We start from the raw sequence: 142988 nt of genomic DNA, 5'->3' as shown, positions 1-142988 counted from the left end.
ACATGCTGCTGCTTCCCTGCTGCTTTACATATGTAGACGCAGCAAGACTCCTCCTCCCCTCCCATCTGACACTGCCTCCCGCTCCACACTGCCACTCACATGTTCCAACACTCACAGGTTCTTTTTAGGGCTCATTTTCAAGCTCCTGTTTATACCAAGAAAGTAAACCAAGAATTTTGCAGTTTTCAAGTAACTTCCTGTTTCACGTTTTACATCTCGTAGTCTCCAAGTTCAATCGCCATATCAGGTGCTCATGGGGGTTAGAGTAATACCAATTTATTTAGGCGTCATTTTGGACTTGTCTTATATTCAGGCTATGAAGAATTGTTATTGTTTCATACATCTGGGTCGGGTGGCCTTATGGAGTGTTTCACTTTACACAGGCCCTGCATTAGGCTTATTGAAGGAATAAACAATACTCTGCTGGTTTTCGTTTGAATTTAATCTAATTAAACATTGTTTGTCAACATTGCTTTGATGTAAACTTCAGCTATTGATATCTGCACTGCTGTGATTGTATCATAACATTTTCAAGTTAACACATAAGAAGCAAAAATGCAATAAAATGACAATACACAAGATACAGTGTTTACGTCTGTACAGTTATACCTTATTATTGAATTTCAATTAAAAACAAAGTTTTGCATCTTTTATGACATGTAAACTCCTTTTGACTAAACTCTCAAAATACTGAATTACTTTTTGTTAGCAGAGGCTAATTATTAAAACATTGAGATAGTTAGCAAAATACGAAAGTGAATTTATGTTTTAGTTCTTATAATGTCATTAATGTAGTTTAAAATCTTAAATGTAACAATAGTTTAAGATCGCTGGAGCAACAACAGTGTGGTGAGCTAAACATAACTAGAGTTGACAAAGCATTTGAAAGGATTCAGATTTGATAAGCATTCAACCCTTGACTCAGATTCTGTGAACTCCTGTTGAAACACAACCCTAGGTTATTCTATCCATAGAAAAATCTCCACTCACAGCTTTGGCTGAATACCAGACTTTAAAGTGAACCATAAACCTTTCCCAGGGGAAAACTGTGTTGCTCACAATTGTCTTTCCTTTGTCTCTTGAGAAGTAAATCACATTCTTATTTTGAGTGTACTGAAGTCTTTGCATTTTTTCCAAAACCCACCTTAGGAGAAATATGGCACGGGAGATTACTTTTAAGAGAAATTACCCCTGAAGCTGGAGAAGCAAAAACATGAGGGAGCTCTTACTTGGAATATGCTGCACTCATAGATTTCTCGTGAATGACCAGTTTGAGATACAAAGATACAAGATAAAAGAGAAATATGACATTCTACTTGAATTTCAGTATTATCTAGTCTTAATATCAAGTAAGTATAGTCTAAAAATTACAAATGAGTGTAGCAACTGGGGATTCAGCCCACTGTGCCATCTTGAGCCACAGCCACCTGTGTTTTAGGCCCTTTATTAATAAATATTTGAAATTCTATTTTGGGATAAAACATGAGAAAACAACTTGGGGAAAAAAGTAGAAATAGAGTAAATAGAGCTATGTAAAATGATGAAATATGATTCCCTCATATGGAGACAAAATCTGAATGTCTAGATTTTTGATGTATTATGTACATGTATTGTTGTATGATATTTTTAATGTTTTTTTTTTTTTTAGTCATTTATTTTTCCCCTCTCCACAGAGGCATGGTTTGTTCCCATATGGGAAAACCAGACAGTGTTATTGAGCTCTTGTCTCATTGGTCCAGTCTGAGAGTAGATTGATTTTCAATCATGCAGATCACAACCACCTGAGTGATGAATGTGTTTGTGTCTTTATTCAGCCTGTTCTGTTTTATGGTGTTCAGCTGCCAATGAAGATCTCTGTTAGATTAAAATGTTGCTCTGTTAGATTTGCTGGGAGCTGCGAGTGTAGTGTGCTGATCTTCCATTTGACTTTTGCATCAGATTTATAATAAAACCTCCTGATTTCTGATACATAACTGGTTTGGTCAGAATCAACTGCAATAAATAAAAATATCCAACAGAATATACTGTGACATGTCCAAATAACTTTCCAATTTAACAGTTGTAGGCCATAAGTAAGAAAATAAACATTCAGCCTAGAATCTTTACTGTGACACATCTGTATGAACCCCAAAGTAAGAATCTCAAAATAAAATCTGACACTTTTTTATAAGGAAAACAGGTTTCAGATGCTTATGCTCTGCCAAGAGCTGAGTTCTTTCAGACAAAAGATGTGAAAAAAAAAAATCTTAGGATCATTGTGAGGCAAGAAGACAAGACTTCTCAGGAGCCATTTGTTAGAAGTATGAGAAAAGGCTTAAAGTATCATTCTGGTGTTAAAACAAACTTTTGTATGTCTAGGAGAAACCATCTAGATTATTTTGCTTTTCATCTGGGTTTTGGGGTTTTTTTACCTGTCATAATAAAAGATACGCAGTTCTAAATAGTGACAAGAATGGTGGCTGACTTCCATTGAGCTGCGTCAGTTTCAATGTGTGGGTATGGTGCACTCTGGTTACTCAGATCTATCTGGAGTCCTGCTAACCCGCTAATGCTATTGAGAGATAATGTAAAATATGTCAAAAGGAATGGAAAGCAGCAGTAGCAGCTCTGTTTAATGTGTCTAATCTATGTGTGTGTGTAATACAGTGAACTTTTCCTTTTGAAAAGTTGCTACACTTACTCCTAGATGGTGAACTCACTGTTGGCAAACTGAAGCTGCAGTGTCCTGCAACAGAAAACTGCAGTGTGTAAAAATATATAACATGAAAAGAAAAAAATGTTTAAACAATAAAGATGTTTCTTAAAAGACATTTCTTAGCTAGCTGTCTTTTTCGTTAATGTTTTCTGGCTTCCTCCTGTTAGCTAAGTGATCTCTTTTCTGGCTTCTTATTTTGACTTTCAAAGTGTATCTGTCTCTTCATATTACTTTTGTCAATCATACTCCCCTTGTCTTTGTCAGTCTCTGACTTGCCTACCTCTGTATCGCTATTGGTTTCTGAACTCCTCTCTCTTCTCAGACTAATCTTCTATCGCTGGGTCTCACTTTCCTTTCTCTGACGCACACTCGGATTGATATCCTGCCATCTCTCTCCCCTATCACTAATCCAGCCACTGTTCTTTTTTCTTTTCTTTTTTTTTTCTTTGCAGTTTCTCTCTCTGGCTTTGAAATCCTTCCCCTCTCCCCTCTGTTCCTCTGCTTCCACTAATCCTTTCATTTTCCTTGTCTCCCCGTTGTCTAAAAGTCAGTTTAATTTCTTCTTTCTTTATTCCCTGGCTTTGTCTCTGCGTGTACTTCTGCTGTTGTTAAAATCCATTTTTATATGCTCACTGTAACAACTAGTTTTTCTCTTCTTCTGTTTTGGGAAATTGATTGGCAACTGGTTCCCAATTATATGAAGATATCATGCAGTTTAATATTAGGTTTTATAGCTGTGACCAATCATCATACACATTTGACCATTTTTTAAAATTCTGACTATAGTCATGCCATCCAAAAAAAAAACAGTATTTATGCGTCCGTAGAGTAATTCTGAAAGCCCAAAGACTCCAGCTCAATTTAAAACAATCAGGCAACTCAAAATATTTGACTCATGAGGTTTCCCGGCGACAGCGAGGTCGCAGCTCCTCAGAGAGCCATGTCGACCCAGTAGAAAGGCATGCTGGGAGGCTGAGAGGCATGAGAGCCATATTGATCCACCTGTAGCATCCAGCTGTTTGTTTACCAACAACAAATCAATGCAGCGCTCAGCTGGGGGCTGCCATGCCTGGCCTCTGGCCTGCACTTACACACACAAAACACTCTCTCTCTTGCACACACACACACACACACACACACACACACACACTGGGCACTTGCTTGGGTAGATGTAGAGAGTTTATATGGTGGAGTCAGCTCTGGACTAATGGAGTATTTTTTGGGTGGAAGCCAAAGTGAGGTTGATATTTAATGTTTTTAAATCACAAACTTAAAACCTGTTCTCATTCAGACACTGATGCTTTGCAATACCCTCTGGTGTCTCATACATATGCACAATGTACCCTTTGGCGTCTGTATACTGATGTACAGCATTTTTGGTTGACTCCAGTGTTAACCCACTTGCTGCAATATTAAATGCCCAGAGCAACTGCTCTGGCTGTCTGCTGATTACAGTGTTAAACTACCTGCAGCAATGCTGGATGCTTTGAGCTTTGACATTTCTACTGGAGAGTCAAGATATGACACACCTTAACTGATTATATAACACAAATATGGTTGGGACTTTACACTGAAAAGTGAATGTTAATTGTAGAATTGTTTTAAGGGCTTCCTGTGTGTGTACATAGATGGAAGATTTACTGTGAGCAGAGATAATTATGATGCCATTTGTGTTAATTAAATAGAAATACATTAATTAGATATCCAAGATCAAAATCTAAAATAACACTGACATGACATGATAGCTCATTTCCCTTGAGAAGCTTAAGGTTGTGTACCTAACAAATGATTTCTTTTGCTAGCTTTTTATTTATTTTATAATTGTAACTGACCAAAGCTTATTTAAACCAACAAAAGCAGCAGTCAGCCCCAGCTATAAATGTGAAGGTCACTTGAATGTTTCAGTAAATTGTTTTTAAATGTGATAAACTATCTCCTGGTCTGACCTGCCAAATATTAATTTCCTTGTTGCTGCAACATCATTGGATGCTGTCAGATGGATTCACAGCAATTCAAATTTTTATTTTATTTTATTTGATGCAGACATTCTTTTCATTTTTCTACTTGTTTGTTTACATGTTCAGGCTTTGGAAGTATTATATGTCCTTCGGAAATATATAGTTTGAGTGATTTCATGAGTCACTGGTGTTAAAGTCTTGGCCAAGAGACACGGATCACTCTGTTTTCTACAATTACCTGGCATGTGCTGACATGCCATGACTGAGCTGTTCATGAAGGTCAAATTTTCACATTTTACCATGTGTCAGAAACAGTGGGTATGTGGACTGCACTCTAATCTTTATAGATCAGGGCAGCTGTCATGCTCTCCTATAGAGACAGTTTTTTTTTTGGTTGTTTTTTGTTAGGGCAGTCAATAACTGTCCTCGACCTGAATTTGTAACAAAGGTAGGTTCATGAGATGTGTAAGACAACAGTCATTTCTCAACTTTCTATCATGAGTTCAGTCCCAGTGAGTGAATATGAGATGCAAGAAGAAAGTTATGACATGCCTTTTTTTGTTTTGTTTTTTTGATATTCTGAAACCCTTGCATGTTTGATTCCAGGTGACTGACCACAAAGGCACAGTGAGGAGCTGCATGAGGCCAACTGAAGAGAAAACAGCTGGAGCCTTGCTCAGTGTTACGCTCATCCTTTATGGCACTTATCATCCATACGCAAGCAATCATGGTACCGTATGTAAAACTGTCAACCACTTGCAGTACATTCAGACTGAGGTGATCATTGATGCGGGGTTACTGTATGCACTATAAGCTAAATTAATTAATGCATCAGGAAGTTAAAAATCAAAACAATTAAGAAATTAGCTATATACATTTTAGAAGAGAAATTTGACATGTACTTTTTTCACCTATCCCAAGTTTTCCAAGTGTTGTGCAAAAACCCCAGAATCCCCCACACCCTCCACCACCTGCCTTCTCTGCTTCTTTGGCTGAGGCAGTGCAGTCAGAAGAAGTCAGTCGGGCCACTGACCACAGGGACTGTGATATGTAATTACAGCATGACCCCTGGCTGCGCCTCCCCAATCCCAACCCTTCTTCCACATTGTGTGTCAGCTCCCCCAATGACCACAACCACCACACATACACACACACACCTCGTTAGCCGCACCGGCACAATGTCACAGCACCGTGCTCCATGTCCATGTTGGGGTTTTTAGGGTTGTTAGAATCACCGAGCCATGCTGGGAGAGAAACGTTGAACCAGACTTTCCTGTTGATCTCTGTCAACAGGGGTTCCCACTGGTCATAGAGGTCCTGGAATATCATGGACTTTTGAAAGATAGTCAGGAAAAGTCAAAGAACATAACAAATGTGCTGGCAAAGTTTTACTTTCTAATCTACATTAAAACCTGATTTCTTTTAGTTAAAAGTCAAATTAAAAGAAAGGAAAAACATTTTAAGGTCAAGAAAGTACCCTAGCTTCATTCTGAAAACCTAGAAATTGATGGAAAACTCATGAAATTTCATCTGGATGCCACAGTGGAAATCCTTTTTCTCTATCTGTGTGTGTCTGTGTGTGTGTGTGTGTGTGTGTGTGTGTGCGCGCGCGCACATCTGTGTGCGTGTGTCTTGCTCAGTTGCTTTCACATCTCTTTCTGTCAAGATGCTGATCTCTGATCTCTCTGTTGAGAAATCAATGCCCACCCCCACCTCCTCTCTCCATCCATCCATGTATCCCTCTCCGTGCTTCTGGATCTAACCCAAGTTCAAGCTGTTAGTCAATCTGCTGTCTAAACACACACACACACTCACACACACATATATAAATATATATATATATATATATACACACACACACACCGACACACTCCTCATTCACAGGTTCTTACCATGTTGCTGCTTCTCAGTCTTATGTGACACCATTCTGTAATAGTTTGCCCCACTGTGCCACACAAATTCACCCACAACCATGACTCTTGGATTGTAATGCCCAAGCAAGTTCCTGTTCTTGTGTGCAGAATATTTATGGATGCTGTTTGTAGATTTGTATACTGAAGAAATATGGTAAACTGATGGCACAGTGATCCAGTGATTAGCACCGACACCTCACCGCCTGAAGGTTCTGGGTCTGTGATTTTTTTATTTGTAGATTTGAATGTTCTCTCTGTGTCTGTGAGGGTCTTCTCTATGTACTTGCTCTGCAACTGTGGACAGCAGGAAGAACCAGTACAGCTAATGGATGGATGCTAAATTAATTTCATAAGCACTTTTTTATGAGCTGTGCAGGGATATTTATCTCTGCACAGTATCTGTACTTGAGATAAATGTCAAAAGTATGTGAACATCTGAACAGAGTATGGGATTATTGAACATCTTAAAACCTATGGGCATTCATCTACTTCTATAACTTATAAGCCTCTACTTTTCTGAAAGGCTGTCCTTAGTATATTTTAGAGCCCAGTTGCCACAAAAGCATTAGTGAGGCTGGGGTTCTAACTCATCCCAGCCATGTTGGACTGATTTGAGGATAGGGCTATGTGAAGCTATTCCACACCAAAATAGGAAAAATCATTTCTTTAAGGAGCTGACTGTGTGCACAGAGGTATAATCATATTAAAACCAGGAAAGGGCCAAGCACAAAATCTTGCCAGAAACTTGGGGGAGCTCCCTTGTCTCAAATACCTTTGGATGATGTAGCATTACAAGTGCAAACTGTAAGGAAACTGTAGCATATAGTTTCATTTAAGAATGCTTATAATTTAGCTTCTGAACCACTACAATTAGTAGTCAGAATTTATTCTCCCATTCAGCTTGGACCTTTTACATGTCTGTCTTATTAGTTTACCATCCCGGTCCACAGACATTTAGTGTTGCTGCGTGGAGTGATTGCAATGACTTCTGACTTGTTCCAGGTCAAGTTTGTCATTGCTTCATAAATTATCAACCAGGTAATGTATACTGATGTCCTTGTGTCCTCTGTTAAAACCTCTGCACTTCTTTAGTTCAGCGGAGGAGAAAGAAATACAGTTGGTGGTTTACCGGGGGCAAACACTAATGCAGTCTAACACAATACCTCTGCAATAAACTCTACCTTCATGCCCCGCAAACTACAACCAAAAACTACCATAAAGTTGAATCAACACTTCACCAGCAACAAAGCATTATATCCTTCATAAAGATAGGTTGTATTCCAGGATGGTTGCAGTAGACTGCATTTATGTTGGATGGGCTTATTTTATAAACTGCCAACCCAGAGTACGGTATATGCTTATCATCTTAACTGAAACAAAATTAAACTTATTTCTGACAAGAATTGCACATATTTATGCCATCCAGAGAATAACATCAGGTACAAAGTAATATGTGTAATATGTATAACTGCTTTGGCCATATACTGTTTTATGCATTTATACAGTAACTCTCTAAGATCTTTATACTAAAATATAGGCAAATATAAAATATAGCTGTAGTAACTACAGTTGTTGGAACAAAACCATAATACTAATGGCAGTGGTGTCTCAGTATCCTCTGTCTGTTTTGTGCCAGTTACCCCGCAGAGATACCACAATGTGAGCTTTACACTCATGATGTGAAGCATGAAGCTCCAGCTCTACCCTGGGTGTCTGATGTGATCCAGCCTCGTCCGTGTGTGTGTGTGTGTTTGTGCAAGTTTTTCTACCTCTGTGTGTGTGCTTGCCCTCGTGTGTTTGTTTGGCGGCTTGTGCGGCAAGTGAAGGTAAATTGCTGTGATTATGTGGCAGTAATTGAACAGGGATGGCGTGTTTAATTGAGTTTTTGTTTCCTTATGTTTCTGTGTAGTAGCAGGAGCTGCTGCGCTGACAGGTGCCTTGTCTTGTCTCACAGAGATGAGTTTTTTATATACCATCACATAGGCTTTGTTGTGTCTTTTTAGTGGCATTTCTGTGTGATGGGCTTAATGGTGGTTTGATTGGCTGAAGGGTGTGTGTGTGTGTGTGTGTTGTATAGTTTTGGCTGGCAGAGAGAAGTGTGGGATTTGTGAGAGTTCTCTGAGCTCCAACAAGTATGTATATATATGTATATGTATATATATGTATACACACATATATATATACATATATATATATATATACATACACACATACATACAGTATATACATAAAAGAAGCTCTTCTTGTCTGTATACAGAGCTAATGTGTACATGTTTATATGAATGCATTTGTGTTCAGTGCATGTGCATATATATATATATATATATGTGTGTGTGTGTGTGTATATATGTGTGACACACACACACACATAAATATATATATATATATATATATATATATATATATATATACATACACACACTAGCTGTGTGTGTGTGTGTGTGTGTTATGAGTGTGTGTGTGCATTTGGCTCTATCTGATCTCCCTCCTGGGCTCTATGGTCCAAATCAAATGGTAGGAAACATCAATTTCACCATCCCCTCTGCTCCCACCCCCGCCCCACTCTCCTTGAATAATTTCTCCTCTCTTCTTCCTCTCTTCTCCTCCCCTCCAGCTCCTCTCCACCTTTTCTCCACCCCTCCTCGCTGTCTTGCTCTTTGTGGAGGTGTGATTATGTTCCTCCTCTGAGCACCAGTGATCTTAGGGTTCAGTGTGTGTGTGTTGTGTGTTTGTGTGTGCATGTGTGTATCTTGGTGTGTGTTTGGTGACTAGTTGGTGATCTGAGCAACCCGGTGCTGAGTATTGTGTGGCACAATTCACAGACGACGTCTCCAGATGAATGCCTCCATTCACAATTACAGCCTCTCCATTAGCTGCAGCCCTCACCACCCTGTTGTTGTCTTTTCTTCTTCTCTGCAAAAAAAAAAAAAAAAAAAAAAAAGCAATTAAATGAGGACAAAAACAAGTGAGAGCACAAGCAGTGTACCTGGGAAATGAAAAAAAAAAAACAGCAAGGGAAGGTACACGGGAGCGTGGAGAAGGGGTGCAGTAATTCTTCAGTCAGGGTTCACACTACACATTATCTATCTGTTTTATTCCAGAGAAAAGCCTTCTCGATTTATTTGAACTTTCACGCATGAATGCAAGTCTCCTCTAAGAGACTCACACCACTACTCAGTGTCGGATATATATATTTTGATTTTCCTCTTGTACTGTTAGTGTGCTTCTCCTGTAATTCCCTTAAAAGGATCAGATTTCCTTTACAGGCATAGAAAGTTGAGGAAACCCCTTTAAAGTGAGGACATTTTGGTGCTGCTGCTCTTAAGGTATGTGTTTAGGATTAAAACATTGATTTATGTTTATGGTGAGTCAGTTTTTCTTTTTTACACGCTTTACTTGTCAGTGTCCAGTTTTAAGATTTTAAAATAAAAAAGACTAAAAAAAAAAAAAAGAAAAAATACAATTAGTTAAAATGGTTAGAGTTGTAAGCTTGGCAAGATTTATTTTGTATATGGGAAATTGGGATGTCATGTAACACACACAATTACTGCAGCACAATCTTAGGTCGAAATATTTGGCCTGCCTTGTTGGTATACAGGTGTACACACTAGCATCATGATTGAATGGTTGTTGTTAGTATGTCAGAAAATTACATTCTCTCATACTCAATATATGACCTGTTTTGGTCAGACATTACACCAGGGGTCACCAACCCTGGTCCTCAAAGCCCACTGTCCTGCTGGTTTTCCAACTATCTCTGCTCTTCCAGTTTCTGATTGGCTGAACACACCTGATGCAGGTAATCAGCAGCGTGTAGGGCAGGGATATCTGGAAAACAAGCAGGACAGTGGGCCTCGAGGACCCGGGTTGGTGACCCTTGCTTTACACAATTAAAAACCAGTTTTGCCAGTTAAGCACTGTTAATGTGAAAGAGCAGCCGACGGTATTGATTGGTTTGTGTGTGTTGAGTCACAGCATTTACTATAACTTAGTCCAGCTCAGTTCTCAATTGTGCAAAAGCAATTGCAACCCTACGCAACCACTACCATTTAAAAAAACAAAAAAAACTACAAAATCTGGCAGGTAATTACTCATTGAAATCCAGTCTAAATATGAATGTAAATACATTTAAGGGCTATTGCTGAGAAATGCCATTTGTGAATAGTAAATTTATTAAAAGAGATTTGAGGTTTTCAGCTAAGCAAAAGCAACCCAGAAGACCTGTTCTGGCTTTGATTCTTTTTTAGATTTTTATTACTTACTCCAGTCTTCTTGGTGTATTTACAGACCTTAAACCCATTTTAAACTTTGTGAAAAATGTACTTGACATTTGGATGAAAACATAACTACTGAGGCAAATAGAGCCAAACAGCATTTTAACAGTACTCATATGCTTTCTGTTTTTTGTTTTTTTTGTTTTTTCAGAGGGACCCCTGCAGAGCATTGTGTCCATGGGGTCACATCACCCCCTCCCTCACAGGGGGGTGTACCGAAGGAACCCTTACCCCCCATTGGACCTGATTCAATGGGTCTGCCAAATGGAGAGAGACAGGAAGGTGCGGAGTGCAGATATCACCATCCTAGCCAGGCAGAAGGTACAGCACTGTATGCAGAGCTAGAAACCACACGTTTCACACATCACACATGCTATGATTTACTGTTCCAATAAATCACTGGTGCTGCCTAATTTCCTATGGATTTCAATTTCCCCCTGGACATATCTGCATTGATCAACTTCAGGTGTAAGGATGTGCCAGGCGTCGCTCACTGTGACACTGAAGAATAGCTCACAGGTCTCTGGTATTCATGTGTGTGTTTCTGTCTTTGTGTGTGTGCTTGGCTGTGAAAGTGGGATTTGTGCAGATGCAGCATTTCTGCTGAACATCATCATCACCACCACCAGGGCTTTAGAATACAAATCCTTGATAACATCTGAAAATGTCAGAATCATACAGATAAAGATAGGGATCAGACAGTTGAGTTATTGTTATTCTGATCATATCAGTGCATGCACTGAATCTAGACCTGATTATGAGAAACAATTAAATATCATTCTTGCTTCTTCAACAGTTGTTACTGCAGAAAGAAAGACTGAAGTATAACTGTCTTTTGAAATTTGAGGGTGTTTTGTGGTCTACTTAATCATCTTTCAGCTCTGTGTTTGAACTCAGACAAATCTAATTCTCTTTCAGACTTAGTATTACAGTATTGTCATAATCATCAAAGTTTTCTATCTGCTTCCTTTATCCTGATAAAAGTGAGCTACTGGATGATAGGTAGCTCTGTTTGTGTGCATGTTGCTGCCTGACATGTCCTTGCAGGGTTACATGGTCCCTGGGCCTGTAGATGAGTTTTGAGCCGGTGTTAGGAGGGAACGACAAGGCTTGACAACATCTTTACCCAGAGTTCCTCCCCTAGAGGCAGATCTGAATGGATCGTAGATGCAAGGAGGAGAAATAAATTGGAGAAAAGGATAAATCGATGCTTGGCAGAGAGGCAAACAGACCTTCCAACCTCCGGCCCAGACACACACACACACACACACGTACCATGGCGTGGATTTTTTTCCTTGGGCTGTATTGGATTGGTATGCACAGCTGAGGAGAGAGACGCTCAGAAAAAGACTTAGCCTACAAATGATGTCCTTTGTTTGATCCATTAGGTTGAGGGGGGGTTGTCCCACAGAGATGGTGGTAGGGTTGGGAAACAAACATCTCTGTCTGTGAGCCTCTCTCTCCCTTTCTCTCCTCACTAACAGCTTCTCATCTAAGGGATGAGGGAGAGATCAGCTCCAGGAAAAGCTGGTTGTCATCTGTTTCTGTTGATGAGTTGGAGGTCAGAGAGGATATAGTGTAGGTGTGTGTGCATTCCAGTGGTTAAATATATGCTAAATTTACATAAATGGTACTTTCAGTCTGAAGGTTATTTATGGTTTAACACTTACCTATTATCTTCTGTAGTTTAATAATAACATTTTTACCAAGTTAACCGCTGAGAATTGATCATTTGTGATACAGTCACATTGCTATCAATAGAAATGATGGCCAAAACTATGAGCTAGAAAATTACACCCAGACTTATTATTAAAGACTCACTGAGCCTCATGCAACAACATTTTCATATCCTACTCCTATTTTTTTCTTGTATGAGTGTCCCAATTTAGATGCTCCAAACTCTTATTGCTGGAGAGCCTTGTCATAAACCTGTCACTCATTTAAGCCTGTTGATTGTCCCGTGCTCATCCGGGGTCTGCATTGGGATGTAATCATTGTAATTAATGTGTCTAAACTGATAATATAAAGATACAAGTTATGCTTCTTTTTTTTGGCGTTTCATTCACAAAAATGAGCAACTATTGGTATTCGAGAGCCCAAAAATATTACTGTTGTTGTCAATGCAGAATGAAGTATAAATGACTATAGAGCAAAAAAAAACCTCTTAGTCAGTGATCAAACACTGCTGCTTCTCCACTACAGGGACCAGTAACTGGAGCTTACTGTAACTTTAACCTTTTAGAACTTAGGAGTTGGCTGATAGTGTTTTGCTGTCAACCACCTTTACAAACTGGGTAGGATTAGGTGTACATTAACGAAAAGGCGACAGACGTCACTCACGTGCCTAAACTGCGGGACAGTCCATTGGTCTTTGTTAATATGAAACAGTCCTCACAGAGAAATGAAATAAATGCTGCCTTTGTTGTCTTTGTCACCGCATATCTGGCTGACAGATCTCAAGCAATAGCTGCTTGACCAATCACAGGCAACCGCTGAACACCCCCCACTCCTCCTGCAAATACCTGCAACTTATTTTGTTCTCACCTCTTAAGAGTTGCTGAAATTTAGCTCCCAAAACTTGGAGGGAGTGGAGGGAATAGGAAACACAACTATTTAAATGGATAGCTCATTGAAAGTGCTAGTGTTTGAAGCCTGCTGACTTTGGTGATTGTTCATTTTAACAGATTTCAGTTCAAGTCATTAAATGCTCATTCAAAACACTGTTCTCTTTTATATTCTTTCTATTTTACTTCTATGACTTACTTCAGCCCAGTTTAGAGACATAAATTCAGTTTGATTTCTGGAAGTTATTTAAAAATCAAACTGGCTTGATAGCACTGATTTTGTGAGCATGTTAGCATCCTGATGTTAACATATAGCCTGAGAGCTGTTAGCCTGATTATAGACTCTGAGTCAAGATTATTTTAATATATGTTTATTGTAAGTAATACATTTAAGCTCCAATCTTAATAAGATTAGGAGACTCTGGGTCTTAAGTCGAGACACTGTTGTCCCCCTGTGGAGAATCAGCAGATCTGTCATTCAACAGTCCTGAACTGCATTTAGTGTGAGCGGCTCCTGCAGACCTGTTATCAAGCTGTTCAGACCAACTTCAGCCTCAAAACAGATTTTTGATGCTAAGGTCTTTGCTCCACCACTGCTGTCTCTGCCTGCACTCTATTACAAGATTTCTCTTTCTCCTATTTTGGAGGAAATACACTACTCTGAGCTCTTCAACAGCAACAGCATACGACACCATTTATTTTAGCTTGGGAGTTCTCTTTTCGCTCTGTGTCTTTTTATAGTTTTGTCTTCATACTGTACTCCCCGCTGTGCTTCTATTTTCATGAATGCTGTGAGAAATAATTGAAAGCGCCGTGTTCAGTGCCGTCTGTTGCAGTGCTCCCACTTCCTCAAGCCTTGTAAATACTGTATCACTGAAATCCCCGCTGTAATCTGCCGGTTCGGGATTCCTCACAACTCTGAAACGTCAACACTAACTGAAAACTTGAGCCAAGATCAAATCATAGCTGGAGTCTGAACATTGCTCCTGTGGACAGAGCTATTTTTTTATTGATTTTAAATTCAGCTGTTTGTCCTTGTCTTTTTTTCTTGAGAAAACAGACAGGGATGAGATATCTTTGAACAGCTCATGTCCTGTTTTTCTGTATGAGTGTTTTTTTCCCATCTTGACATCCATAAGGAGGGGGAAAAGGATGTCAAAAAAGTCACATCCCCTGCTGAAAGTGGTGCTGGTGTGAAGAGCAACAGATGGAGGACCTCAAGGAGTCTTAACAAGAACAAATAATGTACCACAACAATGATAAATAAAATCATGGCTTATTAGAATCTGATTAAAAGGCCACTTTACAAAAGGATTGTTTGTATTATGGGAAATGTAGTATCTAGAAATCTTGGAGCTTGCTGCAACAATTAATTGCAAGCAGCAAAATAGCTGTCATTGATTGTTGAAGTCATAATATGAAGAGTTTCAGCATGTCTCTTTAACATAAAGTATATGTTCCATCACCCAGGTGCGGACAGTTCCTGAAAGCTTGGAGTTGGACAATCAGACACTCAGCATGGCTGTCCAGGTAATCTGCAGCACCACGTCCACATACTACAGTCAGGTCTCCATCCTAGTGAAGTGGAAATTTTCACCAAATGTCAGAATCATGACTAGAAATGCACTGATTGTTTCTGTCCTGGCTCTTTGTATTTTAGGGTATTCTGTGCCTCATTTTTATGCAGGATCAAACAGTTAACACAGTTTGGAAGTAATGACAAGGAAACTGCGCTTTTGCTAACTAGATAAATTTGTTTTCATGCCGAGAGCTTTGTGTTTACACCTTCTGTTCACCAAAATGCACATTTTGTTACTGGACATGTGAGTGCTTCACATCTAAAACAATTCATTAATTTATTAATGGATGGGAAAAGTATTCTTTTTATAAAAATAGATTAATCCTTTAAATATTTTTTTATCTTGCAGAAATTATAAGCATTACTGTCTCTCAGCTGTGAAGCTTTGGTACTTTTCTTTGCAGCTCTGGTTTTTGGTCAAACGAAGAAAAAAGAAGACAATTGGAAGATGCCGCTTTAGGGAATAATTCATTATTTTCTGACAATGCATAGAAAAAATGATTATCTGATATTGAAAGTAACTGTTATGTGTTGCCCTGGTTGCTTTGCTGTATTCTTTTCATATTAGTTTGTGTAAATAATTTCCTTGTGTCATACTGTATACTCATCATCCATATCATGTCCAACAGTTACATGGGACTGAATTTCAACTGCCAAAGACCGTCAGCAATAATATGGAGAGACAAGTGAGGTCTTTACCATCGCACATCGTCCAGGATGTCGTCCTGGTGGAGGGGCAGCGTTCAGACTCTTCAGATCCAAGAGGTGGAAGAACAGTGAGCAGAAAGGCAGGTGGAGGGAAGGGGCAGCAGGCAGGGAACTGAAGAAACAAATGTGAAAAATGTTAAATAAAGATTGTAAGTTTCCACAGTGCAGCAAGCTCATTGATCTTGAATCAATTCCATGTGGTTTCAGTGTCAGCAGAGATTATTTATTGTGGGTTCCTGACTTGGGCTGAAAAATGAATCACTCTCCCAGCCATAGAAACACACACTCTCCCAAAAACAAACAGTTCCAAGAGCAGGTCTCAGTACTCATCTCTGCTTCTCGTTTGATTTTAGAAGTTGCAAAGGTTAGTGAAAGATATGTTTGTCTTTTTCCACTTCATTGAAGGGTGAATTCAGCTCAGTGCAATAAGAAATGGATTACCCATTCATTAAAGGGGCTGTGTCACTCCTCATTGAGTTGGACAAATAACAAATTAATTTCTAGCAGCCTAATTTCTCTCTGTTCTCCACTGAATTTCCGATAAAGTCAATTACTGATCACAGCCATGTGAGCTACCCTAACTTTTCATCAATTCATTAAAAATGTGCCACAGCGGAGATGCTACAGAGGAATTTCTCTCACTACTTTCTGCATGCTTCTCTTGCCACAACAACTCTGTATACAAACAGAAACCAAGTGAGGTGTTTCATTGAAATTGGGTTATTAAACACACCAGAAACCGTTACAGAAAGTTTAGGGAAAAGTTACTTTGTTGACATTTTGGAGTCATTCAGAAAGTTTTTAGCAGTTTATCTCAAAAAGGAACAAAAAGCGTCAGAATAATAGCTTCTTTTTCCCGGTGAAGTGCAGGTCTGCAGGTAGTGGTGTTTTGTAAAGTAGCAGTAGCGTATTGACAGGCCAGTATTGATGTTTCAATTAGAGCAGCGTTACGTAGTGCTGCAGCATGGTAACATGGTGCGTCTCCTGCCATCTGCTCTGCCTCCACGTCTGACGAACGAGGCACGTGGGGCTAATCGAGCCGCACATGAGCAATGGGACCGTGAGATCTATCTCTCTCTCACACACACACACACACACACACACACACATATGTGTGTGTACAGAGAATGTGTACACGTTCTCTGTATTCTCTACACACGTCCTTATGCAGAAAAATAGGAGAAAGGACGAGGGGGAGCTCCTCGGCCCTGCTGTTTAAACAGCCTTCAGAAAGCCTGTGATTCCTCCCCTTCTCTCTTCACATGTGCCATCGGAGCAGCCAGCAGGTTATTTCTCTGACAAGGAAACAGGCAGTCGCACCAGATGCACGAGTTAAAACTGTTCAAAAGCTCATCTGACGGAAAGACAAAAAGAGGCAATGGCTTCTGCCAGGTTTTCTCGTGCTGGGACGGTCTAAAATAACAGTGTGCATTATGCCTGGCGTTATTGCCTGCCAAACTCCACGAATCAAAGACCTCATTGTGTGGATTACCTCGTTAATCTGTTGATGCCATTGAGTAGTATCGCAGGTGTTAATGTGCCAGTTTTTTTTTCTCTCTCTTCACTTATTGGGGGGTGTAGCGTTAGGTTGGTAATCTGCTTTAAATGCTTTCTGGGGAATGAAGACACGCTGAAGCCCAGCCAAGAGGACTCTGCGCACAGAGGGGAGCGACTGACTAAGGCTGCGGCGCCGATGCCAACGGGGACAAGCCAGTGAGCTACACACCCTGTACCACTTGTTGGAATACATGACTGTATGAATAATAAAAGAGGAAAAAGAAAGTGATATTGCTAAAGCAGTGCAACAATGACATCCATCACTGAAATGTCTCATTGCGCTTTTTTTTTTCTGTTTTATGCTGCAAAAGTCGTGTCTCTGTGCAGGAGGAGCTAAACCAAAGCTGGGCCCTGCCTGAGCTCACAGACTTCGGAGGTGAACTACAGCAGAAAGAGGGAAAGACAGAGGGAAAGGGACAGAAAGAGAGGTAATCCTCCCTTTTTTCTGCTTCCTGGGGTGGTCTCTTCATCCAGGGCCTCAAAGAGGGACAGAATACACCTCCCCACTACAATGGAGGGGACCCACAGGGGCTGTTGCTGTCTGAATGTGCGTGCATGGGTGTGTGTGTGTGGGTGCGTGTGAGTGATGGGGGTGCAGCTTTAAGCAGGCCTTTGAGTGGCCTAATTGCATTGGAATACAGCAGCCTGAGAGCTGGCTCAGATCACGGGCTGCTGGAGGGGTTAGCGCCCGCGCCTCGACAGCCGCACTCAGCAAAAGAGCCCCGGCACAATGCGCACAATTAATGCTCTCCCTCTCGTTAACTCTCTCCCCTCTCCTACTTTCTGCTCATTCTCCTCCTTCTCACCCCATATCTTACTCCTCTCCTGCTCTTGTTCAGCCCCCCTCCCCTCAATGTGTCGTCACTCACCCACTGTACTAATCCTCCCATACAGCCTGTCAATCACACTCTCTTTGAAGCACACAATTACAGTAAGAATGAAAGGCGGGGGCCGGCTCTCCTTATGTAAGGCTCCAAACAGGCCTTACCACAAATTATTGATATGTGAACAGCTACTCTGAAATAAAACCTCAACAACATGGCATCTCTGTTATAGGTTTGTAAGAAATTATCTGTGCAAGTTAAAAATTGCTATAACCCAGGAGAGATTTTAATTTGAAGACACATCCTCAAATTTTAAAGCACACTGAGTAAATTCTTCTGATTTTTGATTAGAAGAAAAACAATCTCTATTTAATAGTAATTGTTCTATTAAGATGAGACTAATAAACAAGAAATGTTGTTTGTGTCTTTGGGGCACTAAATACTAAGGTTCTAAAGATAACTGTTTTTACTTCACTGGATTTTCTCTGCTTTAGTAGCCCAAGCATCACAACAGGCGCCTTTACCGATCTCTATACATTACAGTAAAAATGAACTGATTAGTCTATTGACAGACGATATGAAAAATAATGATTATTAAATGAATTTTTACATCAAAAATTTCAAGCATTCTCTTAATATATCAAATACACACACACACACATATATATACACACTGATGACCAATGAGTGGCATATACTCTGCCTAAAGTGTAAATTTGTGTTTCATAACATTAACATTTCTTCAAATTAAATGAACTCCTTTTAAAAATACCTCATCTCTAAATGTGTGAAGTTAAACCCTACTTACAGTAAAAAGTCCATTCTCATTGTATGTGGATGAGAAGGTTTAGGTTTCCATGTCACACATCTGTAAGTTGCATACTGGACTATGACTTGCTTCAAACTAGTTTTGTCTAGTCTAAAAATCTGCTTGTACATCCCAATGTTAGCACAGAACTAAAAGCTATTAAATTATATTTCTATCATAAAGGCTCAGATCCCAAGTTACTGTAGCTACCCTCTACAGTAGACAGTGGACGGTTCATTAGATGGGTTAATATAATCAGACATATGTGCCTTGCCTTGCCTCTAGTTTGGACTCAACTGTCCTTGTCTTTAAATGGGACTCAGTGGACTGTGTGCATGGACCAATCAATGGTTTTGAAAACAAATCATATTTAACCAGCCCCTCCTTTGATTTTCTTTATTACACGAGCCGTGTCTTAATAAAATCTAATTATTTCCGCTCACAGGATGCTTTCTGGTGAGAAATTGGCAGAGGGATGTGAGCTGATGTATGGGGAGACAGTCGCCTAATTAGAGCGTTAGAAATTGAATCTTTACAGCACACGGGTCATATAATTATCCTACTGTTAATTTAACGCTTACATTCTCTGCTGTTCATTTTTATTCCCTTAAATGTAGTTTGGCAGCAGTCTTCGGTGCTCAGCACTGGATTTTTACACTACAAGAGAAGACAGCATGGCCCCTAACATTGGCCCCTCTGAGTGATTGAGCAACTGAGGACCCCACAGTCCAAATAACAAGGCTCGCATCATTTATGCATTGTTAAGCCATGTAATTGAAACGAGTCATAGTTTGCATATTACACCATTAAAATAATGTGCTTTGCACTTCTCCCATCACGACTATTTAAGCTTGTGTGGCGATGTGGTAATTCCTTGAATTACAGCCTAATTACCACAATGTTCTTTTGATTTGGCCGATTTCAATGTTACGCCACAGTAATGTTCAATATTACCAGAATGAATTACTGAACCGTGCCTGGAAACTTTTCCATGTATGACTTAAATCCTGGCAGCTTCATGTGCTGTAAGTACTGCTGGATTCACATCCATAAAGGATTATTAGCCTATGAAATGAGATCCATTAAAGACCCAATCAGTAATACTTAATTGAAGAGCTGGAGTTATACATGGAATATGAGCATTTTGTGTGTTTCTCAACTGATTCTCATTGGCCTGGTTTATATCACCATTTACAGATATTACAGGATTAATGTAAACAGAACAGCAACATCAGAAAACGTTACAGATTTCTAATTACTGTGTGTCTGTACAATAATTGACATTAACTATGAATCAAAGCAATTTACAGTCTTATAAATGCACGAGGTACCTTTAAATGATTAATAAAACAAAGTATGCATTTAATATTAGCAATTTGATTATCATACATGTGTTCTAATTACTTTCTACTCTTATTTGATAGTAATGTCATATTATTCCACAATATCAGCATCAAGACAAATGGAAGAGTCGCCACTTAAATAACTGTATGAAATCAAAATCCAATCCAGGTCATATAAAGCATTTTATAATTAGCACTTGCTCTTTGTTACATAGCCCTGTATTGTTCGCAGACCTCAGACATGTGTCCTTGTGTGAACTCATTGACTAAATTGCCATTGCTAAGAATGATTTGTGAGCACGCATATTCAGTATATAGGCTCTCTTGTTTTAACTTCAGTATTTGAATATTTTTGGTGAACATATTTTTTTTAATAATTGCTTTTTTATTACCTTTTAATTTTACTGCTAAGTCTAAGTTATTAAATAAAATGTTTAATTATAGTTCCAATCATTTGCATAGTTTAGAAATTATAGATTGTGCATGCTAAAGAACTGTCTGCATTGATTTATAGGTTTAATTTGTGGGCAGTATGTACTACTTTATTTATGGTAGACTGTTATGGACAAACCAGAAGTTCTTTTTAATTGAACAAATATAGTAGTAATTATTAATGTCTCCTAATAATCGGAAATGAGAAACTTGGAAAGTTAAAACATATTTCTGCCATGCAAAATTTTGAAGTTTTGTTTGCAGTTTTTCACAAGAGTGTGAGGAACCGCTTTGAGGACAGACATAATCTTTTTTAGGTTTTCAATCCCTTTCTCTCTCTCTCTCTCAGGGCCCTGTGCTCTTTACTCCCTCCTTTATCCCTGTGAAGGCTTTGTCCCCACAGCGGAGAGCCTCTCTAAATAGAGGCCTTTAGATAGTCCAGGAGCAGAGGAGGGGGGCAGCAGCGACGCAACTGCTGTTGTTTCATTTACTTCTCTCTATGGCAACCAGCAGCGGTCGCCCAGGAATGTCCCCTCTCTGGACAAAGTCCTGGTCCCTGAAGCTGACATTGGGGGGGATGACAGCTGGGATGGGATGGAAACCTGCCCTCCCTGCCCTGCCCTGGACTGGAGGCCTGAGTCTGTACTTAATCCTCCTCTTCACTTGTGTCTGTCCTTGGTTTAGTTGATGGTGAGCAGCCAGAGAGGCTTTTCACACAGGATCAGAATTATTTGTATATAAGAGCAGAAAATCATTTCTGAATGTTTTTGGGTGATGGACAGAATCCTGGAAGGCTCTCAGAGCACTTACACCATGTTTTACTAGATCTTTTACTGCTCTGTCCAGAAACATACAAAGTTCTGCAAGCAATAAATGTTGCTTGCAGAAAAACCATTTTGGAAACCAGCTTGTTTTATGTTTTTAAAAAAGTCAATAAACCTTTTAAGCCATTCGTGCTATAAATAGACCCTTAGATTCAGTCCAGGGCTCCTCCCTTTCTCTGTGTTTAGCCACTCCTACTGAGACAAGCTTGTAAAATGCACTTTAGCTGCACAAAAAAGTTGATTTGTTTACTTTATGAGCTGTTGTTGTTTTCAAGTCAAGACATTTGAAAGACCTTACATTTAAACCCCTCGCAGAAAGAGGAATCACTGGAAGTTGAAAAAGTGCAGATAATTCTGCCATTAACAGCCAGATTTATAAACGCATCAGACAGTAAAAGGAAAATAACAGACTTCACACTGATCCCAGTGGTCAGTGTAGATGCTAGTTTTCAACAAATAAGATCCAGCATTGTGTTTTTACTCACGATTTAATCGGAATTTCTTAATACTTTATTACAAGGAAGGTTTTTTTGTTTCTAATAAAATCTCTAGGCCTGTCTCCTCCATTTACCTAGAAATCAACCCTGTTAGGTAAAGTTTGATTCCTCCAGCAGTGCACCATGCACCTTACACCACAACAAGAGGGAAGTTTATAGGACGGATTGCGTTTTATCTGCTGTTACGTCAGCACGCCTGATGTTTAAAATGGATCTCACATTGTTTTGTTACTTAGTTTTACATGAACATTAGGTTTAAATGTCATGGTTTAATTTAGTTTAACTTAAAAATAATGAGTGGTCGATCGGTGAGACATAGAGACATTCTTGAAAAAAAAAAAAATTAGTAATTTCGTTTATCCACACTCAGCCCTGCGCAGATAACACAGACGGGTCAATATGGACACGCCTACAAAGTCTTTGCATTAATGTTAAACAACATTAGGCTATGTAACCTGTTAAACTGCGCATACGGATAAATGCTTCTATGTGACCTGGAATCTAGATTCGAGCCCTTTGTTGTCATGAAAGAGTTGAAACTGTCTAATGAAATCAAGATGCTGCACACAAGTTTCCTATAAAAGTATTTAATGCCTTAAACCTGCGCGTAAGTACAGTCAATAAATAACTAATTTTAAAGCCTTCCTTGAATAAACCATATGTAGTATCCTTAACAACAGGTATTTTATATTTATCCTCACAGTAAAGTAAATTCTGGTTTCGTGGAACTAGACTACCTGCAGCCTGAGTCCTGATAGTACATCATTATCAAAGTAAATCAACTGTATCTTACAGTTGCACTGCTGATCCCGGTGCTCCGTCTCCCCATGCTGCACTCCGGCTCTCCGCTTCCACGGGAGCCGTCAACTCGCACCTCTCCAACAAAGACAGTAGTGTTTACTGAGATATCCCCACAGCCAATCGCCGTCTCGTTGCCCTTGGTAACCACGTCCATCATCTTTTGACGACCAATGAGTGGCGGGGGCGGGGCGGAGTCCAGGTGCGCCTCGGCGTCCACTTGGCAGAGCGCCTGGGAGCCGCCTGTGGGCAGGAGAGGATCTGTCAAATGCGAGGTTCCTTTAATAAGAGCGACCAGTCCGGCTCCGAGAGTCATGGCGACCGCAGCGTCTAACCACTACAACATCCTCACCTCCAGCGCATCCATCGTGCACTCGGAGCCCGGCAGCATGCAGCAAGCCACGGCGTACCGGGACGCGCAGAGCCTGTTGCAGAGCGAGTATCCGCTGCAGAGCAACAGCCACACGCTCAGCCACGCACACCAGTGGATCACGGCACTGTCCCACGGAGAGGCAGCCCCGTGGTCGTCCAGCCCGCTCGGCACAGAGCAGGACATCAAACCCGCGGTGCAGGGCGCCCGGGATGAGATGCACAACTCCAGCAGCAACCTACAGCACCAGACGCGGCCGCCCCACCTGGTGCACCAGACGCACGGGAACCACCACGACGGCCGGGCGTGGAGAACCACCACCGCGGCGCACATACCGAGCATGGCGACAACGAACGGCCAAAGCCTTATTTACTCCCAGCCGAGCTTCAGCGTGAACGGGCTGATCCCGGGCAGTGGACAGGGGATGCACCACCACAACCTAAGAGACAGCCATGACGACCACCACAGCCCGCACCTCAGCGAGCACGGCCACCCTCCGTCCCAGCATCAGCACCAGCACCGACCGCAGAGCCACCACGACCACTCGGACGAGGATACGCCAACCTCGGACGACCTGGAGCAGTTCGCCAAGCAGTTCAAACAGCGGAGGATCAAGCTGGGCTTCACGCAGGCGGACGTGGGACTCGCCCTGGGGACCCTGTACGGAAATGTGTTTTCCCAAACCACCATATGCAGGTTTGAGGCCCTGCAGCTCAGTTTTAAAAACATGTGCAAGCTGAAGCCTCTGTTGAACAAGTGGCTGGAGGAGGCGGACTCCACCTCGGGCAGCCCGACCAGCTTGGACAAAATCGCTGCGCAGGGGAGGAAAAGGAAAAAACGGACTTCGATCGAGGTAAGCGTAAAGGGAGCTTTGGAGAGCCATTTTTTGAAGTGCCCTAAACCGGCAGCGTCGGAAATAATCACCCTGGCGGACAGTCTGCACCTGGAGAAAGAAGTGGTTAGGGTTTGGTTTTGTAACAGGAGACAGAAGGAGAAACGCATGACCCCTCCCGGAGGAGCTCTGCCAGGAAGCGAGGATGTGTACGGGGACACGCCGCCGCACCACGGGGTCCAGACCCCGGTCCAATGAACTCTACTGGACCGCTCCTCCAGGACTTGTTTATCCTTTTTATTTATCCCCAAGGTTATATATAAATCACTGGACTATGAAACAATATAGTGGGTGTTTTATGTATAATAGGTTGGAGTGAGTGCTTAATATCCGCAGTGAATATCTGAAAAATGGAAAATGAGTGACGGGAGGACATGACATTTTTTTTCCTCTCTCAGAGCTAAAGGAACATAAGCCTGTGTTCTCCGAGGATACATGCCCAGCACTGTGACTCCAGTCTACGCAGTTTCAAGGTGTAACCCCTATTGTGTATTGAAATCATACCTGACGGGAAAAAAAACAGGCAAAACAGAAAGAGGGGAAGGAAGGTATCTGGTTTTACACGAAAAACCTAGCTGAATGGTCTCCATTCGCCACTTTTATATTAAATCCAACACGATTTCCCTTCTGCGTAAAAGGGGAAGCAAAGGCAGAGGCGTTTAGTTTTGTAGCTCTAAATTGTGCATCCAAGCAGGGATGGGTGGGTGGTGCAGAAGGGTCAAAGGAGCTGCGTTAATGGAGTATACTGGAGGCCAGTAAAGGCTGCAGCCCCAGTCCAGTGGAGTCCAGCTGAGGGTGAGCATCGCCTGAGTCCCATCTGTCAGCCAGGCAGAGCCGCACTGCTGGGAAACGGCAGCCCATCCGCTCTTATTTATTCTGAGGACTGAGGTCAGGATTTAGTTATGAACGCAGGTTATTATTATTATTATTATTAGTCTATTATTAATATTATTATCATTATTATTATTATTCTGTGTGCAGCTCGCTGGCTACTTGGCCTGAGTGCAGTTATGTGGTAAATAAAAAGTCTATGACCTCTATCATGAGTCAAACAGCAGTACAGACAAAAAAGGCCATTATCTTTTCCCACGAAACACGCGTTAAATAATGTTATTCCCCCTCAGAGTCTCCCAGCTCCAGGAAAGGGCTCCGTGGCGACTGGTTGGATTATCTGGCACTTTTCCACAACATGATGGGCTGTAGATATATAGATATCTACAAGAATATGTCACCAACTCTCACAGAATATTTGGCTCCACTTTTGTAAATATTGTATAACTTTAAAAGTCTTGGCTTCCCTTTTTTTTCCTTTTCTTCACTGGGGCACTTTTTTGGATTGATGTTTTCAAAAACAAGCAGGTTGAGTTTTTAAAATCCAGTTTTCATTCACAGCTTACCTACTGCCTTGTATTTGTGTGCTGTTTAACGTTCATTTTGACGCCGAAATTAGGGTCGTTTAAAATGTTTCTGTGGCGCATTTTATTATAAGCCAAAATATATATATTTTTGAATTCATGTAATGTGAAATCAGCTCAATTTGTTTAAACTGTCTAAGGGGTTCTGTTTTGCCATTTGATGTCTCCACTGAAATTACGTTCATTTTTTTATTCCAGTCAAAAATATAGTGCTTTAAAGAGGGAATTCAAATTGGTTGTTGTAGTCAACAAATGGGTCAGACCCAGAGAGGATAAAAAAAACGGAGATTAACATCATGATAATAGTGTGTTTGAAAAGAAAGAGGAAAAAAATAATAAGGCCTTTATATTTCTGGCCATTTAGGTGACATTCCAAATATTGCAGCCTGTGATCCAAATTATTATTATTATTATTATTTTATTACTATTATTATTATTATCATTATTCATACAATGTTTTATTTGTTTGTGAAGTCGTTGCCATATATTTCAAGTCAGCCATTTTGTTCTTCGTGTTGCTTTACTATCGGAGAAATTGCTCGTTATTTTTATTTTTAATGAGATTGTAATTTATTCAACGGTGGCTTTTGTAGATGACACAAAGTGTGATATATATATATATATATATATATATATATATACAATGACACCGAGAAGGCTTTTGTTTTGAAGGGAAGAAGAGCGTACATATTTTAATTTTTCAGCGGGATTGCCACAGCCTGGACCGCCACAGCTATAAGTGTACATATAGCTTTTCTCCGTACAGTTAGTCTGCTTTTTTTTTTTTGTTGTTGTTTTTTTGTGTTTATGCAAAGACAGATATCCAGGGATTTTGGCTTTTTCTTATTTGTCTTTTTTCCCGTTTTTGCTTCCTGATTTGTGTTCCTCCTGCTGAAAACAAGAAGCAGAAACGCTCCTGGCATTGAAATCTTTCCTCAGTAGCTTTAATGAATTGATCCAAGTCACAATTCACTGGAATTCACTGGAAATTCAAGTTGTGGGATGTAGACCTGTAGCAATCCGACGCTGTTTTCATGCTGTTTTTTTTTTTTAATTTGTTTTTGTTTGTTTGTTTGTTTTTTGCGGGGGTGTAGGCTTTGTCATACTCACTGGATGGACCTGGGTTAGATTTAAAGCAGAGGTGATAAATGCCTGTAGGTGTTTCATCACTTCACACATGAATAACGGACTTGCACATTTTTAAATAATGGGGTTGATATTAAACAGCTTTTTTTCAACGTCGAGACTAACTGTATTTGTTTTTGTTGTCTTTGAATTCTGCTGCAGCGGTGAGTTCACTGTCTCTTTGACAGCTCTGGGGATAAAGATGCGTTTCTTACTCTGAGCTCGTTGCTTTGGGTGGAATTAATGGCTGAGAGGAAACCAGGCCTGATGAATGGAGGATTGTGAGCCGATGATGTGTTGTTTTTGCCCTAGGCTGCTCTTAAATGGACTGGCTTTGGCTGGGAAAACCACAGCTTCCTTCTAATGTTAAATTAGGGGTTCCCAAAGTGGGGTCCGAGGACCTGTAGTGGTCCACTGGAGGGCTGAAAGAGGTCCAACATATGATCTTAAAATGGTTAGATTTCACTGCTATTTTTTTTTTTTTTTTTTTTTTTTTTTTTTTTTTTTTTTGCAGCTTAATGTTTCATTTCAATTCCTAGCAATTTAAAATCCAGTGTTATATAGGGGTTGGTTTGTTTTTCAACTTGTCTTCTATAATTTTACTTCAGGCTGCAAAAAAAGAAAAAAAAACTTTTTATATTTATTTATTGATCTCATAAGACAAAACCTTATTTTGTTTTGCGCATATCTTGGCCCTAAATCGTGTGTTACTGAGCACAAGTGAACTCAAGCAATGTGGAATTTAAAGGCATCATAGGTTACCACATTTATGTAAACACTTCCTGTTTCCCCCCCCCCCCCGCATCTTATCAGAATTAATTTAGTCCTGAGGTGCTCCCACCATAACAAAAAAAAAATGTTGGCTTAATTGACAAAAAAAAAATGCTCTTAAAAACAAATCCACTGTAATATTACTGCAGAGACTTAAAGTGACACTGACATTCACAGAGTCGACCCTGATGGTATTTTCCTTTTTTCCTGTGGCAGTTAGAGGCTGTGTAATTCTGCCATGGGGTCTGGGATTTAATATTTTTATGAGAATCTCTCTAAAAAGCTCTTCTAGTTCATTTTATTTTGAACCTGACAGCCAAAACGCAACGTTGATATTTCCCAGCCACTCCTATAAAAAAAAAAAAACGGGAAAACGTGCTGCCCTCTCGGGTTGTCATAATAATCATAATAATGACAAAGGGATTCTTCTCCGCTTTACTCGACAAGCTGCCAGTCCCTTGTCCTGCTGTTTGTAGCGGTGCTCAGCGTGGAAAGCTGAGAGAGCGAGATTTACTCGCCTCAACATTATGAGGCAAACGAGGAGAATCCATTGCGAATCAATAGCTGATCACTCATTTATGCCCAATTAACCTGATCATAAACAAAACAGCGGGGCGCCGTTATATTATCCACTGAATCGAGAGACTAAACATTTCTGACTAGTGCAGCGGATCACTTCCTTTAGGGACTTAAAGTGTGACCCTGTCTGTACCTGCAGGTGTTACTTATTGTTTGATTCTGGGCGGAGTAATTTTCATTCACCTAACTTCTTTCTCCCTGTGGAGACCTGCAGTAATGTTCCCCTAGCGCACACACACACAGGACCAGAGTACATGGTTTGTTCCTTAGAGGTGAGGTTTTTTTTTAGGGACCTTATCGGACCTGATTGTATTTTAATACTTTACCTTTGTGCGTGTGTGTGTGTGATAACAGGCTCAGTGGATATTCATCCCTCAGCAGATTACTGCACATGCAGATCATTTTCACCTGATGCTGGGAAATAAGAAGGTGTTCCCACCTCTGTATCATCTCTGCCGGTTAACCTGCCATTTGGACGTTTGGCATGAAGTGACACCCGGAAATAAAGCCCCTAACCCCCCCCCCCCACCCCCGTCTCTCTGATCTCCGAAGTTGACTTTCGTGGAGCCCAGTAATCAAAAAAAAAAAAAAAAGTGCGCCTTCGTGCCCTTCATCCGCTCTCTAGCAGATGCAATTAATAGCGCGTCGCGTTAATTACACCTTCCTTTTTATTTAGGTGACGTGAAATTTCCCATTAGACTCCCAGGGCAGAAAAAAGCTGCTGTGTTGCTGTGCTGTGCTGCCTGAGCTGCGGGCAAACACAGTGGGGGGATAGTCGGTACTCTAGCGCCATCTAGCGACACCAACGTGACGCGAGGGTGAGCGCCAGCTGTCCTGTTGTTCTTTGAGGATTGCCTCAGAAATAAGGAATCCATTCAGATCTATGCTACGTCCTAAACCTGTGGCACAAGTATGTAAGGTAAGAGCACAGTCTGCGGTTCTTACATAACACATTTAAAAAAAAAAACACTAAGATCTACACAATAAGGTTTGCCAGTGTAAAAGTTATATAATTTGATATTAAAATACCAGGAAATTACAGGTTTCTTTAGAAATAAATCACACCTGCTCAAACATGCACATAGAGCATATCTGTAGAACTTAAAATATAAGAGAATATTATAGTTATTTTATAGGAAGAATGATTCAGATTCATTTGTCTGTTTTTATTTATTTATTTATTTTTTGGTCTTGACAAAACTAGTTCAGAGCCAGTGAACCAATTGATAAGTCAGCTGATAGAGAAAGGCAATCATTTTGATAACTGGGGAATTGTGTAATTATTTAATGGTCCCTCCCTAAAACGCAGTGTTAAGTGTGTTTTGTGTATGAGCGAAAAATGCAACTTGAGAGATTATATATAATTTATAATTACAAATAATCAAGAAACATGTTTTTAAATGTAATGATAATAATGTAATAATAAACAATCAACCAAAGGTCACATAAGAATTGTAAAAATCACACAGGCTCCATTTGAGTTGTTGATGAACATGGTGATGCAACTGCACAAGAGTGTTTTTTGTGCAATGGGTCTTCTGTTTTGTTGTCTGGTTTCTCCAGACATTTATTCACACATGAGTTTTTTTTCTATACCCTTCAGTCTGGACACAGACTTTGAGCAGACGTGTTACTGCCCCAGTGAGCACAGTCATATGATCAGTGTTACAACTTGAATCATCCTTACCAGTAGCAGGATCACACTGAAATCACCTAATAGTCACTCAAATAATTTCAATAATGTATGTAAGATGGAACAGGATTAGACATATTAAGATCAGAAGATGATGTATTTCTCTATATTATTCTGTTTATTCTGGGCATTTCTTTGGGCCTAAGATACTTTTCTAGAGTTATGGCCCAACCCGGTTAAGTCGAACCAAAATATTTATAAAATCTTTCTCAAAATGTGTTGGTTAAATGTAGAAGACTATCAGAGTTTCCCAGTTTAGTAAAAATGCAAACTTCACAAATTTGAGGATCTGCTTCCTTTCTCAGTTTGATATCAGGGTTAATTGAATATCAGAAATGAAATGTAAATCCAATTCAACATTCTGACATGTCACGGTAGGAAAACCACAAGTGAAAATAATAAAACAAATGAATTCTATGTAGCTGCTTCAGTTTCAGAGTGGTGGTTGTGTTCAAGCTGGTTTTCTGGCAGATCTCACAGGGACACCTAAACTCAACAGAGATGCCATTCATGTTATTACTGTAACACTTGTGCTGTCAGAAAGGCAGGCGAAGACATAACCTCAGGCTCTGTAAACAAAAGGCCACTTTCACAAATTTGTCATGTGTTAAAAGACTAAACAAGTCATTAGAAACAGTATTTGTTAGATCCATAATCAAACTAATCATACTGGCAGTCCTAGACTAAACAACAAAGAACAGCTGTAAAAGAAAAAAAAAAAAATCCTGGTAAGATGATCACACTGCAGATTTGAGCATATTGTTACAATGTAACCCTATGAAAATCATCATCACAGCCTGTTCAGGCAAGCTGGTAATATCATACAATGTGCCAGCTCAAACTATTTGAAGTATCTTTTACACATAATTTTATAAGGTTATCAGGATTATTATAGGCACTTTCCCTTCAGTCTCCCTATTTGGCCTCTATTATTATATCCTCATGTGAAAGGAAACCTGCTTTACTGTATGCTGTTTAGTGACAACATTGTATTTCAGTCACAGAGGTGGCTGAGGCCTCCAGCAGTAGATAATAAAGTGGGACATACGGTGTACTTCCTCACGTGAAGGCGCAGTTAAACAAGCAATGTTTTCTCAGCACTTAAAGCCCCTGAAAATATTTTATGAGCAATTAGCAAGTTCCATAACTTGCTTGAAAAAGTAACAAATAAAAAGTGTAATTGAACAACTGGCAGATCTAAACTAGCTTTAATATATAGTCATACTCAGATCACATAATACAATATAAGATTGATTGTAACAGTGTGTTTTTATGTGATTTCCTGGGGTCTAATTCATTTTGAAAATGAATGTTTTTTTCTGACTACCTTTATTTACCCCCTGGAGATCTTAATCTAACGTCTTTGTACAAAGTTTCCCTGTCAAACATCATGTCCATCTCTGAACTGTGTGAAGATAATTCCTCCTTCTGTATCAATCACTCTCTCTTTGCAGTAACACTCTCCTTCGCCTCCTCCTCCCCCAGCGCACAGATAGCAGTGATACAGGCTCACACGCTGAACATAATTCCACCATTTGACATTGTTGTTCTTCAATATCACTCAGATGCATCACAGCTAATTACACTTTGCACACTTAAGTACACAAATGCGTGTGTGCGTTCATTTGTAAACGAGTTATTGTTTAATTATAACTTCACATGAACTTTGCTGATCAGTGGGGCGAATCGTGTCTCCCCTTCAGTGCATAATTATTCAAGATGTAATTGCTCGGCCTGTTTGAAACATACTCATCTCTCTAAGCAAAGCCGTCTCATACGGCGTCTGTGCTGGAGCCTCTTTGAATGCCCAGGAGCCTCTAAATGGCTCCGTGTAAGGTTAGAAAACTTCATATGCACAACAGTCAGGAGAGTTTATCAAAAATAAATAGATGATCAAAAATTAAAAGTTTTCCTGGTGCTACTTTAAGATCAAATGCATACTTCAGACAAAGTTCCTTACTAGCACTGACCATGATGCTTCTCTAGTTAAATATAAAACTAAATTAAACTGATTTGATTTGAGTCTGTCACAACTGTTGATGCAGTTCTGTTGATAAGAACTGTGGGATGTGGCCCAAAGCTCAGAGAAGCTAGCAACCAAATAAAGTAGTAGAAATATGGCAACTTAAATATATAATAGTACTTCCAATCTAATACAACAAAGTAAAATTAGACAACGGGGGTCTATGCTTTTTAACAACACCAGAGAAACAAAAAGTAAGCATGTTCATGTTCTCTCTTATTCTAGTTTCCAGTATATTATACAGAAATCTTAATTTCAAAATGCCATTAATCTAGAGTAAACATTTCCAGCAGTTCAAATGTAGCCTGAACAAACCCAAAATCTCACAGATACTTTCACTCCATGTTTGTTCTACTGAGATGTCATTAAGGTCAGCATCTGGAGGCAGTAATCTTAAATAATTCAGATAGACAGACGTGTTTCTCAGGTGCTTTTTCTTTCTCCGTTCCACTTTGTCAGAGTTAGTGGAAAATCTGGTTTGCTTCATGAGACAAAAGCTGGGGGTTGAGAGACCTCCAAAGATAACGTTGTGGGGATGTAACAAAATGATTAAAGGAACAAAGAGAAGCATATCTTTACACTTCTGCTTTTTTTCTTGAGAAACATTGTATACGTTCAGCTATTTGGACGCCTAAAACTCCTTTAAATAAAAGCCTGAGAACTCCTACCCACTCTGAGGGCATATCTTGTTATCGGGAAGACCTTACATCACTTTAAGGGGTCACAAGTCGAAGACACTGAGAACTGCTGGTCTAGCACAAATTTCTCTAAGATGTTTTCTCTGCCTTCAGATAAGATGACAGCCAAGCAGGAAAAGCAAAGACTCGCTGGGACAGGAAACGACATGCTTTATGAGATGTCTAGTCGTAATTTTGAGAAACACTAGCACTATAACTGCATCTCTAGCATCAGATCAAGGTTATGAAATTGTGTGTGTTACTTATTTACAGTAATTGCAGCAAGGAATCACAATTTGACAACTCCTATGAATGAAGAGGTATCCTCATGGATTTAGACGTGACTAAAGAATCACTGTATCCCTACTGCTTCAAAAAGCTATCTATATGGATTATAGTATTTAGATGGATTTCAGAAACTCAGCCCTGACATTCTCTATATCCTTAAAAACAAAACAAAAATAATAAGCTTCAGACATAGCGGTGTGAGGACTGACAGGGATATCTTCATTATTAGAGTCTAAGCCTGGAAACTAGAGAAGGAACACCAAGCCACATAATGATGGGTGTCACAGTGAGGCCTCCCTCAGGCAGGTCTGAGGCCTGTCGAGTCCAAGCCTGAGGTGCGCTCAGAGGAGGCAGACCACAACGCTCCGCAGACATGTCTCGCTGAAGAGAAGGCTATTACTGCACCGGCGGGGTGCTGCCATATTTGTCAAGGTATGTTCTGGTGTCACTCATGTGGTTTGTAGACAGAGAAAGGAAAAGCAAGAAAGGCAGTATGGAGCGACCTTGTGCCAGCCCTTCCCCTTGTTTAGTTTTTTAACATTGGATTTATTATTCAAGAACAATATTTTCATGCATACCTTCCCCCTGCAGATTCATCAAGCTACGTCTGAAATCTCTTGAAAGACAAATAAAAAGCTGAACTAATTGCTGTGGATCCCCCCTGGATATATCAGCCTCATAGAGGAGCGTGACAGCAAGAAATCAAGCCGCAGCACGGAGCAGAAAGCCTCCATGAATCATGTTTGCATCTGTACTCGCAGACATAGCAGCAGAGGCAGCAGCAGTGATGGTGTTGGTGGCTGAGGAATAATCACTGGGGAGGCAGTCCAAATTAATACTTCAGCTGAGGCCGCCTCGTTCTCCGTCATTAGGGCACATTACAGGGCCACAATATACATCATTAAACCAGGCATAAACAATTCATTAAAAGGCCGTTAAGAAGACAAGCTAATGTCACTTCTCCCTGTGGAATTAATAGACTGTAAAATGGCAGAGGGTTAAGGCAAAAAAGGATCACTTTGCCACTACTACCCAGTCAGTCATCCTGACTAATGGCTTCGCTAGTTGTTGTGGATTCTGCAGATGACCCTACTTTTCTCTCAATCACACTTACGCAGGTCTACTTGCCTCAGCATGATACATAGAACAATTTGTTTTGGCAGTAATATTAGTAAGTTAATGTGTTTGCAGAAATGCAGATACGTTGTCCTACTATCAGATTCCTTAGGCTACTATAACCACGTCCAGACACAGAGACTGCTGTTTCGGTCAGCAGCTTTCAGCTTATTTAAAAGCTGGTGATAGTGAAGCAGCCAGTTTCATCACGACACACAGGCACAAGCTTTTCACGCAACAGCGGCTTCCATACTGCAGCACAGGGAGCATCACTGCATGTCCTACCAAAGGCAAGACATGGAGAGTATCTTGAGGAAACAGTGACCTTCTGAGAATGGTGTTTATTTTAAAAAATAAACCTACCTTAAGTGATAATGCTGGTCATTTTCTACATTATTAGTATTTTCAACTGTCCCCATACAGAAATTAAAACCACCAGTGAATTGCCTGTGTTCATGGTTAATGGCTGTCAGTCTCCAACCTGGATTAGTTTATTTGTCTGTCACATAGACCTTTGAGGCTGCACTGGGAGACATTAAAGCAACACTGTGTAGTTTTTGGACCTTAAAATATTGTCTCTAAAATGAGTTCAGTGGTAGAACAAGTCTTAACCGAACCAATTCTACCGCCGCTGCTGCGGCCTGAGCGGCCTGAGCGGCCTCACATCGGATGCTACAACTTGATGTAACTTTCATGTTCGGGTCGGATCACTCAGCCCCGCCCATCCGCTGCTGGCGGAAGAGTGCAACCTGCTTTACGGCAGACGTCACGTGTTTTACTCGTAGCCTAGGCGGATTTAGCTAACAGCTAATTATCAGACGAACTGATCTAACGCGGGATTCTCAAACCCAACGCCAGCGAAGAAACCAAATAGGGTGTATTACGTTGCCCACGGGGAAGCTTATACAGCGACTGTATTTACAACACTGGTAACAGACGACTGAGCTTCCCAACCAGATGGGGAAACCGTAAGTAAAAGTTACATTTCTACAGCAGTCGTAATCCATTTGTTGAAAAAGAGTCACATCTTAAACACTGGAATATTTTTCATTTAATGTTGCTTAAGTATGTGAACTGTAGGAAAACCTGAGTGAATATTTCAAACTAAACATGGATTGGATGAAAGCAAATTTTGGGGGGTGGATATATTTTAGATGACCAGGGGTCATGACCCATCTGGACTGTCTTGTCTCAGGACTCTTATTGTGTTGCACTTCCTGTCTCTTAGTCACTTCCTTGTCATCTGCCCCTTTATCCCTGTCATGAGTTTTTACCTGTGCCTCCTGTTCACACACTATTTAAACACTAGTGACTTTCCCCTCAGTGCTGGTTTGTTTTTTGTATGTCATATATCTGTCTGTCACTAGTGCCGCTGCCAGTGTGGCATCTTGGTCTTCTCCACCCTCCCTGGACATTATCAGACTCTGTTTCCCAGCTTGTTTGTGCCACCTAGACTCTTAATTTCCTGACATTGCCTGGACTCTTGTTTCATGTATTGAATTGGTGTTAGCTGTTGTGCTCTCCTCCTGACAGTCGCCCACTTGAGAGTGTTACAATACAAACCAGTCAATAATGCGTCCAGCAGCAAGTACAGAGGACATGGAACATTTCCTGGACAACATATGGTTCCAGCACTCCCTCTCCCATCAGAAACAAACCCAGTCAAGAGAGACATGATCAGCTGGACCTCACTACTACGCAGTCAGATTGTGGATTAATAAAGTTTAGTCTATAAAATAAGATAAGATAAACTTTATTCACCCCCAAACAGAAATTGAGGTAGTCTTGTAGTTAATGAGTAAGTCAGTAGTGAGAGTAGTCAGTCATCATCATTGGCCAAGGTGTTGTAGAGCCTGATGGCAGTGGGGATGAAGGATCTCCTGTATCGTTCAGTCCTGCAGTGCAGTGAGGTGAGACGTCCTCTGCAGCTGCTTCTCTGCTCCATCAGGATGTTGTGAAAGGGGATGGTCAATGTAGTCCAGGTTGGCCTCTACCTTTGTCTGTGTGCATCTCTCCACCACAGCCTCCAATGAGTCCAGCCTCATTCCAGTCACTGAACCAGCTTTTTTGCACCAGTTTGTCCAGCTGCCTTGCAGCATCAAACAGCACACTGGCTACCATAGTTATGTGAAACATGTGTAGCATCTTCCTGCAGATATCTAAGGACCCAAGCTGCCTTAGGAGGAAAAGTCATCTCTGCCTTTTTTTTAAATATAGAACATCTGTGTTAAGTGACCAGTTCAACTTACTGTCCAGGTTCGTAGGCTGGCACGACAGATGTTGACTTGATACTGAGGGGATTTAGACCTTCAAAAATCCACTATGATCTCCTTGGATTTAGAGGTGTAGAATATGAGGCAGTTTTTGTGTTTTCAGTCACTGAAGGATTTTATTAGGTTCTCTGTACTCCTCTTCTTGTCCATTCTTGATGCACGCAACAATCGCAGTATCATCAGAATACTTCTGAATGGGGCAATACTCAGAATTGTATGTTAAGTCTGCTGTGTACCGTGTGTACAGGAATGGATCCAAAACAGTCCCCTGTGGAGCCCCTGTGCTGCTCACAACTCTACCAGAGATGCAGTTCCCCAGCCTGATGATCTGTGGCCTTTCTGTCAGGTAATCTGTGATCTGGGAAACAAAGGAGGGGTCCACCCCCCATCCCTTTGAGCTTGTTTCTGAGGGTGATTGGTTGGATTGTATTGAATGCACTTGAAAAATCAAAACATAAAAAACCTCACATAACTTGCACATTCTTTCAGATGTGACAAAATACAAAGCATGTAGAGAACAGAATCATCCACACCAATGTGATCTCTGTAAGCAAACTGCAGGGGATCTGTTGTGTGTTTGACCTCAAGCCTTAGTAGGTGCAGAATCATCCTCTCCAGGACCTTCATAGTGTGGGACATGAGAGCCAAAAACCTGTAGTCATTTAGTTCAGCTGAATACTTTAGGTACTGTAGAGTCTTTAGACTCAGGTTGAAGATCCTCTGTATACATATTATAGCAAGTAACCTTTCATCATATATTATAATAAGACATATTTTTCATGTCATGGGTTGTTTATATTAAGGCATAAGTTTCCAGAATTACTATAATGCAGCATTACAGACTTCTACGCTGCAGTCCAGTAATGCAAGATTTAACATTGCCTCTGTTCCGCTAGGCACTTTTGGTTATGTTTGCTCAGTTTACAAGATTCAAACTAAGCTTGTTAAAGCTTAAACTTAAACATATGGCAGTTATCTACTCTTGTACTTGTACTCATACTTTTAAATGTCACCTTATTAGAACTGAAACTAGAACCTTTATATATGTCATTATTTAACAATAAATGCTAAATCTATCTAAAGATAATACATTATTTATCAGGGTAGTTTGATTGGACTTAATGATTTGATCAGAATCCCACAAAAACATGTTAAGGACAACCATTAAAGGAAACCTCTCTTTTCCTTTTCAGGACTCATGTCAGCAGTATCCAAATTCCACGCTCTGAGGACTACTCCTTTAACAGTATTGAGAGTTTCATACACCCCCTGACCTAATAAAGGTAAGTAAAATGAGTTTTAAATGGAAATAAATACTTTTTCTCAATTGTTCAAATATTTCTTGCAGACATATAGTCAAACAATATGATATTCCACTTACATCATAAATACTTTGAGTACAGTGTTATACTGTGACTAAGCATATTCACTCTCTCTTTGTAATCAGTGACTCTAATGGTGACTTTGAGATATTTACTTTTAAGAGACAAACTCAGGATTCTGAGCAGATTACAGGGCTCACTGTTGTGTGTTTGTACGAAATGTTACAAGTAATGCTCTGTCTGTTTTTCCAATTTTAATGCTAAAGAAGACATGAAAGACTAAGGATCATCACCTTACGATGTTAGTGTTCTTGATATTTCAGGCTGCCTGTATTATTCCACCTGTTTTACTACCTGTCACTAAGGAAACCATTTTCTTAAGAAAGCTGTTCTCTGCACATTTGACTTAAATTACTGCACATCCACAAAGGTCATATTTCATAAATAATCACTATATATCCCTATATTGAAGAGCCATTAAAAAATGTAATACTACAACAAATAACACTTATTATATATTTATTTATTATATATTATTATATATTTAATTTATTATATTTATTTATTATTATATTTAATTTCTGTAGGTGGACACAGTATTCACTTGTACCACCAGTGTCCTGATGAGGTAACAGTTTGATTTTCTTGTCTGGTTAGTAAATCATGTTTATATTTTATTATTCTTTAAAATGTATGTAGCTTTCATTTAATGTTAGTTCTGTATACTGTGCAGAATGACAATTGACTAGTTTCCTTCAGATGCTGTAAAAACTTGTGGCTGTTCAGAGCCTTTGGGGCAACATTTTTAATTAATATTTAGGTCATATGACTCATAATGCAGAAACATATCACCCAGTGCAGCTGTGTGTTTGTTTTTTACTGTTGTGTATTTGGTTTGAACAACAATGGAAGTTTAATGATACTGATGGAAAAGCTAATCCAGGTTGGAGACAGACAGACATTAACTGTGGTTTTAGTCTCTGTATGGGGTTGATTTGTATAGAAAATGACCATTCTTATTCTATACCAAATAAATGCTGTTGCTCAGTGCACAGTATACATTGTCCATGTTTCCTTGTTTCATCGTAATTTGAGAGGTAATAATCTTAAAATATACTTAAAGTGTGAGGGCCTGTGTATATGTACACAAGCCAAGTGTCATGCTGTCAACACACCCGCTCTATTTAAAATACAAGTCACACTGAAAACAAACAGAAAAATATCAATTTTAACAGAAATACAAATTTAATTGGACAGTGCAGGATTTGGGACTTTTCCATCAAACTCACAATTAGATCAGAAGACTGATATGTGCTGGACATCAGGGCTCCCTGTACCATGACCAGACTGTCCAGTCTGTCCAGGAGAAGGAAAATCAGTAGCATCACAACTATAGTGAGGATTTTATAAAAACTAAGGCCAATAATTTCCCCAACACACGTTCACAAAAAAAAAAAAAAAAAAAAACACATTATAGTATTAGTTTAATTGTTCAGTTACATCTTCTGTAAATGTTATCTTCTCCCATTAAATGTACAATCATTGACTTAGGCGGAGAAATACAATTCCTCAATATTAGTAATTTGACTTTATTTTTGCCCAGAAGATACCTCCAAACATATTTACTCTAAAGAAAAATATCAGAATCAGCATTTAAAGTCTCATCATGGGTAATTAAAGTGTACTGGTAGAATACCAAGAAAAAGTACTGAGTATACGAACTCAAGTGTCCTAAATAGCAGCAACACCACTAACTACAAAGTGAAAACAAAGTGCAAGGGGCAGCTTGTAAAGGCTAACTGCTTTAAAAACTACGTTATTTGAATTTTACATTGTATTCCAGCAGGCATGTAATAAACAATATACAATGCGTAAATAACACAGCTTTGGGGAGCAGATTTCTTTACTGTGTATGGAAGTAGCTAATAATGTCTCCCTGATTCTGTTCTTTCTGCTAAGCAGGTACAGCACTACACTAAGCCAGCTCGATATACTGATATATACAAATCATTCCGCTCTTTGACTATGGGGAAGAAAACAAAACTCTGCACTTCCTGAAATTTACATCACCATTTATGTGTGTATGGATGAGTTTAAATCATTTTTCTTTTCACACCGGGAAGTATAAATAAATATTAAATTGCATAATAATTAACATGGCTGATACATTATATGGCATATAAACTGGTCCATAGTAGTGTGGTATAGTAGAGACTACTGACCAGGTTTCAGTGTATTACTTTGGTTAAAGGGCATAAAAGCAAAGCACTTCACAACAAACTACACCACACAACCATCACGCCACATTCAAACATGAATATAAGGCACAAATATCGACTAATAGCATGTTGCTTAAAAGAAAAATTTCAAGTTTTTTTTTTTTGAAAAAGAAATGCTTTTCAAGCACTTCTGCCACCGTGCAAATGTTGGCTTTATCTACTACAAAAATTAAATAATTAAGAAAAGCAATATATCTTCACTCATACAACAACTGCAACATTCAACAGTGAATAAGCTATGTTTTTTTTTTTTGTTTGTTTTTTTCCTCTCAATTCTGTCTCAGCTAACTTATTTGTGTTATGTGTGGTTGCAGGTAAACTCAGAGCTGATTCGGTCTGTTGTTACTCTGTAAAGATTTCTTTGTGCTGGCTTCTAGGGTAAAATATGTGTTAAAAAACAAAATTAAATAACCCCCTGAGTCTTAGGACAAATACTGTCGTTTTAACATACTAAGAATGCGGCTGAAGTCGAGCAGAAGTGACGTACAGCTTAAAAAGACAAAAGGAAAAGCATGCGACATCATGAACACTATGTGGAACCAGCATCATTCAACCTTCATTTAGCTTTGGAAATAAAACTGTTCAGTCCACATTCCCATCCACATCTAACCTGGCTAACTCACTTAAAATTAAATGGCAAAAAGAATCACCAATAAAATAATGACCTGTATGACCCAAGTAAATACAGCTATCAATGGTTCTCATTACCATTAACATTGGTGTTAAGACATGTTTGCTTTACTTGGGCCATATGAACTGTTCAGAAGTAAACACTGTTTCAACTAAAAAACAGATTTCAACAGAAAATAACGTTCTTTCTTTCAGACAATTTTTCAATTTAAAGGTGGAAAAACTGAAATTAGACATTGAAAATTTTTGAATAGATTGGCTGTTGTCTTACAGGTTTTGAGGCTAGTGGCTAGCTGTGGGTTTCCTCTGCGTACTCTCGCTTCCTCCCACAGTCCAAAACATATAGGCCGATTGGTGACTCTAAATTACCCCACCTCTCAGTATCACCTGGGATTGGTTCCAGATCCACCCTCTACAGGATTATCAGTAAAGATAATGGATGGATGAATGGGTGATTAACCAGTTGGCTAGTGGTTGCAAGAAAATTAATTGCAAACTTTGGGCAGTCACTAGTTTTAGCTTCTCTGATGAGGATTTGCTGCTCTTGTTGTTTTGTTTAACTGCAAATTGTACATCTTTGGGTTTTAGACTGTCGAATGTGTTTATTTTAAATGAGTCTGTCTGATTTGATGCCTTGGGTGTTTTTTCTACCTCTGCACCTATACTGAATGTGTAAATTAAAACAATCTTGTTTCAGTTTGCTTTTTCACACATATGTTTTTGATAAAAACATGTCAGTGAGTCTTAGGTGCAAGTACAGTTGATGGTGTGTGTGTGTGTGTGTGTGTGTGTGTTTTTAACGTGAGATCCAAGCTTGTGATAGTTGCATTGAGATTTGAATTGACACTGTACACAGTGCACAGTGTGAAATAAGGCTGTGTTCACTCTTCTGTTTTCACCTTTAAAGCCTATCAAACCTTTAAACACAACAGCAGCAAGTATGATTTCTTAGAATTAAATCAAATTGAGTTTGTGTTGAGTGATGCAGGCGAAATGACGCTCATGCATTGAAACAGCCAATAATTGCTGCACGCTCTGACAAGGCACTGACCAAGGCCCTGATCTTTAAGTGTAAGTACAGTATGTGACTTCTAAGCCCTACTGCGACTTGTCCAACAAATTTCCAATAACAGTTGTTACATTTTTTGTGCCTTTTTCTTGTCCAACAAGATGTTCAGAGGAGGATTGCTCAGAAAATTTTCTTTGTGTTTCACATCCAGTACCAAGGTATTTTTTTTAGCCTTGTGTTGCTTGGGAATATATAAGTAGTGATTCATATTCCAGGAAAATAAAGCAGCTTTACTGCAATGACCCTGATTTCAAGTATCCAAAAACAACAACAAAATAGTCTCATGTTCTATGTCCTGTGACTAGAAGTCTGCAGTTGTTTGTGTTCAGCCAGTTAATCCTTGCCCACTGCTTTATTTACTGTTTGCTCTAAGCAGACCACGTCTGTAGTACAGACATAGGCAGATCTGCAATCTCCTCCAGCATCTGATCTGACTCTTGTTTGCCCTGGGGCAGTGGTTGCTGGTGAGTACCTTCTTGCTCTTCCTTCCTGTGGACAGTGGACAGCGAGACAGACCTGAGGTCACTGAGTGAAGCTCTTCTTGATCGCCACATTGGGGAAGAGGCCAGACAGCTCTTGGACAACCCGCATGTCTATCTGAGAGCAGAAGGAGACATCCAGAAGGAGAAGATGGGGACATGACTGGAGGAGTTTCTTCAGTGAGGCAGCACTCACCAACCGTGTACCTGAGGAAGATATGTCGCAAAAAATCTAGATAAACAAATCTACAAAAAGCAATTGCATCTGAATAAATTAAATACAAATTCCTCTACAATATGTCGAGTATTACCATAGTATGTACAACTAATATATTATACAGACAGACCCCAGTCTAAAATAACATTTTACGTTTCTTACTTGCTACACAATTTACTTTCAGCATACAGACCAACCCGACTACTGTAGCGCTCCTGTAATAGCCAAAATACCAACACATCAGCATACTGTCCCATAGCCAGCCTGAATAACACTCATCATGCTACTGTGCTGTCAGGCTCATCAACTTATGCAAGTGTAGTGTCAGTGCACAGCAGTCATTGCTGTGGTGGGCTGTTGCAACTTTGCTCAGTAAGCAGTATTTTATTCATGTCAATATTAGGCAGATTATTTGGGTTCCTGCTTGCAGCAAACCTGGGATTTCTTCATTGTTAATTTGGGATTTCACATTGTATACTTTCAACTGTAACTAAATTTGGGCAAAGTATTGTAAGTAATTGTAAGGCAAAAGATAGAAATAATGAATAAGAGCCATTGTCTTCAAATACAAAAATCATTAAAGAAACATAATGCAGGGAAATCAAAATGTTTTCCAGGAACATGCTCTTGTGACCATGCAAAAATATTCTAATGTTTCTCTGACACACTACTTATTCATTGATGTAATGATAGCTAGGTGTGTAAAGACAAGGCAATAGTGTTGGCATGGAGCTATTATACATATGGCAATGTCATCTAGCTGCTGTGGGTCTGTGGCAGTGTTTTATGATCCAGCCAAGTCGCACACTGCAAAGTGTGAAGTTTACATGAAAAACATGCAGTTACCATTAGGGTGGAGGTCATGACCATTATTAACAAATATTTAATAAATGACGAACGTATGTGTGAATTAAGAACTTACCCAGTATGTCCAGAAGTCGCAGAGAGGGGCAGCTGGCAGCCAGCTCCTCTATGTCTGAGTCACAGACGGTGCGATTGGCAGTGAGGAAGAGTTTCTGCAGGCGTGGCAGGCTGCGGGCAAGGTGCTGGAAACATCCAGTGCTGCTCTGTAATGTGGGACACCAGCCCAGGTCCAACTCCTCAAGCATCCTGAACACCCACACACCAAACAGGGAAACCATGTGGTCCACAAATTCACACATTAACTGGAAACAGATTAGTTCTGCTTTGGCTCTGTGATCTGCAAGACTGAGCTGTCTATGATCATAATTTTATTAACTCTATAAAAGCATTCAAAAAACAATAATGTATTGAATTAACAAAGAACAAACAATCACTGATCACTTACACCACAAAGCAGCAGCAGGAAGCACAGACAAAGCAAAGGAATTAAATACTGACTAAAAATGACTTAATTGATGTTCATTCTTCTCACACAGAAGCCAAATATTGCCCCCTACCTGCAGCCAGAGACGAGCTCAGCCAGGCCTCGATCTGTCAGGTTCCTGCAGCGCCACAGGTCCAGCGAGCGGAGTGAGTGACAGCGAGCAGCCAGCATACTGGCCACAACATCATAGTCCTCAATCTGCAGGAGACAAAGGCAGCAGTTAACATCTATTTAGTTTTTTTTTTACAGCATGCACATTAATTGCAGGGTTACAGCCTGTCTGAAGCTACATGGAGGATCTTTGGACATGAAAATGAACCTCCCCAAGTAGTTACAATGTCTGTGTAATGAACGTTATAGGCAGAGCTTATGTGACCTTTGTATCAGCTACCATAGATACCATAAAATACTGTTTTTGTGTCCTACAGTCATAGAGTCCAAATCATTTTCTTTTAAGATGTCACACAGAACTGAGAAAAAGGTGTTGCAAAAAGAATGAAGTAACAAATAAACAGCTATTCCCTCTACCTGTGTGCCTTGTCTATTTGAAACAAACTTTTGAAATGTAGTGATAATAAAAAGCTGATTAGCTGTATCAGCTAGTTTGACTCATATAACGTCACTTCATATAGGAAGAACAAACCACCATCAAAAAAGTCTTTCAAAACCTGATTTGTGTTTGAGGCTGTAACTGTTCTTTGGTGACAGGTAATGTTGGCCATATTTCATTCTTCCATCTAAAGATGAAAGCAAAGAAATGCAATTTAACAGCCAGTGCAGGCGACGTACCAAATGAAATGACAGGATGTAGAACATTTCTCAGCATTACCAGTGAACGGATATTAAAACTTTGCCTGAAAGAGTCAGTGTCGTTATGTAATTCTATTGTCAAGTGTATATGTGTCTTTTTTTTTCTTTTTTTTTTTTACTGATGATGATGCTTAAGTCTTCAGAGCACAAGATAGTAAAGACTGTACTGTAATGCTTCCTCTCATCCATTCTCATCTGTATGACATATCTATCAGCTGGATACAGTCTAGGAAAAACCAGTGAACTTGACTCTCAAAATGTCTCAACAACATTTACTTAAAGGCAGTGAATCTGCTGATGTCCCACTATAATGACCATGAGAGGTAAACATATTTTAATGTGAAACATATATTAATCAAATCTTTAAAAAAAAAAAAAAAATCAGTTCCTTATCAATACTCTTCTTAAATCTTACAGTGTGCGCCATGGACACACTGATCAAAACACCAAGCATGTATTAAATTATAAGTTAAATTACGTTCGATCATTTAGAAATTTTTTGGGGAAGTGAGACATCCAACATGACACGACTGTGTGTTACGTCTTGTCTGAGCCTGTATATATTAGATGCATAGGATGTTATGTTATTGTGTGGCAAAGCGAGATTAAAGACACTTTGAGTCTGGACAATAAAAAGATCATTTCAGTACTGTGCCATGTCAGTTTTGCTGGCCTCATCTATTTTACACTATTATTGCTGCATTACTGATGTCTCCGCTTTCTTTTGGCCCTGCTGCTCTTCAGTAAGGATACATAGAAAATTGTGTAGTTAACAGTTTGTGTTTTATTTACACTTTTTCAGATCTGTCATGTGTGCATTTCTGTGTACATTCTCACCCTCACACAGCTCCCTAGGTTGAGGTGTCTCAGCTCTATGCAGAAAGTCAAGATGCTCAGAATAGCTGTTTGCTGTGGAAACAGTAAAGAGAAGAGACAACACATTGTATTTTGTTAACCTTATCAAAGTTTTATTAAAAAAAGACAAATAAAACTCGGGTTTTTCAAACAGTTTGTGGGATTTGAACCTATGTCATAAAAAAGTAAACAGACAATAATAGACACTAAATAGACCTGTGTTTAAACTAAACTCTAAGAGGTACACATTTACAATACACATTTAAATAACAGTAATGGGCCCAATCATGCCATCCAGAGTTCCTCCTAAGTGATTTCTTGTCAGTTACCTGGTAACACTTACTGTATTTAAGGGAATTTAATATTGCTCAAAAGACTTTTTACATCTCTTCACAGAGTCAGCACAGTGAGGGCAGAGACCTCTCCAGTGGCACTGCAGCTAGGATGGAAATATGGGAATTCAACACTGCAACTGCCAACACACATACCTCAGTGGCAGGAAAAAAGTGTCAGACATGTAAGTGTAAGCCTCTTGTGTGTGTGTGTGTGTACTCAGGTCTGTCGCTGGCATCTTTATAAACACCTCTCTCCAGCGAGCTAGCCATTTAATTAGAGCAGTGACAGGGTAATGACAGCTGAGATGTCAGGGCCTCAAGCAGACACACAGCCCGCTCTGTCTGCCTGGATATAAACAACTTGCAGCATGCTGCCTGGCTCCACCACAGAAATTCTACACTGCCTCCTGCCCACAACGCCACTCTGAAACATGACAAACACTGGAGAAACGCTGAGGTATAACACCAAAACAGAAGATAGTTACTTTACACGTCAGACAGGTCTGAGCCTGAACCTGAACATGAGCAGTACGTGCCTTTAACACCCCCTGAGTTGACTTGGTTCATCTTAAAAAGACAAAAACAGAATAGTCTGCACGGAGCTCAACACTGACAAATGAATGGTTTGTGCTCATTAGTCCTACATCACGGCAGGATTTCTGAAAGTTTTATGTTTTAATACTAAAGATAGCAGGAAGCATTGTGTTATAGTAAAGGGCAATGATAAGAATGAGGACTGACTAGGAAATAATTCAGTTTTTGCACAAAAAGTTAGAAGTCCTTGTTAATATTGCATTTGGTTGCTGCTATAATTTCTTCCTGACACTGAATAATTATTTTGTGGCTTGTGCAATTGGGGCGCAAGTTTTGTGTTCAGGTTTAATTACTATTTACTTTAACTAAAGCCCCCCTCCACTCAAAAGTGTGAGTTGCGTACTGTGCATAATGATGTTTGCCACTAGGAATCAGTGCTGAGGAGGAAAGGTTTCTCCATCCTCAACCTAAAACTCAGCTGAAGGTTTTCTTTATGTACCTGTATGAGTTCATGACACTGTGAATTTGTGAATTTCAGACAAATTATTTTTCCAAGCATAATACATCTTTAAAATAAAGCTCAATCCGTCAACTGGTACAGTGACTATTTACAAACGTCATCCACTGCATTTGATGACATGTAGATAGATTAATTAGCATCTTGTTAATTGGTGGATTATTGAACAGGCCTAGTGGACAAGGCCAATCATAGAGATGACTACAAAACAACTACAAAAAGCTGGAAAACCACATAAACGGTCACACAACAATTACAAAGAAACAGTACCAGTAGAAACTGACACAGAATTAACATAAACCCAGATGTAAAAGACAACGCAAACTGATCACACTGTTGCTCGTGCAGTGGGTGGGGGGGCTACTGTCTCCTAATCCATCCATTCTCGTCACAGTACTGTTCTAAACTGTCAGTGCAGTTTTTGAGACGACTGGTTTCTCTAGTACTCTTGGTTATCAGCTTACACCTCAATTGCAACTGAGGCGATTTATGTAAAATGGATGTACTGACATCTGAGTGACTTAAAAATGCAAAAACAGTTTTCGGAAGAAAAAAAAATCTAATTTGTTCTTATAGGTTCTTTAAAAGTGAGCTGTAATAAAACTCAAGATAAAGAACCACTGAAACTGGTCTGCATCACTGGGCAAGTTTGTGACCTTATGACAAAACAGCACACCAAGAAACCCCCATCTTTTTCTGAATCAGACATCCTACTATAACTTCTTAGTGAGCATTCTCCTCTATATAAATGAATACCAGCAAAAATAAAGGCATGGAGGCAATTTTTCTATGATCACTAAGCAACCTGTATATTCCCAAGGGCAGCCTTTTAGGATACAGAGATATCATTATCCAAGCAAAGCTGACCTGCTCTGTTTGGAAAAGACAGATGTAAGTTCACAGTTGAATATCTCATTTTGATTGTGGTTACCCAGATACACTGTTCACCATGCCTACCTCTATCTTTGTCCGGTAGAGCACAAGCCTGCGGAGGTGCGTTAATTTGGAGATGTGAATGAAGGCCTGTGGGTGCAGGCGGTCACAGGAGGACAGGTTGAGCTCCTGCAGCCCTGGACATGTTTGGGAGATGACCTCCAGACAGGCCTCATTCAGAAAGTGGCAGCATGACAGCTCCAAACAGACCAGACTGAGACCACAGGCCTTCATAAAACTGGGGAGGGAAATGGGTATGAGGGGGAAAACAAGAAAGAAAATTAATAACAAATTAGCAAATCTCCTAGTCTTCCAAGGTTATTTTCAATTTTCTAGCACTTGTGGCCCACTGCTAGTCTGACCTGCTGAAACCACTCAGAGTGAAAGCTCCACGGTTGCCAGTCCAGGACAGGTTGAGCCTCTGGAGGAGGGTGCAGCGGCTCTGCAGGTGTCCCAGAGAGTCGTCACTCAGCCGGGCCCAGTAGGGCTGCAGACTCAGCTGGGTGTACTGCAGTGGGTCGCAGCAGTGCTGGTGCAGCAGCTTACAGCTCTGGGCCAGACGGCAGAGGTCTGGCAGGGTCAGGTGGCTCAGTATCAGCTGGATGAGCTGTGGACAGAAGATGAGGACAGGGGTTAGGACAGGAGAGGAGAAAGCAAAGGATAAAACATTGGGGAAGGAAATGAGGCAAAAAAAAAAAAAAGAAACAAAAACAACAAAACATTAGACCTTTAGATCTGATAAGAGAACAGAGTGGAAAGCAAAGTATAATACAGAAAATTAGACTAGAACCTAATAGAAAAAAACAGAATAGAGTAGAGAATGCTAATTGCATCTACATAGTGGTTATCTGGGAACACAAAGTACTGATAGCTGGATCAGTAGTGAGGTGAGCCAGCTTGTTTTGCATTGTGTTCGCGTGCCTCTCAAAGAGAAAGACTGTGACCGAGTGTGTGTGTGTGTGTGTGTGTGTGTTGCAGTGAATTAACAATACACAGTGTTCAAGCGGGTATCAGCTGACAGATAATAGCTATATTGTGTTTCTGAAACAAACACAGGACGGTTGTGAAGACTGCTGTTAATGGCAGCGGTTTGGAGAAGAGATAAGAGAATGAATATCAAGAGTGCTGCCGGTGTTTTGAAGCCGTCCTCACACAACATGATACACCTTGTATGGCATGAAAATGACTGTGTGTCCGTGAGCGTGAGCAAGATCAAGTGTCACAATGGCTCAACAATGTTCATGTGTTTTTGCAAAATACATACTAAATACAGGGAACAGATACATATGGTGATATTAGAACTAGCTGCTATTAATGACCTTGCATCATTATTAGCAGTTGCTTTATACAAATCATTCGGAGAAGACAAAAAACACTGTGATTATATGAATTAGTTTAAGGGGAAAATGTAGCAAACTTGAATTTTCTATTTCTAGTTCTCTTTATCAGGAAATTAAATGCAAGTGTGCTACAGTGCATTAGTTTTGAAAAAGTCAATTAATCCATTAATTAATTTAAAATCCTTTATAATGCAAAAGTGCTAAGCAATCTCTTGTTTCTGTCTTAAAAGGGAGGATTTGCAGCATTTGTCTGCAATATAAACATCATTATTGTATTATTATAAAAGGAATATGCTTGAGTTTTGGACTGCTGGTCAGAAAAACAAATACCGGTAATTTGAAGTTTTTTCTTTGAGCTCCAGGAACTCATTATGGGGATTACTATTTAATCACATTAAACAGAGTAAAAGATAAATAAAAAAATAAACCAATAGACTGATTGATATATTAGTGTCAACCCTATAGTGCTCAAAGAAATAGCATCTTAACATGCGAACTGACAATGCAAAACTCTATACGTGCCCATCAGCTTTTCTGGGAATAGCAGAGACCTCTACAAGAAGTTCCCAATTTGGTTGTTCTTTGGTTGTTCTTGTACCTGCACGCAAATGACACAGTGCACATTCCTGCCACAGTATTCCACTGATCTACAGGTGGCAGTAATGTGACAAGAAATGTAACAAAGCACAAAAAAAGGTAGGGACTAAGACTGTAAACTGGTAAACACAGATACGGACAATAGAGGATTTTAAAATCTGCCTTGTTGCATTGTTTTATAAAGAAGCCGATGCTGACAATACATTTGTTAGGCCTCAAGAATACACCATGTGTGTGGGTGGGAAACTCACTGTAGGCAGAACCTTTGTTTGTTTACAAGAAAACTCCACAGGGCACCTTTAATAAATGAGTTTTTAATGAAAATGATGCATTAAATGTAGTGTTATATTGGTAGTAGTCATAAATATTGCTATCCCTACCAATATTCCTTTGAGGATTTGTAGACTCCAGACTGATTAGACAAAAATATATTTTTCTGCTCTGTAATCACCTCATACGGCAGTTTGTCGAAATAGCCATTGCCTGTCCTCTGGTGCTTTCTGTCTCCTCCTTGCCTGAAAGGACCTCCCATGTCAGACAACTCGTCCTCACTGTCACTCAGGTCACTAATGTCAATGACTGGCATCTTGTACAGGGCCAGCATGGGCTTCTCTTTTACCCCGCGCAGGATAACAGCATCCAGTTCAGTGTAGTAGTCCAGCAGAGAGCTGTTGATCTCCAGACGGAGCAGGTTGGTGGGGAAGCTGATGTGCTTAATGTTGGGGGAAAACTGGCGTGCCTGGGGTGTCAGCACCTTAGTGGGCTCCCCTGACCACAGCACCTCCCACCTGGAAAAGAGAAATCTTCCCATGAGTTTGATTGTAAAGCCACACAATCATTCCTTAACGTAGACAGAGGAAAGGGATGAAGGATGGGGGACGCCAGGTTTGTCATGAAGGATATGAAAGGGAGACCTTCGATTCCTTTGTTTTTTTCTCTGAAAACACGGCCATAGCACTATTAATCTGTGGGCTCCAAATTAACTGTAGATTGATAAAAAAAACAGTGACTCAAAAAGGACTGTTGTCCCCTTCAAAAATAGACTGTGAAAATTTGATTAATTTTATTCAACTGTTAAAGGTCCTAGTATGTTTATTTTGACACTGGTAACAAAGGAGGCAAAAAGGTATATTGCTGTTAAAGACATTACAAATGATGCCTGATCATGGCAGACCATCTGACTAAGAATGAGTGGCTGATCACATCTGAAAATGAGTTTGAATGAGGGTGTATTCTTATTCACTGTCCCCAGACTGTTGTGCTGGTTAACAATTTTAACCACCCAGTTTGACTGTTGTCTTACTATTGAATAGGCGTTTTTCAACGTACGTCAGTAGGTCCCTGCTCACCTACTGGAACTTACTGAACCTACTTACTGAATCTACTGGTAGGTCCAGTAGGTCGTCTTTATCCCATACATCTTCACTGTCGTCATTACGTACATTATGTAAGTTACGTCACTAAGTTTAAGCACAACAAATACTAAGTTATATTTTGGCATTAAAACCTCTTGGTTAGGTTTAGGAAATAAAACATAGCAGTTAGGATTAGGAAACAAAACGTCTCAGGTTTAGGAAATAAAACATTAGCAACTGACATTGCTAATGGTAATGCTGTATGTGTTTTGTTTTTTTGTTCATTTTATTTCCTAAAGCTTAGCATTAGCAATGTTAGTTGCTAATACTAATCGCCATTGACTCGCAGTGTCTCCGGTAGGTGTAGTAAGCTCCTACGGACCTATCTATAAATTCAATTACATTTATTTGTATAGTACTAAATCACAATACAAATCATCTCAAGGCACTTCACAAAAAAACCCAACAAATCCCTTATGAACAAGCACTTGGCGACAGTGGAGAGGAAAAACTCCCTTTGACGGAAGAAAAAACCTCCAGCAGAACGGGGCTGAGTTTCGGCAGCCATCTGCCTCGACCGGTTGGGGTGAGTGGATAGAGGAGACTGACTGATGTATGCTGATAAATGCTGATAACACCTATTCAATAGTAAGACGACAGTCAAATCAGCTGATTTCAACAGACACAATGTTTCAAAAATACATCAAGGTTTTTCATCTTTAATTTTCTAATTCACACAATAAACTTGAGTTTATTAAAAATGACGTATCTATTCCACAATCATTACTGCAAGTTGTACAACAAAAAGAGATAATATTACTAATCATTTATTTGGTACACGTCCAAAAATGTATTAAAATATACTTCCTTTCTTATATAAAAAAAATGAACGATGACTGCTCACTGTACACTGATTTTGAACTACATTACAGGGAAATTAACCCTCTACAGCACAGCGTTGCCCTTGGGCAACAGAAAGTTTTTTCTAAGCCCCATGTCCAGTACATGTAAACTTAAATGATGCCAGCCTATCAGAGTGTTTTAAAAAGTATCAAATTTCTGCACAAAACTAGCTTTAAATGCAATATTATTTTTATTCCTATTGAATTTTACTTCTTTTAAGACATTTTGACAGAAAAATGGACATAAGATTGTTCTATAGGACACAGCAGCAGCAGCAGCAGAATGTTAGGGAAATCCCATCTGACAGTGAGGACAGTGACATAGACAGTAAGGACAGTGACGAAGAGTGGAGTGGAGAGAAAGGTTTGAACAGAACAGACAAATAGGGTTTTAATTTCATAAAGCAGACAGCTTAAGTGTAGTTGTTCTGGTTGTATTTTCATTAGCACTGAGAGCTTACTTTTTAATATATACTTTTTATAGACACTCAAGATACCAGTGACAGTGAAGATGAACAAGAAGATGACAATGACAATCCACCTGAAGATGACAGCAGTTGTTCCAAAACCCCTCGATGGAAAACGTTACAGCACAGCCGTGCAAGTACAGCCTGAATGGTTACATACTGCTCCATCAGCCAGTGAAATTCTGCCTCCATACCAGTATTTTAAAGCTCTTCTCTGACGACATCCTCGAGCTGATTGTTCATGAGTCAAACCTGTACAGCATCCAGTGCGATCCCTGCAAAACTGTTTAACCTTACTGTTCAAGAACTTGAACAGTTCTTGGGCACTGTGCTGTACATGTTACTATTTGGTCTTCCTACCACCCGCATGTTCTGGACCCACAATAGCCACATTTCACATGTTGCTGATGTGATGCCACTTGCGTGGTAGAAGGCCATCAAAAAATTTCTCCATTTCAGCAACAACAGTTGCCAGCCCACAAGAGATATGGGTGACTATGATGAGCTGTACAAGATTCGGCTTCTCCTAAATCACATCCTCATGAAGCTGAAACTGCTTCCTATGCAAGAGACATTGTGTGTGGATTAGCAAATGGTGCCATTTAAGGGCAAGAGCAAATTCAAGCAGTACCTACCCAGTAAACCAAGAAAATGGGGTTTCAAAATATTAGTCCTTGCTGGATCAGATGGTGTTCCACACAATTTTGAAGTTTACACTGGGAAAGCTGTCCATCCACAGAAGCTTCCAGATGTAGGGGCAAGTGGCAATGTGGTACTGCAGCATGCAGAGCCAATACCAAAGAACAAAATTTCAAGCTTTTCTTTGACAATTGGTTTAGCTCAGTCCATCTGATGCTTGCACTGTCCCTGCAAGGCATTCGCTGTCTTGGTACAGTGCACTCTAATCGCTTGCCAGGCAGTTCCATGATGTCAGATGCTGATTTGAAAATATGTGCTCGTGAATCCTTCCAGGAAAAAACTGCCAATGTTGGAGATACGCAGCTGCATGCAGTAAAATAGTATGACAACAGGTCAGTCAACCTCCTCAGTAGCTACGTAGGTGCTCACCCTGTCTCTCATGTGCACAGATGGGACAGAAGCCAAAAGAGAACGATCAAGGTCCCATGTCCGGCTGCTGTATCCACATACAATCAGCACATGGGCGGTGTTGACTTTCTGGATTCACCGATTGCACTGTATAGCATCAACATCAGGTCAAAAAAGTGGTACCACCGCCTTGTCTTTCATTTGATAGACATGGCAATGGTGACATGTAGGCTGATCTACAGACGGGACTGCCCTGAGAATGGGATGACAAAAAGTGACCACATGCGCTTGTATGTCTTCAAATCCTAAATTGCAGAAAGTCTGTGCAAATCCAAAAAAGAAAGCAAGAAGAGAGAGTGAAGCAGTGGTGAGATTCCCAACAGTATGCGGAGAAGAGGAAGAAGCAGGGACCCACGGCTCCCATTCCAAATCAGGATGTCCGCTTGGACATACATCACACTGGCCAACAGTGTGTGACAACAAGGGAAGATACAGGGTTCCTGGGTGTACAGTAACACCAAAAGTGATGTGTATTAAGTGTAATATGCACCTCTGTTTCACAGCACAGAAGAACTGTTTTGTGAAGTTTCACAGAGTGACAGCAATGTCTCACAACATAAGAATAAATATGACATGACAATGGACAATACAAACTTAAACCTGTCTCAAGTCATATATGTAAAAATATGTTTGAAAGTGTTTAAAAAGTGTTTTTCAATTTTTTGTTTCATAATTTCTTGACATTTTTGGAAGATTGTCTGTTTTTATTGCTCTCTAACATTTGAAACATAAAAAATTAGTTTTAGCAATAAAATGGCCCATAGTTAATCAGTAAATGATGTTGAAAAATTTTTAACATGTACCATCAAAATGTGTGCAGTAGAGGGTTAATATTTAGAGGGTTTATTTATTTCGAAAGTCTAGAGGCCTGGGATCTACCTCAAAATTATGGTCACTTGCTGGTTTTTAATGATTTTCTTAGTAGTGTTAATTAACTTAACATCTTATTGGAGCGCTACGAATGAGTGACAATGACTGCTGTTACCTGATATCAGTGGGTGGGCTCTGGGAGAAGGGATTGTGGGAGCAGGCCAGGATCTGGACAATGGCTCCAGGATAATATGTCTCGAGCACCTCCACAGCTGTAGGGTAGACAGGTTCCTCAAAGCCCAACTCAATATAATCCTGGCTGTAGAAACCTTTAGGTGTGCGGCGGAAAGGTGGTGGAGCACTGACACACTGTTCCCACCATGTTCCATAAGCTCTGAATACAGCTGTCTGGGTGAAGTCCCCTGAGCTGGGGTACACATTGGGAACCCCAGCAAGGTTCCACATGGTGTAGGACATACTATTCTCACTGCCATAGTGGGAGCTGAAGTCCAGAACCTCCTTGGCATACTGCTCTACCTCCACACTGACTGGCAACACTGCCCGCTGGCCTGACTCCACAGCACGCCGACTGGTCAGAGCCTCACCTCGAGTCCCACTCCTGGAGCGCCGCCGCAGACAGATATAATAAAACATGCTCAACAGGGTTAACATAGGGAACTCTGGGAGTGACAGGGAAAGTAGGGAGAAAGGGAGGCTAGAGGGAGGAAGGGCCTCCACCTACTGCAAACACACTGGCTCAAGGGCAGGAGATGTACAAAGCACAGGCTAGGGGTCCAGCTGCATGCATGACCTGTAGGTTAGGCAGAGACATACAAGAATGAGAACAGCAACACAGCAGGTCCAAGACTCCTCAGAATACAGGTCCTGCAGGAAATTATCTCAACTTTAATTTTAACTGAATGCAAATAAAAGTTTTCCCAAAAGCTTTCCAAAATAAAATGAGTATTGTCAGCTCCTTGTGTACTTTGAACACTGGAAACACATCAGGCTTTCAAACTTTTAAAGGACAATAACCTTTCAAAGGACAAAGGTTTATGGATTGTTAAAGTAAATCTTGCTGATGAGAGGACTCTGATTGTTTACATCATTTATGATTAATTTATGAACCTGCCACAGGTGTGATATGGTCTGACTTGGAGAACACACCTGGTATTGATCACGGAGACTAGCTACAGCTGCTAATGTAACTCACTGTAAAGGGACAGCAGCGAGGACAATGTAAACACAAGAACAGGCCGATCAGCAACACCAGTGTTTTAAATAAGTCAGCAGACCAACATCAGGGGACAATTAAATGCAGCTTGCCGGTCACTTCAAATGCTGACAGACCTTTAGCAGGAGCGTTTCCTAAACACAACTTTTTAGCTATAGCTAAGCTCTAGCGTTAATATTATACAGTGTAACAAACAGCACATAGTTATCCAGGCTAACGCCGGTCCTTTACTGGTGATAACGTTACTGAGACATGGCTAATTTTAAAGGTGTTTTTGCCGCCACCCAAAAACCGTCGCTTTCTGAAGACCCCAGGTTAACTCGAGTCTTTACCAGAAAGGTAAAACAGCTGGTAGTAAGCCCGTTAGCCAGTTAGCCAGTTAGCCCACAGGCAGCACGGGCTGTCAAAACACCAGGCAGCGTCTCCAGCTAGCTATGACAAAGCTACAAACAAAGCGGACGGGACATGAACTACATTTACAGTAACCGTAGATCGATATATCCATTCATGAGGAGCAATCCTGCTTTTCCTCCGACCAGTTTGTTAGCACCACAAAAACACACTCCTGCCGTTTACCTTGTGATGCCTTCCGGAACACCCGGACAATACTAAACGCAATGAGTGCACAGTCTAATCAGCCCCGTAGACTGGAAAACAGTGTGGGGAATATCTGACCTTTCTTGCAGGTTCTGGTTGAAACGCTATGTTTACGGACCAGAGTGGACCATAGTCAGCAAAGGAAAATAAAGCGATACGTTATGTTCGTGTATTTCTCGCAGCATAACTGCCTCAATGCCATACAAACCAGATGGACGTCGCATGGTTTCTCAAACATAACGACAGAGGACAATGATAACGTCGTCATCTTGGGGAGAGTTTCACTTAAGATAAGGGTTTATGGGGATAGGATAAGACGTGGACCTCGAAATATTTCCGTAGGAACATCAAACGTCCCATCAGTTCCGTCTATGAAGGAATCAACATCCGGTCAGATGTGCAAAGGGTCATGGGAATAGATACATACAAAAAAGACGTGCTACAGTTCTTGTTTTACCATACAACAATTGTTAAAGACATGTTGGTATATGTCAGACACATACATTGATAATATTTGTCATTGATCCTTATTCAACCAAGATGCAACAACAAATGGCAATTTTTAAAATAGACCTCCAGATAACATGTGTAGCATTATGTGTTTCACACATAGCATTATGCATTATGTGTTTTTATTCATTCGAATCTCTCTCTCTCTCTCTCTATATATATATATATATATATACACACACTCGAATTATATAGATATATATATATATAGATAGATAGAGAGAGAGAGAGAGATTTAAGTTAAACCTACAACAAGACAGCACTATATATTTATATATGAGAGACTCAGCACTAAGGGTCACCGAAGGAGTAATAGCAGCAGATTGTGGTTCTCTGATTCTCTGATTGGTTCACTGAGCTCACCTCATTCACATCTAGAGCAAGGCTGTTTTTGGCCTCTGCACCATCCATCACATCTGCTGGCTCCTTTTTGGAGTTTAGGGTGCCTGACATTACCATGTCAGGCACACAGATCTCTCCTGCTGCAACATTAAAAATGACAGTGCCATTTGGAAAATGAACAGCAACATAGATCATAAGTAGGTTCAGATGGACATTATGTCATTGTAGGTCATTAAGTCTTGTTTGGTAAGATTGAGCTCAATCACCTACAGATGTAGGTTTTCATAGTTTATTCGTGAATAATGCATGGTTGGTAATATATCCAACAATGACTACAGACAGTTTGGTGAAGCTAAGGAAGCAAAGTTTTCAGAAATTAGAGCTTTTTTATTTTTCTGATTACTGAATTCTAATTAAAGTGAGAAGAGAATTTAATTGGATTTTTATTTCCGGCCTTGAGGCTATAAGACTAAAAACTAAATCTGACAGTGTGTAAAGGAGCATGAGCTTAAAACTGAGGGAATATGTATAATAATACTAACATTGCCAGTACAAGAACAGCAATATAGCTACAAGATTGCAGCATCCTTATTGCCTTTCTTTTCCATAAGTTCTGGTGAAGGTTTTCAAAATGATGCAGACAACAGACTGATATTAGCAGATTTCTCTCTGTGTTATACACAGACACACATAGACACACACACACACACACACACACACCAGCCTGTATCTCCTGATAATTAAGAACCTAATGGAACCTGTATATAACGGTGGTCACATTTTGGCTGGCATTTGCATAGATGAATGACTTGTCCAGTCTGCAGTGCACCGAGGCTCTACGGTCAAAACCAAAAGAGCTGAGTGTCTCCACAGACATGCTGGGCAACCAATCACAAATCCAGTTCTCATTAGCAGGCATCCATTGTGGGTGACAAGAGGAGATAATTACCTTTGACTAAAAGAGCTTTTGCTCCCTTTCTCTCAATTGCACCAGTGCTTGGTTGATCATAGAGAGTGTGGACCACTTTAGACATAAAACATACACCCAGCGTGACTAAATTGGTCTCTTTTTGATAGGGGATATGTCTATGGCTTACAAGATGTTGTATAGTCTAATAGTTCTTAAATATTTTGAATAATCACTGACATCATTATCTACTGTGTGGACAGGTTTATATAAAAATTGGCCTCACAGCATGGCATGTTTCTTAGCAATCCCTGTACCAGTTTCTCATCATTTTGTTATGATTGATCTCTGTCTGAAACAACGCTCACACAGCTAAAACTGTAGCACAGAACCACATCAGAGAAAAGGACACACATACACACACACATACGCACACACACACAAACAGCACCCATCCAGATTTAGAGTTAACAAGATAGGATGATGCGGATGGGGGGCTAGTGGGCATGCTCAGTGATTGACAGGCCCGGCCGCTGTCAGCTCCTCCAGGCAGGCATCAGCGAGCAGCAGTCCTGCTACTGTCAGAGCTCTGTTCTGGTCCACTGTGCCATGCATACATATGCACATGGCCGAGCACACACAAATGCAAATGGGGATGAACACACACAGAAACACATACACATATACATGTGTACGCACACACACACACACACTTTCTTTTTCTCTGTCACTCACGCACACATTCATGAACTCACACACTTTCTGTCCTTCTGTTATGCCCCAGCTGTCAAAAGCCAGTAAAGTAACAAGTCGGCTGCTCTCCTCCCTTTTTGCATAGAGACACAGAAGCTGGTTATTGGTTGTCTGAAACAGTATATGTATGCTTGCCTCCCAGCTGCAGCATGGTCAGCCCATGTGGAGAAAAGTCTCATGAGGTTTTGACAATATTCAAAATGCCTGTCTTCTTTAGAGGCGGTGATAGGCAACCTTGCACTATAGCTAACCTCCTATTATGCTGCATTTCTCTGGAAAAAATACAGCATTTCTCTGGAAAAAATACAAGTAATGCAGCAGTGCATTGTATGTTATTGCCCTAGTTTATGCACTGTGGGACTGAGCCTACACCAAGTAGTTGTGGACACTGTTGGTTTATAAATGGCTCTTGCATATCAACAATGCAAAACCTGCATGGGCAGGTAAAGTGTAAAGTATCAGAGAGCAGAGATGGCACAGGAGGTGGGTGATAATCGGTCAGCAAAAGGGACAGTGAAACTTTAAAGGGCGAACAAGCAAAGTATGAAAATAAAGATTCATTCCCCCACTGACAGACCTACACTGCTTAGAGCTACACCACTCAAGTTTATGACACTATAATGACAAAAATAATCATTCTAAAGGAAACCTGACTTTTACCATTAATGGTTTATTTTAGTGCCTCTTTTTTGCATTTATGCACAATATATATATAAAATAATAAGTGTGTTTATCTTTACATTTAAGGAAATATTTACTAATTCATCAAGAATCATAGCTCCTCATATACAGCATCTATAATATATTCACAATTTACAATAAATGTACAACAGATGTAATTATCTAAACTATTAAGCTTTTATTGGCTGTATTTATTAATATTTAATAATATAGTTTATGTATAAATAACTCTTCAATCTACCCTGAGTGCTGATTTAATCCATTCATAAAGGTAATAAGTTATGACTTAAATTTCTGAATTAAACTGTCTATTAACAATATGTACATGTGCATGAGCAACTCATAATTGCTTTATAACGCAATGGGAAGACATCTTAATGTGTAAAACCTCTTGAAGGCTTCTTTGTGTTGACAGTTATTAACTATGCAGGACATGTGATGACATTGATGTTATTGAAGTTAAACCTGACTGTATCACTGTGACTTCACCCTCCTGCCTATGAGCAGAAGTACTAGTAGACACCAAAGATATTCAGCAGGGCTATCATTTCAAAACATAGTAGAGCTCCATCACTGAGCATAGTATTGACCTAACAACTAGACTAACTGCACCATGTGTCATTCTACGGAGAGTGAGAGTTTAACTTTTGCATTTTATAAAAGCCTACATAACTATTCATCAAGTCTTCACACGGATCTGACATCCAATCACAATATCTGACATCTGACTTTCTGTTTCCAAATGCTGATAACACCGTTCTACAGAATGTTAATATTTCTGACTGATTGCAAAACTTCTCCAGCACTTTAGTCTTAATGACAGAATCTGCAAATATAATTACTGCTGCAAGAAAACCCAGCCAGCGATAGCAGAGAGAAGCTGTCATCTATTGTTTTCCAGCCCATGTCCTCCAACTGAACTTCACCAACCGACAGTTTAATTGGTTTCAGGGATTCGTGTGTGAAGAGGAGTCATGACCTTGATCTTTCTCCGTGATAAGTGTTTTTTTTTTTTTGTTGTTTTTTACCAACTATACATGCAAATATGCAAAGTGTGTGTGTGTGTATGTGTGTTAGAGAGTTGAGAGGGAGGTAAACAGATACAGATTGTCTAATTTTATTGTGTGTTTAGTGGCTGATTAGAGGCCTAATTAAATACAGTGTTAGTGAGTTCAGAGGCAAACAGAGGAGACACTGACCCTACGACTTCTAAAGCACCCCGGGGAGCATCTGAACAAAGAGAGTAGATGCACACAGGCTGATAGAAAACATGCATTCAGAGACTTTGAACAAACAAGAATCACCAGACCTTTATCACCAGAACCTGTCCTTAATTCACTCTTCACCTCGCATGATAAATATTAATAAGAGGGCAGGGGGAAAGGCAAATGTTTAAGCAAACCTAAACATTAGCTCATGATGATGCTGGCTTCAGTTCAGAGCTGTGGGGTAGAGCAAATTCTCAATAAGTACTGAATAAATATTAGTAAAAATGTGATTAGCTCAGTAGTAGTAGTAGTAGTAGTAGTAGTAGTAGTAGTAGTATGCTCATAGTGCAAGCTACAATCGAGTTACTAAATGCTTTGAGAAATTACAGTGATCTATGGAAAGTTTATTAAATGTAAAAAAAAAAATGTAAAAAACTAAAACAGTACTGTCTTTACTGTGGTAACATATGATTTTTTAATGTAATGTTCTGAAGAATTTATTCAAGAAGATAATCCCTAGAGGAGAAGATCATCTTTAATGAGACCAATTCATTTTGTACACAGAATTTTTAAAAAATAATCTTTACAGTCTGTTGAAAATTACTACAAAAAGCATTTCAGTCATAGTGATTTTACTGGACACCAGTTACCAATAAGTTAGTAAGTCAGTTAAGTCAAACAACGAAGGTCAAAATGAGTAATTTGTAATGCTGTGTGATGGCATCAGTGGTATCAATACACATACACATATCACAATACATGGAGGGTTTCACCCCAAATCCAGCATCCTGAGACTGTACACTAAGAGGAAGGAAGGACGCCAAGGACTGGTGAGCATCAGAGCCACCATCCGAGATGAAACAGCAAAGATCCATGAGTACATCAGGAAGACGGCCCAGAGCGATGGAATACTTAGTGAATATCTCAGGCAACAGAAGCCCAAAGCAGAGAGAGAGGCGCAAGAACCATCATGGCAGGACAAACCCATGGTATGTACCATCAACAGATAGAAGAAGTGGCTGATATCGAAAAGTCCTACCAGTGGCTGGAAAAAGCTGGACTGAAAGACAACACAGAGGCACTAATCGTAGCAGCACAAGAACAGGCCCTGAGCACAAGATCAATAGAGGCTGGGGTCTACCAAACCAGGCAGGACCCCAGGTGCAGGCTGTACAAAGATGCTCCTGAGACAATCCAGCACATAACAGCAGGTTGTAAGATGCTAGCAGCCAGGGCATACATGGAACGCCATAACCAAGTGGCCAGCATAGTGTACAGGAACATCTATATGGGCTGGAGGTCCCAATGTCAAAATGGGACACACGTCCAAAGGTGGTGGAGAATGACCAAGCTAAGATCCTGTGGGAATTCCAGATACAGACTGACAAACTGATGATGGCTAATCAACTGGACATAGTAGTGGTGGACAAACAGCAGAAGGCTGTAGTGGTAGAAGCTTGAGAAATACCAAGGGCTGAAAGAAGAGCTAGAAAAGATGTGGAAGGTGAAAGCAACAGTGGTCCTCGTGGTAATCGGCATCTTTGGGGCTGTGACCCCCAAACTGGGAGAGTGGCTCTGTCAGATCCCACAAACAACATCAGAGCTCTCAGTTCAGAAGAGCGGCGTGAGATTAAGGAAGGCACACACACACCACCCATAGGGGTGAGAAATAGACACCCTCTGAACTCATTTCATTGGTGCAGGTACAGTAACATGTAATGAAGAGTTATTTGTGGCAGTAGCAGTGTAAAAGTCAGCGACTGTGAGATACAGAGTGCACAGCAGCAGTGAGAGTGCAAAGCATATCTGCATTGTTGTGTCAGCCATTACCACTAACCCAAGCCAATGGGGGAAAATTCTTTAAAATCAGCCAAACTATCATTGCAGTGGCCAAACCTTTGATTTCCATTTAGCTCATGTTCCTCCTGAGCCCTGTGAAGGCTATTTCACATGCAACCCCCCCCCCCCCCCCCCCCCCCCCCCTTTTATTCCCCTACCCTCTCTTCCCCTCTCCACCCCATTGCCGCCAACAACACCCCTCCACCACACCACCCCACTCTCAACAGGCTTCTGTGGAATTTATTCAAATATTTTGACATTTTGCCTTCCCTCACTTCCCGAGCAGAAATGATTTGTGACAGCTGGAGATGGGCTCGGTCGGAGGAGCTTCCTCTAAACACACTACTTTCTTTCTTCCCCCCCCCCCATCCTTCTCTGTGTAGAAAGGCAGATTTTTCTCTTTCGACTCCTATCTTTTTTTATCCTCCTTTATTCACTACTCGATCTCCTGTCAGCTGGCACGGGCCTTGAAAGCTCCTCTCATTTTTTTTTCACGGGACTCCAAAGTGTGATAGACAAACTGGGTGATATTCCTCTATTTGTTGACATTTTGTGTTTTTCATGTCTTTTTTGTGCCTTTTGCTCGGTGCCCACCTACTGTCTGATCCAGTGCTGACGCCATGTACTGGCAGTACAGAGGGTAATCCTCCTCTGAAACAGCTTTCATCTGAATCCACTGAGGATACAGTGCAACAAAATCATTTCTGTGATTGTTTTAAGACGACGAATATATTACTCATACGATCACTGTTAGATGATCAGCAGCAGAATGGTATACATAGAAAAGTAAGTGCAGTCTGAATAACCAACAGTTTCAAGGTGCCTAATTTTCCCACATGCATTTTAATAGGCGATAAACTGACAGAGCATCAAAATGAGGAAGCAGTGCATCAGACGATGCTGCCTGTGACAGCAGTGTGTGGACCACGGCACAGCACACTGACAACAAAGACTCTATTTGAATAATGCTGCTCATTAGTTGGGGGACAGGGCCTTTTTCTGTTGGCGCCTGTCCCTGGTCACTTTGCACTGCTGCGATAGACAAACACACACACTCAATACCAAGGTTGTCATCCATCACTGCACTGAGAGAAAGGTATGAGCCACGCAAGACAAATGCGCCTTTCTGTGTTTTATTTCCTCCGCACTGATTAAACATTTTCTCTCGTGGAGCATCATAGAATCTGCACACAGAGACTAAAGTGACACCAGCTTTCTTGTACTGTACATGGCACAATCTGAAAAGACCTACTGAAGAAAGATCTGAAAATCCAGTGAAGACTTGAGCTGCTCAAAGTCCTTTATCAACTCCAGAACGGGCACAGCAAACAGTAATGAACATCCTGTCTTGCAAGACGTAAAAATATCATTGTCGGTACAATGTGGCATCCAAAAAACACTTATGAGTTTCAGTCAAACACTGAAATTTCTCTGCTAGACTTTCTATATTCTATGCCAAATATAATATAAAATATAAAATTACATATAAAACAGCTTCGCTGGCTCTAACACACATTAATCAAACCCTGCCACCAGTACCTCTAAAAATCACTAATTATCACACTCCTTCCCTACAAAAAAAAAGGAACAAAAACTACGTAGTTTTGCAGTTTTTCAGTTTTGTCAACACTATGAAGCTGCTAGGAAAACAACAGAGATATAGTTAACAGTCTTACAATCATCAGTCCAAATCTGGCACATAACCACACCCTACACTGCATCCCCACAATGTGTGATTTTTTTTTACACTTTGGGTTTGTGTATGTACTCACCTTGTGGACAGAGCCAGGCTAGCTGTTTCCCTGTGTTTACAGATTTTGTGTGAAGCTAAGCCAACTGTCTAGTGTTATTCTGTACAGACATGTGAGTAGTATCAGTTTCCTCCTCTCAGTCCTAGCAACACACAAATAACTGAACACAAACAACCAGCGCGTCAAAATGTCTGAAACTCTCCCAATACCGTGACCATTTTAAACACTGAACCATTGGAGGTGTTAAGGTGTACAGTATAAGCACTATAAGCAACAGCATTCAAGAATCAGGCAAATCCAGCTGCAACAACATGCACACCTCTACAAGAATTAAATTAGTCAAAACCTAATCCATCATGTAAACAAACAGGCAAACACCTAATAAATTTGATTAAAAAAAGAATACAGGAGCATTTCGTTTGAACAGACCTGAGGAAAAACCAACTGTAGCTCTATAAAGGGAGAGAATCGCTCATCTTCCAAGGACAGCCAGAGCTAATAAGTGTGTAACATGATAGAAATGAAAATTAGTTCATAGCTGTCATCTTCTTGATGAAGAGGCAATCAAAATCAAAGTGAATCATTCCGTAAGAAGGATTGTGTTTTGGAATTCAAACGGGCAATGCTTCAATATGACAAATCAGCCAGTGTGGTGCATGTTGATTGATTTCATCCATGAAAACCTAATAGATTTAGCCCTCTGTGAATTTGGCTCTCATTAACCTCGCAGCGTTTTCATATGAGAATGTATTGGACCCATTTTATCCACCACTCAAAGGCAATTCACTTGGTGATAAATCCTTCGGCTTATCTGGCTGCAGGTGACAGGACAGCAGAGCACTGAGGCTGACTAGGGCAGCAACACACAAAAAACACACAAAAATGCATGCATGCACACACATGCTCACAGTCCACATAAACACTTACACAGCCACATTTTTCTTGACGGGGTCGCCATGGTGACCTATGTGCGGAAAAACCTTGTGATCCGACCAGAACCAAAAACATGCTTCTCGACCCAAGCAGCCAGCCCCAACAGAAAACTCTTCCTCTCACCTCCTTGAGCAGAAGGGGAAGAAGAAGGGGAATTAAAAAAAAACAAAAAAAAAAAACAGAATTCAATTACACAGTTGAAACCCACTCCTTGCCCTCCGGGAGTGATATCAGCACCATTTAAAAGTCTGATTACTCACAAAACCAATAACATTTTGACTCCTTGGTAATGGACCAGTAGATTAGAAAATTTAGATTACATTTAACTGCCTGTAGATTCTCATTAAAACGCCACCAACTAGTTAGAAACAATAGGTAATTAAGAGTGTAATGAAGCGCAATAGCGTTAGCGCACGTCAGCTGTATGCTACTCTTGTGGGACCCAGCCTTACTTTGCACTTATCCTGCAGCAAAGCCATACCAGTATCTCATTTGGGCAATACGACATATTTAATTAGATTAATGAATTTCAGTGGTGTCTCTGTGGGGTTGGTTGTGCTCCTTGCGGTGACAGTATAACAACATATTATATATTATGGGAGGCCTGAAAGCTGCAGGCAGGCCGGTGCAGTTTGGGTCCCATGACAGTGGTGCAACGTGTGACAGTTTGGGTGGAACCTGTCTCAGGTTCACTCCCGCTAAATTGTCAAATGCAAATAATCCTGAGTAAATGTGCTGCACGAGTAAACACAAACTTTTATCCAAAACTCCACATGTGATTTAGCAAACTGAGGCCTAATTAATTAAACATAATTTTAATGCAGGGAGAAGACAAACAGAGACAAGAAAGCCCAAGGTGATGAATGGGTTAGTGTGTTTGACTTTAAGCTAGACTCTGTAGCTCTGGCTGGCCATAAGAAAATACTTCTACACAAAGTATAGATTAGAAGGAAATGAAATGGGGCATGGGTCTCTACGGCTGACACAAATGACTGAAATATGTGGACAATGTTTCAGCCTCCTGCAACTGTATTCATGGCCACCCACCCAGACACTTCTGCTTTCTACTGCAGTATTTTGGTGTCACGTGCCTTGTGAAGTGTATCACCTCATTCTATCGTTTTCTTTGGCTTTTATTTTGTTTTCACATGCAGAGCACACAGGACAACTCATTTTACAAACATTCAGGCAACTAAAGTGCTTCCTTTTTAGATTTAGATTTAGGACACAACTTTAAAATTTTAGTTTGGCTACAACTGCACATGTTAATATGATAAAACTTTTCTGCTTAATGCTTCAGAGTCTTAGTAAGCATATGAACATCCTCCCAAAATCAAACCCAAAAAATACGTAAGGGTCAGATTTTGAACTAGATTCTAATTTATATTGCCCATGAACTCCACTCCACAAGATGCTGTGGTGGTTAGCACTGTGCCTCAGAGCAAGATGGTTCCAGGTTTGAGCCTGTGACCAACTGGAACCTTTCTGTGTGAAGTTTGCATGTTCTCCCCCATATCTGTGTGGTTTTTCTCCCGGAACTACATTTTCCCATGGTCCAAACACCGGGTTAGGCTAATTGTTGGCCTTAAATTGCCTGTAGATTTCTCTGTTTGATAGACCAGTGATCTGTCCGGGGTGTACCCCACCTCTTGCCAAAGTATCAGCTGGGATTGGCTTTCCCCCCCAATGAACCTCTACAGGACAGAAATGATGGATGGATGGAAAAGCATGAAGCTCAGTATCTGTTTTGGTTTTTAGTATCACACTGCCCCCTATGGGGCTGCATTTTAACAGCATTGGATTCACTCCACACAGAAATGTGTATTTTTGTCACAGATCCTCACCAGCTGTGTTCACAGCACTTTACACATTTAGATTTCAGTACAGAGAAATTCATATTTTGCTGAGGCTTTTTGCAACATTTTTTGGTTTATTTGTCATCAGTGTAAACCATAAATGGCTCCCTGTTTTATAACTTTTACACTGATTTTAGTGACAAGCACAGATGTTACTTTCTCTGCATATATACACAGATTGCATGTGAATCACAAAGGAAATACTGTATGTCTAGAAAACATACTCATACACACCTCCAACCTGGAAGAGTGTTTGTGCTTGTAAACACTTGAATAGTTGAGCCAGATTGAAACACACCATCTCTCCAAAAGGAGTCATGGAGGAGGAGGAGGAGGAAGAAGAGAGAGAAGGCGAGCAGATGGCCCAGTGCAGATAGAGTCAGAGACTGGGAGCAAGGAGTGTTCTCTGAAGGATGAGGTTTTGTATTGTTGTGGCTGCAAGGGCCGCTCTGTCACACAGTGTACCAGAGGTCCCCAAGGAGCCAGGGTCTTATGGTGTCAGTGTCCCCCCAGTGCTCATCCTCAGTCCTAGTCTATTGTCATTCCTGTTTTTTAATTTCTCAAACGCAATCAAGTGTGACACAAACTGTTTACCTAGCGTGCCTGCCACAACCAGGAAGAGAAAAGGAGAGGGAAAAAAACAGACACACAAGCCAGGATCTCAGCACAAAATAATCCTCCATAATACCAGAGTTTAAAGAGGCTTTGCCAACACCTCTGCAACCCAACCTCCCCCCCTACCTCTATGAGATAAAGAGAAAAAAGCAGGGAAAACCACATCAGTAGAAAGCTGTTAAATTCGCCCCTCAGTCTCGTTTGGGATTGCTAATTATTGTTTTTAGAGCACAACAATTGGGGTATTAGGGTATAAGCGGCTGGCGATAACATCCAGAGAAAGGCAAGAGGAGGGAAAGGGAGAGAAAGGGAAGGGGAGCACGGGGGAGAAAGATAATGGGTCGGCAGAAGGGGAGCTATGATAGGGTCTGGTCCATGGCAGTGTCTCTCTCTCTCTCTCTCTCTGCTACAATACACCACAGTACCAGAAGATTCACTGAATCACTCTGTCTCCAAGGATCTTGAAAAGTGAACAAATCTTGACAAGGAAAAGTTTGGATGTTGGACAATTTCAGAATGAATGAGAGTCAGAAAATGAAGTGGAAGCGAAGTCACCATGTCCATGATATAATTGTACTGTATATTTCTATGTATTTTACTGGTACACACAGAACAGAATTGGGCCAAGTACTGATCTCTGTGGAACCCCATATTTGACCTTAGAAGAGAAAAATATTGTATGATTGTTTACACCTCTTTGTGTTTAATCAGCTATTTATCTTATTTATCTGTAAATTTACCTTGTGGGCAACCCAAGTATCCTGTTGCCTGGTGACACTGGTAGACAAAGTTCTAGGTGATACAATATCTCATCTGATATCATTCATTTTGTTTTAGTAAAGAAAATACTCACAGAATGAAAGAGTCACACTACAGAAAACTCTAAAAATTCTAAGAGCTCTAAGAAGCAGGTGATAGCTTGGGTCCCAAAGGAGAGAAAATGGCATCAACACACACAAACACAGTGGTTTTCTTCCTGTGAATGAGCAGGCCAGCCAAAGTCATTTGGAAGCTTCCACATGCCAATGAATAAATAAAGCTGTAATTAGTAAAGAAAACAGCGCCACCTGTTGGTGTGCCACCCCTATGAACCCAGGCCATTATAGAGAGCTGTGGGAAACACCTGAGCCTACAAAGGTTGTGTGTTAAAGGGTTGGCACACATGCATGATGTGTGTGTCTGTGTATGTGTATGAGACAGAAAGTTTTTTCATGTGGGCCAACCGTGTAACCATGTGTGTTTTCAGGGCTTCCATTTGTAAAGAGGCTTATCGAGCATATGTGTTGGTATTGTGTGAGTGTGTGTATTTTTGTGATCCACTGCATACATGTGTGTATGTGAATGGGTCCACTCTGTGTCCTGGGGGCCCACCTGGCAAATTCTGGGGCCTAAGCAGCTGGCCTGCGGGCTGGTGAGGGTGTTCGTTGAGAGGAGGTTTGAGAGGGGCGTAGGGGGTCTTCCATGGCCTCTGTCCCACCAGACCCAGACAGTAGGAGGCAGATGGACAAGCCATTGCCAGAGGGCCAGAGGGGCCACGGGACTGAGGAGAGGACCAGCCAGAACCAATTGAGCTCACACACGGAAGCACACACACAATAGCACAGTAACAGATGAAATACACATAAAATTCAAAAAATACATTGAAGTCACATTTATCTTTCAGTGGTTAATAAAAACTTTGTTTTCATATGCTTTGCAAACTGGATCTAAAAAGAAATAAATTCAAATTAATTTATAAGCAATGGCAATACAAGACAGGGCCAGGGTTCAACTTTATTGCTGTCAACATCAAAATTGTCATGTCATGTCACAGGAGTGATTTAATTGCAAAGAAGATTATTAGGTAAACTGTGACATGCATGGTAGAACTTATTTTGTGATCAGATTTGCTCTACTAAACTGTCGAGTTTTATTACAATTGAAATCTACTAAAATCTGGGAAGATGGAAACATTGCCAAAAAAGCAATGAGTGGAGCAAGAAACACACACCATAAGAAAATACACCAAGTAAGCCAATTTTAGCCGATGGCAGCAAATTATGACCCACACTCCCCGTTGTTTACAATGAGGAGTGTACAGGGGCATTTCTATAATTAGATCTTTGAGGGTGGCTCAGTCCCAAATGAGAATGTGTCATACATGCAGTGCCTTGCAAAAGTGTTAATTATCTAGGTGTCTTCATGTCTACCTTCACACCTGGTCCTGCTTTCGCCTTCTCTCTCTGTCCATCCTCCTCACTCCCTTTTTGTCCTGTCAATCACAAGGCAAACATAACAAGCAGAATATTTAACAAGAATAAGCTGATCCATATTAATTCATAAGCCCAGGTTGACCTATAGCTGTTACATTGGTGTGAGTGAAAGTTTGAATGGGCAGCATTTACTATTAAAGTATTGGCTTTTAGACATGTTACTGCTTAGTGTGTTCAAATTGTAAACCTCAGTCAAATAGTTTTTGCTTGTGTAATTGTATAGTGAATACATGTAGGTCTAATATAGTCATATAAATTACATGGTTTGCTAGTACGTCATATGTTAATGTTAATATATGCAAATGAGCCATGTCTAATTAAGTTGCTTAATGTAAACATAAAATTAGATATTCTTTCATTAGTTAGCGAATAAAAATGTACATAATTGCAATCCAATTACAAAATGAGAAAAGGGGCAAGTGAATCCGCGAGGAGAAATAAGACGTTTGGGATGTTGATAGAATTTACATACACCCACCAATCATCATGTCTCTTTAAATCTTCTGAAGCTGATTTTAAATATGCAGCTGAAGGAGGATGTTTCTTGAGAACCATCAAACACAAAACTGTTTTTAAACACAGCCACAGTGACGAGAATGTGATTGAGTGTGTAAGACTGGCACAGAGGTTATAGTGAACGTGGACTATAGGTGCTAGTGATGGTGATGTGGGAGGTAGCCACCAGCTCCAGTAGTCCAGGGAGCCGCAGATGCTCCACTGTTTGTGTGTTGACTCTGTAATTTGTTTGCTCTAATTTGTTTTGCTGTGCCAAGGGAGTTCCGATTTTAATTTTGCTCTGTGTGTGTTTACCCCTCTTTGTGGATCGCTGATCTGTTAAGCACAGAGAAAGAGAGAGAGGGAGAGACAGAGTGTGGAGGGTGGGCTGTTCAGAGAGCCAAATTAAAAAAGGAGCAGTGCAGATTGTTTTAAGCTCTGGCAGCCCCTTCAGGCCCAAAGGCCTAGCTCGCAGCCTGCACCTGCTCCATCCCCTGGGAGCCTGGTTCCTGATCCATGGCCCTTGCTTCTTTTCCCCAGGCTGCCAGCCCAACCGCCTCCTCTCCATTCATTCCTACTCTGATTTCTCTTGCCCGATTTTTCACCTCCGCCTCAACTTCCCTCTTTATCCTTTCTTTATGCATCCTCCATCTTCGTCTTCTCTTTTCCCTTAAAACATCCATCTTTCCCCTCCAAAACCTCATGATGCTCCTTTCCATTCTCCTCCTCCCTAGTGACTCCCTCTATCCCTTCACTCCTCAGTCCTGGCCTCTTTACCCTGTCTCGCCTCTCCACCACCTGCTCTCCTCCTCATCCATCCTTTTCTTCTTCCTTCTAGTTACTTCCCTCTTTGCCCTGGCTCAACTTTATCCTTTCCCCTCGGATTCTTGCCTCATCCCCCTTGTAACTTTTCCTCTTCCTATTCTTGCTCCTCTCTACTCCCCTCTTTTCTCCTCCTGTATCGCCTCCAGCGGCTGGCAGTCTTAATCACCGCCCACCCCCAGCCTGAATGATTGGGACTTGTTAGCTGGAATGAAAAAAAAAAAAAAAACACATACACATACACATACCACACACATAAAACACAGGGAGAGATAAGACAATATAACAATCTAAAATACAGTGTGCTACTCTATAAAACAGAGTCGTGACATCGAGATACCTTCAGTATCTGAGAAGCCTGATAAGGATGCAAACTAAACTCATAACAGTGGTGTGCTTAAAATTGTCACAGCTATTCTTTATTGTGATCATCCAGTCCCTCGAGTTTGTTTGCACATCCACAGGTAGTTAGATCAGTCAGTTGTACATACAGCAGGGTACACATTGCCACACATACAATATTTACACTACCATAGCAATAATGCTATGACATGGTTCTAACAACAGGACATCTAACTTTAATATGGCTTGATTAAAGCAGTCCAACTGTATATGATAGCCAGACTGAAGGAGGCAACTAAAAAGCACACAACCCATGTCAGGGCAGGTCAGGAAGTAAACCACAGGATGACATGATGGACATGATGGAGTTGTTTCTAGAGTCCCAGTGATTGGATCAAACTCTGGTCTTCAGTCCTAAGCCATCTCACATAAAGATCATATCACCTGTGTTACACAAAGACTGTTTAGGTTTTGTGTTGTCTGAACTCCAACAAGGCAGAGATGAATGGAATTTTATTTGTGGCGGTCACTGCATCGAACAATGACATTTAAAGGAGTATTAGCTGATTGTTTGACCACTAGGGGCATCAGAACAAACTGTTACCACAACACTGACACTAACTGTCACCTTTTAACTTAAAACCTATTAGCAAACAGCTACTTGTTTAGACAGCAAGCAAATATGGAGCAACATTGGCATTAGTGTTTCTGATTAATGTGAGTTAAATATTTACTTTTCTTTTACCCCTGCTTTGGTCTCCAACCCCTGAGGGAAATATCTGGCTCTTTAGCTGCTAAATGTTTCACTCACTTGTCAAATAGCTTTGCCAGTGTGCTCATTTGATCCATTATTAATGCAAAACTATAGCAGGTATAAACAATTCAACAGAAACGTCTTTTTCTAGAAATGGATTTAGTTCTCGAAATCCACTCACCTCGCTAACAGATAGGGTTAGTCACTTTTTTTATCTGAGACTCAAACTACTGTTCGAGCACGGTGAAACAAACGAACTCTGTGATCTGCAGTAATCTCATCTCAGAGGTCCACTAGCTTTTTGAAAGATCAAAGTCATCTCAGTGTAAAAAATAGCAGTACATAAGCACAAACAGGCCGTGTCTCGCTGGTCCTGTTGTCCTGTCAGTTGACATAGTTCTCTATTCACTACTGGAAAATGTAAATGGAGCACAGTAGGTGCTAAATGGATAATGATGACACTAGGGATAAGTCTGCTCAAACTCGAACCTAGTCCCAATTCCAATTATCAAATCCATCCTTTCTAATCCATTTAAGTAATGTGTTTTTTTAAGTATATTGTTCTTATTCTATTAAAGACAACAACAAAATTCATTTAAACTGTTGTGTAACAAAAGATATAACTTAGAAAAAAATGAATGGTCATTTTAATTGTGATTATAGATCCACTTCCTGACAGTCTGGAGTTGAGACTAATATAAACTACAGTAATGAACTATTAAACCTAAAGTAAGGACATTCTGCTGCGGTAAAGACCTGTAGGCCTTTCACTACATATTTTATGGCTTCACCCTGGTCTCACTGGGGGACTGTGCTGCAGCTGCACAAGAAAAACCAACAGAGTGAAAATAATATTGATCCTACTTCATCATTCAGTCAATATCAGTTAAATAAATCAGTGTTTTACATGAACAGTGGACTATTGTTACCTGAGGGTGAACTAGCTATTGTACTGCTGCAGGTCACAGAATCCAACCAATAACAGTGTAACACCAGTAGTAGGTTAGTTTAGAATCTTCAGCTTCTTCTCTTCCTTCACAAGCTAAGGTCTTACTTTAATGTGTCAGAAAGAAGAACGTTAAACACAGGAGTCATCGTTTTCCCTTTTTATCATGAGCACAAATGCTACATTTAGCAATTGTTTTGTTGACTGAGGTTAAACCTGTCTGCCATGTTTGTCTACAACGTAGGCCTTCAGAGTTTTATTAAAATTTTTTTGAGTTTGTACACGGCATAATGTCTTTTTTCATGGCTAGAATATGTCCACTAACAGAAAATGCTATTGACACATACGGAAAGAATTCGGAACAAACCATCTTCGAACTGGATCCAACATAGAGCCGATTATTGGAACCCATGCTTAGATGGAACCAAAATATATACTGGAAATAATGTGTGGATGTATTCTGCATGTGTCTTTATAGAGAGAGAAATTATGGAACTACGTCAGATTAGTCTAGTCTATGTGTTGTGAGTTCAGTTTCTCGTACTTTCTGGACTATAAATCGCACTTTTTTTTACTCATCTGGCTTGTCCTGTGATTTATATGTGTATATTAACGGTCATTTTGTCGAGTAGTCACTAGCATTAGCTGGCACTCTGGACTCAACTGAAGATATTATTATACTGCTGAAAAAGTGAAAACGCTCATGTTCACTCTAAACTCTTTAACTCTTAGTGTAACACAAGTGAAAATGCTGCCCAAAAGAAAAAGCTTCACTGCAGACTTCAAAGTGCAGGTAACTACGTCTGCAGCTGAAACTAAGTTTGGAGCGAGTGTCGTTTTCATCTTCTCCCCAGCCCTCCACCCTGATGTTGGCGGAGTTGTTTTTCTTTTTAAGAAACAGTCCCTATGACACTATATTCTGTGGATTATCCAGAATAAAACGCAAGAGATGTTACAATTTTTCATTCATCAATGCTACGAGCACCACAAATAAAATTTATCTCAAAACCTGCATGGTTGCTACATGATCCAGAACCACTACAGGTAAGTGAATGAATATAATTTGTAATTTGCTTGAACTGATCCTTTTACTTAATTCACATCTGCTCTATATGCACCACAATCATTTAACAGCCATCATAGTGTATTGCCTTTATGAGCGCTTCCTGACACATTTTGGTCCATTTAGCTTTTTCACCTACAACATTAGTGATGTTCAGTTCTGGTACTCTGTCTCTCAAACACTTTTCATCAACTACTTCACTGATGACATTCACATACACAGTCAACATAAGCAACGCAGTTCCCTCACAGCACAACCATTATCAGAACTGCTCATATACACATTTATATTTCCCATTCCTTTGCCCCATTCTGTATTTCCACATCAGACTGCTCCCATTAAAATAAGGTGAAAATAAATTTCCACTCGTGCAAAATAGCATCTCTCTTTGAGAGAAATAAGAAAAACAAAGGTTAACAAAAATATATATTTGACACATAAATTAATACAGAAACAATGTTAATAAAGTGGCACTGGTAATAAATTCTATCACAATAAAACCTGTTGCAGCGTAGTTTCTCCCACTTCTTAGTCTGGGCGCTAAGGCTGATTTGTTCCTGTGCCCAGTTACAGTATACAAGTATTCATGCACTTGCACATAACACCTACACTCACTGATATGTGACCTCTGAATGGAAACGACAACATTAAAGTGTAGGACTAAAGGAGAAATCATTTACTGGTCCTCAGGCCAGAATAATCCAGATGTTTCAGAAGTGAAGGGGTACCAGGCTGACTGCTGACTCCATCTGGTGTTGAAATATAAAAATTGCAGCTTCCATAAAATCTAAAGGAGGCTGAAATCAATGCACCAAAAAGTCTGAGCTCACTAACAACAAAATGCTAGTAAAAAAGGATGGGGACCAATAAATGAAACAGGCACAAATCTCATCAACTGTCTTCCTGTCCTCTATTCAATAAGCCTACAAATGGATCTAAGGTTGTGGTCTGATGGAGACATACAGCAGAGCAGATTTTTCCTACATACAGTAGCATAAAGGGCATGACATGAGGACCATTCTAGGGCACAAACTGGCACTGTCCACTGTGTTTCTTTGTCAGCACACGGATGCTTAACAGTAGAGACGCAGCAGCTGTTCCTTTTTGCCACATGATCAAGCTCTACCTGTTTGAATGGGTTTGTGCGTTAAGATACACAGCAGAGCGGCAATTAGTTGCATCATTTCATAGCAAGTGAAATGCCACCTGTCTTGTCTACAACACTCTTCTGTTGTTGCGGCACTTTTCATGAGCTGAGATGTTTTGCCTTCTGCTAACCTCTCACACCGGCTTCTGCATCTTAGGACGAGACAAATAAGGCAAAGAGAAACTGCCACAGAGACAGTTCTGAAGGGGACAGTACAGTAACATGTTTATATTGACCTTTGCTGCTAAATACCCAGGTTGTCAAAGAAGTTGCAACATGCTGGGTAGTCGAGCTGGAATACTTTCTACAGCTGTGACAGCTGTTGTCTGGACAAGGTCGTTCAACCAGATTTAAAGAAAACCACAAAGCAGCATGTGTTGCTGACTGTTCCAGCCTCCCATCAGTCTTAGTCTGTCAACCTGTCACAGCCACTTTCAAATCAAACCTCCAGGTCTGGCATTAGCTCCTCCTTAAGCTGAATGTCATTGTCAGACCCCGTGCCAACGTCCGAGTCAAAGAGCGAGTGGTCGGAGCCTGGGGAGTGTGTGTGTGTGTGTCGGGTTGAGTGGCTGCTGGTGTCACTGTCGTCCAGAGTGTTAGTCCTGGAGAAGAGGCCAAAGTCCAGCAGGCCTGTAGGGGAGCCGTCGCCACTGCTCTCACTGTCTCCATCATAATAGAGGTCCTCCACCTCCACAAACCACTCGGGCCAGAACCTCCTCCGCATCCGCTCGCAGAACATGGCCAGGTTGATCAGCTCTCCTGTAAAGACATCACACAGTGGGTTCACATGCATGAGCTTTTACAGCAGCAGGAGGTACCAGGCGCATACTGACATTAAGACACAAGGGACACATTATGACAGTGTTTTATGTTTTGTCACTTTTCTTACAAGCTCTTTCATCATAACTGCAAAATCAAAATGACAACAGAGAATCTTCATTTGTGACATGATAATATTAATATTCTGGTTTTGTTCTGTGAAATAAGAGAAGATACTCATGTGTTCCCTGCTTTGTGGCAGGTGTGAAAGCAAGAATCAAAGCCTGTCAGGAACACTGCATTACAGTGGAGCACCACTGCCATCTAGTGGCTGGAACAAAAAACTACAGTACATGAAGAAGCAGCAAAGAAAAGTTTGCTCATATATAATATACATAACAAATATCAAAATAAAGCAACATTATCTGCAGTAAATATTCTGTGTTAATTATTGCATTCTGTTCCTTCTCTTATTTCTGAGTAACAGATGCACTGACCTTTGATGAGTTGCTCTGGTCGTGTCCCAGGTAAGGTCCACATCGCCTGGGCTAGATGCCCAAACACTGTAGCATCTAACGTCGACATCTTAGAGCCCATGAAGTATTTTTTATCTCCTACAGGGAGGAGAAGAGACAGCAAGTAGTGTAACAGGTGTAAACTGGATGGAGTGAAATTTGGGTTGTTTTTTTTTTTTTTTAAGTGTTCTAACAAGAGTCTGCATCCATGATTAGCTCTGAGAGACTGTATAAATGATGACTAAATGCTGACCTGAAGATGGTGCTAGGGACCAAGACTGTTACTGCAAATCATCTTGATGTGATCAACGTTGCCAGTGTAGTAGTAAAATCGATAGTGTGTGAAATGATCATACTGCATAGCGTAATAATAAGAAAACTAATCATGGTTTATTGCATTGGAAACAGCATCAACAAATAGTCAGAAGTCAAGCAACTAATTATGTCTGGTGTTTGCATCTATACTGGTATCTGTCTGTAAAGCCAGTAACTAAACACAAACAGTGGATATTAAGTATTTGTAGACTTAAAAATTGCGTTACACCAAATCAGTTACGTCCTGCTTCCCTACACCTTCAGAAAATGCACTTCATGATAAAGTAATTTCATGTGGAAGCTGGCAGAGATGCACTTCTGGCAGCAACAACACATTTTCTATTCACGCTTCTGGCACTTAAGTCTGGAAGAGCAGACACTAAAAGAGAAGCCATATGTTTGCAGAGTGCACTGATGCATTCACTCTGGAAATAACTTTCCATTTTACAACAAGTGGTCGTCCGTTGAAACGGCACAAACAGATCGATTCAAATCACTTTTCTTTCCAGCATCTGCTTGTTTGTTTCCATCTGAACATTCTGATATTGTGTCCGTGTGGCAGACGTCCAGATCTTTCTCTGATATTCAAGTACAAACAAGGAGGCAAAAATGATTTTATACCAGCCTATGGTGAACCTGCATAGATGAATAAATCTTCATGTTGTCTGAGGAAAGAAAATAATCTCAAATAATCTGTCAGGGTGTATTATATACTTCATAGGTTCACATTAGCCTTCAATTAATATATTAATAATTTAATGTCAGCAGGGGAGTGACAGTTCTCTGCTTCTTTCTCTCATACTGAATCAGCATGACTGCTTCATGGGTCTGACTGGGCAAGCTGTCTTCCTTTAGGCTCTCACTGGTATTTACCTCAGAGTTTATTGATTTATTTATTATTATTCTAGAAAATGTGTCTAATTTTCCACAACTATCCATAAAAATGAGTTTCTGAGTAAATCTGAGATTGTACAAATGTTTTTCTTCTAATCTGATTATATAACAGAGTATGGTAATCCCTCAGATATGCGGGTTGCTGCTCATGGTTTTGATGTGACAACTGGTGTTCCTAATGGAACACATGCACAAATACTTATCCAACAAGCACACACGCAAACAATGGTGGCCGTCATACCCAGCAGCGTGGCCAGTGTCCTCATGTCCTTCTCCATCAGGGCATAGACCTCCTCTTTGGAGAAGCGCCCAATGCCATGGCCGTACATCTCCCTGCGTACCATGCTGCCGTTCAGGTGGCTCAGCAGCCACTTCAGAGTGTTGCTCAGAGGGCCGCTCATCGCCAGGAGCTTCTGGGTTTCCTCCAGGTTATCCACCCACTGACAGTAGGCTATTGTCCTGAAAGAACACACAAACACACATAGCGTCATGTTACTGGAATGTCCTACTGTCTTGCTTAGAAGTACAGGGTTCCTGCAAGACTATTTAGACCTAGATTTAATGCCTAATGCCAATCTAAAACAAACTTCCTCATCAATTTTGTCAATCTGTCTGATGTTTCCTGACATTCAGGCTGGAAGCTCACAGGTGCGGACTGATGACCAATAGTTTGCCTCAGCAGATCAGCTTCATTATCTGCCTCTTGATGAGCTCCACATTGCTCAGATACCAGTTGCCAATACTAATAACTACAGTTGTTAGAAAAATGTAGTGGACTACTAGAGAAGTATTCAGTTAGAATAAAGCTGAATAAAATATAAATTATTGAAGTACAAGTACATCAAAATTGGATTTTAAATAAAGTACTTCAGTAAATGTACTTCATTACATTCCACCATGTACATTAGATACTGGATGTCTACAATAGTTAATTCCAAGAACGTCTGCTCAAAATTTCAACTGCACCTTTCAGCAATATTGAGTATCCTAAAGAACTCCAAACTAAAAACTCCATTACAAAGTTTCTTTAAAGTAATAATGCAAGCAGAGTAGACTAAGATCATTTCAGGAAGCAATTTCATAAATCATTACACAGTTCCTCATATCAGCAATTCCACTTCTGATAAAGGAAAGTGACTGAGCTGGTTGTTAATCTAACATGCAGTGATGTACATTAGTGTCAGCAATGAGACTCTTTGGTCTGAGGTTCAGCCCCTGTGTCCTGTCACCAACTAAGCTTTATGTTTATTGACAATTAACCTTGTCTTAATCAATAAAAATGTGTCACCACATCCGTCCCTCTGCCCATTAATCTGCTAAACTGCTCTCAACTCGGTGCCAGGACACAGTATCATATATTCAGCCTTTCAAGATGTCAGCTTGTTGTTATGTGAGGAGATGCTTGGAGTCAGCCCCGTGCAGAAATAGGCTGGAGGAGAAAAGGTGCACACATCTGAGAAATTCCATTACAGATTTGGATTAAATGCTGGTGAACAAAAACATCCACTTACTGCTGTACTGCATGCTTTCTTAGTTAGGTTTTTCAGATTCCCTCTTGCTTGTGGTAAATTTAAAAATAAATAAATAAAATGAAACCCAGGCTGCCACATGAGCCATCCTGACAACAAGCAGAGATTTGTCTCACAACAATAGATAGATCCGGTGTTTATGTGCAAACAAGTGTAACTCAAAGCCTCAAAAATCTCTCACCACCAAATACCATCTCAGCATCTCCTTTAGTTTTGCTAAATGGAAGCAGTACAGTGCAAGTGTTTAATTATTCCTGGATTCATTAATAAAAAGAGGAACTATCTTGTGTGTGTGGGCGCTGAAAAGATTAAGCTGCTCCATTCTTACACACACACACACACACACACAGACACACCCCACCATAAATACAGATGGAGCTTTTTCCTCTCAGCTCGTGTGACTGGGAGGCTCATTTTGATATCTTGATGGTAGTGATGAACCCATGAGCTGTGATACAAACATGAAGAAGAAGCCTCTCTCTCTGGCCTGCAGCCTTGTGGATCTCTCTCTGTGACTGCCTACTCAATGGAAATTGAATTAAAGCATCTGACCTACATTATACTACATCTAGGCCTGGTGACCATGGTGACTGTCCACACACACTACTTCCCTGTTAGATTATCTGCTATCCCAGGGGCATATTCTGTCCTTTGTTCCCATATTTTAAAAAAAAACTGACTGTGACAGCAGATAGTATGAAGAGACATCATTTCATCTCTATGAGCCACATTCACCATTGCATGATTCAAGCTGAATAAGTGTTTAATTTGAACTCTCATATTCCTGAGAGCAAATCAAGATCAGTTTACAGATGTAAGTGTGGACTTTGTGAAAACATAAATACGACTCAAGTTTCACCTCACTTCATCTGAGCGACTAATGCTGAAACAGGAAATTTTCATCTCAGCCAGAGTTTAAAGTGAAAAATAAGGAAAAGATTTTGGGATCAAAAGCATTGTCAAATAGTTTTCAAAAAATAAAAATACAAATTGACACAGCTGCAACAACAATAACAAGTAAACCATCAGAATAAACCTGATACATAACTCATCAACACGGCATCAAGTGAAGGTAGCAAATAAACATGTTAATGTTGTAAATACTTTTTAAGCTTTTAGTCTGTTATGATGATAATGGGTTAGCAGAGATTCCTTGTGTGATATGTGAAGATACTAGAACAGCTGTTTAGATGAAAATGATAAAGGTGTCATTTGAGAGATGCAACATCACTAACCAGCGTTGAAATACTACTGAGGGTTACAGAAATGAAGCAGTTAACAAATTTCAAAACTGTTCGTATTTTTTATTTTATTTTTTATGTCAAAAAAAAACATATTAATTGACTTTCTGGCCACTTGGGTGCAGTACAAGTTACAACATCGGCATATTATCACCTTACAGTTTTTATAGCTTATGTCTAACATTAGCAAGCATTAGCTTTTCATTGGTGTGTTTGTGTCAACAAGATGAACATAAGCATATTTACTGTCCTTTTATGCAGTGAACATGCCACATCTGGCTTCTGAGCTGCTAAATGCTAGCTGCTAATTGTATGTGCTTTGTGGTATTGGGCAGGTACTGTATAATTAGTGTATCTGAGTTTTTCCCATCTCTAGAAACTGAAGAATTCAAGAGAAAGCTTGAAACGGCAGATAAGGCATGAAGAGCAGTTGTCACAGGTTGAAGTTTTAGCGGCACACTAATCACAAGGGACTGGTGGGAGGGGAAGGTGGGGTGGGGGGTCTCAGTGCTGCTGCTAAGCCTGTGTCTGGTCACACAAGCAGCAACAAGCTGCCACAGTGCCCTTCCCTGACATAAATAATTCAATCAGTCGGTCTAGATGTGGGTCTCGGCATAGCACAGGGTGTGTGGGGAAGCAGAGAAAGGAGAGCGAGGCGGTGACACAAGGAGAGAGGGAACATAGGGCTACATGAGTGACCTCTATAGGTCTGAAAAAAATCTCTTCTCTTTACAACACACAACTGGCTTAATGTCCATTTCTTCCATTTACAGTATGGGTTACACATGACGTAATTACTTGCTTTCCTAATGGATAAAACCCTTAATGGTCTGACTGTAAGGATGGGTTTTAGTTCAGAAAGTGTCCTGACATTACTAACTAAAGGACAAGACACACTGGATCCAACCAGTCTAGATCCGTGTGTACGAATGTGTATGTACGTGCGTGTGTGGGGGTGGGTAGTGAAAGATGGATAGACCTTTTAGGTAATGGAAAACACTCTGAGCCTCTCTGTGTGTGGCAGGAGGGGTAAACGATTTCCAAGCAGCAGCTTCTTTCACCCCGAGGAGTGACTCACTGCAGTGAAGTGAAGCTGATAAAGCAGCTGTGATGGTAAGGATAGGGTCGGCCTGAGCTGGAAGGCTATATAAATAATGCTTAAAAAACATAGGGCTCTATGACTATACGTATCTATTTTTAGGTGTTGAAATCAATGTGACATCGCCGTTTTCTATAAGGCGAGTGGTTCCTGACATGGGTTAACATTCAAACTCAGCAAAAACTGGCTTCAGAATTATTTTTTTCTCTTAAAAATCACTGGAGGTTACAGCAGTCGGAGTCACAGCTCCTAAAAGGTTTCCACAGACACCAGCGACTGTAGATGTTACTTGTTCAACACTGCACTCCCTCCATATGAGCTGCTTACCAGTAGAGATGTTCTTCGACCATTTTGGTGACGGCTCGGGACACAGCGATCTCCTGCGGGGTGAGGTTCTTGTTGAGGTTGACGCCCAGCTTCTCCTCCAAGAAGTCCACGATGAACTCTGACCCTGAAGCCTGCTCGTGGTTGTACTCGAGCCAGGGCATCTTACCCTGCGGTGACAGCTTCCCATCAAAGTAGTTCTGCAGGGGAAGATGGCGTCATGTGAGAATATGTAGGATTCTGTTTTTTTTTTTACAGCTGTGTTTCAGTTGTCCCCATCTGGGAGCTCATAAAATCAATCACACTGATTCTGATATCTTAGAGCGGCACTTGCTTTGAACATATGACTTAAACAGCTGGGAACACTAAAGCAGACTCTGCTGAGTGTCACCTGGTAGGGCAGGTCCACCATGCGCAGGTACGTCTCTATTTTGAGGCAAAAAGGTGAGAGGCTGGGAACACCGTTCTTTGGCCTGGAGAACTGGTGGAGGATGATGGCGTCTTTAGAGTCCAGCTGCTGCTCCTTCCTACACAGAAAACCCAGAAGAACAACAAAACATCACACCTTGATAAATAATAAGTGTTGGGTGGACTAGTCTTCTACTTAATTTTTTAACATATGCCATCCATCCATCATCTACCACTTATACTGGTACATCCAGGATCACGGGGGCTGGGGCCAATCCCAGCTGACACTGGGCCAGAGGCAGGGTACACCATGGACAGATCCCCAGTCTGTCACAGGGCTGACACATAGAGACAGACAAACACTCACACTCATATTCACACCTACAAAAAAATTTTAAGTCACCAATTAGGGGCGAACATGCAACTCTCATATCTTTATCTTTACCAGCAGGAACAATAGTGAAGAGATCACTGATACAAACTTTAAAGACAACAGTAATATCCTTTAGTGAAAATGTACAATAGTCATGTGTCTGTCTGAGAGCGACTGGTGTTACTACCAGTTTTTTAGGTCAGCTAGTGCTGTGAGATAAATACCAAACATAACTCGGCCTCTAAACAGAAGGCAGGAGCTGCTGTTCAGATTCAGGCATCTGTGAACCTTCCTGTGACGAAGAGGTAACACCCGTAGTTTATTATAGCTCAGGGACACAGGGACTGTCAGTGCACTGCTTCTATAAACAACTCACCAACTTTCTTTTTTTTTTTTTTTATTGCGCAGCGCCTCAGGTGGCCTCGCTTCATTAGCCTTGCTAGACTTACATTTTGTTGTCCTGGTTGCACTCCCTTCTTTGACACCCAGGATGCTTAGCAAATTAAAGGTTGTTATGTGATTCCGGCCATGTGCCTTTCTAGCCCTCAGCTTATCTTTTGTGTCAAAAGATGAATTCAAATTCACTCAGGTGAGTAGTATTTAGAGCATGTGGTAGAAATATTTGATTAAATGAGTCATCACCTTGCTCCAGTTTTAAGCCGACATACTGAGAGACACTTCCAATCCCCTCTACAGCTTCAGTCACACTGTACACCTGCTGTCTGAAATCCCTGATGCCGTTTGCTCTGTCTCTGCTCCCTGGATTGCAGAGGATGTGAGGTCCTGCTGTCTCTGGTGGTATCACCAGAGGCACCAACACTGATCTTAAATTTGTCATTGTGTTTCCTGTTTCTGTTTGGTTTACACTTATTTATGTGTTTGTAAGAATTACCATTAAGAATAATAAGAGGCCAAAACAAAAACAAAAAGGAGATCCAAAAGTCAAAGTGGCTAAACACTTGTTTTGATCACATCATGAAAACCTAACAAATAAACATCAGTATCACGTACCAGAGAGACAGATCCTGCCTGGTTAGTGGTCTTTAAATTGAATATAACTGGCAATAGCTTTATAATATTTAAGGAAGTCAAAAGTTCAAATCTGACTGAAAATGGATTTGAAGAAACCGACATGTATCTTTCACGCTGGGCTTAGCAAAAGGCTTGAAGGATCAAAATGTTTGTTCTTTCTAACTTCAGTCCATGGACCGTGATATATCTGCGGCTGTAGCTACTGAAACAGGTCCGGGTGTGTGAGGCGCTGTCCACGGCTACATGGTGCTGAAAGCGTCCAAATGCAGCGCACACGTTACAGAAGGACCTGGAGAAAAAAATATCCCACTACCACTCACACATCACATGGCAGGAGCAGATGATGCCGACAGGCTGCGGGCACAGCCTGCACGTGATTCAGCAGCGCAAGGTTACGCGGATCTCCACGGGGGGAGGGGGAGTGAAAGTAGAAACTACCAGGCCACTGTTACAGGATGTGCTCGCCGGAAGTGGCCTGGTTCAAAATAATCCTCCCCATTGATAGTCACGCAAGCCCTGCACTAACAATAGTCCTGAGTTAATCGCTTTTACATCACAGAGGGCGATCAAACCCGCGTCCACCGGCCCTCACCGGAAGGAGCTGTCGCAGGGAGCAGCTGTGTATCTGAAGGCAGGGCTCGGTAAAGGTCGCTGTGACTCCGCAGCGCCAGAGGAGCGCTTTGTTTATGGACGCTCAGGTGCCGACGGGGCTGGCACGGGAGCGGACTCGTGACTGGTTTTTATTTATTTATTTTTTCGTCCTTCCAAGGGGCTGAAATCTCAGCAAGCACTGCGAGATCTGCAGAGAAATTAGGCTCCGTCGCACAAACGCACTCCTACACCCATTCATGGTTTTATCCAGTGACACTGATCAGGTGTGATTAACAATCCAACCCATACGCATGAAAGCTAAATGATGATGATGATGATGATGATGAAGGGAACAGGCATGCATTGCGTCCCTACCTGATGGCGAGCAGCTCATGCAGTAGATAGGCTGCTGCAGCCAGCAGGGCCCCCCCGGTGATGTACAGGGTCTTCTTCCACCAGGAGTCCGAGCCCAGAACCGACATGATGCTTCCGTAGTCCTGTAAAGGGAAGGCGATGATATAGCCATACAAAGACTGCTGCTGCTCGGAGGCGCACAGCCCGAGGGGCAGGCTGTGATTCCGCCCGAGTTCAACCACACACGGCCGGGAAGAGGCGAAGCCAGCAGCCCAGTACATCCTCCCTCCGTCGGTTACAGCCACCCCGCGTCCTCCCTGCTGCAGTCCCCGTTAGGCTTCATCTACGGCATGGTGTGGATGTGCGGCTAATATTCCTCCAGAAAAATCAGAGGGAGTAAACATCTCCACTCCCACTCCCCAGGACGATGCTCAGCACCGACTTCGCTTCCCTGGTCTAAGAAAACACTGTCAAGTCCATGAGAAACAGCGCGGCCTGACTTCAGCTCACACATTTCAAAATAAATTTTGTTTTCACTTAATTTTACTTGGCCAGTGTCCTATGGGTAATATCGACTTTCCACACTATCAGACTATTTAAAATAATCATTACAAGCCATTTTAAACCACTATAAACTGAAAGTGAACTTGCTACTTCAGTCATTTCAAACCTTAATCTGTTATTTATATTATCAATCAATCAATCAATCAATCATATTATGTACTTGATTCGCCACTTTTGTCCATATAAGATGCCTGTAACAATTTCCCAGAGGGAAGAGTCAGTTCAGAGATGCTCTAATCAAATATCTTCTTTCATCTGACCAAAGATATTCAGTTCATCACACAAAATGACTCTTATTATTAATCAGTTAATATTGTAGCTCGCTATTAATACTTAAATTATCGATTGATTGATTAATTCACAACCTGGACAAGTTGTAAATCTCTAATAAATGTCAGTTGATCACGTTAGTTAAGGTGTGGTTTGGCGTCATTAATGCCGTGCTTGCTTTTATTTTTAAGGGGCACTTGAGACATTTCCGGTGTTGGGGTGTTGAAGTCAGGCAGCTTGACGCAGCTGTGGCCCACTCGCATTGTTCCAGCGGATTCTCCCCGCCCTCACGAGCCCCCTGCATCCCAGTGAAACCAGTGGCTCAGCATGATGAGCACTGAGCCCATTGGCCAACACATGACGACGACTTCCCCTGATATTAAACAGATGTTAAAGTGGCTGCAGACTGTGTCCAGTCCAGTGACCTCTCAGCTTCTTTAGTGTATCCACTGTACCTTCTCTTTGAGTGGGCGTAATGACAGCAAATAATCAGATAATAAAACATGTTTTGATATGTTTCCATGCATTGTAACTTTTCTGCAGCACATATGCTCAAGGCATAACTGTTAATATTATATTGGATTGCTGCAGTGTATCCAAGCATCACAGATATTCTGTGCTGTAGGTCTGGACTGCTCTAGTAGACAGTTACTACACTATTACTACTACTACTGGAAGCCTGCTATATAACTACTATAGCACATGCATAATCTACTGCAGACACTAGTGTAGCTGGACACGTAAAAAGTCTTGGAAGTCCCCACATGGCTTCATACACTTATTATAATCAATGATAATTAAAGAAAGCCATAATTAATGCTCATCAGTCTTGTTTTATTAAGGCCTGCCTCACACAGCTCATACACACAGGCTGCCTCTTTAAGAACATCATGGAAGCATGACTTATTTTCTGCTCGGGGCTTGATGTGTATTATATAATGCTTCCACATGGGACCCATTATAATCACAGAGCAAGTGTGTGGACACAACCTCTACAGGCTTTAACATCTACGAAGTGGTTCTCAGTGTGCAGCCAGACACAACACGCACATACAAATCATATTAGCTGCTGTGCAGGACCAAATAAATCAGGCTTTTCTTAATTGTCCTTCCACTCACAGGACAATTTTAACAGGGAACATGGGAAAAAAAAAAACCTAAAGCTTCAGCCTAAAATACCAAGCTGGCTTAGGCTCAAAATGATGAATGTGAACATTAAAACATTTAAAGCTGTGAGGTTATACAGCCCTGCTACTGAATGTCTTCATTAGAGGATGTACAGTTGCCTTGCACAACACTAAACATTACTTAAACTATTAGTGCCACTCTGGCTCATTAATTGCAAAGCCTGAAAACCTCTTAACACAAGCTTACTCTGCAAATCAGCAACTTTCAAGGCCCTTTGTCCATTCCCTGGCTCATATGCTGCACCACAGCTGGCCTCTGTGAAGCTCTAAGCTTCCACATACATTTTTTTTTTTTTTCCCCTCCATTTTGTGGCTTGTGGTTCAGCTGTGTGTGGCTGCAGTGTGGTCCTCTGGTCGGGGGCTGCTTTCCTCAGCCTGGTCTGACTGGGGGTCATCTCTCAGTTTTACAGCGTGGAGGGCGTAGTTGATGGCAGTGCTGTTAGTCCAGCTCCAGGCTCCTGACACCGGGTTGTACAGCATTCCTTGTACAGACTGCACTAAGAAACCATCTGACAAAGAATGAAGGGATTGAAAGGGTTAGAGCCTGGAAAGAGAGTGTGACAGCAACACCAAACACACACATTTTCCTTTTTTGCACTATTAATAAACTGTTATCAACTCTGGGCACTGCAAAGACGCGACAGTGATAATGCAGCTGATTTTATTGACTGATCACTGAACATCAGTCTCTGATGTTACTCTCTTACACTTTAATGTACATATAGCTACCAATTCTCCTGCTAACATCAGCTGTCATCTGTCAGCCCAAAACTACAAAACATCACGCTGGAGAACATGCAGAGAAATGGGTTGAAAGGGTTAAACCAGGAGCTGTAAAGAGGATGTAAACATTTCACATTAAGCCAGTTTCTAATCAAGGTATATGTGGTTTTTCCCCCCATGTGAAAATTAGAAGGACTTACTGGACTCTAGGAGGCGCTCCAGCTCTACTGGGCTGATGAACTTTTCCCATTCGTGCGTCCCCCTGGGAACGATGCGCAGCAGCTGCTCAGCCACAATAATACCCAGCACGTATGATAGGTTGGTTTTATTAATAGTAGTGATGAAGAGTGAGCCTCCTGGCTGCACACAGAGAAAAAAAAAAATTATGTTATTTCATCAGGTTTTTCCAATAGTTTATACAACTTCTGTACATTCTGCAATAGCAACATTACAGAGAAGTGTTCTCCTATAAAATGAATCCAAACAATGCAGGAATTCATATTAAAGCATTCATGCATAGGTGTCTTAAAAGATACACCAAAAGTTTTTTTTGTTTTTTTTAAGTAAAAGAGCATGGGTGAGGGATTTGGGCCAGCAAGGGAGGGAAAGTCCAGCTGTTTCTACAAATCTGGAAGCATTAAGTAAAGATTAGACTCGTCTTTTTCCTCTCAACTCCACTGGCCCACTGACCTAGGAGATTATAATCATGTGGTCTCAGTATTGATGTACAGCTTTTATTTGAGCTTGTCAAGGTTCACTACAAACCACACACATAAAAACTCAAGTTAACCTATTCCTAGCGAGGGACAACAGATGCACGCAATAAACAACAAAAATCACCATATGGACATTAGTATCTTCTCAGCTGAACACACATATGCACACAGAGATATCTGACATCAGCTAACAGCTGGAGGTAAAAACACACACACTGTCATGGGACACACCTTCAGCACATGGTTGCAGCAGAAGGTGAATGTTTCCAGGTCAGCCAGATGCTCCACCACCTCTGATGCTACAATAGCGTCAAACTGGCCTGCTCCCTGCTCCCCTTCTCTTCCCTCCTCTGCTTCTGAAAGCTCCTCCAGGGTGCAGGCCTGGTAGGACACCGAGTCACGTAGGTCGGGGTCATAGGACAAATGCACCTGGGCTGTGCCGATACTGTCTTCGACTGGATCTATACCCAACACATTAGCACCCAGGCGACCTAAGGGCTGGCAGGGGATGTGGAGGAAACAGAAAAAAAAGTCAAAACCAGATCGAGTGTAGGTTCATTAAAAAAAAAAAAGTAAGGTAACTGTTTTTAGCTTTATCACACTGTTAAAAATACAAGTGAACTAGCAATAGAAAATGAAAGCGCAGGACAACATGACTTAAAGAGTAAGAGAGAAATCACCCACAACTTTCACCATAATTTACATCTAAAACAAAGAAATAAGGATGATATACCAATATATCAATTAGTAATGGCTCACTCCCAACACTGTGCTAAATGATATAACACAGCACTTTACAGCTTTATGCACCATTTTTCATTCAACAACGTGATACACATAGAAATAAATAGCTGTAAGTGGCTGGATGTGAAATGCAGTGCCCTCTACTGGACAACAACTAAGCTGCACTTGCTTGCCCGAGGGCAGATCTCCATCCTCCAACAGCTGATCCTTCATGATGGGATAACCAGACACACAACTACAGCTTAGGACACTTTTCATTTCTTTTTTTTTCTTTTTTTTTGTTTTGTTTTGTTTTTTGTGCGTACGTCTGTGTGTGTGAATATGACAGTCCATGTGATGGAGCCATATAAATACAGGACCTGATTTTGTCTTGACAAATCACACAGCACAGCTGGTATATCCTCAGTTCACATGAATGGCAAAGACAGGAGATCTGTCCTCACTGCCCAGCTATCAACACTAACAAACAGATAAACAACTGTAAACAACCGACTGTCTCATCCACCACACCGTGACCAGTCATGTCAAAAGAGAACCTGAATCGGGCTGACAATTAAATGTTTGCTCGGGTGCTGGTATATATGTGAAAGCAGAATCTTATATTGGAACAGACTGTTATCTGGAAAGAAAAGACTCGTGACATGAAAGGATGCAATTGAAACAACTGGGACAGGACAGAATGTACAGGGGAAGTATATTTTTTGCTTATGTGTCCTTGTTTAAACTGGTTCCATAACACAAACATGGCATTTTACCTCGGTAAGCAGGCCTCCTCCACAGCCGATATCCAGGATCCTGAGTCCTGTGAGTGGTTTCCCAGGATGACATGCTCTGTGCACATTGAGCAAGTTATCCCTGCACAGATAAATGATTGGTCAGGTTTTCAGATAAAAACATCTCTCCCATCCTTGTCCTACTACTCCATTGGACACCCATTTTGTTACAGGCACACACGGTCTAATCTGAAATAAAAAGTACTGATAAGTATTTAAACATTCACTGTGAACATAATGCTGCTTGGCATACAGTGGTGCATGGGAGGCTGGAGACCCACAGAGTCCTTCTATTTTGCCTGCATTATTCATTGTCGCGACCACTCCTGCTTCGGCCAGCTAACATCCATAAGTATCCTCTGGCTACAGCCTCACTGCTACCTTTCTGCTGTGTTCCTTCCTCCCTTCACATATTATCTGACAGCTGTGTGCCTCAGGCATGAAACATACAGTACAGGCTAAGATCTGGGTATACATTATTCTCATTAAAGCTCTGCTGCAAGCACTGAAAAAAAGATCAGGTGCTGGCTAATACCAACTAACTCGCGTCTCACAGCACCCCAAAACAGAGCACCGACTAAAAGCCTCTTAAGTGAGTGTGAGTGGAACGGCCATATGAGAAACATATGAGAAACAAACTAAATGATTTACATAATAAATTAACGCTAAACTGCAGGTATAAAAAGATTTAGATGTTTTGTGGCTTTTATGTGCTATTCTCTTTAATTTGAAATCATATTTTGCTAAAACAAAAAACTACATTTCTGATGCCAACCTTAGTGATGAGGTGAGACATGAAGTCAGGAATATTTAGGAGCTAAAAGATTTTGCTGCCAGGTGCGCATTCTAGAAAAAGTCCTTTACAGTACTTTGTTGTTGATTTGACTCACATTTCACAGGCAATGTGCTCATTTCTTTTGGTAAAGAAGCCAAACTCATTTGCTAAAATCTTAATTTTTCAAAACAAGATGGTGTGATATGCAAAATACTGTACAGACCAGTGAATCAATTCAACATCTGCTTGCTCTAATGGCTATGTAGTGTCTAAATGTTTCTTTGTATTGTCTTTTAGAATGAACTAATAATTAACACATTATTTTAGGGATAAATATAGCATGTTGGTTAAATTTTGAAATTAAAATATTCAAAATTTTATAATCAAAATACTTAAATATATTCAATATATTCAATATTTAAAATCAGGGCAGTTGTATTTTGTATCATGTGATTTCCAAATTGAAACTGCTGTGAAAATGGATTTACAGGCGATGTAGAATTTGTATGGTTTGTTTAAGTGTTCAGCAAAAGAGGAAGTTTACAATAACCCTACTGGACTATTAAAGGAAAAAAAAAAAACAAAGTACAGTGGCGCAAGTAACTGTATCAAAGCACGATGGTTAGAGTCTAAATGCACAGCAGCAACAGTAGCAGCCATGTTGCTGAGTCTCATTTAGACATGCCCTGAAGGAAGAACCGTATCAGACAAATCAAGCACATTCAGACATACACTGGCACTGGATCTGTCATGCTGTCACCATAAACACCCATCATCATCACCACCACCACCAACAGAAACTCAGAGGGGGATGGGGATAGCAGCAACGGGTTCTTGGGTTGGATGGATAATGTAATGATTATCTCACAGCAGATCTCATCAATCTGAGCAGCCCTAGTCAGCCCCCAAAACATGCACATATGTAAGACAGGAGCGGCTGAAGTGCTGTTGGCTAAGAAACGTACTGATGTGTGAAAGCATCCTGTCACTGCACATTTCTGTGACTTGACACTTTTCCTGATATATATTTTTTTTCTCTTAGATCCCACTGGGCCTGATGTGCTCCAGGTCATACTTTGACACAACTGCTTGATGCCTCTGCCAATCACTCACCTGTGTTGACAGTGACTAAGACATGGCATCTGTGTGTTCCTAAAATATAACGAATACTGACATTTATAATCTACACAGACACGCACCGTATAAAAGGCACCCTCAGGTCATTCATGGCATGAAGAGCTGCAAATTCCCCATGTTCGTCCCACCACTTGCTGGCCAGTGACTGGAACTTCCTCATCTCAGCAGGGTCCACAGTGGTGTGAGAGGCTGTCCGAGTACTGCACAAGGAAAGCAGGGACACAAAAACACCATGTTGTAACTCAACACAAGAGAAGAGCCTTGAATTGAAGTCATTGCTTTTGATATCACACTGCCAAACATTCTTATTGGTGATAGAACCACAGGTCTGTTCATCAACGAGATCCTGAATCAAAAATGAATATTCTAGCCAAGTGCAAGACTTTTTGGAAAGACTGTGAGAAAGACAACTAGGTCACATTGTGATAAACCATATTTTATTACCTGCTGTGTCGGCGCACTGCCTGTCTCTGCAGACACACCGACCGCTGTTTACACACGGCAGTCCAGCCGCGCCGGGCTGCCCCGCAGACGGCGATCTGTTTGCGGCTGTACAGCCCCAACACGATACGAGAGAGCTTGTCTGACAACATGACAATGATGCAACGTTACGAGACACAGGTTTGTTCACCGGACCATTTTATTCATCTCCGTTCAGGCGGAAGACATGTATTTCCGGTTCTACCGGTCGGACACGCAGTTATTGGTACCGACAAGAAACAAGTGGTTCTTCGAAGGTTCTTGTTTATCCTATGACAATTCATGTTAATATAAACACGTGCTATATCTAATAATCGGAAATGAACTAATACTACTACTGTTTCAAGCAGCTAAATATCAAAACGCCACTGCAGCACGGACATAAAAAGCAGACACCATTTTTAATCATATAACCCTTATGACCTTCAAGTATGTTTTAATCATACAGGCCTGCAAACCATTTTAAACACACAGAGCAGCAGCAGGCCTCTCCAATGTGACTCAGTGTTGATTACATTTGAACAGCATTAACACAGTGTGACATTATGATCAAAGACAGTGAGACAAAACAAGGAACAAACACTTTTATTGGACATTTTACAATCATGTTTGAAAAATGTATCCTGTTACGCTTTAAAATGATACAGTTTGTGTTTTAGTGTCCACAAAGTCCCGTTTAGCTTTGCATAATGATACAAGTGAAAACTCCTACCACTCGAAATGTCTGGTCGCTCCATCACACTTTAAAAATAGCAACATATTTACAAAGAAGAAAGAAATGTTTGAGAGGGGTTCACCTACACAACTGCCTCTATAATGAGACAAGCCTGTTCAACTCATGGAATTTAAAATGGTGACGTGCACAGGGCAGGAAGTTAACTGTGCTCCTCAGCGTCTGCTACGATGGGAGGGGGATGTCGACCTGTAAGAGAGGCGTGAACACAACATTAATACTGCACCATATAAATGTACCCACGCAGATGATAAAACACAGAACATGCACAAAGACATACTTCCACACTATAAAAAACTGTACGCAACCGCCATACAGTTAGGAAAGACTGTGGCTTTTAAGGCATCAGAGGGCAGTCTGGACAATTATTGAGTCTTGACAGAACTTCATTAACAGCAAATTACATTTGATAGATGGAAGCATCATGAAGCATTAAAACTCTTTATTGTATCAGACTTGACAGAGTTAAGCAGGTGTGACTGCATCTGCCAAATTTCAAAACATTCAGCCAACCGTTCAGTTATTGAAAATATACTCATTAAAAGGAATCCAGAGAAGTCACATTAAGACATACAATGAGAACATGAAGTAGGAAAAAGAGAAAAATAAACGAATACTACCTTGATCGCGACTTAGACTTGTGTTTGCGGCTTGCCTTCTTACCAGACTTGTGAGATTTTTCCGTCGACCTTGAGCGACTACGTTTGAATTTTTTAGATTTCTTTTCCTTACTAACTTCAGGGGTGGGGGATCTACTGGAGTCAGAGTCTGAACGCCTCTTGCTAGCTTTGGCGGAGCCCTTTTTGCTTGATTTGCTATCCTGGCGGGAGTGCTTGTCAGTCTGAGAGTCTGTGCATGAGTCACTCTCCTTCCTTTTCTTCAATTTGCCATTCTCTTCTGTAACCACAGAGCTTCCCTTTTCCTTCTCTTTGGCCCTTGGTTTTTCTTTCTTTTTATCAGAGTCTTTTTCCCTCTCCTTATCCTTCTTTTTCTTGTCCTTCTCATGGCTACGACTCCTCTCTCTCCTCCTGTCTCTGTCTTTACTGGAGGACTTTCGCTTGCGTTTGTTGCTATGACTACTGTCCCTGCGCTCCCAGCTCCTTTTCCTTTCCTTATTCCTGTCTTTCTCCTTCTCTCTGTCTCTGCTGCGACTGCGGCTATCTCTGTCTCTGGCCCTGCCTCTGTCCCTCTCCCTCTCTCTGGATCTGGACCTACTCCTGCGACTTCTATGCTCCCTGGAGTCACTGCGGTCTCTCTTGTGGTGGCCTGATCGCTCAGTGCTGCTCCTTCTCCTGTCCCTGCCCTTCTCACTACGATCACTGCGATGTCTATGAGAGCTGTGGCTGCGGCTGCGACGGCGGGCCTTGTGTGACAAAGAGCGGCTACGCCTCCTCTTTCTTCGTGGAGAAGAGGATCGAGAGGAACTGTGGGAAGATGCTGAGGAAGAAGAAGAGGAGGATGAAGAGCGGCTGCTGCTGTGGCTGGAGGTGGAGCGGGAGCTGCTGCTGTGACCGTCTGCTGGAGAATCACTGCCGCCCCGTCCTGATCGCTCCTTCCCTCTACCTGAGTGCTTACCCTCACTACCCTCCTTTTCACTATGGGACCTACGCCTCTCTACCAGGGGCTCCGCCTCTCTTTCTTTTACTACCTGTTTGTGTGGATTCTCTGCCTGACCCTCATCATATTCCCCCTTTTCTCTGTTCAATCGCTCCTTCATCATTTCTTCTGTAGAAACAGAGAGACAGGTTTGAACAGCAAATATCAGGTTCTGTTATGATTCAAAACATACTACGCAGCTTCTACATTGATTCTGATTGTAGTTTTGAGTTATGTTCAAGAAGTGAACTAGTCTTCATCTTTTTACTCCTAGTGAGTTTTTAAAAAACTCAACTTCTAGACATCTTTCCTTGATGATTACACCAACTTCAATAGGAAAACACAGAATTCCAGTTAAGTATACAAATAGGTAAACTACACAAAAAAATTCCACATTCAGGTTTATCTTGGCTCATTGTATTAGCAGATCTTCTTTCAGCAGTTTCAATCATTTTGAAGCATTCACAAACACAGATTCAAAGATGTACTGAATGTGTGAATGCACCGTTAGACTGAAGCAATGTACTGTGCTCCAAGTCTAGAACTTACAAAGCCAAACACTCCATGTCTTACCACGTGCAAGGACAGCCTCTTGTGCTTGTTTTTCTTGCAGCTGCTGCATCTCACGCTCTTTACGGCGAAAGGCATCCTGCTTCTCCCGGATGCGATGGCGTAACTCCTCCTCATCTGTGTCGGATGATTCAGACCCTCGCATGCTGCGATCATCCTCATCCTCACTCTCATCTGAACCATAGTCACCAAGCCCGCCTGCCATAACAGAGCCCCCGGGTTGTGAGTGTTGGAAATGACCAAGATCTATTCTCACAATCAGGTTCCAACTTCTGAAACCTCTCAATCCCCACCCAGGGTCCCAGTGAAAGGCACTTTATCCTGTAAATATTTCACACTAAGAACCCCCTTACAAACAGTATATATGTGTGTGTATATATATATATAATAAGGAGACACTAATATAAATGCTTTGTACTTCAGAGCATGCTTTTAACATCAAAGTGCAAAAGTTAACCTAAATTAATCACCAAGATACCACTTCTGTCTCAATCAATCCAAAAAAGCAGAATTTGTATTTAGGTCTTATGACCTGTGTTAACAGTTTTTCCCACATTCCTACCAACACTCTGCCATAAAATCAAACTTTTAAATATTTTCCTTTCCTTCCCCCCAGTGACAGAAGAAGGGATACTCACTCAAACCGGTCAGAGAAGCCAGTGCACTTGACTGTGCCAGCTGTTTTGCAGGAGCTTTGATTCACATCAACAACAGGAACAACATGTTAAAACACATACTGCCATTTTCTCAAAGGCAAGAGAGTCGCTAGAGAAGAAGTGGGTCACAGATAAAGCACTATTCACAAGAGCTGCCATTGGTAACGAGAAAAAAAAAACAAAACAAAACAAAAATGGAGAAAAGAGAGAGGGTTAACAAACAAACTTCTGTCACACAATCCAAGCCAAACAGTCGGACAGCAGGGAAAGAACCAATCTGTACTAATGCACAGTCAGTGGTAGGAAGTCATATCTATAGGTGGGTGTTGGTCAGAGTCAATGCTGAGTCTTTCTGCAGGACCTTCAACACCATGATGAAAAGATTTTCAAATGCTCTTTGTGAGAAACATTGCTCTGCTCTCTCTCCTTCTGATGCATTAGCAGAGAATGGTTGAAAATGCATTATCAGACATACTCCCATGGTTGCTGCTGATTGCCCAAGTTTACAAGGGCCTAACTGAGTCCAATTTAAAGAGATGGACATAATGGATTCTATTCAGATTTTAAAGATAATGTCTGGGTGACAAGTCTAGATGATGTATAAACTGGAAGAAAAACAAGAGCAGACCTCGTGTGGCTTTCCGGTGACTCTCTTTTGCCACATGCAAGATTTCTTCATTAGTGACCTCAAGAAGGATCTCCGTCAGAAGTGTTTTTGTCATCATCATCTTAAAACAAAGGAAAAAAAAACATAAAACACTCATTATTTTCAACCAGCTTTTTTCAAAAACAGATAAACTATATTAGTGTGCAACGTAAAAAGCATGTCAAACTGACCAGCTGGAATTCCTTTTCCTCCTCAGTCATTTCAGGTTCACTGTCCTCTGCAGGAGGCGATGGGCTCCGGCCAGAAAACTCCTTCTTCATGGAAGTCTTTTCTTCATCATCATTGTCATCGTTCCCCTCATCATCACTGTCCTGATGCATAAAGAAGCAACAAAGTGGCAAAGCCTGCATCATAATTTCACTCTGATACATGTGCCAGAGTACACGCTGAATTTCCTTTCCTTTTCAACAGTACCATTTTGCAGTCAACTCCAGAAATGGGTTGCTTACAAATTTACTCTTGCGAGGAACACGTGGCCCATCACCCTCCATGTCTGCCTCGTGCTCTTTGTCACTGTCTTTTGCCATTTCAGCACGCTCCTTCTCCAGCCGTTCTCGCTCCAGTTTTTTCTGCTTTTCTCTATCCATCTTTTCAAGGCCCTCTCTGATCCATGCAGGTAGTGTGCGTCTTTTTACAGCATCTGAAGGTGAAATCCAAGGTCAAAAGATATCTGGATATTGTGAAGTTCTAAAATACCCTCCTGAGCTTTTACGCTTTTTACAGTACTACTTACTTCACCTTCTATTTTTACAGCTCTGTAATTTAAGAGGTAAAACATGTTTTCCCAGCATTTTACTGGTAGTTACGTGTTTTACATACTGCAAAGATGGAAGGAATGGTTCAGTACTTATTACTGTAACTTCGCATCTATTCTGGCATGCTTACCTACAATCTTGTACTTTGTCGATTTAAAAAAAAAAAAAAAATGAAGTGTTAATGTACAAAATAAACTTTCTTCAAGGTACAGCACACAAATAAAACCATGGACTTAAAGCAGTCTTCAAGCTGACAATCTTTATACAGAAGGCATGTCATTATTTGAGTAAAACACACGCACCTAGCGGTGCTGGGGTCTCCTGTTTAACCGGGAGCTGGATAGGGGATCTGGGCCGGTCTCTGAACCCGGGTGGTCTGGTGTCTCGTCTGTTCTGAGGAGGACCCTGCCAGTATGGGGTGTGGAAGCCTGTGGGTGCGGGGGTGAAGGATGAAGCAGCTCCATGCTGTGGAGAGAATGCACAAAGTGAAAATTAAAGGTTGCTCAAAGCACAAAGTGTCCTCTATTACTGCCACCTGCTGGCATTTACCGGGTGTGGGGTGGTTGTTTTCTTTCCCCAGATGTTATCTAACATGCATCCATCACCGCTGACTGTGCTAGAAAATCTATTTCAATTTAAAAAGGAAAAGTAAAAAAAATAAACCTAGCTAAGGAAATAATACCAAACCATGCTGGATCTTCAACAAGCCAACACCCGCCTCTGCACCGCATCAAGAAAGCAATGACTCATACACCAAGACGCTGGGAGCCGGCAGTTTTTATGGTTTGCTCCTTCATGTGTTACTTGGCTGTCACACTAAAACCCAAACGCTTCAACAGTTTCTACTGTAGCATCTGCATACCTGATAATCAAACTGGTTCATGGCCATGGGGGCCATGGCGTAGCTGTCGGGCTGTGCCCCATACCCATGGCTGTTCTGGGGGTAAACCCCATGGTGGGATTCAGAGTTGAACTCCACGCTGTCCTGGCTGTTGCTGTCCTCACTGGGGTTCACCACATCCATCGGTCCTGACCCTGGAGGGATCCAGGCCTGTTCAGGGGGTGGAGGAGGAGGAGGGGGGGGCTGGCCATGACCTCCCCATTCTGTTAATGACAACACGATTAGTAAACAAAAAACAAAGCCAGAAGAACATCAAGGTGTAACCACAGATTGAATTTTTAGAATTTATGGTTCTCAAAGTCTGCTTAAGAGTGACTTGGTATCTGAACCTTAAAGTTTATCTTGGCATAGCAATAATAAGAGTACACTGACATTTTCCATCATCAGTTGCAGTGCTAAATAAAGAAAAAGAAAGAATACAGTGCAGTGTAGAAAGTAGTAGTGTAGAAAGAGTAAAGTGAGACGTGAAGAAAAGTCATGGTTCAGGGGTTTAATACTGTACCTGGCTGCCACATTCTGCCAAATGCTGGGTCACCTTGGAAGGCACCATGATTAGTCTGTCCAACAGGATCCAGGCCTGGGATGTCCTGGCCATTGGGCTGAATGTTCGGCTGCTCTGTGCCTGTTGACTCCTTCTGGGCTATCCATGCCTGTGCCAGGGCAGCCCAGTCCACTTGACCTGCAGGAAGCCGAAACATTAACCCACATACAGAAGGTATTATTCTGATCACCAACAGTGCTTCGAGATTTGTAAAGGACGCCTGCAGATGTATGTTTCCTTGTGCGTGTCCATCACTGACTGACCTGGATCCTGCTGGTGCTGGAAAGACTGCATCCACTGCTGCTGGCTCAGAGGCCACTGCGGCCAAGGCTGTCCTCCCTGGTCCCACATCACTCGCAAACCTGAAATGTCCAGCCCTGATAGATTTACATTTTGATTTGCATTTTGGGTGTCTCGTCTGTGGGCACAAAATATTCTGCTCCAATTGGGTCTTACGACCAGAAAAATGAGAGCGCTAGCTTCAGAAAAGTGCTAGCTTCAGGTTAGCTAGCTAGCATAGAGGCTATTACTCCTGCTAACACTAGGAACAAAACAGTGTTGCGCTGGGGTCTTGTCACATTACTGGCAACGGATACTTGAATATCTTCGTGGCCGGTCAAATGGCAAAACTACCTCTGTTCATGCGTCTGAAAGCTAATGAAGTTCAGCTAACGTTAACCGAGCTAACGTTAGCCAAGCTAAAACCGAGAGCTAGCAAACAGCAGCACAATCTTACCGGATGTACAGATGTGCCTTGTGTTTAAATTCCGTGCTAAGGGGAAAGTGTGGAGAAACTTATATCAGCGTTGTGCTTTGAGTAACATAATCCCCACCTTTCCAAACAGTTTCTCTCCGGCGCTGCGGCTCCGACACAAAATGGCTGAAGTAGTATCGTTAGCGAGCTGCTCTGAAGAGAGGGAGAGCTGCTACGTTCAAGGGCTGCCAGGAAAGATTTATATTCAGAGTTTATGCTTGTAATAATTCTGTGATACGGCCTGCCTTTTAAAACAAGAGAGGGGCTAGTTATAAGCTTATATTAATTTCAGATACTAAATACTTAGCAATAGTACTACATGTTTCATGTCTAACATACACCACGTATGTTCTGATGTTAGTACGAAAAGGAAATTTAATCGTGGAAAATATAGGGTAGATTAAGTAGGTTATATCAATATTGTACGAAGTTATTGTATTAATCAATCAATAAATCAAACATTGTTTCTTGTTGAATTATTTGGTGGCCCTTCAATTATAAGTTAGACGTCTGTAGGAGAGGTCTTCATTACGAAGTAGGAGATTACGAGCAGCCCGTAAAGGCAGCGTTGAGACCGATTCAGATGAGATAAACCTTTTTGATGAAATGCAATTGGTGATAATAAGCAAAATGTTGCATTTCGAAGTATAGGATAAGATGGCAGTAATCCCATGTGCTTTGAAGGTCGTCTGCACAAGATGTTATGTCAACCAGCAGATGTTAGAGAGACAGTTGCAGATGTGTTCCTCAGTATCACCCGGTGTTTCTGCCTTTTACTCACAATACATTCTGCTGAGGCAGGCCCACCACAGACTGATCAGACCTGGTTGTGCATCCCTAATGTCCTGGGGTCGAGGTAGCAGCCCGAACTGGAGGTACCAGAGCTTTAGTTTTCCAGGGAGCATGGAGTGATCAAATTTCTCAATGTCCTGCTTGAGTTGCTTGATCTCTTTGCAGTCTTTGAGATTTGCATCATAGCAAATATCTTCTTCTCAAATATCATTGATATTAGTTCATTGTTAATGAGGAACGTTTGGTCAGAGAGCTTTTCTTTGGTGACGGAGATGCCTCTTGATTTTGCAGGCTTTATCTTCGTCCTGGCCCATGTGATGTTTCTTGAAGCTTCTCTAGCAGGCGTCTGGTGCATGATGCTGTTGTATTCAGTGATGTTATGTTGTTTATTAAAGCCCCGATTGGTGTTAACAGTGGTTGTGATGTCCCTGTGCTGTTCTGAATTATTTTAAAACTAACACTGAATGACAGTAACCTGCAGACATCCTAAGATCATCAGGCAAGCTCAGACGTATGCCAGGAGCCTGACAGAGCAGCAGCAGGAGGCTCCAAAATGCAGGGTCCACAAGAGGTGGTGATGGAGGTTAATCCAAAAGTCCTGCAGGGCTTCTGGTTACCTCCTCCAAACACCTCCTTCAACATGCCCACCCAGCAGCTCAGTAAAATGGCTGCTGGAGTCACAAAAGCAGTTCAGGACCAGGTCTCCACTGCTCTGTCCACCATGCTCCTCCAGGTCCCTTTCTCCTGCTCCATCAGAGACAACACAGTCCTGTCGATCCAGAACAAAGTTAGACAGGCTTACACTCAAGATATCCTGGTGAAGGAGCTTAATTGCTTTGCAGCAGAAGTGCTGAGCACCATCAGCAGGAGAGATCTGTGTGCTGTTTCAGCCAAGCATTTAACCATTACCTCAAATAGTGGTTAGTGCAAAAAAAAAACTGCAATTAACTGAATTACCACAAATACCGGTAATCACAATATGTGAACCTGGGGATTCTATGCTCCCTAAAGTCAAAGGTCCCAAGGCAGTTGTCCATGTTTTTAAGTTGGTTTGTGCTTGTATTTCTAATGCACAAAAATGTCTACATTCATAGAGGGTAGCATGATCTTAAGCATGTGCTGGTGTCGTTTCTGGAGTTATTTATATGGCAATTAAGTATTAAATACACATAATTCAATTATGGACAGACATAATTACAGACTAAGGACCACAGCTTTAGAAAAATCTAAAACTTGTCATTAAGATGTTACTACAGTGTTAGATGAAACGCATAGCATTCAGTTTCTGATGTCAGAGATTTCCTAATATGTCTGAAATATATTTAACACACACACGGTTGTAAGAAAGAGTTGCATGCAGGTGTTCTGCACTCTTCTATGTGCTATGTTGGTGCTAATAAGTAGTGGTGATGCGTATGTGCAATGAAGTGTAAAGCCTGAGGCATGTATCCAAATGTGTGTGTTTGCATGAGAAATTGTAATTACTGCTCTGTGATTAATGGATGTACATGCAGCATGGCGTCAAACACTGTAGGTGAGGCTGACAGTGACAGTGGCATGCCTGGTGAGAGCAGTAAAATTTAACCTCCTCTACTGGTAGAGGAGCACTCCAGCACCATCTTATTTGTTTATTGCAAATGTCTCACACAGGGGGAGGGTGCCTTTCATTAACTGAGATTAAATCACATTTAATGCTTCAGCAACATGTCCCCAAGCCAAAAGCCAGAGCACTTTAAAAATAGACAAATACATTTCAGAAAAGATTTGCTCTTTTCTGTAGGTTTTGGCTTGACAACCTGTTTTAATGTTCCAGCAGCATGACTTTGATGTCGCAGCGTGTGGGTACAAGAGGACATGTAAGGCAATTTTTTTGGACGTTGCCCTTTTCCTGATTCCACACCCACCTCCTCTTCACCAGCTCGCGACATGTTCTGAAGCAGTGCTGCTTTGCACCCGTCAGGGCTGATCACCGGCAAAGATGGGTTGAATATGGCACCATGGGACACACAGTGACAGCCGAGAGCCATGGTGGACAGTCTCTCGCTTAGGGTACAAACAAGATGACATCAATTCTAAAACAAAAATCCCTAAATCCACAGTGATCTCACAGTTCTATTAGTGCTGCTGTGCAAGAAAAGCAAAAAACGTAGAGACAAGTTTAGAATATTGAGCTCATAAATTAGATTTATTTTGATACAGTATGTAGTTAAACTACCAAACATTTATTATTTTAAAACCAAAAGATTTCCTGGAAACAAAAGTCTTGAGGAAAAACCCTGCACACCTGGAGCACCATTTCATATTGTTTCTAGTATATACAATTAGATATACTCATTATTTTTGCATACAGTAAGTTCTACTGTACAGAAATACACCATACACATTCCTCTTTGCATCAGACTCTTCTCTCCATGCGCAGGTTTATTAAACCTGAAGCACAGGTTTATCAAGTTTATCCTTGTTTCCAAAGAAAACAAACTTCTACATTCTGCTGCATAATCCTGTTCTCATTTCTACTGTTTTGGCAAATGTCCCACAAGCAAGAAAAATGTTTTCATCTAAAATATTTTCATAGAAAAAAATGAACAGTTCAATTAATAGACATTTCAGGAATAGGCAATACATTCATTAGAATATTAACCCATGCACATTACAGCAAAGATGTTTTTTTTTTTTTTTTTTAGGCTTGAGGCCTTTGAGCTTTTTAAATAGATTTAGATTTTTTGCTTAACTGTATGGATAGTATTAGCTAATAAAAGGTCTATTTGTCGCAGCACTGATTCTTCGTCAAACATTTTAATGGGTTTGTGTGTGGGCCTACAGTTGCAGTAGAGCTGAAATACAAAATACAATAAAGGCAGACAAGGTGCTTTGTTGGTTTGATAAACACTGAGTATGTCTCTTTGTGCAATGACAGTCAAGATCCATACGTATGACATTGAAAGAACAAATGCTAAATGAACTATGTGAAGTAAACTCCTTGTGATTTTGGTTTTGATTTTCTTGCAGTTGCAAAACTAATCTTTGGCAAATGTAATTCACTGATAGTCTTACATTTATACATTCTGATGTAAAAAAAAAAAAAAAAAAAAAGAACAATCCATTCAAGGTCGGGTGTAAAATAACTGTTGTGCTACTCCTCAAAGGTGCTGTGTGCAGTATGCCATCTGTAAGATGCGATACCTTGGTTATCATTATCATAAATAAGTAGAACCAATGCTGAATTACTTGCCACTACCACACCAATGGTATTATGTATGCTCGGTTTTTTCAGATGTAAACCCATATACCCCTCAAAGTCAATCACAAATGGTGCTGCTACTTGTCCTCCAGGTCAGCCACTGTCTCCTTAGTGAAACAAACCTGTCTGAATCTGTTGTTTAGCTACTGTTGCTTACCATCCATCATCTGCCACTGCCAGAAACAATCAAGCGCATTTCTCACCACATCTGAGGCAGTGCCACACAGTTGGAAGGAGGAGCCAGTCTACTTTATGATGGGCCTGAGTTTTTACATGACTTAATACTTTATCAATCAATGCCAATGTATTCATATACTGATATTATACACATAGCACCTTTAAACTACATTCTCCTGTCTGATCACTCATTTGCTCATACATGTGTATATACACACACATAAAAATACACACACACAAAATTGACATCAACTAGTCAGTGCTGGGCACAGTTTAACATGCGATGATTCTGCTTATTTCCTGTTACTGTAGCAAACTCCTTCATGCAGTTTGTATCTCAGGCATATGATTGTGACAGAATCAACAAAATCATAATAGCTCAGGTTCAGTAACACTCATTTTTTTCCTCACTGCTTTTTAGGATTTTTAAAATAGGAAATAAATGAAAATTAGGACTGTATTAAAGCAACATTTGAAGTATATAGCTCATGTATCTAAGATGTTCAGAAGGGCCCATTTTAAATTAGAATTCAGATGTGAATGGCAACAGTCATTCCTCTCATGTAAGAAGAATTGAGTGGAGTCTTTCCATTTTCTTTTTTTTACCTCACTGACAGGTACAGTAAGAGGAGGTGTACAGACAGTATCAAAAACAATACAAAGCAAAATGTCTAGGGAGAACACTTTCAATGCTCATGTTACAGCATTTCCTCATAGAAAAGCAGGTATGCCTGAGAGTTGAGTACCCTTGACTCTGGTACCGTCTGAACGGTAGTATCACTAACATAGACCCACTGGCCTGGGGAGCTGCTGCTGGCCTCCCTCGCACCTAAAAAAAAACCCCCAAAAAAAACAAAACCACACCACACCCCACACACACACACACACACACACACACACACACACACACACACTTAGTATTAATCTCACAAGGCATACAGGTTTATTTAAGAAGAGAGTACCTATATGGTGTTGTAAATGCCTTGGGGTGGGGGTGTCATGGAAAAATACAGACATAAAGAAAAGTGCTGTTTTGCAGTCTGCTCTGGTGAATGGGTTGTAGTGTTTTTAAAGATAGGCAAAGGCCCACTGAAGGCAAACAATCGTGTCAGTGTACACAGGTGAAAAGGTTGCTCTAGCATGGCCACAACAAGTCATGCTATCCCAGGAGATAGATGGTCCTAGTCCATCGAGAAACACTATTGGCTTTTTAAGTCCCAGAGCAGGGGTGTCAGAGGTGAATAATTTTTAAACTAGAGTGAAGTCAAATGATAGAAGACAGCTGTGTAGATATTACAGTAGGTACTGAATATACTGTACCACATGACTGGACCCAGGCTGTCAGACTAACTAGACGTACATGACCCCTCTGTTATCACTAACTCATGGCTCCCACTGCAAAATGTCAAGTCTTACATTAGTTTGTTAGCAGCAACAATAACAGCTTCTTTGAGTTTTCCCACTACTTTTCAAGACTACTGGGTAGATGTGGACACTAATGGAAAAGAATAGAAAAATAAAAGAGAGAAACAACACATATAGAAGATAACGACCTCTATTGATTATGTCATTTCAAGAGGACATCTTCAAGGTTATAAGGAGTGTGACCTTGCACAAACCAAACAGCTTTCATGAACTGCAAATAAATAAAGAAAAATAAATGCTCTTAAAAGAGCTCAGGATAACTGAACTCTGACCTGGCAGGTTCCTATGGTGTTCCGTTTTCCTCTGGGCAGCTCGCAGTTTTACATATGCGGTGTAGTGTCCCCCCCGCATTGAGCCACTATGTTCAACAATCCCATACAGGCTATAAAGGACACGATCATCGGCTGCCAGGTTCTAGCAGAAAGGAGAAAAGAAGTTACATATACTAGGAACAGTAACAACCAAAGGCACTGATCACAAACTGAACTACTGAAGCAAGGAAAAACACAAACTTTTAGTTTGTAAAAGTAAAATAGTGATTTATGTAGGAGAAGAAAAAACTTTATAATTTTGAAAAATAATAAATTTAACAAGGGACTAAGTGAATTTCAATTAAAGAGAATATATTCTGATTTAGGATTAGATGCCTAATACCTTGCAGGATGCTGAGCAGAATGGAGCAAGATCCAATATCAGAGGAAAGTCAACATGGCGGTTCACCTTTCGTAGATTCATCCCTGCCTTTAAATACAAAAACAGAGTTTCAGTGCATTGGCAATTGGGACTGTAGCCTAAAACAAAAGGCCTCATAATATTAAAGCTTAGTATATGAAACAATTACACAGAATGGAGAGATGAAAAGGTTGTGCATGGTTGCTGACCTGATGGAAGCGCTTAAGATGCAATGTGATGACTGGAGGCAGAGAAGATATCAACATTTGCTTCCTGGCGCTGGTATAAATCTTCTCCACCTTCTTGTCTGTGCAAACAACACAAAACACAGAAGCATTGTGAGTGGGTGTTAGAAAGTTTGGAGTGGTTTGAGCAAATATTTATTACACGACTTTTCAGAGCAACAGATAAATGAACAAAAACAGAACAAGTAAGAAAAAAAATGGGATTATACTCCTTGGTCAGATGTCCAAGTCCAGGATTGAGATTGAAGTTATGAATTGATTCATATTATGGCAGAAATGAAAGAACTTTCCAAGAGCAAAGACAGAACATTTCTGTCATTTTTTTTGCACATTTGATTCATTTTTCCAGAGCAACAAAACTGGGAACCTACTATAACTGGAATGAATCCCAGCTGCCTACAGCTGCAGTTCTCCATGAAGGACAAACAACAAAACCTTTTACTGCCAACAATCAAACCTAAAGGTGATGAGAGTTTGATGGATTTTGGATGAGGTAACATATTTGTGGTGTGGTACAGATAATCAATTATGTAATAATTAGATTCACAGAACAAAAAACTTCACTGTGTCACTTGTCACTTTGTAGATGAACAACACCGACTGGATGCTCGTGCATAAAGCTCCTTGGTACTATCTTACCTGCTGAGCTGCTCTTGCGCAGCTGTTTTTGCCTGCGTTCAGTGCAGTTCTCACATAGCAGCTTATTGTTGCCCATCAGCAGTTCCACAGAGGTGAACTGGTGGAGGCAGGACTGGATGGAGCACTCCTTGGAGCTGGGTGTGTAACTGTGGGACAGCACCTGGAAGGCTCCCTGGTAGTGCTGATGGAAGAGGTTATCTCGAGACTGTGTTTCTCCCTGCTCCTCTAGAGAACAATGTGTGGAAGGGGAGCAGTCCCCTGAAGTGAACCCGAGGTTGACTTTAGACACTCCAGTAACTAGCTGCTCTACAGTACCACCCTGCCTCATGGAGGATGATGATGAGGGAGAGGAGGCAGAGAGAGGCGTAGGGGATGGGATGAGGGTAGAAGTAGACGATGGCGCTGACATGTGTCCGTGGATGGAGGAGGAGGCGCGCGGGGCCCACTCGCTCTCTGAGGCCTCACTGTCAGCATCATTACTGCTGTCCTGACCACCTGAATCTCTTTCACTGCCGTCTGAAAGGCTGCTGCCAGCGGCCGTCTTACACACTGAAACACTACGGGCTGATCCACCAGCTACTCCCTCTTCCTCTGATCGCTCTGCTCCACAGCCTGCTCCCTTTTCCTCCACAGAGCTGGAAGACCTCCTGCTCTGCTGCTTCTGAGGATAGAACAGACACATTGGCTATTCTTAGAGATGCAGACTGCCAGCTGTTTAATGACAGACTAGGAAGAGATATTTTAAATGCTGTACCTCAGCTACATTAAAGGAGTACATTTGACTGAGAAGAGATGTTTGCCAGCTATAATACTTCTGTAGTGCATTGTTGCAGTAGTGAACAGTCTTAGGTGAACAGAAGCAACATAGAAACTGAATGTGACATGGATGAGAAATATTTTAGAGGTTAAACAGGAAAAAAAAAAACAGGCATGCTCCACATTTAGAAACACACTCTCACCGGTCCACTCAGCTTCCTGGTGTTTCGGTTAACAGTGTGCGCTGCAGAAAGAATCTGGTCATTGTGAGATATGTGGGTGTCAGGCTCCCGGGTGCCCTTCCCCAGTCTACCAGGGTTGGATGGTTTTGATATCTGAACATGAAGAAAGTGCATCATTAGTGAAACCACGTAGGGGGAGAGGGTCATCCAAAAGAAAGTGAAAGTGAAAGTGACTTATATGGCCAAGTATGGTGACCCATACTCAGAATTTGTGCTGAGTTTTGAGTTTTCCACATTTCCACAATTTTTTCATTGTAACACGTTTACATGCAACATGCAATACAGCCCACTGATTTGTTTGAACGCAGGGCAAATGTCTTTGTGAATATATTGGCTACAAATAGAAGCATAGCCAAATACTTGTTAACCTTACCTGCTCAAAATAAGGAAACATTGAAAGAAATTAAAATCTACTATTTATTCAATAAATTACTCATATTGTATTAACTGGTTCACCCTCATCATCATCTACATTATTTACACTGGTTTTCTTATGAACAATAGTGGGGAACTCACCCTCTCTTCTATGATTGGCAAAGAAATGTCTATGAAAGCTTCTTTCACTGTGGAGATCTGAAAAAACAATACGCATGTAAATCAATGTCATCATATTCAAAATCTTCCCTAACAGTCCAGATCAGAACAAGTTAACACATTTTCAGCAAGTCTAAGTGAAGATATAGCAAGAGGCTGTTTTGGATGTTTTTTCCTCTCCAGCTCCACACCTGCTGCTCTCTACATTCAAGGATATTCTTTATTTTGCATAGTAGCATGTGCTTTGTTAAAATCCACATTTTATTGTAAATGCCTGCTGCAAACAGTTGGTGTTCAAGCTGGTCTTAGAAATGTGTTCTTTTTTGTCTTTTGTCCACACTGACTTCTGTTTCCTGAGTTATTCTTTTATTTTTTTGGGGGATTCAAAGTTAGAAATATTCTCTGCCTGCAACAGCCAATAGAAAAAAGACCACCTGATTTCAGTTCTCTTCTAATCAGCTCACTGACAAATATTTAGCAATTTATGACTGTATGTGTTGCTGGAAATAGTGCTTCCTGTAGCAAGGTTTTGAATCACCAGCAAACTAAAAACTATATGTATTAAGAAAGGAGGCAAGGGGTTTATTAAGACCTTAAATATAAATACAAGGTTGAATAAAAAAAAAAAAGTGTCCACTTTTTAAAATATATTATATATATATTCTTTTATATATATTACACCTACATGCACTTACATGCTCACACTCTTCACACATAATTGTGTTGGTCAGTTCGCCCACAAAAATGCGGTCAACAAAGTTCATCTTCACACCTTCCTTCCCATATGCTGGTGGAAAAGAGAGAATGAAATATGTAACTAAAGTTTAATTATGAATTACATGTTATTGATTTTACATATTCAATGCTGTGCTCATTAAACACAAGAGTTTTGTGTCATGCTACTCTTGCCATTACAGGCTGTCAAGTAATGGCATTAATGAAGTCTCTCACAATAGCTCAGGTGTAGGACTACATACTGACACAGTATTGACATTTATTGTGAAGAAGGACTGAATCAAAGACAACACAGATCTAAAAATCTGGATGTAGTCTTTATATTCAACAACTCAGGCAATTGAAGGAATTAGTTACTGTATATTCCCTGTTAACATTAGCAAGAGAAATTTGCCTGTATGACTGATTAATCTGACAAATGACTATCCTCTGCCTAATTAGTAACTGAGCTGTACTTCCACTAACAGCCACAAGATGGGACTACTGATCTTAGTCATCTGTCTAGTGCGGCACACGTTTGAACCTTTGACTCGGCGTTTGGTCTCCTCATCGGCCGTCTTCTCTGTGGGATTGTTGAATGCCTTAAGGATACCCGCTTTCACCCTCTGGAAAGAACAAACAAAATAATATAAAAATTCAGAGTTTAAGTGATATTCGTTAATGCAAACCAGCTGCACAAATTATTTTTCACTATGTGGGTTTTTATTTTCAGTTTACACACAATGACATATCACAGTCTAGCCTATAGCTGAGGTTGACAGGTGTATCTACTTTAATCATGATTACAGTAAAATAATTATTGTGCTTGTCTAAAAGCATTAACATGTAAAATTATTTGTGTATATTTGTTCTTAGTGGGGCCATCTTATTGAAGGTGACATGATCAGTGAGTATGTTGGTGAGACAACTGTGAAGAGGTACAGCCCCAGTAAAGCACCAATCAATAGATAATTGGCCATGGTCTGTGTCTGCATTCGAGACCAGTCAGCCCCCATCGTACAGAGACCCACGCACTGGACTGGCTATTTAGGTCAAAAAGCCCTGTTAATCCCAGTCTGCACCCCACTCAGTCAGCACAGTCAAATCACGCTGAAGCTCTCCTACTAATTAATTACCAGTAACCCCCACCTAACCGTCTCCATCCCCAAACAGTGTGCACCGCCTCACAGAGGATGGGATGTAAGAGGGGAGGTTGGGGGCATGGAGAGGGTTGCTGGTACAAGGGTGCAGGGGTGGAAACTAAAACGAAGACAGGGTGAAGAAGGACAGTCTATGCCCCGAGAGAGTAATACTTACCATCTCAGCTAATTGGTGATAATTGACTGGGCCCAAATTAGCATATTTAGATCTTTGATACTAATGGCCAATCAACACAACCACTTAGGGCCTTTAACAGGTTGGTACCACCCACTGCAAAAATACCCTATTTGACACACATCCACACTCATACAGGACAGTTTGTGTGTATTACTTTCAGTGCTTTTATGAGTTCTTTCAAATCTTATCATCAAGATACTTTGTCCGTTTTCAAGCTTCCGAGGTATGGGTTCATTGTTTGCACTGAGAAAAACTTTTTGTGTCATATTTAGCGTAAGTATACGCTTTATTAAGGAAATTTGTAAGATATATTTGACCTCGTTCAACAGCTATTAGAATGTATGCATTCATTTAAAAACATATTCATCAAGGTAGGCGAAAACTTCAGTGTATATGTTAATGTGCTTCGATATATAAATTAGTTTGAGTGAATGAATAGAGTAGACATACGCCCTCCCTCTTTACTTCCTTGATTGAATTGGAAGATGGGCTAATGAGCGTGTGTGTGTTTGTGTGTGTAGGAGGGGGTTGTGGGTGACCCTCAAGCATAATGGGACAGCCCTAGAGCTCATTCAGCAGCTGTGGGTTTCCCAAGATCACACAATGATGTCGGTCATGCCACTTGCAAGTCCCCTAAGTGGCACAACTGCTAGCGTTCACAAGTTTGAATGGAAGCAGGGGAGCCAAGCCTGAAGCCCCTCCAGGGGCCTGGGCCTGACCACTACACACACCCGCTATACCTTCTCCTCCTTGGTTCACGTAGCTACTGGTGGGGCCATGGGGGCCAGCTTAGCCCTATAAAGGGCTGCTGTGAGGTCCCTTAATTGCCCTGTAAAAGGTTGGGCAGTGGGGGTTCTCTGTATGTGCCAAAAACATGGCACCATAAGGTTAAAACACACACAAAAAATACAAAGACACTGGATTGCACACAGCCACCCACGACAACACAGCCACACATCTTACATTACAGTTTACAAGGATAGTATGGCTTTTAATGGACAATAAGGAAATCTTTACTGTGCTTCACTATTCAATACATTTTAAAAGTGGAAGGTTGGTAGGACTGACAACAAACATCCCAAGTAATGATGATGAAGTGTCCAAGAGATGCAGAGGAAAAATCTTTCTGGTGAGTTTACAGAATGAAAAATTTTTGCTATAGAGACGGTGTGTATGTCTCTACAAGGTGATCACTGATCTACATCCATCAGTATAACACTTTTATAAATGTAAAGGTGACCAACTGTTTGTTTCACTGTATTCCAATGTATTTTCTTACAACAAAAATAAAAGATATAAAATAAAAGTGAAAAATTTACTGCTTTTACAACACGCAAACAGCAGAAATACTGCATGTCTACGGATTTGTGGTTTTATATGCAATAATGCATACTTTGGCAAAAAACAATTTAAATACTAATAAGACAAACAAAGAGCCTATAGCCCTGCTAGTGACCTGATGAAGCATGGCTAAAACATTTACAACATGTTGATGGATGCTGAGGATGATGACAGTATTAGTATTAGCACAGCCATACATTACTAAAACATCATGTCCTCAAATACTGGCCTGTAAAGTGTTGTTAAAGCTGACTGAATATGTACATATGGCACTCTCACATTTGATGCATTTGTATACACTGTATGTAAGGCTTACTTTAGTTTCTTCTACTCGAATGGAATCCAATAAGTAGTGCAGAAGCTCCTGGCTGTCTTGTTGCTGGTAGCCCTTGAAGCGTGGAGCTCTGGAAAAACAAAAGACAAGACAGATGTAAGTTATAAATGCCAGAGACAGATGCTTTAAAAAAAAAAAAAAAACCCTGACACTTAAAAACGATAAACAAATGGAAATCTTTGCCTAAAACTGATTAAAATTATGAAATTACATTTGTACAACATAAAGCATGTGTTTAATAATGCAGTTAAGATTTGTCACAAATACACAGTAGAAAAACATATGTTTAAAACCATGTCATGAAATTCTTACACGCATTCCTTTCCAGTATTAAAGCAACAATAAAATGGAAAACAATAATTCAATAAGATTAACAGAAACTACTGGTAGGGGCGCTAAAAAGGGAGACAGCCTTTGTTCCAGTATGTCATCCCCTGGTGAGTACAGGGGTCCAATACAAGGCCAAAGTGTCCTCTACAGAACAAAGCATAAATGTTAGTTAAACCACCACTCTAACATGCTTGACATAAGGTCATCTATCTCCATGACTTTCTGCTGAGCATTTTCTTGGAAAAGCAGATTGGATTTCCATCCTGGACATCAATGACAGAGCAGCTGAAGGGTAGGCTCTCCTTGAGTCGGTCTCTTGGCTGTTCAGGGTGAAACAGATGTGAGGACAGATGGGCAGCCAAGGCTAAAGCCACTGCAACCTGTTGGGCCGAGCCACCCAAACAACCACCAGACAGGTGGGTCTAACAGGCACAACGCACACTGAAGGGCTATATCGTTGATTAGAAAACTATTAGTCAAACACTGAGGATATTCATAGGCTGTGGTGGTGGGTAACTGCTTTCACAGTAGTGTGCAGGCCTTTAAGGCTGCTTTAGAGCAGTCTTCAGGTCCTTAAGAGACAAACTCTGTATTCACTTTAGGTATTAAATAGAGTTATAATATTAACAAGTGGTAATGTTTTAATTGTTATTTTAATACAGACAATCTGGCTACAATGTTCTGTGGGCAATTACTGCCATTTATAACACTACTTTTTTGGGAAAAATCTGCTTAAAATAAATCATCTCTCTGAAAAACATTGACATGTGACCCAAGAATGATTGTCCAAGGCTGGGGGACACATGGCTAACCACCTAAACCCCACACGGGTCATAACCAGGAGGTCTAGATGAGCCCAAAGTCACCCTCCTCACTTACAATACTGACTGTCTTTTATGCCCTTTGTGTGCAGACACATGGAGAGCTTTGGAAAGAGGGGCAGACATGGTGGGGTGCACATATGTCATTTATGCAGCAGTTCTAAAAATGAACAGCATGTGAAGGAATGTCTCCCTGTAGTTTCGCTTACTAGCCTGTCAATCTCCCAGGAGAGAGAAAGCCGCACAGAGCAAAATATAAAGCAAAATAAGAAAGATGAAACGAGCAAGACAGAAAGAGAGTGAGAGACATATACAGTGATATGGAGAAAAAAAATAGAAAGCATGGTTGGGATCAGTGGGGATGAGGAGGTTTGAAAGCTCATCCCAGTGGAGAGAAGCAGAAGGGCCCTGTAGCGCTGCTCTCAATCTGGCCGATGCAAACAGCTGCGGTGCTAACACAATTAATAGCCGGATGAGTTAGTACCAGACACAAGGCCACACAAGCTCCTGCCTAGAAAACACACACACACACACACACGCACCCTGACACACACGCACCCTGACACACACGCACCCTGACACACACACACACACACACACACACGCACAATTCATCCAACATGTACTCACATACAGGCACAAAAATAGAAATGTGACTCCACAATATGTTCACCAAAAATGATGTGTTGGACATATATACAGGCTTGTGTAAGGTATACTGTATAGTTGGATGAAAATAGAAGATAGAAGATATAGATTATTCAGTTTCTTTACTAATTTAATTATTTACTAACCAAGTCTTTTGCCACATAAATATTTGTGTCAATGTGCACGTGTCATTCCAAAATTAATTTAAACTGTTATTCAATTCAGGGAAATGCTAACGGTATGTCCATTAAATATGATTGAATCCACTGCACTGTTTTAATAGCAGCTGATATTTAGTTTCTTGTTTTGAAAATGCATGGGCTACAAACATAAAATAATTAGACTGTGTAGTTAGAATCCTGAGGCTGCACTTCTCAATTCAGGATATGTGTGCACAAGCCAATATTTGGCCTTATATATTTTTTTAAAACCAACTGTGAATTTGCTTCTTTTATTTAACTTGAAAGCAGCCTACCTCCTGAGCAGACCAGCATGCCAGCTCTGCCTCTTTGTGTGTTTACGGTACATGTTTCCTGGATGCCAGAGCACAAGATGGAATTCATTGTTGTTCTCTGCTATTTCTATCAGGCATGTAAGGCTTCTCATAAAGCCTTTTGAACATTATTTGAAAGGTGTGGGTATGTGGACATTTATACATAACACTTGGATGGAGAAAAGAGCCAACATACCTTCCATTTTTTGAAATATAATAAAGTGTCCAGTGGGCATCCTGAAAACTGAATCAGTCCTTGAAAGAAGCAGGTGTAGATGAATGCCTCTGTTTGGCCTTTTGTCCAGCTTATGCATTAGATATGCATAGAGTGCGTCCCAATATACAAACAAAAATAATAGCTAGTCCTATCATCAATAAACAATACTTTATAATGCAGCAGAGAGAGTGTAAGAAAAACTCATACAAACTCAGAGGCCACCCAGGACTGAAAAGAAACAGATTTTAGTCTTTGATTAAATGTTATTATCCTAGCCTAGCACTGTACTAAAACAAGGTCTGGAAACAAGCTGGGATCCTCTCTGGCACCAGATAGAGTGTGTGGTGCTGGCGATCCAACCCACATAGTTTGGCACCGGTCTGAACACAGACCAGACTGCTTCACTGGCAGAAGCACGAGGAGCAAGGGGCAGGCTGTGGGGTACTCAGCTGGTTGAGGTCAAAAGCATAAAAACACATACACAAAACTGGGCTCGCTAAGGCTCCAGTGTTGCACAAAAAAAACTAAAACTGACCCTGACTTCAGCCACAATGTCTATTAACCTGCCTGTCATACAGTCATACTTAGTAAGACAGTGAAAGAGAAATGGAAAAGCTCTCAGTCCCCACAGGTCAAGGACAGACTAATGCTCTTGAAGTGACAAGAGCCTATAGTGACAAGTGAGGATGACAGACTCTACAGAGTGCAGCCATCAGAAAGGTCACTACAATGGAGAAAAATGTCCCAGTAAACAGGAGCCGTTCTTGACCCTGTCCTTTCAGCTCGAAGCTTTAGACCGAACTGAATGCAGACGAGCTGCTCTGTGGAGGAGTCGTATTAGGATGAATGTGAGAGCTTAGACTAGTTCAGAATGTGACTGCAATTATGAAGCATTTTGTGGATGTTAGAGGGAGCAGCATATACTGTAAGTAAGTAAGTCCTTCAAAGTGCAATAAATCTCCAGTTTTTCTCTTTCAGCTCTGTCATTACCACTACTTGGAATGAGAAGCTCTTCTCAATAAATGAACAAGGTCACACAGAACAAAGCCACCACTTTTGAATTCTTGGCAAAAGAGAATTGTATCACCTAATACTGGATTGCATGCTTACAGTAAAGCATGTAAAGGTCTTGCTGTAAAGGGGTTAAAGTAAAAAAATGAAATACAAGTGATTCTTTCCTAAAAAATTGTCAATTATCTGAATTGACTGTGTTGGATATTTTCTTCCCCAATCAAGTAATAGATTCTAGATATATCTGGGAGTACATTTCTAATAAGAGTTGCACCAGTGTTTGTTCTGAAAGCTTTACATTCTTAACATTTTATGTTTTTTTTTTTTTTTTAGCATTTTGTAGTACTCAAAATCATTGTGAGTAAATATTAAAACTGAAGTCCACCTATAGTAAATTCAATATTCTGGACATATTGTTAGAGGATCTATAGCAGATTCTCTCAATTTTCGAGGAGGAACGGGATAAACTGCAAAAATCTAGGTGTGCAAATCTTCTAAGATTTAGACAAAAAAACGATTCCAAATGTGCTTTACAAAGAAGATCAGAATATTACAGTTTGATGAATTTATTTTTTAATAAATTTGCAATAACATCTAAAAATGAATTTTCATTTTGTCATTTGAGTTTATTAATTGTAGACAGATGGGTAAAAAGAGAGGTGAAGTGTGAAAAGAAGTCTGAATATGTTAATACCTATGTGAATAGGTGCTGAGTGCTAAAGTCACACATCTGTCTGTCTATTCAAATACATATCATGGAACATGATAGATTATCACTACTTGAACTCAGACACATGTGAGTGCATAAAGGTGTGCGCAATGCTTCCTGTCTGGAAGAACGATTGTGCCCATGTGTGTTACAGGCTGAGGGGGTTCCAGGGAAGGTGGCAATCCACATACACACAAACACACACACAGAGGCCTGTCTGCTGAAAGCTAGATACCAGAATAATTGTTAAAGCTGCACCAGAGGTGTACCCAATCATCCAACGTTAAATGCCCTGGTCATCCACCTGCACTAGTAAACACTAAAAGACCTCCCACCCCACACCCCCTCACATACATACACACAGAGTGGACCCAACCAGCAGTGTATCACGCTCAAACAAGAACCCAACCGACAACCAAACATTCCCACCGTGCATAAAAGAGAACAAAACAATTGTACAAAACAAGAGTACAGTCTGTCTCACAGCCTGTTAGAACTGGCTCTGAATCAAATATGACACAGGTGGCACTGTGGTGCAGCGTGCAGCAGAAAGGGCTACAAATAGCTAGCTGCTGCTAGGCATTTACCAAAGCACCGTGCTTTTATTGTGTTTTGTGTATGCTGAGGTTAGAGTGCGTGAAAGGCATTGAGTCGGGACCAGGTGTTACCTAGGTCTGGCTGGTTAAAGTGGTCGCCGCCACAGCAATGGGGTGAAAGCAGGTGAAAGCTGTGGCTCCTGTATTATACACTGCTGCTGTGATGACAGGGAACTGCAATTCTAACAACTGTGGCACAGTCTGAAATATTTACTGGCCTTGAGGTAAAATATTTCCTTAGAGAAGAAAGTGCATCATCATGGGTAATGTTATGGGAGTCACTCTACAAGCTGAGTTGAAAACAGCTGTTTTCTGTCACTTCCATGTCACTCCTGCCACATCAGGAATGAATTTATGATGTCAGTGTTTCTTTAAACCATCTGCATTTACAAGAACTTGCAAATAGTCTTACTTCTGGCAGAGCTGGTTGAAGAGGATCTTAGGATTGACCGAGCCTTTCCCTGACTCTTTCATGCTCTGGAGGAACAGAAACAAGGCTGCAGTCAGGGGTTCTGGACCAGGCAGTGTTACTGTCAGTGGACTCTGTAAGACATGGAGACAAAATGAACATGAACTACATTTCTGTCCAAATTAGATGTTATATAAACAAATCTGCATGATTTAGCTGTAACTTCAATTATGTGCCACTAAACTAAGTTTAAAAAATAAGAGCAGATGGAACATATTTATTTATTTGAATTAGTATGTAATTTACTAAATAATGTCAGAAAAAATCTATTTTACTTCTTAAAAATAAAATTAGCATGAGATGTCCCAAAGATACTTTTTTAAATTTACAAACTGTGATGAAATATCATTTACTTAATGAGTACAACAGATGACTGATAAGGATGATAGTTTCAAAAGCAAAGTAATTAATATTTGTCCTATATGTTGCCTGGTTTTACCAGATTTGTCTCAACTGGGGGACAGATCCTCAGTTTGTAGCCTTTCTCCTTTACTTCCTGGATGAGGTCGATGAGCATATGTGTCTGGGACAGGTTCTGTGAGGACAGGATAGATATATTTTGAAACAGTTTACCGGTAATAATATTTCATTAACCAGGCGCTGAATTGCATTGGGTGAAGATTAAGGGTGGGAATATTTAGGCATTCCACGATTTGATTTGATTTCGATTTGGAGGCCCACAATCTAGCCCACAATCCAATTTTAAAAAACGACGCATTATTTCTATGCTTGTACTGTATAAAACCCCATTGCCCGTATTTGGGCCACAAACTATTTCCAAATGTATTTCCAAAGATCGTTGGCCTAATTTGAATAAAGTCAGACAAACTATATATCAATTGAAAACAGAAAACCTCACAATTCAAATGGTATAAACCAATTTAGGTTTGAATTATCACAGCAACAACAATTCCCTAACATTTAACAAGTACAAATACAGCAAGACCGTAACTGCTACCTTTGCTGATGTGCACAGATCCATACATGTACTGAAACGGCAGGTGTGCGTTATCAGTGTTTAAATGAGCCCAGTGATTAGTCCAAAAGACGTATTGCCCTTGAGGTAAAGCCATAAAACCATCGTCCTTCACATTTCAGTCATAATTAAAATTTTAATTCCGTTTGTTCTCCGGTTGATTTCACTGTTTATTTATCACAAACAGACAGTAGATTTACATTCTGTTCTTCAGGTATGACATAAGACCATTAAACTGAAAGGAGCCAAAAATCAGCAAATGAAAAGATCCAACAAAAATGTCTTAGACAAGAAGAAGAAAAATCAACCACAATAACAGAATTGTTCAAAGATCTGAAACTATAACCTGACTTAGCTTGTGGAAACTAAATGTGGTCAATAAAAATACCCTTGTGAAATGTTATCTCCATTTTAGTAGGATTTAGGAAACTTGTGGTGAGTTCATTAACCTGAAAGAGGCTTTCAAATCTATCTATGATCTGTGAGGTTGAAATGTAAAGAAGATCCTTGGTGAGGAGATAGTCTGATGCAGTCATTGTCCTCTTATGTTAGAAAGTATCTTTCTCTTCCTTTTCAAAAGATATTTGTTTTGTCACATCCTGGCAATGAAGACAGTTGCTATGGAAAACACACAATGTACCTTGCATTGTGAAAGCTGACACAGCTCATCCACTGACAATTACGTGTTTTCACCAGAAAGATTTCAATTTTGAAGGAGACAATACAAACAGATAGAGAGAGAGAGAGGGAAAGCATATAAAGCGCGCTCACTCGAATTTCAATCAATGATGGAGGCGCTGAAGGTGATTAACAAAATGGCGGAAAAAAACAGCTCCATTGTTAAAGAGGCATGTCAGTTTGCAGTCACCATGACACAACCAGAGAAAGACTAGGGAGGCTCTACAATGGTGTTGGATGGTGAACATGCCTTGCACCAACTGAGTGTCACTTGTGCATGAGTTGGTGAATGCGACAGCATTGCATTTACTGCTGCATTGAATATACTTTAAAATGACATCAAAGCCTAGACAATTTATTGCCACAGTGAGCATGCAACCATGCAATGTGGTTACTACTCCTAAGAAGCAGTTTTTACATTGTCAAAACATACACACAGGTCATCCTTAATGAGGGATCCACTTGTGATCAAGCTTTAAATTCATACTGTCAAATATGAGTAACTACACCTTTTTATTTATTATTTCATAAGGTATTCACCCTAACCAAATCAAATAATAATAATAATAATTACAGCAGCATGTTTCATAATGCATATTACTACTACTAATAAAAATCACAATAATAATACATTTAATAAAGTATAATATAATATAAACATAATACAGTATCTATCTATTTACAATTTGTTGGGCTTGTTTTTGTCACTTGCTAAATGTTGGTTTCTGCCCTACATACATGTACAGTAAATTCTGTATTTATATTTCATTCAGCTCATAGTGGTACTGACCTGCATAACAGCATTGAAGAAGCAGGTGTTACCAAGGTTAATGATGCCTTTGACAGGGACCAATGTGCTGTAGATGACTGGGCTCTTGCCTCTGGGTGGGTCAGTGTAATCAGAGGGTTCCTCTCGCAGCTTCATAATCTTGGGTGATGCTGCTAAAATACAGAAAATCAAAAACACGTCAGTGATGCACAAAAAATCTGAACAATAATGTGTATTTTGGTTAAATTACACAAAAGACTCTATTGATTACGTTACAAATGCATTACTGGGCTTGGGTGTGTAGACAGTCCTGTAGACAGTCAGTGTGTAGATTTCAGTTTTACAACCCTGATGAGTTCTTTAAGGTTACTTTTGGCATCGAGACTTGGCAGCTAAGCTTGAAGTTACAGCTGAGATGGTGGCTGGGTTGGCAACTGGCTGAGATGGATGGTGAATGTCAGCCTCACAGCTGGACAAAATTCAGTTTCCAATAATATGGGATTGTGGCAAGACACAAAAAAATTGGGCTTGCCTTGAAATGAGACTGGGGCAGTGAGCAGGGCGTTAGGATGACAGCTGTAAGGAAAGCTGGGTCATTTGGGAAAGCAGATGACAGCTGTAGAAGTTTCCACTGGTGAGTAAGGGAAGGGTGCAGGCTAAGGTTAGAATGATGGCTCTCCAGAGCCAGCTGTTACTCCTGATCACCGCTGAAAACTAAGCTTAAATAGAATGTAAGACGCAGATGGTCCGAATCTGACAGTGTCACACAGACGGTCTGCTGGGGGCACACAGAGTAAGTACTGCAGCTATGTGAGCTGATGGAGTCCCAGCAGCTAATAACAAAGATAACAACATGATGACTCAGCTACTGGTTTGCTAAGTAATGAAGAATACTGAAAATGGAGATCAGAGGGTCAAGCCCCTTTCACATATTCTGTGTATTCAAAGAATAGCGCACATATGGGGAAAAGCATTACGTGAGAAGCTTTCAAGAGAGAATAAATCCAGAGTTTAAAGTTAAACAGGAACACTTTGTGCAGTATGCAGCAAATAAAGGACAATTCACATTTTCCTGAATTTTGCATACAGTAAATTAATTTAATTTCTGAAAATTCTTGAAATTGTATAACTGTAAAACATTTGGCATTTTTGCATTTATGTTTTTGTGTGAGAGAGTAAATATAGAGAAATGTGGAATCGAACAGGGCCTTTTTGTATTTGTGTGATCAAGGTTGCATTGAAGTTTGAGACTTGGTTCCTAAACTGCCAAAAACAGACATTTTTAATGCATGACTACATTCATGTTGACAGTGCAATGCAGTATCAGTTGCTAAAATCTCAGGTGATGGTGCATCTTTGAATGCACCAAGAAAAATGTACACAATAGCTGCACCACTGTAACTGCAGATATACATGACATGGTGAAAAAAAAATGTCTGAATGGTTCTTTAATGTATTCCAGAAAAAGGTTTTAAAGAAACTGAAAAAAAGTCAAAAGCTGAATAGTTTCATGTTAATCAGAATACTACTACTGTACACTTACAATGACCGATAGTTTTTTATTTGTGAGGTTTCTACTGAAGATAACTTTCTTCCTTTGTTGTAAGATGATAATTTAACATTTCAGTGCAAAATGGCAAATTCTTGCAAGGACTGATAGCTGTACGCTTACAGGCTCAAGAGAAATCCACAAAGCACTGGTAAACACAAAAGAGTTTGGTCATGTGCACTTCACCCATGTAAACCAGGCAAGAGAGCAGGCTGACAGTCAGGCCTCTAGTCTGAACTTATGGTCAAACTGACAACCCGTAACATTACTCTCACTAATCTTCACAACGAATAAATGGCCTTGCCTTCGCAGATATTCCATTCATAGCACCTCTTCTTGCACACAGCACTTTTATTAAAAAAAGCTATTTAACCTACAGTGGCAGTCCACTGTTGGCTGCTACCCAGCAAGCTTTTCCTCTTCAAGGCCAAGGACATTAACAAGAATGTCCTGGTCACAGTTGCTGGAATGTGACCTTTGGGCTTTTTACTCATGGTGTGGCAATATGAATTTTATTCTGAATCAAATTTCACTCTAAAGAGTGTGAATTTTTAATTCAACTATGCACATGTACTGCTATAGATTTACATTGCTTTAATTGAAAAATGTTCAACAAGAAAAATAAATTTAGCGTTTTAAGACTTGTCCTGAAGTGATTTAGAAGCAGGGACAGCAGCTTGCTGGGACAGCACCACTGGGTGGAGCGTATGCTGCTATGGAGCTACACGCAGTGGTGCTAAATGCATCTGGCTCTCTGTGCTGGCAACATCTGGAGGCCTATTTTCATCTTCAATATGCAGCCATAAGGGAGCTCCCATATGTCAACCCATAGAATGCATGGAAAACATGTGGCGATGGGGGAAAAACTGCAGCTTTGGTTCAGGAAAAACAAACTGTCTATATTGGGATGGGGTGTGAGACTTGCAAGGTGTGACAAGGTACATTTATGCAAGTGTGAACAACTGAGCAAGTAAATGAGAAAATAATTGAGAGAAAGAAAATATGCAAATTAATGTGTTTACTTGTGGATCTCAAACACAAAACCAACAGACTTTATGCAACTTGGGTGTAAGAGCTGGGAATGGCACTTGAGCAAGGAGGCTGCACAGGAATGAAGAAAGTAAGTGTATGAAATGGGGATGCCAGTGGACACACTCTGCATCTGGGGCTGTCACCCAAGGTAAACAATGTTCAGGACGCCATCTGGTTGAGACTGAGAAGAGGGGGGGCATAAGAGGGCAGTGGGTGGAGGGAAGGGTTGCAATGAGCACAAGCATATGGAAAGGCAGATTTTTCCTCTCCCTGCAGCAGTCAGTGAAGGCAAATGTCAGCATGCGCTGTGTCCACGCTTGACTGTGCTGCACTCGGCACCACCACCTGGCCCTTCTTGCTCAGCCACCGAGTATAGGCAGCAGTGACACTGTGGAGCCTTTCCCTAGGGCAGAAGAAAGCATCACAGTGCTCAGGCTTGTCCACATGCACCCATGTAAACCAACACCTCCTACACTGACTGCTATCTTTCACACGAGAGAAAACAAAGAACTGGACTTTGTTACTTTTACAGAACAATATTAGAATAGTTGCAGACAAAAAAAAACATGCAAGCACTGCTGAAATCTCAAAGAAAAATTAGACTGTTCTGTTATGTGTGTTGGAATCGTTTTGATATTATGTTGAAATGCAGCAAGCTCAGTAGCAGGGTGCATGTTGTATACAAGCGTATGAAACAATGCCATAAATAAAACTGTATTTTTCACTATATTTGCTACTTTCTCAAATATAAAGCATATTACATCTAACAAAAATGGCATTTTTTAGTTGACCAGCTGCTTACAGTAAAAAAATATATATATATATTACTGATATAATTAAGACAAACACAAGAGCCTTTACATTTTTTTTTTCAAGAGGCCTTTTTATAGCCCTCTTATTGTGATTCATAGTCAGGCTGATACACTGTCAAATCTTATGGCCAGTGGGCTTCATGCCCCCATGTTTACTTACAGTGCAACAGAGTGGAGGGCCAAGGCCAGCTCCCTTCATGCACAGCAGCCAGTCAAGAGGAAGGCCAAGCAACACCAAATGTCTTATTAATTTGCTAATTTGTTGTGACTGCAGGGCATGAAAAGCCTGTTTTTTTGCCATCTGAGGCCAAGAGAATGCAGTGCCCTGTTACTTACAGACACAAACACACACATATACAGACACACTGCTTTTTGTTACCCACATGGCCTATTTTCATGTGCGTTGGTGGGAGTAAAGACAGGATTACCCTTGATTAGCTCCATGAATGCACCACCATGGGACAAGCATCTTACTAGCAACTGACTCAACTAAGCTAAACTGACAGTAAAGTATCAACTGTAGTTTCTAAAGTCAACAACCGGAGGCAAATAACCAGGTGAGTAAAGGTGCAGTAAAAATAGAGCACTCTATCTTCCACTTTAGCCTTTTACAGAGGAAGAGAAATCATTCAATATGAATCTAATGCTTCCACCATGGCATCTTGGCATTGAGCTCTCTGGGATGTAGAAATTAAAAAAAAAAATAAAAATGACACAGTAGGTTCAAAATCTGATATTCATGACTTTTTTTGGTCATTTAGGTCCATGTGTTGTATGGTCGCCCACCAATTCATTTAGTGCAATTAAAAAAAACAACAACATTACAACAATGTGGCAACCTGCTAAACTGTTCCAACGGAACCTTCCAGTCATAATTTCAGTAGAAGAAAAATATAAAGCTGCACTTTCACATGTTTGTGTGTTCACGTGTTTATATGAGACAGACACACACAGATAAAGAACAGGGATAATACACTCCTGTGAAATCTTTACAAACTGACTATGCAGAAGCTGAAATTTAACACTGTGACTGATTGCTTACTTTATGATGGTTGGTCACTTCTAACAATACTTTGCAGGTTCATTAGAAAGGAGAAATAAATTGGACTTTTATAATGCTTATAGGCATCTGATCTCATCTAGACACTCAGATAAAATATCCCCAATTCTTTTTTAACAAAGTTCGCATAACGTCAAAGGGCTTACATACAGCCAGATATATAACTAGATATCTAGCCATAAGTTCACCTCTACCACACACAGACATTTAGCCTTATATCTTGATTTGCTTTATAATCCATAATTCTCCTATTTATGTGAATATGTTTAACAGATATTGCTTGGAAATCAAACTCAAATCAATTTTTTTAAAATGATGTATGAATGTACCTATAACACTGGTAATCGAATTTTAAGAGATACCAATAGTATAAAGCTAGACAATATATTTTAAAATTGCAAAACCAATACATAACAAACAAACAAATAAAGAACACACACAAATAAATACTTACTGCACAAATTATAGCAATATAGGGACTGATAACAATAAGTAAACTAATACAAGAAGAAAGACAAAAAGAAGAAAGAAGAGAACCAAGCTCCGGTGTCTATTCAGAACCAGCATTTTAATTTGTTCCACAAAGACGCCACAGCTGTGTTACAAGCTGGAGTCGAGCTTCCTGAGGTCAATATGCTTTTTACTGGGACTCTGGTACTTGAGCTGAAGGCCTTGATGGTGAGAGAGCACAGTTAATCGACTTTCTTTCTTCCCTGAGCTGTTGTTGTACAAAATTATTACAGATTCTGACTGGAAAAAAAAAATCCTTGCTGGGGCTCTTTTGTGCTTGGGGTCTATAGGAAAACAGTACAACAGCAACTTCCTCTGAAAACCTGGCCTTCACACTGAAATGCAATTTCACAAGCTCCTCAACAGACAACAACCACCTATTTTTCCTGCAACAATAGCTGCCCGCTTCTATACCCATTTGGCTGACCGGTGTGGAACAACTGGATGGCTGGAAAGGTGACAGGTAAAGCTGTAGCATCTGCCCATCTTAACAAACTGCTTACCATTAACACTAGACCCCAACTTGGCACCACGTACAGTAAAGGGCTACGCCACAAACACACAAAATATACCATTTACTAATTTAGCCTTGCCGTTATGCAAACTTTGAAGAAACAGTTTTACTTGACAAACAATGTGGAAACTTATGGAATCATAATGGAGAATCAAACTTGAAAAACCGTACATCTGATTTTTTGCCGTGAACTGTTTCTAAGGGTTCATGTTTGTCCCTAAAGTCCTAAGTGACTGACAGTTGCTAAGTAACACAAACCATATCTGCCTTTTCAAAAGACATTTGTCAAATATCAAATATGTCATAAGTTCTCAAATATGTAATGTACTTGGCACAGCTTATTATGAGCGCACAGTGGCCTGTGTGCTCTCTCCGTGCCATTAGAATTCAACTACTGTTTATTACACACATCTAAAATCATTTGTAATGGCCAGCAAACATTAAATACAGTTTCAAAAACATTCTGTGTATGTGCAGCTGAGAGATTGTGTATGCCCACTGAGAGTTAGTGTGCTCCAGCTGTTAAGATCCTGTTGTTCTGACTTGTTGAAGACCCTGGCTCCCACTAGTGCAGCGCACAGGCCCAGAGGTGGTGAGACATACAACGGCTCGACAAGGAAGCGAGGGACAGAAACAAATAATGATGGAAAGACAAAGAACGACAGAGCAGAGGCCGGACCCCACACAGCTGCTCTTGTTCTTCAGGGAACCCAGCCGGGAAGCATCGCTCTAGCGCCTAATTTCGCTAATGTGTGCAGTCATGCAGTGTACAGGGTGGGGGATTACTGCAGCATCAATCCCACAACTCTGCAGCCATGGCAGAGACCAAGGGTGGACCAGCATGACTGGGACTGTGCTGCTGGCCTCTGGCCACTGCAAACCGGGCACCGGGCAGGGGTTGGGGGGGGTAAAATGAGTCTTCTAGTGAGACTGAGAGTGCTGACGCCAACCACTACAGCTACAGACTCTGAGCATGCCACCACAAAGTAGAAGAGGCACAGGGAGGCAGCAGCAGAAGGTGGATGTGTGTTTCAGTAGAGAGGGAGTTGGGGTATGGTTGGCTGACTGGGCAAGGAAGGCTCAGGTGGCCTGACTGAGGTGAAAGGACATAAAACTGAAAATAGGCTGTCAGCATGAGCACAACCTACTGTGACAAAACTTAAATTTTCTCCAAACTCAAATTCACTATTTTACTGGTAAGTAAAATGCATTATATACTTAATTAGTTTTTTTTAAATTTTATTTTATATGCAATGACCAAGATGCAGTACTGTGAATGTAGGACATTTGCAAGACAAAAAAAACAGACTCTCAAAGTAGTTGCATCCATATAAAATGATGCCTGTAACACAACAGTCTCACCCATCAGTGCATGTATTAATGCACATCTAGGCTGTCTCTACATAGAGGGTGGCAGGTTAAATCCAGTGATTCAGATGAGCACTACCACCAGGGGGAGCAGGTGTATTGTAATGAACGTCTGCTTTCTAAGTGACAACAAACCAACAACAAACTGAACCTCATTTTGTCAGTGATCTGGCAACATTTAGTGCATAGCTAACATTAGGATGGTACAGAACCATGTCTTTAAAAAAAAAAAACAAAACAAAAAAAAAACAAAACTAAAACTAAAGACTATCACACTTTCTGCTGTTACTGCATTATATTCAGGGTATGTCTAGTCTAAATATGGTGCAAAATCACATTAAACATTTGAGATACGCCAATGCAGATTATTAGACAGATTTATGTATGTAATATGATTATCCTTACAAGTCGTCTGTGTTAAAGGCCAAACATTTTCATTTTAACTGGAGGCAGAGTTGACTTCTGCCTTGCTGAAATTCTTGTGAGGATGTACATGTCTAATAAACGCTTAATTCAGCATAGGTAGGTTCCAGACCTCTGGGATGTTGCCAAACATCTTACCTGATGTTGCCTTGACAGAGTGCTTTTGTAAAAAGTCCAGGGTCTGAGCCAAAGCCTTCTTGTTGCAGTGAGTGGAAAGCTCCTCATTACATTCAAAACACCTATTAGAACGAGAGGGGGACAGAGACAGACACATTAAGACTGTAAATCCCTGGCTGATGTGGAAAGGAATTTAAAATCACAATTAAAATGATGATGTTGCGAAAAAGCATTTAATAGCAGGGTTTTCATAATGATTGTGCACCTAAAATGAAACAAAATGATTTGGCATGGCCATGAGAAATTACGGCCAAAATTGGGATGACTTTGGACAACACACCTATGGTAAACGGCATGTCTCATAACACCTGTGCCTATTGTTCTCTAAGCCTTCACACTTGCCACAGCTTGTGTGACATCATCAACTTGACACACATTGGCAGTGTGTTCAGTCTTGTCTTTTTCATTACAATTCACAATGAATACAGTTCCTTGGTTTCTCACCAGGCCTTCCATGTGTTCAAACTGATGGTGATGCAGTGAGATTCGGGATGGAAAGCTTGGTAGTGCTTGACAGCATGCTGGATTCCAGATTGGTTACAGCCCTGAAAGACAGCTCATTTAAAACACCTGCTTTTAACTGGCACAAAACATCCTCATTTGGATGGAATTATGCTCAAAATGGTACTCGCAAAGGCAGAAATACATGGACAATAGTAGAAGCTGTGCATCAAATGTAAAAACATTACATGATCCGTCATCACTTCAGCATAGAAATGCAAATTTAATTCTTAAATTCTTAAAACAATGAGCAAACATTCATACATGGATCTTTCTGAATCTCTGATTCATGGTTGAACCATTTACTATAATGTGTCACAGTCACAAAGAAGCATCAGTGATTGCTGTACTTTGACATATGAAACTAAATACTTAACCAAGGAATTCCACATAAAGGTCTACTTTTTTTTTTTTTTACTTCTCTGGCTTGTCAAGCAACCTATATGTGTTGATGTACTGTGATTTTGTAAATAAAACGTTTATTTTCACACTAAACTAACTCCTGGTGTAACACAAGTGAAAATGCCGTCCAAATGAAAGAGCTATACTGCAGACTTCAAATAAAGTCTGCAGCTGAAACAAAGTTTGGAGTGAGTGTCGGCATTCAGACAACCCGAGAGATGAGGAGAAGATGTCGCTTCACCTTCCCCCCAATGCTGGTGAAGTTGTTTACTTGACATGGACGACGTAGCGTTCAATTAATCCAGTAGTGCACTTCTGCTTGTTATTATGCCTAGCCTACATTCTTCATAGGCTAATTTAGAATATAATTAGCATAATTAGAAATTTAACTTATACACCAAAGAGACTTTTATGTTTTTTTCTGTTCAGCAAGACTGTTTTTGCTAAGAGCAACCAATATCCCGGTGTGACTTATAGCTCAGAAAACATGCTATTGCTGAGTGCAGGTGTGTGTTAATGCAATGTGCCTGGCATTAGAAAAGTAAATCTTACCTGGAATCCACACTTCAAGCACACCAGGATATCATGTTCTGCTGCTGGCTCTCCATCAATCATGGTCCTCTCCTTTAGACACTCAGAGCACACCAACCACACGCTGGAGAGTACTGATTTCTTCACCGTGCTCAGGTCCACTGCCTTACTCACATGCTGGCAAGTCAACCCTGATTTAAAATAATTTTTTTTTTTTTAAATATACTGTAATGATATGGTTGCCTTTCAGTCAGATTTGTTTGCCCACCTCTATATCTATAAGGCTGAATAACAGAAAAAAATTCCTTCAGCTGTACCTAACTGCACATATAGCATTCCTTCATCAGTTCATCAATAATCTATCTATCTCATTTATCTTGATACATCCTTGGTCATAGGGCTGCTGGAGCCAGTCCCAGCTAACACTGGGCCAAAAGGCAGGGTACACCCACAGATCACCAGTCTATAACAGGGCTCATATACTATTCATAATGAAATAAGTTCTCCATTATGGCTTACGTTCAGTTTTCCTGGTCTACCAGAACAAATGTATAGACATAACCAAAAAATACAAAATGACTAATTTCAGCTGAATCAAACACTGTGTAAGACCAGTGGGTGAATGTGCTGAACACTTTATTGATTTGTACAGAAAATACTTTAAAAATAGTATAAAGTATCATTTGTATCTTCCTTTTTAAACATAACCTAGACTTCAAATCTTCTAGCCACACTGGACAAAACCCTCAGCCATCTTTTAACGGTCTGATGTTGTGTACTGCTTTTGGGACTTACCACTGACTTCGTCTGATGACTCCTCATCTCGAGGTTTCCTCGGTTTATTAGACCGCTTAGTCATGTCGGCGGCTTTCAAAGAGAAGGGATCCTTTAGCCGCATCTGGAGCTCTGGATGAGAAGATGAACATCAAACAGGGGAGTTACTACACAAAACATAACCACCTCAACAAAACTGCATTTTATATCAGAATCAGAATCAGAATGAGCAATGAGCTTTATTGCCAAGTGTGTGAGCACACACACACACAAGGAATTTGTTTAGGTACGGGGGGTGGTACTCCAATGCAACCAGACATAGATACAAATGCTACAAGGGGTAAAAACAGTATTATATAGGTATGTGAACACAGCAAAAATCAACCTCTAAGTTCCATTCTCATTTTATGTACAATAACAAGCAATATGAACTAGCTACAGTGTAATCCATAAGTACTTGTACAGTATTACATTTTTTACTATGTTGCCTTTGCACTCCAGGTGACTAGCTTTAAATTTATCAAAGTGTAAAGTGTAATTTCAAAGCTTTGTCTAAGTGTTTGGGTGAATGTGTTTACATTTGCAGCATTGGAAAAACGCCATTTTGAAATAAAAAATGCTGCAGTTTAAAAGAAGTAGTTTTGCTATAAACTCTTTTATTGTGAAAACAAGCATAATGAATAAAAATTTCATAATAATGGGCACTACATACAAGTATCCTTAAAAACCGAAAATCACTTAAAGTAAGCCCAATCAGATTTCTGAGTCAAAACAGCAGCAATGTGTCAAAACATCCCTTTGCGGGTGCACATTATGTCACGGCCAATAAATACAAAGAGTCAAGTTAAAGCTTATAGTATATAAGGGATGATTAAATCGTTAGTAATGGCCAAGAACAAGCTTACGAGGCCTTAATCAGCTTCGCAGATTTAGATGCGATGAGTATTAAATAACTTTAAGTTATGTCGTTTATGAAGTAAATGTAAACAATCAGAATGATCTTTCCACATTTAGATTTAGCGAGATAGCAGCGTGGACTCACCTCTTTATTTTAGCTCCTATGCTGACTGTGTTAGCTAACCTGAAGCCAACAGTGAGATGTCAAATCTTCTTGGCTAGCAAAGAGGCTAGCTACGTTAGCTTGTCCGAATACATTAAACGTTAACAGGTGAGTTTAATCCAACAATACATGCAGACATCAAGACATATCGAAGCTAAGTACAAAGCAACAACGACTAAAAGTTGTTTTACTAACTCTCAGTTTTTTCCTTAGATTTTCTATATTTCAAGTTTTCGTAGCATCAAATAGCAGCACACTGGTCAACATGTGACGCACTACGGCAGCTCAGTTTGGCCTAATGCTACGTTCAGGACCATGAGACATTTCCAATTTCATAAGGACTCCTCCAGTGTTTTCAATACTCGTGCCACTGCCGAGTCAGTTTAGCATAATTTAATATAATTATATACATAGACCTGCCTACATGCCTTTGTTTTAACTATTAACAAACAATAATACTTAACTCGGTCGAGATCCTAGGAGATAATGTTATGAATACATCGTAGGATAATTTGTGTATTTAGTGTTATAGTCGACATAATAAAATAGACGATAGCAATGACAGTACACTGAGACATGAATATATTTATCAGAACCCCTGACAACATTGTGGGGAAAAGGAAAACAGACGTGTGATTATCAGTTTCTGCATGACATGAATGCATCATTAATTATTCCTCAAATCTACCCATTTAACTGTTTTAGTTTTTGTTACTTAAAGCATATACTGCTCAAAATTACTGGTAATTGCTGAACATTTTAAATATTAGGTTTATTTACTTAAGTACGAAAATGACAAGTAAAGGAAAATATTTTTTTGTCCTTTAGGTGAGCCGTACTTTGGCGTACGCATGCGCAGATCAGTGTTGGCAGTTTGCGTGTGATTATTTAATCGCTGTCGCACACAATATTGTCGCGTAATTTGTGGTTTATGTTTGAATTGTAACTAAAAATCACATATGGCTCTCAGAGGATGTTTGAGGTTTGCGGGGGTTGTTCCGCGGCTGTTAGGGAACAGCACCGTCCTCTCTGGGACTTCTGTCCCGGAAGGACACCGCTGTGTGCCCAACCATGTCAACACTCATCTTGGTTGCAGAAGTGAGTTTATATTTTTGGCCTTGTCTTCATGATAGCGTTTCCACCGCCCAGCTTCACGGTGCCAGTGCCTCACTCTCATGTTTTGTTCACATACACTCAGTCTGTGCTGCTGTTGAACTGTATTGCATTGTATAGTGAGGTGTTTCTGTTACTGACCCTCATAAAGGGACTCATCACGGTCAGACAGGGAGGTTGTATTGAAGGACTGCTGTGTTAAACTGCATTGGCTTTAGCTAGACGTACCCAATACACTGCTGAGTGTCTCTCACATGCTGTTTGTTGTACTTTCTGCTACAGACTTGCTGTTCTGTAGATTCAGCTCAGCGCCACCGAGCACAGAGGTGAGCTATGAGCAACTGAAGCAGCTCCTGGCCAGTCGGAAAGCTGTGGTTATAGATGTCAGAGAGCCCTGGGAGCTGAGAGAGTACGGCTTCATCCCTGGCTCAATAAACGTTCCCTGTGAGTGTTGCTGTACGTAAATTACAGAGAAAACTGTTGAGTTGTGTCCACAGGAATGCAAGGCTCATTTGTCACACCTATACAGTTTGTATTGCTTGAATTATGTACATCAGTGGTTGTATAGTTGTTTTTTTCAACCTCATTTTTATTGTGGCAAGTTAATATTACATTTAGTGAGAAATTGAAACAATCAACAGTGATGACACCTGGAGAGATGTTGATGGCTGCCATTCGCTGAGTATGATCCTGACAAGTAGTTACAATACTTTGTCGACCTACATCATTCCTCTACACACCAACCCAGCCATATTTACCCTTTGACCCACGTGTGCTTTTTTGTATTTGCAGTGGGACAGGTGAACAACGCCCTCCAGCTAGCTCCAGAAGAGTTTAAAGAAAAGTATGGTGGTGATATGCCCCAGCAGACAGATAACATTGTGTTTACGTGCCTGGCGGGGGTCAGGAGCAAGGAAGCATTCACAACTGCCACCTTGCTGGGATACAAAGTGTGAGATATATTTCCTTGAAATATGTCAAAGTCACCTCATCAGCTTGACATTATTGACATGTTGCATAAGAAAGATGGCATACCACATTTCTGATATAGAGATTGAAAAGTACAGAAAGAGATACCTAGCTCAAGAGGCTAATAATTACATTACTACATACAGCATATAACTTAATACCAGTAAACTCAACACAAATGCAAGTTCGTATTTTAGGCACCTCCACTTATGCAGGAGTTCATTCACCTTTTCGTCTCCTTTGCAGTGTTCACCTTTATGCGGGTGGATGGAGAGATTGGATGAAGAAAGAACAACATAAATGATACTGGAAATGGAAGAGAAAGAACATCACACCTTATTCTTTAAAAGAAGCTATATTAGACTGGAAAATGTGTAATGAGGATTCTTGTAAGAGGTTTTTAAACAGCTCATACACTTTGTGTTGTCTGATAAGTTTTCCTCATCTATAAATCCCAAAGAGTCAAGCATTCAATACATATGTTTGCTACTTGAAGTTAGTTAAGTTGTCTTTATAGAACAACTTATGATAAACACTTTACAACTTCTAAACAAACATGTAAAACTGTTCAAATCTACAATTATGAAAAGACAATATACAGAAAGTGCTAAATTTCTAGATTAACTATGCAAATGACTACTTACATTAACTGTGAATTAATGAGACTTCTATTGCACATTATGAACAGTTTTCAAGTGTATTGTAAATAATAAATAGTGTGTTGGAATAACCAATTGCTACCTTATTGATATTTTTTTTTACAACTTGATGGTTGGCAAGTCGAATAGAAATAACATTAGAAAATCATTTGAATAGTTTGATATAAATAGGCACACAGAGGCTTGCTGTTGTGACAACCACTGACACTGAAATGATCTATGATATTGAAGGACTGTATCTAATATCCAGTGTCTCAGTATGAATTTGCCACCGACCCTCCAAGAAACATTAACAGGCTACTTAGTCATCCATGATGATGAATGTTTGTTTCCAGTTGAGATTATTATTCTACTGCATGTCAAGTACAGCAATTATCTTTGCTCCCTGTTAATGTCATATTTGATGGCTTGAGCTGCAAGTTCGAACTAGACCAAATTTTCGTATTATCAGGTTGGTCAAGATTTATATTTATCCTAGTGCCTCAGAAAGTTTAAGCAGTTTCTTGATATTGAGGGATAGTCAGTGAATGTGAATCTGATCTCTAAGTGACTTTCTTGATACTTGAGTAAAGAGTTTGGCTCAGAAATGTTAATACTATTTCTGCTTATTTCAAACAGTATTGTCCAAGCATCAAAACAATCCCCCATGATTATAAATATTCTTTTTAAACTGGAGATTTGTGACCTTAACACTCCTAACACTACACCATGTTAATTTTAGCTTAGCCCTCCTGGAAGAAGTCCTGGAAACCACAGGCCTTGTTTAAAAAAAAAAAAAAATCACTTAAGGTTTTGTCAAGTCTTGATGACTTTTCCTAAATTTATATGGATAGAAGCATGATTTTGTTATAATTTGCTTCCTAAGCTAGAAGCTACTGAAAATTGCCTGTTGCTTCATTTTGGGGTCTCAACTGTAAAGCCTCACTGAATACATTGAATTTTCATATGCTCTAAATTTTAACTGGGTATAAGTCCTCTCTCTTAGGTCAGACTGACCTAAAACCCAAGTATTTCCACTATACACATTAACAATACACTAATAATGACATATGTACTGATTTGTTATAATGAATTTCACCACTTCTATTGCACAAGTGTGCAAACCCAGTTCGTGCAAAAAGGAAATGTTGCTACATCAATACTTGTTTGATATACTTGATTTTAATAATGTCATGTTACATAAAAAGAAAAAAATATGTTTTGAAAATAATCAGGAAACCCAGTCAGTGTCAACACACCACAAGTGTTCATAGTGGGAGGTGAGGTTATGTTGGCATGTGAGCTGGTATTTGATTTGAATAATATATGACATAACATATGAAAAATACCACAGCGGTGATTGATATTATTTAGTTGCAACATGCAGAAAGTTAGTGGAGACAGATGTTAATATCTGAAAGGTTCCACCTCTTAACATGATGCTGCAAAATCTGAGGTCAATGGAAATTAATTCATATGAATTTAGTCTAAGACACAGTTTCACAAAAACAACAGATAAGAAAATAAGCCAAGGACAACTTGCAAGCTATGTTTTTTGTTATTTGGTGGTGGTTTTCTGTGTAGGTGTACTATTTTTCTATGAGTCCTAATGTTCCTTGCTATGTTTTTGACTCTTGACCAAGTGGCTGTGTTGGTGTCAATGGACAATCGCCTCACACAAGCCTCTCCCCTCATATCACTGTGTAATGTCAACTGGCTCTGTCAAATCCAGACTACAGCCCCCTCCCTTTTCTTTTGTCTCATTTTCCCTTGGAAGCGCACAAATCCATTTGCTTTTTTCTGAATACTTCAGTTTTTATGTGTTGAAAACAGTCCAGACTAATAAGTACTAATTTATGTCAGGGTTCTGTGTTCCTCTGCAGCCACAACCTCAAAAGGTCACCCTCCAGCTTCTGCTCAGCATTCAATTAAAACCCCTTGGTCCATCACAGCCGATCACATCAATGCTGCCCCTACTAGCTGCTATGAGCCTGCCTGCCTGCATACATGTCTGTCTGTTGTGCTCTAGTGGACACTGAAGTGGTGGATGTAGCATAATACTGGGGAAACCAATTATGATTTCTGAAAAAGGAAGACCATCAGCTACAATTTCAGCCCAGATCTGCACCTCACAAGCTGCTGACAGATATTTTGACCAGCAGATCAAGCCTGCTTTGGAGCATAGGTTCAAGATTCCACAGGTGTTGACTCATGAACTGGGCTATCTTGAACCAAGCAGGGGCATGACTTGTGAGGGGAGGTATAAAACCTTAGACAGAGTTGTCCATCAGAGTGTAAGTGAGCACAGAGGGAGCAGTGAAGTGCAGCAAACCAAAGTCAGGCCCCCTTTTAATATTTCTTTCACCTGACTTCAGAGCACCAGAGGAAACAATTGCTGCTGCCACCATGAGTCGCAGCCCTGAGAGGATCTCGTCCTACCGCAGACACTTTGAGGACAGTAGCAGTTCGTCCTATCGAGTCAGGGTGTCTAGCCTATCCCCCACCAGGCGAGGGCTCCGTCATGCTTCTGCCGACTACTTCTGCAGAGCTGGAGCCGGCAGCATGCGTCTGGAGTCAGTAGGAACAAGGGCAGTCTCAGCTCTACGCAGGTCTCGCATGGTTGGAGCAGGGTAAGCTGGGTCAGAACAGTCCATGACTAGAGGCAAATACATTGTTTTTGAGATTGAAGTGCATACTGCTAAATTAAATATTCTATTAGGTGACCTGGTTGTAAAGTTACATTGTAAGAAAATCATTTCATTTCATTGAGCATTCACATGGCTTCATGTCATGCCATCTTCTGCAGCAAATTGAATACACATGGCTCTGTGTATTGGTATGTCCTTCCAGTGTGAGTGCAGGGGCCATGGTGTGTGTTGGACCTAGTGGAGAGCCTGCCATTGATTTGGATATGGCTGCAGCTGAGAACCAAGTATTCCTCAACACCCGCACAAGTGAAAGACAGGAGATGATTGTCCTCAATGACAGACTGGCTGTATACATTAACAAGGTACCCTATTTTACTTTTGCTATCAGTACAGATAAGTGTAGCTGTTAGAGCAGAGTGAAAGTGCCTTTCATTGTAAAATATGGACATATTCTTACCTCTGTAACCACATGGACAGGAAACATATTGAGGTACCTGGCTCAGACAGTGTTATTGTTTGTGTACAGGTTAGATCACTCGAGCAGCAGAACAAATTACTGGAAGCAGAGATTGAAGCCTACCAGAACCGCTTTGAGAAGCCATCAGGTCTGCGCCTGCTATATGAGGAACAGCTGAGGGAGCTGAAGAAGATTGCTGATCAGATGAGAGTTCAGCGGGTGAGACAGAATTATCCAATTTTTTTTTGTTTTTTTTTGTGCTTAAAGCAAAAAGACCAAATTCTTTTTTCTGGCAAAGTTTACACCTCACTGAGCTGTAGATCCATCCAAGCAACAATACAAGATGTTAACTTGGTGTTTTCGAGGTTCCTTACCTGGTAACAGGCTTATTTCTGGCAGGCATGTAGAGGCATCTCACCATGTTAATGTGTCATGGAATACGGCTGTCTTCAGCTGTTTATGCACAGATGAGAAGACTTGATCATGCATTTGCCAAAACACACACACATACACGCACAAACACAGATGTGAGGTTATAATATAAAAGGCCAAATGGTAACACACACCTTCAAATCAAACTGACGACCATATTATTTCTGGCTTCTTGGTTTTCAGGACATTTCTGTGGCGGCTAAGGAGTCCACAGCAGCTCAACTAGAGGCAATCAAAATCAAATATGAAGAGGCAGTGGAGCTGAAAAAGAAAGCCGAGTTAGACATTGAAGCCTTGCGTCCAGTAGGTTACATTTAATTGTTGACGTATTCTTCATCATCAGATCAATTTGCAGTCTTAAATAATAATGGTGTTTTTTCCGCAGGATGTTGACCAAGCCACCTCCTCACGCATTGCCTTGGAGAAGAAGTTGGAGCAGCTGGAAGTTGAAATTGAATTCCTAAAACGGGTCCATCAACAGGTGGATGGTATTTTAATGCAAGAATTGTACAAAATTTTTGCCTTTCATTTTTGATAATTACCAAAGGTTTTCTTTCCCAGGAAATCGATGAGCTTATGAAACAGATCTATGCGGCTCAGGTGTCAGTTGAGAGTGCATTCACACTGCCGGATCTGGCAGCTGCTTTGAAACAAATCCAAACCCAGTATGATGGCATTGCAGCCAAAAATCTCCAGGTAAAATAATCATGTCAGCTTTAAGGCATACAGGAAAATGGTTTGTGTTTCAAGCTGGATTTATGGAGAAATGTCCTTGAATTTTAGGAGATGGATTCATGGTATAAAAACAAGTTTGAAGATCTAACCAAAAAGACATCAAGGCATGTGGATACGGTTCGAAGCATCAGAGATGAAATAGCAGGTGCCAAAAAGGATGTGAGTAATAAAACTGACAAGAAATAAATGATGATTGATTGAGAAAGAATATTGATCAATTCAATTATCTCCAGATCCAAACCAAAGAACGTGACTTGGAGACCCTGAAGACCAGGAATGAAGCTCTTGAGGCTCAGATTCGTGAAATGCAAGAAAAATACAGGAAGGAACTTGAAGAGCTGCAGGTAAAGACACATGCAGTCTGAAGGTCATATCAGTCAGTCAGTGTTAATTTTGGCAACTAATTTTGACTTAGTTTTAGTTAATCATCTGATTTTTGTTGCACACTTTCATTCACACATACATAGGGCAATCACATAAATTCATTTGTACATTCATTTCATGGCTATCACACTAGGCTCAGATTGAGGCCCTGCAGCTTGAGCTGAAATCAATTAAGGAAAAAATTGTGCTGCACCTGCGTGAGTACCAGGACCTCCTAAATATTAAGATGGCCCTGGAAATTGAAATCACAACTTACCGGTAAGGGGGAAAAAAAATTGACTTAGTTCCATAAAATACTTTAAAATCATTTTTAAGTATTAATTATGTTTTCTTGTATTTGTGTTGCAGGAAACTTATTGAGGGAGAAGACTTGCGGCTCTCTGGCATGATGCAAACCCTGTCACTTACCACCTGTAGCATGAGCGCCATTGGTTCTGGGATGAGCTTCAGTGGAGGAGGCACTGGCGGCGTGGGTGGTGGGATAATGGGATGCAGTGGTGGAGGTGTTGGAGGCATGGGGAGTGGAATAGGAAGGGGTGGGGGTGGGGGTGCAGGAAGCATGGATGCAAGTGCAGGCAGGGCTGCTGGAGACACTGATGATAGCAAGGGACCTGTTGGTAAGGAAGGTGGACCAGACACGATTCATAGTCATGGATTAGGTGCTGCAGTTGGAGGTGTGGCTACTGGTAGTGCCAGGGCAGGAGCTGGTGCTAGAGGAATGAGTGGGGTTGGCACTGGTGCTGCAGGACTGGGTGCTGGAATTGTTGATACTGGTGCAGGTGCAGGGGCTGCTGTTGGAAGGCTGGATACTGGTGCTGGAAGAGTAGTTGCTGAAGATGGACATAGTGGTGCAGTCACTGGTGTCAGAACAGTGAGTGCTGGAGGTATGGCCACTGGGGCTGGACTTGTAAGTACTCTACCTGGACGTGTGGGCACAGGGCATGGGGGTGTGGGCACAGGGCCTGGGGGTGTGGACACTGTGGCTGGGGGCGTGGGCGCAGGGCCTGGTGGCGTGGGCGCAGGGCCTGGGGGCGTGGGCACTTTTACTGGCGGCGTGGGTACTGGTGCAGGGCGCGTGGGCACTGGTGCAGGCGGCGTGGGCACTGGTGCAGGCGGCGTGGGCACTGGTGCAGGCGGCGTGGGCACTGGTGCAGGCGGCGTGGGCACTGGTGCAGGCGGCGTGGGCACTGGTGCAGGCGGCGTGGGCACTGGTGCAGGGGGCGTGGGCACTGGTGCAGGGGGCGTGGGCACTGGTGCAGGGGGCGTGGGCACTGGTGCAGGGGGCGTGGGCACTGGTGTTGGAGAAAAGTTGGGATTTGGTGCTGGAAGCAAAACTAACAGCAGCAAGGGTGGTGTTGAAACTAGTGTGGGTGGTGGCACTGCAGCATCAGGTGGTGCTGGCATAGGGTTCAGGGAAGGAAATGGTGGTGCAGCTGAAGGAAAGGGTGATGGAACTGGCAGAGAATTAGATGGGGGTGGGGGCAAAGACCAGGGAATAGGTCCTGCTGTAATCAGTGGTGGAATTGCAGGGAGTGGAGGAATTGTGGGTGTGGCTGGAGATGATTTAGGTGTTGCTCTGTCAGCTGTTGGTGGAAAGGGTGACACGAGTGGTGCTGGAATGGGGCCAGTGGAATATGGATCAGATGGATATGATGGCAACATTGAGGCCTATGCAGAGCAGGCTGTAGAGCTGACAGAGAGAAGGACAGTGCTCATTAGGTAAAGGTGCCATTAGGCATCTTTTCTTTTGCTTTTAGATGAAGCTTATTTCATTACGGAACACAGAAGATAATATCAGTTGTGCCCTTGCTAAAAAAAACACAATTTTTAAGTGTCTTAAACTGCTTTGTGACAGCATTAAGGCCAGCATTTAGTTGTTTAAGGATCCAACAACCTTTTCTAGGTCATGTCAGCACTCTCTTTGTTCTCGTCTCTTCTACAGAACGATCAAAAATGAGGATGACGTGCTCGAGGTGGACCACAAAGAACAAACCTACACCATCACTGGTGCGGCCGATGATTCTGATAACGACTGAGAAGCACATATTCCCAAGTGGCCCCCTCTCGCCTTCAGCCTCCACGCCCCTCTGAGCTTTGCACTGACCAAACCCCATGTCTGGGCATTGACCTTCGCCCTTTGCCCTGGACAAGAAAACCTTGAATGACCCTTAGCTACTGAGTGAAACCTTCACCTCATAGAGTTTAAATATGCTTAAGACCACTCAACATGGTCTCTAAACCTTTGTGTGCCTTACACTGCCCCTTTTTCTGCTTACTGCAAATAAAGCCACCAGCATTCAATTACCTAGTCTTTCTTTTATTTGACATCTTTTTTAGGCTTTTGTTCAGTGTGGCCTATAAGGACACAGGATGTTACCAAGCATTTTGTTCATGAAATGGTGGTAAATGTGTTTTCACTCAACTGAGGGAGATGTGGCTTATGCTCCTTGCTTTGGTTTAGGATGAAGGATGAAGAGTAAAAAAAAAAGGAAAAGGAGGTAAAAAGGGGAAGAGCAAAACAGAGAGAGGAGTCACCTGAGGGTTGAGGCGGTTGCCCTGACACTTGGAGGGCTAAGGAATCCATCAGTCAAATTCTGTCCTGCAGTGGAATGACGGCACACAGACGTTTTCTGTCCTCATTCAATCCACATCCACACCTTTCCCTCCTGCTGCTGATTGGGAGCGATTGGATCTGGCCAGCATATGCCAAACATGCTCAGTATCCTGCTCAGGGTCTGAGAGCAGATACATGCAACACAACAGTCCTCTGACTAAAACTGCAACAAGAGATGAAAACAGGACCAGTGTTATTATGGCAGAAAGAACATTACTGTGCCATTACAACTGGTATAATTGATATTATTTGGCAAAGCAATGAAAGAAAGTAGAGAAATAACACTTCAAATGTAGCATGTTAGTGCAATTTTAGATAACAGATGCATTGTAATTATCAAAAAAAAATGTAATAGAACTTGAAATGAAGGCTATACTTAAAAAAAACATCTAAAAACAAAATATCTGGAGAGTTTAAATTAGCAATCAAAGAGGATTTATTCACGTTTTAAGAGAACTACACTTCAATTTAAATAATAATCATCATACATTATATCCCCCTTTGTTGTTAGGATCAATGTTTCTTTCCAGTGTCATTCCCACAAGCTCATCCCCTCCTGAACAGCCAGGAGACAATTAGTTGAAACCTAGAACTGTCAATTGGAGATATAATGAGGAGCCGCAGTCCTATCATTAGATCACATTTTGTTACAGCGAATTATTCATGTGCAGCCAACCTGAAGGCTAGAGCCTAAATAGGCCTATTTATTTAACTCCAAATTCAGGGAAAAATATCACTTCTCATATATATGGTGGCATTCATCAACATTAGTTCATTATCAGATAAGGGGCTCTGTGTGTGTGTGTGTGTGTGTGTGTGTGTTCGTCATTGCAACGCGGAGCTCTCCATGGTGCTTCGTTCTCAGTGAAAAACTAAAAACAAGTGCAGTTTGGTCCTTTATAACAAACACATGAACTGATGTGAGCAGATTAAAGCACTGGCAAAAAACCGCTCTAAACATGAAGCAGCAACCGTGACGCAGCTTTTATTTATGTTAAGGGAAGGACAAAAACCTATATTATTATTTTTATTATTCTTTCAAACTGAAATGTGGAATTATCAGAACACATTACAAAAACACATTACTCATTAAAAATGAGACATTTTTACTATCTAAAAAAAAACAACAAAAAACAAAACACTGTACTATTATTCCGATATTTGCTGAGATAATGACCATGACTTCGGCTAAAATATCTGGCCTTACTCCAACATATAGGCCGTCAAGGCTGCATGTCTCCAAACATGCTCTTTGCCATTAGAGTTGTTTTGCTCGGACTTTTAGTTTGCAGAAACACGCCGCAGAGCCAGCTGGGTCACTAACCCTCAGCCTATAAGAAAAAACGCTGTTTTGCTCCGAGCTGGGGGGAAAGTTCCTTATATTCAGCGAGGAGGGCAAAAGTTGCGACTTTCTTTGAAACCTGTGACTTTCTGTCACTTTGTGCATATGCTTTGGGTGGCTAAATCCCAATTAGGGTCGGGTGACACGCTGCTCTATTCAGGACGAGCCCTGCCTGCATACATTTGCCTAGGAATGAACTTCTCAAATAGATCTCCTGCTAAATGCGTCGGACAGCAGAGAGAATCGCCCTGAGTGACACTTTCTTTCTGAGGCGCTCGAGTGAGAAAAGGTATGAATTTATAAGGTACACCGAAACATATCAATTCACACAACTTCACACGCTTTTATTCGCGTCTCCTCATGCGAGACAAAGTGAGTTTAAATCAGGGAAATGTGGCCTGAAAAAAAAAAAAAAAAAAAAAAAAAAAAAAAGCTCGGCGCTGAAACTTTGTAGACTTTGAATACCGAAATGGTGCAGCCCACTTCTGGTGTGGGGAAGAAAAAAAAAAGAGAGAAGGCATTTTGAATGGAATCACGCATGAACAGCGCTGAATCGGGTGCCGTTTATTCGGCTCCTCTCTAATGCGATTTTGAATATTAGTCTGGGTTAAAATCCCAATCATGTCATCTGGTGGGAGTCCCATACAAGCATAATTACTATTCAAACGCGTCGCTAATGTCCCACCCGCATCAAGGCAGCTGGTTTGCACTTGGAGCAGCTTGCGTCTTTCCCCAGGTTTCTCAGAAAATAAAACGCCTTAAATGTGACGGCGGGTTGTTTTAAATAAGCAAGAAGAAAGGTGAAGAAACAGATAAACAGGCTGTCAGGAGTCTTTCTCTTTGCAACTGAGAGCGGGCTCGGCTCTGAAAGGAAGAATAAGCTCTGTTTCCAACCTTTTGCCTGGAAAAAAAAAACCCACAACATTTCTTTTTTTTAATTTAAAGAAGTGTGACCAAATGAATGTGAAAGGTTCCGAAGGTGTGGGCTTACATGTAGATGAAATAAATGGATTTAGACAAACAAAGTCATTTCTAAGACGTGGGAATCTGTGAGAAATAGGCCACATTGCTAAGTGGGACAATGATTGGGCCCTTCTGAATAGACCCAAACAAAGTTTATGGGTCGACATAAAAAATGTGTTTTCTTCTCAGCTCAGAGGGGTCTTAAATGGCAGGCCATTGAAACCAGTCCAGGAGAGGTGGTGGTGAACCCTTGGCACCCCTGAAGTATAGTCAGGGAGCGTGAATGGAGATCCCTGGTGGGGCATTGCTCTCTGAATTTACTGCGTTGCTTTGCAGACAGGTTGTTCCTCTATATTCATGGCTCATTAATGGCCAACCAGTTGAATCAGAGCCCCACCGTTTAGACAGTTAAAATCCAAAAAAAGGGTGGCAAGAGCCAGGCAGAGCCGCCCATAAATACGTCTCCCACCTCTTCCAAACCCCGATTCTTCTCAGGTCGTTATTTAAGTTCATTAAAGAGATGCGGAGTCCATTTAAGTGAAGCGCACTTGCGGAATGCTGTTGACTGACTCTGCAATATTGTCCCAGAATAAAGATCCGACCATGTAATTAATGTGTCTCTTTTTAAGGAGGAGGGACAATACCGCCGGTCAAGCCATTTAATTTCATTTAATTTTCCATCCCATTTGCTTCAAACACTGCTTTCACTCTGACACCGAGCCTTTAGACTGCTCTTCGGGGTTTCTGTGCGCGCAGTGGCGCAGGGATTCACCCCAGCGACTTCGCCGCAAACAGAAAGGAAACGTCTTCGTCCTTTTTTCCCCTCCCTTCCTCCGAGAATAATTCATTTCACTGTGGAGAAGTGCGGGCCTTTAAAGCAGCGCAGGG

At 40.8% G+C, this 142988-nt stretch overlaps 9 protein-coding genes across 18 annotated transcripts in view; 4 read left to right on the top strand and 5 right to left on the bottom strand.

Moving 5' to 3' along the window:
- Window positions 1-15856, top strand: part of LOC113122687 (proprotein convertase subtilisin/kexin type 4-like) — a 147982-nt gene extending 132126 nt beyond the window's left edge. The window contains exons 18-21 of the mRNA XM_026294182.1: window positions 5260-5383; window positions 10992-11161; window positions 14875-14934; window positions 15613-15856. Of these exons, the coding sequence (XP_026149967.1) occupies window positions 5260-5383; window positions 10992-11161; window positions 14875-14934; window positions 15613-15807 (549 nt within the window). The 3' untranslated portion in view covers window positions 15808-15856. The remainder of the gene's footprint in view (window positions 1-5259; window positions 5384-10991; window positions 11162-14874; window positions 14935-15612) is intronic.
- Window positions 15857-22947: 7091 nt separating this feature from the next.
- On the top strand, window positions 22948-24234 carry pou3f2b (POU class 3 homeobox 2b). Its single transcript, XM_026293903.1, has one exon. It carries the CDS (start codon window positions 22948-22950, stop codon window positions 24232-24234), a length of 1287 nt encoding a protein of 428 aa, XP_026149688.1.
- A 14306-nt stretch (window positions 24235-38540) lies between these two features.
- On the bottom strand, window positions 38541-56080 carry fbxl4 (F-box and leucine-rich repeat protein 4). Of its 4 annotated transcripts, none has more exons than XM_026293735.1 (9): window positions 55942-56080; window positions 54078-54713; window positions 49713-50049; window positions 47687-47931; window positions 47349-47562; window positions 44988-45059; window positions 43414-43538; window positions 42915-43102; window positions 38541-41982 (listed from the first exon to the last, which is right to left on the bottom strand). In XM_026293735.1, the coding sequence occupies exons 2-9, from the start codon at window positions 54572-54574 to the stop codon at window positions 41819-41821; spliced, it is 1842 nt and encodes a 613-aa protein (XP_026149520.1). In that variant the 5' UTR covers window positions 54575-54713; window positions 55942-56080; the 3' UTR covers window positions 38541-41818. The 4 variants fall into 4 exon arrangements, with proteins under 4 accessions (XP_026149520.1, XP_026149521.1, XP_026149519.1 ...); XM_026293736.1 differs by lacking the exon at window positions 55942-56080 and adding an exon at window positions 55713-55919; XM_026293734.1 differs by lacking the exon at window positions 55942-56080 and adding an exon at window positions 55617-55713.
- Window positions 56081-73723: 17643 nt separating this feature from the next.
- Window positions 73724-84664, bottom strand: faxcb (failed axon connections homolog, metaxin like GST domain containing b). Its single transcript, XM_026293934.1, has 6 exons — window positions 84405-84664; window positions 82017-82152; window positions 81629-81825; window positions 77674-77891; window positions 76206-76322; window positions 73724-75708 (listed from the first exon to the last, which is right to left on the bottom strand). The coding sequence occupies exons 1-6, from the start codon at window positions 84662-84664 to the stop codon at window positions 75389-75391; spliced, it is 1248 nt and encodes a 415-aa protein (XP_026149719.1). The 3' UTR covers window positions 73724-75388.
- Window positions 84665-86030: 1366 nt separating this feature from the next.
- On the bottom strand, window positions 86031-91975 carry coq3 (coenzyme Q3 methyltransferase). The gene is made up of 6 exons (XM_026293278.1): window positions 91717-91975; window positions 91335-91472; window positions 89343-89442; window positions 88075-88341; window positions 87328-87487; window positions 86031-86913 (listed from the first exon to the last, which is right to left on the bottom strand). Exons 1-6 carry the CDS (start codon window positions 91863-91865, stop codon window positions 86726-86728), a joined length of 1002 nt encoding a protein of 333 aa, XP_026149063.1. The 5' UTR covers window positions 91866-91975; the 3' UTR covers window positions 86031-86725.
- A 346-nt stretch (window positions 91976-92321) lies between these two features.
- pnisr (PNN-interacting serine/arginine-rich protein) lies at window positions 92322-99113 on the bottom strand. 3 transcript variants are annotated; one of them, XM_026293275.1, is made up of 12 exons: window positions 99005-99113; window positions 98435-98533; window positions 98133-98309; window positions 97592-97833; window positions 97032-97194; window positions 96424-96614; window positions 96145-96285; window positions 95936-96035; window positions 95290-95343; window positions 94655-94849; window positions 93106-94210; window positions 92322-92674 (listed from the first exon to the last, which is right to left on the bottom strand). In XM_026293275.1, exons 2-12 carry the CDS (start codon window positions 98520-98522, stop codon window positions 92641-92643), a joined length of 2490 nt encoding a protein of 829 aa, XP_026149060.1. In that variant the 5' UTR covers window positions 98523-98533; window positions 99005-99113; the 3' UTR covers window positions 92322-92640. The 3 variants fall into 3 exon arrangements, with proteins under 3 accessions (XP_026149060.1, XP_026149061.1, XP_026149062.1); XM_026293276.1 differs by having other exon boundaries at window positions 98435-98548; window positions 99005-99058; XM_026293277.1 differs by lacking the exons at window positions 92322-92674; window positions 93106-94210; window positions 94655-94849; ... (1 more) ...; window positions 95936-96035; window positions 96145-96285 and having other exon boundaries at window positions 96548-96614; window positions 97656-97833.
- A 2770-nt stretch (window positions 99114-101883) lies between these two features.
- Window positions 101884-130094, bottom strand: usp45 (ubiquitin specific peptidase 45). 4 transcript variants are annotated; one of them, XM_026293797.1, is made up of 18 exons: window positions 130001-130094; window positions 128767-128877; window positions 127993-128162; window positions 126982-127082; window positions 126499-126599; window positions 119114-119265; window positions 117109-117204; window positions 116613-116743; window positions 111358-111445; window positions 108900-108988; window positions 108344-108437; window positions 107631-107687; window positions 107076-107207; window positions 106117-106777; window positions 105442-105539; window positions 105215-105301; window positions 104833-104974; window positions 101884-103964 (listed from the first exon to the last, which is right to left on the bottom strand). In XM_026293797.1, the coding sequence occupies exons 2-18, from the start codon at window positions 128867-128869 to the stop codon at window positions 103834-103836; spliced, it is 2433 nt and encodes an 810-aa protein (XP_026149582.1). In that variant the 5' UTR covers window positions 128870-128877; window positions 130001-130094; the 3' UTR covers window positions 101884-103833. The 4 variants fall into 4 exon arrangements, with proteins under 4 accessions (XP_026149582.1, XP_026149581.1, XP_026149583.1 ...); XM_026293796.1 differs by having other exon boundaries at window positions 129788-130086; XM_026293798.1 differs by having other exon boundaries at window positions 108344-108435; window positions 108907-108988; window positions 129788-130086.
- A 573-nt stretch (window positions 130095-130667) lies between these two features.
- tstd3 (thiosulfate sulfurtransferase like domain containing 3) lies at window positions 130668-132621 on the top strand. Of its 2 annotated transcripts, none has more exons than XM_026293920.1 (4): window positions 130668-130903; window positions 131201-131362; window positions 131711-131870; window positions 132134-132621. In XM_026293920.1, the coding sequence occupies exons 1-4, from the start codon at window positions 130765-130767 to the stop codon at window positions 132189-132191; spliced, it is 519 nt and encodes a 172-aa protein (XP_026149705.1). In that variant the 5' UTR covers window positions 130668-130764; the 3' UTR covers window positions 132192-132621. The 2 variants fall into 2 exon arrangements, with proteins under 2 accessions (XP_026149705.1, XP_026149704.1); XM_026293919.1 differs by having other exon boundaries at window positions 131201-131374.
- Window positions 132622-134931: 2310 nt separating this feature from the next.
- On the top strand, window positions 134932-139335 carry LOC113122686 (keratin, type II cytoskeletal 8). Its single transcript, XM_026294181.1, has 11 exons — window positions 134932-135155; window positions 135376-135535; window positions 135700-135849; window positions 136246-136365; window positions 136448-136543; window positions 136624-136758; window positions 136846-136956; window positions 137031-137141; window positions 137315-137439; window positions 137530-138900; window positions 139124-139335. The coding sequence occupies exons 1-11, from the start codon at window positions 134932-134934 to the stop codon at window positions 139215-139217; spliced, it is 2697 nt and encodes an 898-aa protein (XP_026149966.1). The 3' UTR covers window positions 139218-139335.
- The last annotated feature ends 3653 nt before the right edge of the window (window positions 139336-142988 follow it).

The sequence above is a fragment of the Mastacembelus armatus genome, chromosome 16 (assembly GCF_900324485.2).
Source record: "Mastacembelus armatus chromosome 16, fMasArm1.2, whole genome shotgun sequence".
In the NCBI taxonomy this organism is placed as follows: domain Eukaryota; kingdom Metazoa; phylum Chordata; class Actinopteri; order Synbranchiformes; family Mastacembelidae; genus Mastacembelus; species Mastacembelus armatus.
This window is presented reverse-complemented; position numbering and strand designations above follow the sequence as displayed.

Bases quoted from the DNA above. Each gene is read 5' to 3' on its own strand.
- pou3f2b (XM_026293903.1), top strand. From the start codon at position 22,948: ATGAGTGGCGGGGGCGGGGCGGAGTCCAGGTGCGCCTCGGCGTCCACT.
- fbxl4 (XM_026293735.1), bottom strand. From the start codon at position 54,574: ATGTTAACCCTGTTGAGCATGTTTTATTATATCTGTCTGCGGCGGCGC. The intron at 47,563-47,686 runs GTCAGACTAGCA...TTCCCTCCCCAG, and splicing joins ACTCTGAGTGGTTTCAGCAG to TTTTATGAAGGCCTGTGGTC. The intron at 41,983-42,914 runs GTAAGTTCTTAA...TATCTTCCTCAG, and splicing joins GCGACTTCTGGACATACTGG to GTACACGGTTGGTGAGTGCT.
- faxcb (XM_026293934.1), bottom strand. From the start codon at position 84,664: ATGTACTGGGCTGCTGGCTTCGCCTCTTCCCGGCCGTGTGTGGTTGAA. The intron at 81,826-82,016 runs GTGACACTCAGC...CTTCCCCTGCAG, and splicing joins TGGTGGACCTGCCCTACCAG to AACTACTTTGATGGGAAGCT. The intron at 76,323-77,673 runs GTATGACGGCCA...TCCTCCCTGTAG, and splicing joins GACACTGGCCACGCTGCTGG to GAGATAAAAAATACTTCATG.
- coq3 (XM_026293278.1), bottom strand. From the start codon at position 91,865: ATGTTGTCAGACAAGCTCTCTCGTATCGTGTTGGGGCTGTACAGCCGC. The intron at 91,473-91,716 runs GTAATAAAATAT...TTCCTTGTGCAG, and splicing joins GCAGTGCGCCGACACAGCAG to TACTCGGACAGCCTCTCACA. The intron at 87,488-88,074 runs GTGTGTCCCATG...CTCTGTGTGCAG, and splicing joins GCTGCAACCATGTGCTGAAG to CCAGGAGGCTCACTCTTCAT.
- pnisr (XM_026293275.1), bottom strand. From the start codon at position 98,522: ATGTGGGACCAGGGAGGACAGCCTTGGCCGCAGTGGCCTCTGAGCCAG. The intron at 95,344-95,935 runs GTCTGCTCTTGT...TGTGAATCAAAG, and splicing joins TCACCGGAAAGCCACACGAG to CTCCTGCAAAACAGCTGGCA. The intron at 94,850-95,289 runs GTGAGTATCCCT...CTGTTATGGCAG, and splicing joins GGCTTCTCTGACCGGTTTGA to GCGGGCTTGGTGACTATGGT.
- usp45 (XM_026293797.1), bottom strand. From the start codon at position 128,869: ATGCGGCTAAAGGATCCCTTCTCTTTGAAAGCCGCCGACATGACTAAG. The intron at 108,438-108,899 runs CGTGTGCCGCAC...CTCTTTTCCACC, and splicing joins CGCCGAGTCAAAGGTTCAAA to AGCATATGGGAAGGAAGGTG. The intron at 106,778-107,075 runs GTGAGAGTGTGT...TTCTATCCTCAG, and splicing joins CCAGGAAGCTGAGTGGACCG to AAGCAGCAGAGCAGGAGGTC.
- tstd3 (XM_026293919.1), top strand. From the start codon at position 130,765: ATGGCTCTCAGAGGATGTTTGAGGTTTGCGGGGGTTGTTCCGCGGCTG. The intron at 131,375-131,710 runs GTACGTAAATTA...TTGTATTTGCAG, and splicing joins CGTTCCCTGTGAGTGTTGCT to TGGGACAGGTGAACAACGCC. The intron at 131,871-132,133 runs GTGAGATATATT...TCTCCTTTGCAG, and splicing joins ACCTTGCTGGGATACAAAGT to TGTTCACCTTTATGCGGGTG.
- LOC113122686 (XM_026294181.1), top strand. From the start codon at position 134,932: ATGAGTCGCAGCCCTGAGAGGATCTCGTCCTACCGCAGACACTTTGAG. The intron at 135,536-135,699 runs GTACCCTATTTT...GTTTGTGTACAG, and splicing joins TGGCTGTATACATTAACAAG to GTTAGATCACTCGAGCAGCA. The intron at 135,850-136,245 runs GTGAGACAGAAT...CTTGGTTTTCAG, and splicing joins ATCAGATGAGAGTTCAGCGG to GACATTTCTGTGGCGGCTAA.